The 144,179-nt window shown below is 32.1% G+C and overlaps 4 protein-coding genes and 4 pseudogenes across 5 annotated transcripts; 5 read left to right on the forward strand and 3 right to left on the reverse strand.

Moving 5' to 3' along the window:
- Positions 1-303: 303 nt before the first annotated feature.
- Positions 304-3,099, reverse strand: LOC128185301 (uncharacterized). Its single transcript, XM_052854931.1, has 4 exons — positions 3,059-3,099; positions 1,353-1,414; positions 987-1,148; positions 304-878 (listed from the first exon to the last, which is right to left on the reverse strand). The coding sequence occupies exons 1-4, from the start codon at positions 3,097-3,099 to the stop codon at positions 328-330; spliced, it is 816 nt and encodes a 271-aa protein (XP_052710891.1). The 3' UTR covers positions 304-327.
- A 6,581-nt stretch (positions 3,100-9,680) lies between these two features.
- LOC128185302 (uncharacterized) lies at positions 9,681-19,869 on the forward strand. Its single transcript, XM_052854932.1, has 8 exons — positions 9,681-9,906; positions 10,026-10,142; positions 10,264-10,357; positions 10,518-10,627; positions 16,984-17,034; positions 17,952-18,020; positions 18,369-18,431; positions 18,628-19,869. The coding sequence occupies exons 1-8, from the start codon at positions 9,681-9,683 to the stop codon at positions 18,687-18,689; spliced, it is 792 nt and encodes a 263-aa protein (XP_052710892.1). The 3' UTR covers positions 18,690-19,869.
- Positions 19,870-23,266: 3,397 nt separating this feature from the next.
- On the forward strand, positions 23,267-31,223 carry LOC128182856 (N-lysine methyltransferase KMT5A-like). 2 transcript variants are annotated; one of them, XM_052851614.1, is made up of 4 exons: positions 23,267-23,700; positions 26,888-27,023; positions 28,449-28,644; positions 31,097-31,223. In XM_052851614.1, the coding sequence occupies exons 1-4, from the start codon at positions 23,532-23,534 to the stop codon at positions 31,169-31,171; spliced, it is 576 nt and encodes a 191-aa protein (XP_052707574.1). In that variant the 5' UTR covers positions 23,267-23,531; the 3' UTR covers positions 31,172-31,223. The 2 variants fall into 2 exon arrangements, 1 of the variants encoding a protein (XP_052707574.1); XR_008243477.1 differs by lacking the exons at positions 23,267-23,700; positions 28,449-28,644; positions 31,097-31,223 and adding an exon at positions 25,789-26,692 and having other exon boundaries at positions 26,888-27,011.
- Positions 31,224-36,784: 5,561 nt separating this feature from the next.
- LOC128184625 (uncharacterized) lies at positions 36,785-41,280 on the forward strand. The gene is made up of 3 exons (XM_052854183.1): positions 36,785-38,050; positions 38,680-38,778; positions 39,898-41,280. Exons 1-3 carry the CDS (start codon positions 36,847-36,849, stop codon positions 40,158-40,160), a joined length of 1,566 nt encoding a protein of 521 aa, XP_052710143.1. The 5' UTR covers positions 36,785-36,846; the 3' UTR covers positions 40,161-41,280.
- A 4,660-nt stretch (positions 41,281-45,940) lies between these two features.
- Positions 45,941-54,524, forward strand: LOC128185304 (uncharacterized; annotated as a pseudogene).
- A 19,470-nt stretch (positions 54,525-73,994) lies between these two features.
- Positions 73,995-75,529, forward strand: LOC128186354 (ATP-dependent DNA helicase Q1-like; annotated as a pseudogene).
- A 1,657-nt stretch (positions 75,530-77,186) lies between these two features.
- LOC128185305 (uncharacterized) lies at positions 77,187-77,823 on the reverse strand (annotated as a pseudogene).
- Positions 77,824-120,107: 42,284 nt separating this feature from the next.
- LOC128184379 (uncharacterized) lies at positions 120,108-131,627 on the reverse strand (annotated as a pseudogene).
- Positions 131,628-144,179: the final 12,552 nt, after the last annotated feature.

Genomic DNA, 144,179 nt, shown 5'->3' on the forward strand with positions numbered 1-144,179 from the left:
TTTTAACAAATTCTGTCGAAAAATCGCGCGAGTTACTATGGAGTTTAGCTAAGACAAATCTTAGCTAAGTTTTTTCTTAGATCGTTTTGTGATCCACTTAAGTAAGCAATCTTAACTAAGTCTAAATTTTAGATTTAAGACAAAATTCTAACTTAAATTAAAGACAGTTTCATGATCCCGGAGCCAGTTTTATCACCTAAAGTAAATTGCTTATTATATAACAATGCTATGACGTATAATTGGACTTTACGCCTTTCTGTTCTAGAAATGAAGTTCAAATGTTTCCCTAAGAAATGCTATTGATCAAATCAAATTCGGTTTAAACATTTATATGATGCTATTTGTAATCTCAAGATAAACATGTTTTGTTTCATCGTCTCGGAAAATATTCGTTTCATTACCTCTATTGAAAGGTTCTTCATTGGTTCTCAAATTCGGATAGTTTTCAATCCTTAATCCGTTTTCACTGACTCTTTGAGTGTCATCACGATCGTTAGTATCTCTGAAGACGGGGGAGAGATACGACGATTCGGTATCTAATTGAACAGCTAGATCCCTATATGCTGCCTTTTCATGTTCCTCTGTTGCAATCCTTACCAATTTGTATTGAGCTTGTGTTTCGTTCTTCTTTGTTCTGTTAGCATGTGCTGTTTTCCGGAAACATTTAAAAAATATATATGCTAGAACAAAAATGGTGAAAGAAATAGCAAAAACACCGATAAAGCCAATAACGACATTGTTTTTTAACAAGTCAAAATCTGTTGGCATATTAGATAGTGTTGTATCGTCGAAGTGGCTAGCATCTTTGGTAAAGACACGGTGAACAGTAGGGTTGACAATCTTGTTTTTTGAAGTTGTAAATACTGCCATAGATGAATCTGAAAAGTACATAATACTAATAATAATAAATAAGACTGTTTTGGAAGGAAAGCATTTTTATGCATACCTATGTTCAAGCTGTTATAAAATAAATCTCTAATATATACTATATCTATGATCGTCGGTTGATGTTTCGAGCTGATTAGAACATCCATGTACAAAGTGACAATCCGTTTTTGGACAGTCGCATAGTGCCTGGCAGCCTTCGCCAAATGTGGGAGGCCTGCATTTCAGTGAACAATTATCGCCATGGTAGCCAATGGCACACTCTAGAATATTTAATTCAATATCATAAAAATGACAATTAACTTGATTTATTTTATGTACATATAATGTTTCCCACATCATGTACATGTTAAACTATGTAGTATTCCTTTAAACCACATATGACTTAAATTACTTACCTTGAATTATCCACGAAAAATCAACCCAAAACTTTATCATCATAATGCATACCGATTTGAAACACTTACTTTCACATTTTCCTGACCGTTTATTCATCGCAAATCCATAACAGCAGCCAACTCCTTGAGCCCTACAATATAAATTATTACATAATATTTGCGAAAGTTGCACTCTATATATTATATGTTATTGGGTTTTTGAAAACACTCACCCAGAACATATACCATTTTGGTCGGATTCTACATATATGAGCTCAAACAAACCAAAAATAAAAACTTTTACAATCATTATCACTCCGAGAACTCAAAATATACAATATGATCTCGAATGTGTTTCAATTTAGGCATTTCTTCCTGTTTTTATCCAATGTATACGTAGTCATAATCTTTTGATGCAATAGTTTTGTTAATATTCACATCCGTATGTATTACAAACTGATACTATTTAATATGTGATATAATTTTAGTTTCATACATTTTTCCTTGAAAAATTAACAAATCTTTGCAAGTCATTTAATTCTAATATTAAAAGAGACAACCTGTCAGTGTGACAACGCGGGGGTGTTAAGGAAGCATATGGGCAATTTAGCGTCTTATTTTGACTGTTATATTCAAAATCGTGAAATTAAATAATTCTTTTGAATAAGATCAAAAACTTAGTATTATCTTTTAAAATAGCTGTCAGTGCAATAAAATCGGGTAGTACATTACTGCCACATTGGTACATTATCACGTGACAACTATAAATAGCTTACGTATATTCCTTAACATAAAATTAGATAGAACAACACTACCCCGCGGTTTCCAAAATAAAATAAGCATACATAGTGAAAGCAAAACATCTCAGTTTAATCAAAACCGCTGCTAGAATCCTATGTTTGTCCTTCTTAAAAAGTTATTTATCCGAATCTAGTAAAACCTTCCCAACTTTTACGTAGATTGCACGGAAAACGGCAAATTGCATCAAAACAACACACAACATGGGATTCTAGCAGCACTTTTCAATTTAAGCATTGATCAAACTAACGATACGTATAAAATTTCAAGTTCAATATATACGGGGTAGTGTTGTTCTAGTCGGATTTTTACACCGTAAACAACGACAGAGGAAAGCCTGGCCGAGAAATAAAAGCAAATGTACATACCTTTTAGCGAATGATTGATAAAACTAACATCTCCCCCAGTATTCTTATGTTCAATTCTCAATAAATCACACCACAATACTTTATTAGAGTTCTTAGATTAGTTATATTTTGAATATGTTTACAATTCTTTCCGATCAAATTCACACGACATTCAACTTTTAGTCATGACGTCATCAATGTGTAAATCTACGTAACACAAACTAATTTCTGGAAAAAAAATGTCTTCAGTATTTTTTATTTGTGTTTGATCTACGTCTTGTTGCTTAGATATTTGAATATGTACATAATAACTAAGATTTGTGATTTCACGGAATTACATGTAACTCAGATTCCATATGTTTCCTTAATACCCCCGCGAACAAACCAAGTTTTCTTTTGTGTGAACTATATCCATAATCCTTTTGTCAACCCTGAATTGGTACATGTAAAAACTATCTATCCATGCAGAGAAATGGAGTACTCTTTATGCAATATTTTTGCCAAAAATGACTAGGTTCAACAGCTGGTATTTTTTTTCACAAATTATCAGAAATCAAAATTTTGGCAATTTTCATACCTCTGATATATGTATAATTGATCTACAAAAGAACAACTACCTATCTTAAAAACTGTACGAGGAGTTATCGGTACAATAAGGGTACCTTTTTGGCCGTCATCTGCCTGCCCGCCATTTTTAATAACCGTATTTTTCCTTTGGAAACCTCACGGCAATCCCAAACCCCATGTAGCTCAAAATATATTCACCCCCTTAAGGAATTTCTTGATCTGTCTTGTTTCTAGAGAAGAGCACGCATTAACTTATATTCCACTTTAAATTACATATCAAATTATTTGAGAGAAATAAGATATTAGGCATTTCTTTTTAACCCTTATCGTATAATACCACGAGAATTATATTACTGAAATTAGCGCATTCGTCACATCGGCAACGATTTTTATATTTCTGAATATCTTCCTGTTTGGTCCAGTTTCATTCATACCTCCATAATTTTTCTAAAAATAATACCGGTATTTTTGATAGAAATAGTGTCGTTCATTAAAAGCTAATTGCAATAGTTTAGCTGTTTTTACCATTCCGACGATTACGGCATGCCTTTTCCCCGCGGCAAGGCAGTTGCCATACAAGGTCATTCGACAAACTCGTATACTTTACATCTGTCAATTTGTATAATGTCAAATGTATTATTGCCGATTCTGAAGATACAAATGCAGAATCTACGGATTGAAAGTGTGCAAAGTTGAAGGTTTAAATAACTAATGAAAACAATGAAGTTGCAAAATGTGCATCATATGAAGGAACTGAGTCAAATCTTACATGTGTTTATACCCGAGTTTTAAAGTTACACGGTCAGACTTACACACTTTGAAACTCAGGCTCACACACCAACACGATTGCATATTCACATTTACAAGTTACAATATAACATGTCTGGATTTTTGAACACGGTTACCCTCCATATAACGCAAGTAAAAAGTAGGAAAGTATACACACACGATACGTTTGATACACAATGCGATATGATATGATTGTAAAAAGTATTTCTTTTAAAGGTACGGCTTGTGATATCGTTGGCCAGTTTCATGTTAAAGAAAAAAAACCTTTTGCAATAAACTTTATATAAAGATATTTCGCAACGTTTTGTTGATTTTCCGAAATAGCATATCACTCGTTGTGGCCTTCAACTCAACATTTAGGTATATGTATGTCGACGTTCTATTATCAAATAAACAATTGTTTCTACCTTTCTTACGTTGTTTCGATGTATCCCAGTAAAATTGAAACAAGATACCAAAGAGTTTGAGTCATCAGTTTCATACTTTGATATTTTACTTGAAAAGACATTAATGGTGATCTAACAAAAATACTTTATTATAAACGTGATGACTTCAATTTTTTTGATTGTCAACTTTCCTTACTTATGGAGCATTATACCTTCATCACCTGCTTATGGAGTTTTTGTCTCTCATTTGATTCGATACACAAAGGCACGATCTACGTATGAACAATTTATAACACGGTGCAAAGTACTGACAAACATGTTTATAAATCAAGTTTATCAACATTCTCGACTAAATTCATCATTTCGTAAGTTCTATGCTCGATACAACGACCATGTCAGTAAATAAAATCTTCGTATGCTGACTGACTTTTTTCATACATGTGGTTATGCCATTATCAATCAACGATTTGTCTACGGATTTTCTCGTTTATCAGATTATAACAAAGAGCAGACGGCAGAAGTAACCGATCAACAGAGGATGCCTACTCCTCCATGGCTCCTGATCCTATCTCTCATTATTGTAAATTTCCGAGATTGCTTTACTACTGTTTTGTTTTTGAATTGAACATATTTTATTGGGTAAATTATACAAGAGGATTGGAAACAAGTTCTTACAGCTTACACGCTCGGACACAATATATACAATTGTGCTTTGTATTTTTCCTTTGGAGTTTTAATTCAGAACGCTGTTTGTTATTACTTCATTTAATATTATGATTTAGTTTGTTCGAAAGTACAACTTTAAAACTGGCAGTAATGTGCTTTCGTAGCATACAGTGTATTTACATACGGGTAAATCACCGATATAATCATATTATTTAAATATTTTTTTGTCTGAACAAGACCAAGCGCTTTGTCACACTAAAAACAATTATAAATATATATATTGTAAAAATTTAACCTAAAATGAAATATTTTTTGTATACAAACATTTTTAACCACTCGAGGTGTTAAACAAAATATAAGGTCAGTTAGGTTTGCAGCTGCGCACTGGAATGCACATATACCCACCATACTTTCACCTTGGTTAGCAGGTAGGTAAACGAAGGACAATCATGATATATTGATTGTATTAAATATATAATGCTGCATGAAAAAAGCTTGTTTTCCTGTTCTGAAGTCAATATGTATGATTATTTATTAATAGTGCACCAAGACTATGCCTCTTAAATAATTTAAATGGTCATTGTACAATGAATCATACATTTGAAATTAAGTTTACGCTTTTGAGCAGACAATGAATAAAAGTCAAGTAATATTGTTAAAATATTTTACATTCAATGTTTAAAAGGTTGTTAATAAACGTTTGGCAAACAATTAAAAACCTACTTTCAGTTCAGTTTGGAAGTACTTGTTGGTACAATTGAACATTTTGTTTGTAAGTATGATCTTAATATAGACTAACCTAGTAACAAGTTATGTCTGCAAATGAATTAAATAGGCAATAGTGATTGATCACACATTTGAATAACCCCAAAAAGCTCGCACATTGTAATCCCATTTTAACATAAAATGTAAAACTACCTAAATCTACTTTCGATTTGATTATTTATGAATTATCTAATAACAAGAAGAGTCAGCAGAAAAGTTAAAATTTCAAGAGCTAAACAAATGATATGGAAATAAGGAAGTTTAGTGAAATGTGTAACCTGTCATGTTATTTTGAAACAATTCCTCAGTTTATCGCAGTTTACCGAAAGTTTTTCGCTTTATAAGTCTAAACTTGTTTGAAACTGACACGATTTTTAAATGCTGGTGTGTTTCTTTATTTATATTGCATGGAAAGTGTAAAATACTGCTACTTGTTCATGTATTCTAATGATATGATATTATTGATTGTATGAAAAAAAATGTTTATACATTTATACCTGAGGCCTCAGCTTTTATTATGGTGCCTTTAGCATAACTTTCGGCTGTGGAACTATTCAGGTATAACTAAAAGTTATTTCAGAGGAAGTGCTCGTATAATTGTTAAGTTTGATGTAAACTGGACTAAATCAGCTTTGTGAAGTAAATAAAAAGGTAACAGACGGTATTTCAAACACAGAAAGGGATCCGGAGAGTCCTGCTAAGGAAAGTCATACATGTATATGAGAGTATACTATTATTAACAACTCTTCTAATGTAACAATAGGTAAACTAACAAACCCTATTATTGTAATTAGATTACACTGATTAACGTTGAGTGAATGTCAAACGTTTAACGAGCTCTATAATTATGTTTCTATAGGTTGATGTTCTGTGTAAAACAAATCATTTAAATAAGAAAATTGAAAGGAGCAAACTGTATTAATTATTTGATTTTATTTATCATAAGATATAATTGGAAGAAAACTCTTCTTAATTCATATTCAGTTAATTTCTGATAAGTTATTTAGTCACTTTAAATTTATTTATTTGTGAAATTTAAAAACCCGTGCAGAAAACAAAAAAAAAATCAATATTCAATTCTCTTCGTAAACGACGAGATAACTAGTTGGTTACCGACAATCCCTTATCATTGTACAACTATGATATCGATTCTTCTGTTTTTGTGCATGTTTATACTAAGTTCACAAACTGATCATGAAGGCTGGTTTTAACACCTTGTCACGATCCTTTATCCTGTTTGCTTATAAGCCGTATATTCTATGTTGGTTTGTAGTTCGTGATTTGACAAAAGTCTTGGCAACAAAAGAATTATAACAAATAGATACATGAATTTCAATCAGCTTTTAATGTGATGATCACGTTATGTGTTGATTTCCAAAAAAGGTGTTAATTATGGAAGATTTAACGTTTGACGGTACTTAAAAGTATACAATGTATATATACGTGACTTACGCTTCTTTATAGATAATAAAGAAAATAAATCTATAATTTGTTTAAGACATTCTGCCATAGATAAACCTGATGTTCTGTTTTTGTTTTGATTATAGGGTTTTCAAAATGGCTTCTTGGATCTATGTTTTCCTGATTGTGCAACTGCTGCTAAATGAAGTATTGTGATTTTCATATAAAAACAACCTCTTTTGTATACAACTTCTCATTTTTATTCAAGTCTCTCTAACAAAGCAAAATTGTGTAATATTCTTATTACTATCTCATTATGAAAAAACTCTTCGTGTGCATCTTTTGTATTATATTTGCAAGATACATGTTGTATTCAAATCGGATCATATTAAGTATCACTATCATTCTTTTTGACATTTTTCTAACCTAAATATAATTATATTATCAACAATATTAGTTAATATATTGTTTTAAATTTATATTCTTTTTCTTTGGCTTGCTGTTTTTGATAAACTATTTCAGTAATACATTTAGAAGCAAAATTCCTTTACTTCATTGATAGCAAAGAACAAATGTATTCGTATAACTATATATACGAAATGTGTCTTTCCTGTTAGCTAAAATTCTGAATTTTTTATGGGTGGCTGATTTTAGTTAAGTGGGAATGGTGCACAGGTAAGGAGGTGGAAGAACAAATGAAGTGAATTACATGTACAGGTGAACTATAGTCTGTTCAATTATTGACCTTATGTAGATTTTTAATTAAATAAAGAATAACAGGTAATTTTTTAAGATTATGTTTGAAATAAAAAAAAATTATCAAATACATGTAATAGAAGTATATTTTAATTATTAAAAAGGGTTGTTCTAAGATTGATCGTAACTAAATTTTATTTTATGTAAAATTACATATGCATGTACTCAATATTCATTCTTTTGAGGAGAAGGTTCAATTCAATTCAGTTTATTTGTTTGAACCTTGAAATGGTACATGAGGTCAATAAATTATGTACAGTTCAAAGGGCAGAGGAACATTTTATAAATGAATAGATAAGTAGTAATTAAATAGTATATAAGCATATATATACAATATATACCATGAAAATAGGAAAAAAGTTTAATATTGGAGAACAGACTATAATATCAGACTATATATTTTGATGATAAAATATCATTTTTTATTAAGGTACTTAACTTCACTTTGAAGACACTACGTCACAGGATGGCGATCCAAATGTTTTGTAAAACTGTTTGTATCAATCGATTCAGATGTATATCGTGATAGCTCAGTGGTTAAAGTATCAGGCTTGTAAACTTCAGGTCATGAGTTCGAATCCGCCTGGGTCTTTTGTTCATGTTTACTGAATGAAATTTTTAAAAATATCATTTTTCCATCTAAAATTGCACATTGTCTCCCCTATCTAACATATATACTTCTTATCCATCATACTATCTATCATAATCAAGTAACTTTCTGCTGATTTGAGAAACGAATATCATATACATGTAAATAAATAGTTTAGCATGCACGTTTGATATAGTTTACATTTTAGTGCAAATATCCTAGGGTGGCTTGAAACTAATCTTACCAATAGACAATTAACAAAGGTTGAATTTAGAAGGTTTTTCATCTACTTATAAACTATACACGCTGGGATAATTGTTATTTAATTAGAAAATCTAAAAATTTTATGTATTTTATAGTCTCTTAATACCATTGTTAAGTGCTTTTGAGATTGACCTTTTTTTTTGTTTTTGATATATATCAATGATATTGCTGATGGCATATTAAATAACATTAGATTATTTGCTGATGATACATCTCCGTTGCCATTGTTGATAATGACATTGTTACCCCGTCTATGTCCCTTATTGAGGATCTTGAAAAAAAATAAAAATTATATGGTCCAATTTTGGGCTGTTGATTTTAATAGTGAAAAAAAGGTTAATGTCAACTTTACAAGAAAGCAGAGAATTATCACATCATACAGATTTCACTTTGGCTATAGTGGTGATTATATATAAAACAAAACTCAAAGTACATGTACATTTAGGACTACATTTTCAGGCTGATGGAACTTGGACCTATCATAATACAATATTAACAAATAAACATGAAAAGGCTTGTAAGAGGCTGAATATTCATCAGTTACTGAAACATGTCATAGATAGAAATTCCTTTATAAAAATCTATTTTGCTTTTATCATGCTTGAAAAGGTACAGGTAGAAGCTGCAGGCATGCATTATTACCGGGCTTAGAGTTAATTCATCGAGATCATGATTGTATGATGGACTGGACTGGGAACCTTTACATCTTAGAAGATCACAACATAAACTACATCTAATATACATGTATAAGATAGCTTATGGTATAGAATTTAACTTAATTTCTCTATCTTATCAAATGCTGCGTTACAACCAGAATTAAGTTATATAACTATATATCACAGGTTATTTCTATAAGGTAATTAATGCCTAAAACATTCAATGCTCACTCATGTGTGAAAATCACAATTTTAGCTAGGTGGGAATAAGACTTTCAGAATTTTAGCTATGTAGGAATAAACCATACAAAATATTCACAATGGTCTTTTGTGTGTAGGTTATAACAGTGGTGTTAAAAATACCAGAAATATACTCCACGTCTACAGTAATGTGTTATACACTAAAAACAAATTTGCATTCACAACAGGGTTGAATGAATGAGAACAGATACTGCAAAGATGCTGTTGAAAGTGTGGAAAAAGTGTCGTCGTGTCCAACTTCTAAAGAACAATGGGACAAAGCTGCGAGTAAAAAGAGATGTTGGGAAAAGGCATTAAAGCAGACTTGCTCAGCTCCTGAAAAGTTTGTGTATCATTGCGTTATTAACGGATATGGCAATGCAACCTTAGAGGTGTGCGCACCCGAGAGATTAATTTTGGGTAATAATTTTGACTGCTGTAAAATTCATAATTTTCAGTTCTCTCTCTCTCTCTCTCTCTCTCTCTCTCTCTTTTATTGTATATAACCACAAATCATTGCAAATAGTCCTATTTAATAGGGCATTGCACAGAGTTTAATGAGGTCGGTGGAGTTATTCAGGATCAACTGTTAAGTCCATGCATTAACGTGTTACCTAGATGTGATGAATATTATTTGTCATCTGAAGCTTACAAATGTTAAGTATTTGTTTCATTTTTTCCTATATTTGGAGTTTTGAGATCTTTTTAATGCACAGATATAATAATATTTTAATATTTACATATATTATTGTTAATTTGTTTTGTTTTGTTCTCCAGATGAAGGTTGTTATAAGCTTGTTGAAACCAAAAAGTTAAAAACTTCAACATCACAAAATGTAAAACATGAATCTTCAGATGAAACAAGCGGCAGGTAAGATAGTGACTTCTAAAATTTCAAAATGTTCGTATTAGATAAGTTTATATTTAAACCTGTTTTGTAATAGTGTTAAACGCAGGATAATCTTCGTAAAAATCTGAGGAATGGCCAGATGCCACGTTATTAAAACGTTTGTTTTTAAATTGAATTTCAGAGATGAAATTATCATTCCAGTTTTAACTGCTGGAATTTCCTTGTTAGGTGTCGCTGTCCTCGTAATTTTTATTCTCTATGCCAAAAGAAGAAAAATAAATCGTTTGAGAGGTGAGCTAAACTTCTGTGTTAATTATCTATCTTGCCAGGTACATTAGTTTAGTATTACAAACAAACAACGTGCATTATACATGACAAAGTTATTAAGGTATTCAATGTATAACGACCACATTTTGTACCTAATAAATGAATGGTCCAATATTCTTAATCATGATATCATTTTGAAGGTATTATCAAATAAAAATACTCCACCAAAGGAATTTTCAAAATTTTGATTTTGGTCCAACTAATTACACTTGGAATTTTGCATTGAAGTCTATGGGCAACGTATGTTATCTTAAGATATTGTAAAAAGTAACTTAAAATTCGCAAAACTCTCTTGGTTAATACATGCATAAACTTTCTCTTTATTAAAATATGAAATAAAATGAATCATTTACCGCAGATTTTTTGACGAAATTAAGATTTCCTTTTTTTTTCATCAAGGGGAGATAGCTCTTTAAAAAAATTTAGGTGCAAAAAGACCGGCTCCCTATATGTTGTCTGTCATGCGAATTTGGTTCATTTCTCTTTCATAGTTATCTAGCAATACATATTTAACTAGTTTAAAATGGTTTAAAATTGTTCAATATCCCTCCATTATACATTGAATACCTTAACTTGTCGGAGCTCTGCCGTTGTTCATATGTACAAACTATGACATTAAATTACAAAATAGTAATTTGATGGGTTTTTTTTATTAATGTGTATTTTAGTTGTATATGTCTTTGTGTATTTCATACGCAATTTAACAATTTCAATAGAACTTTCATAATTCTATTTCTTATTAGATTTTTCAACTAATCTTAATGACCTTTATTTAAGAAAAAGTAATTTTGATATGCATTTTTGTTGACAAATGATGTATGTATATATTTCGTTTTTAATAAAATATAAATAAAAACATGTTTGCGTACCTCGGTTCATATCTTTTCATTTATATTTAATCTCAGGGCAAGAAAGGGAGTTTTTGGAAGGTACGCGTAGCATCTTTTCTGAGCGTACTCATAGTAAAGTATAACTAGGTGTTTCGTTTAAGACAACGTGCCTACATAATAAAGGCATGCATATTGCTTGACAGTCACGTGACTCTTTGGTTTTGTCATAATGTATTATTTGATATATAATAATGATATAAAATATCTAAAAATATCTAGTACTTTGTGATTGTATGTGTTTTATCCATTAGGTTGTTAGTTTCCTCAAATTGAGCTTTGGCGACGTGATTAACCTCTCTCAAGTTTACAAAACTGATAAATCAGCGGATGTTTTATCGTTTAACTACTTGAATACCATCGGTCACCGTTTGTCCAATAAATATGAAATTCAATATCTAGATAGATTCTATTCGTGTTGCACGATTAAAATTAATACTTTTTTATGGCTGTATTTAAAGTTGAAAATGAGTCTTAAATAAAGAAAAGTTTAAACAGATGCATGATTTGGCCAACACTCAACCCGTGTTCTACCGCTTGATATACTTCTATTGTTACCCGACTCGCATACATATACAAATTTGGTACGGCGATAATGCACGATAGGAAAACGATCGATTGACTTGAACATAAATGTTTGCTATACATGATCGTTTCACAACATCCGCATTATGAGACTCTTTTGCAATAAACGAAGTTGGGTCACATGAGTTACCCGTGTAACTTTTTACTTTCCGCTTAATTTGTGATCCAACAGTTAAACATTTTCAAGTTTTATCCTCAAACTATTCAAAATAATGTAACAAAAGTGTTGTTGTAAACATCTAAAGGACTAATAAAACATAATGTGAAATCTACGACCGAATTCCCAATTGGTCACACATGTGTAATGAATTTGTTAAATGTTTGTTATCATATACTACAAAAGATTAGCAGTCCTGTGAATTTATTCCATCTAAACTGACTTCACTTCTACATGTTTTTGTTTTTTTAAAACATTTTGAATGACACAGTTGTCAATGTCAAATAGAGAAAAAAAACTAACCCACAAAAAAAAATCAAAATAAAATTGTTAATCAGGTGATGACGTATTAGAGTACATTTATCATATATTTTAGAATTTAAACAAACACCATTTACGTCAAATGAAATAAAATTTTAAAATTCTCAGTATAGTGGATAACCCCCCCCCCCCCCCCACACACACACACACAATTTCAATTTAATATTCAATGATGCAAAAAAATGTATTGTTAACTCATAGTATCTGCGTCATTTCGATTAATCCATGACTGTACTAATAGATAAATATTTACTTGCCGTGGTTGTTTATATAAAGCTTATTAGGGTCCATGTTTTACCATGCTCTTTGGGTCTGAAAGGGATTCAATATGCGAAGAATGTGACATCTGATTCAAAATATACAAACAAACACTGTAAGTACCTAAACAAAAAATGTTCTCATTACGAATATGTGTTTTACATGTATATATTTACATGCATGACAGCAATTTAGTATAGAATTTTCTGTTTAGTTATTCATGTACCATAACCTCAGGTATTAAATAGTGTCCCAAAGCAATATGAGTGAATGTTTTATTTTATTTTTATCTGATGTAAAATAGATATGCGAATTCAGGTTTTTATTAAATATTAATTCCCAAGCGTAAGGAAAATCGATTTTAAACTCCTTGTATGCCATTCAAGATTGAATTTTGACTCAATATGTTAATGTATCGCAGCTGGATGATTTTTAATAAAAATACATATACCTTTAAAAGAAGTGAAGTTGAAATAAATGAAAAATGAAATATCAAAAATATTTCATTTATACTTTATCATTTTTTACCCTGAAAAATTCACAGGAACGAAAACTGATTTTTTACGGAGATTTATAATAGGGAATGCTTACATCTTTTTTTTTCCATTTGTAAGTCACCTGGAATACTCACACATTTTTAACGTTACATGTGTCATCCGGGTATGTTGCAACAGACAAGTTTCTGTTTAGCCATCACATTTTTTTTCAAATCTGATAAGCTAGAAGGACAAATAGGCTATTTGTTCGGACGAACTAGCTATTTGTCCGGACGAATTATGTGTTTGTTAGGACGAATTACGATTTGTGCGGACAATAAGGGTATTTGTTCGGACGATTTCTTCAGATCTTGAGATGTATGGAGATGGCCATTCTAGGCAACGCAGGTTTTTCTTAACTGACTTACAAAAAAAAATCGCGCTAGGCCATAACAAAAAATATTACTCCCGCCATTTACAAAATTAATCTTTTGACAGATTTTCAGACTTGAGCTTATATTCTGACAGCAAATTATATCTGATATTGTATCGAAAGATATTTCATATTGGGGCAGCAAAATTGATCTATAAAATGGGGGGATTTAAGCTGTCATTCTACAGTCGGTCAAGTTATTCTTGAATTTGGTCAATCATGTTTTGGCTTATTTGATGGCACTTTGTAAGAATTTTACCAAGCAAAGTTGTACTTAATCGTTATTTCTTACCTTTGACGATATAATATTTGTATCAAGATATCGCAACTCACAAAAATATCAAAGAAGTTTATGTGCATCAGTCGTCCCCTGAGAAAATTCAAACTGTAATTTACATTGTAAAGTTACCTAAAAAAGGTCCAAGACCTCCTCCGCGACAAACATATATATCCCTGAGACCCCCCCCCCCTTCACCCGAGAAACTATTTCTGGATCCATGCATATGCATGTATAAGCACCAATTATATCCACGTAAAGATTCAATTTATCAATCTCTGTTGAACTTCAAAGACGTTCAAAAGTCCTTAAATGGATTTTCGTGCATTATGTACTTACATATTAATATGTTTTTACATAAGATTAGTTGTTTCTAACTTACAACTTGTAATTGATCATCAAAGCTGAAAAACGGTATTTCTTTAATGTCCAACATATGTATTTAATGCATTGTTAATGGTCAAAACACGCCAGAAACATGTATGTATACCCCACTTAATACCGTGTAAACAATATAGTTAACAGTTTGCCGCTCCGTTGAACAAAAATTGCCGTTATCATCGCCGATCCAATGAATGCAGATTGTCGTTTTTAGAATTCAATTCAGTCTCAATTTTTTAAAATCATCTTTTGGCAAAATTATTGAGTCTGCGACCGCCTCTGCCGCCCCTATTCCAACATCCTTGAAATATCAATGACTAGTACATGTATAACATTTAGGTGCTATCATTTGACGAAAAAAAACGACATTTAAGGAGAGGCCCGGGTGGCTTGATCAAAAACCCCGCCCCTCTTCATCATCTACATTATTGCCATATCAGATAGTCTGTAAATTACTCTAAACAATTCTTTTTTTTATACAAATATAGCTAATTCGTCCGAACAAATAACTTATTCGTTCGAACAAATCCTAACTCGTTCGAACAAATTGTAATTCGTTCGAACAAATCCTAATTCGTCCGAACAAATAACTTATTCGTCTGAGCAAATTGTAATTCGTCCGAACAAATCGTAGTTCGTCCAAACAAATCCTAATTCGTCAGAACAAATCCTAATTCGTCCAAACAAATAACTTATTTATCCGAACAAATCGTAATTTGTCCGAACAAAAAACTTATTCGTCCGAACAATTAACATATTCGTCCCAGCAAAATACTAATTCGTTGACATTAAAAATTTTATAATATCTCTCAAATGATCATGGATAAAAAGGCTTACAAAATCACACAAACCATGGATGGATTTTTTATTTACCATTTATGGAAATGAGTTTTTACAGAAATTGTTTGATTTTGGTGATAGTTTTGTAATTGAATGTTTACACAAGGTAAACAATGATTTTTGGAAAGATGTGTTAAATTCATGGTTATGTTTTATTATTACCTATATTGATCACCCAAAGGCAAAAGATAATCTTTCAAATTCTCCGGTGTGGTACAATTCAAAATTACTCATAGCAAATAAATATGTTTTCATAAAAACCTGGTACAAGAATGGTGTAAAGGTCATTCAAGATTTTTATGATGAAAATTGTAATTTTTTTAAGTTATGAAGAATTTAAATGTAAATTCAATCTCAAGAATATGTGTATAATGCAATTAAACAGTGTTAAATCAGCAATTTTTAAGTTTTTTAAAATGTCTGACATTGACAGGACTTCTGTTCAAAGAAATCCTAATCCATGTATACCAAGTGTACACAAATTATTTACAATGTTTTGAATGAAAATGTGGTTGTTCCAATTGCTGTAACCAGATGGAAAACAGATCTAACAGATTATAATGTTGAATATCTTACTGTATATGACATTTTTAAGATTTGTTTTTAAACTACCAAAGATTCTTCTGTACAATGGCTTCAATTTAGAATTTTACACAAAATTCTTCCAGTTGGATACTACCTTATAAAAATCAATATTTAAACTACCGACACATGTGGGTTTTGTAAAAACAATGTGGAACCAATATTACATGTTTTTATTTCCTGTGAGAAAGTACACACCCTGTGGAGTGAACTTAGTTTATACATTTAAAGAAAGACCTCTGAAAGAATTGGATTTAATATGTCTAATATTATACTTGGCCAACTTCCATTGTCATTTCGTAACAAAATAATTACTTTTATAATGCTGTATATGAAACAATATATTTTTTGTTGTCTTATGTCAAATAAGACTCCATGTTTGATTGGTTTTCTTTGTCACTTAAAACTGAAATACAATATTCAAAGATATGCTGCAATACAAACTGGTAAACTACAATATTTTGAAAACTTATGGGATGGTTGGAAAAATATCTTGGCTGCTGATATCTGATTTATTTTTATTACACTGTATCATGAATATTTTTTTTTTGTCTATTCTTAATTTTTTTCCCATGTAAGCAAGTAAACACAAAATAATAAATTTCAGTGTTTATTCATGTGTGTGTGTGTGTGTGTGTGTGTGTGTGTGTGTGTGTGTGTGTGTGTGTATGATTGAATGTCTGTTTTGCATGTCTGTTTCTTTGAAAAAGAAATAAATTATAAAAAAAAAAATACTAATTCGTCCGATAAATAACATTCATCCAAACAAATAGTAACTCGTCCGAACAAATAACTCATTTGTCAAATACCTAATTCGTATAAAATTTCATTTCATCTGGCCCTTCTACGCCGCCGCACGTTTCAAAGAAAAATTGTTGTACATTTTTCATAATTTTGAAAAAAACATCGTTTTAACCCTGAGGTATTTACAGATATTGAGTAATTAGGCAAACTGTGAAATAAAGATTTGTATAATTACTGTATAGTAATTTCAGCCACCGTTTAGTTGACTGAATGGTAGAACTAAATCCTATATCTGTTAATTTGGTCAATGTTGGCGTTGTAAGCAATACTAGTTATGGTCATTTAGCTTCTATTTGATATGTGTTGTTTTTATTTACAGATAAAAAAGGAGTCCAGACGGAAGTACACAAAAAGAAGATACCCACTCTTTGTAAGACGTTAAAAACAATTGTTTGCATTTGAAAATTGTAAATAAAGGAGAGAAAGACTTGCTCTAGGCACTGACAAGATTCTTGCAGTTTTCCCTTTGTATTTCGTTATTTTATTCGTTTGTGTAAAATTTCTATATGTGTCATGACATCATCCCATTCAGAGAGGATTTCATACATCTGCATCTCATACTATATTATAATTTATATATTGCATTTTATTTTAAAGTCATTACCATGTAACAAAAAAGTACAACAATTTAATTATAATAATACTAATAGTGTCAATTCCATTTTCATAATACGAACAATAATATGAATTCTGCATTCAAGCAAATGGAATTCACAATCTAAATCTTCCAGCTATGAATCAAAGAGATTAGATGATTAGACAAAAAAAATCTGATGTAGGGTTGGAGGTAAAACAAAATTATCAAAACCTTTAAACAACCTTATGGAGTAAGGTTTTTACGTTTATTACATAGTTTTTTTTTTATATTTTTAATCTAAATTTAAGTGTCAATGTTTTCCTTTTCCCATTCCTGAGCTTCATTTGTTCGTATTATATTATCACAATTAATGTGGTTTATATCTTGTGTTTTGTAATAGCGTATGTCAAGAACGATCTTGCCAAATATCTTAAAATCTAAGGACTTGATTGTAGAAGTTTTTTCACTGCCATCTAGTACTGAAGAAGTGTCATCAGCAAGATGAATAATTGTCTTTGCCATGTTTATGCAGGCTTCCTATATTCTTTATGTTTTCCGAAACAACAATTATATTAACTCTACCGGCAGCGGCTTTTACTTTATTTTCATCGTGTTTTGTCCTGTCATTTGAGAAGGAATGGAAAATGCAAGAAAAAAGTACTAATGAAAATACAATATCTAATCATAACATATATTCATTTATTTTTTAGTCATTACAGATATAGAATCAGAGGAAAATTCAGATCAACAGCTTCGGAACAAACCAATCTTAAGTTCCGGTACATCTAAAGTTGTTCAACCTTGAGTCAATTACTATTTATATCACAATACTGAGATACTGCTCTTTTATAGGCTAAATGATAAAGTTTAGCAAAGCTTATATAATTAAATGTCGTTAATAAAACAACTGTCGTGTTATATTTCAAATTCAACTATTTACTTTTCTAAATTAACCAAGTGAAAGAGCAGTATTGCAGCTACTATAATTAACATAATTGTTATAAAATCCATTTCTTTACAATACAAATTAAATTTATTCATATTAGTAATATTCTATGATATTTTTCATCCAAAAATATATTTACTAAATTGATTTATCAATTGTTACTAGTAAAATTAAATTACAGATTGTAGAAATGATGGCTCAGAAGTGATGCCAGAAAGGCAAAGTCTAATAGGGGAAGTTCATGGTATGTTTTTTTTTTATTTATTGTCCTAGACATCAGGTTTGACCAATCAGCAATCAATATTACCGAATAAAATGTCGTCATTAACCATTGGATCCGCACCCGCAATTAATTTATATCACTATATACAATTATACAATTTAATTGACTTTCGCTAAATTTAAAATTGTCATTAAGAAGGATTTTTTTTTATTTTCAGACCAAAATACGTTGGGTGTCTCTAAAGTTAAGCGAAGACAACATTCGGCCGAGAGCATGTAGTAGAAAAAAGAGCCGCTGGATTGCCGATAATTTAGATGAAAAAATACCAGTACCTTTATGTACATGTAGTACCGGTATATTGTAAATTCAATCAGCCAGACATCTTATTTGGATTTATATCTAAATATGTGTTCCTGTTGCATACAGCCAGTTTCATCTAGTTATCCGTATGTGTTCTTTATGTCCTTATTTTGTTGTTTAAGGTAGTGCAAAACAGATAAGCTAAATTTTTCCCATAATTTAATTTTTCTGATAATTTTATATTTCTTTCTTTGGAATGGAATTTTTTTATACTTTGAATTTGAAAAAAAATCCGACCTCACAATTTTTGCCCACATCGCCCAAAACCTACCATTGAAATCTCCTTTCAGTGGACAGTAAAATGAAATAGTCATTGTTATAATTTTCTATGCCATTAAGTTATTTTTAAAGATATTACAAATATTTGTTCTGCTATTTAAACAGGAGACCATCCTGTTACTTAAAGATACTGAAATAAATTCTAACTAGTAACTTAAGATAATTTCTTATGCAATATAATGTAAAACTAGACGAAAATTTGCAGTACTTAACGGTATCTAAAAAGAAAATGTATAATTCAAATTTGAATATAATTTAACAGTATGATTGGCATGACCGTGTAATTGAAATATATCAAAATAAAGACAATTTAACCATTGGTTTTAGATTAATTAAGGTTTAAGTATGTTTGACGGAGGTATAAATTGATAAAAATCCTCGATGAAATAAGTCATCATATTTGACCTTTGACCTGTTGATATGACCTTGAAATTTGTTTGACATAAAGCCTAAATACTGTTGGTGGTCAAGTACAAATTTCAGGTTCTTACTTTCAAAAGAACACAAGTTACGCATTTTAAAATGATTTAAGGCTAAATTGCACAAAAATCATATGAACACCATCCAAATGTATGTTTCAAAATATTCGAAATACGTTTCATCCTTTATTATTTTTTTTTGAAAAGAAAGGCACTGTATATATTTCATTTGTCATTTATGAATAAAAAATAGGATACTTATAGCTATCCTACTTCACTGAGAGTGAGAATTTAAAACACAATTTTAAGGTGTTCATTAACAAATCATGTTCCGATACATTTAAGCTTTTGTTATCCAACATCATGAAAGAATTTCTCCCTCAAACAGTAAAATGTAGACACCTTTTATTTACTAGATCTTAGTTTTCCATATGAGATATGTGTATCTAATTGTTAATGAATTTATTGTTTTTTACATTTAAAATGTTACATGTACATTCAATCATATTTTGTATTATTAAAGGTTTGTTTTAATTCATATCATTGTTTTAAGATTTTTCTATCTATCAGAGTGAACACTTAGGAGTTATGTTAAGTGTATACATCAAATTGGTGGGAGAATGTCGGAAGAAAAACCTTTTTAGGCCCAGCAATTGCTTAAATTAAAGCTATAATATCTAATGGGGTCAGGATCCTCGTTTAATTTCATCGGACTTTATTATTTTTTTTTACTAATTGTTTAACTACAATTAAAACAAAGGGACTAAATATGTAGTACATTTTACACACTGATTGATATTAACAGTTAAATATGTACAGAATGACTGTAAGCAGAGACATGAATAAAATGCTATTTAGTATGTCTCTGCTGTAAAAGACGTTTCATCGAAATTTTGCAGGTTACGAGGGTCAATTAAAAAATACGAAGATTTTTGTCATAGCTATATTACTTAACGTCATATCATTACTTAATTTGGTAGACATAATTAAGCAATAGTTTCAAACAATTTGCAAGAAAAAAAAATTAATGAATTCCTTTATTTCTAAGAATTATTTAGAATCTAATCCTGCAAAAATGAGGTCACGGCGCACGGTCAAAATTTGTGTTATGTCAACAATAAACCATATAATGTTGAAAGTAATATCTCTATAAATTGGCCTTAAAACCAAATAATATTGAAACCTCAAATTAAGTTTTGTCTTGGTATTCTATGTTCCAAATAATGACGGGATATACTGTTTCGTCGAACAGATATTAGTAACTAAAGACATATAGTCCTCTTTAGAATTGACTAAAAACATCGACGTCACCGGACGTCACGGCGCAACGAGAAGTACACACAAAATGGATATAACTCAGGAAAAAGCCGATACAAGCTGTGAAAATGCTCAATGGTTCAAAAAATAAGTCAACAATTATTTGCAAGTTTGTGTTTAACTGTAATAAATTTTGTGGGGGTGGTGGTAATTGTATTTTGAATATAAAACAGTCCGAAAAAGAGTAGAATGTCTGTAAATATCTGTAAATATTTGGTCAAAAAATAAGTAACGTCAACCGACCTTCAGGGTTGTCCTTACTGTAAACTAAGAGATACACGGTTAGAAAATGAAAAATTTAAAGAACTAACTTATGATTCGCGAACAAAAGTGTGCAAATAATACATTAAGTGGTTCAATGCCATTTTAAATTGTAAGGAGAAAGGCACAAGAGAATAAGCGTGATATAAAGATGGGGTATATCTATAAACTGTGCGTGTTTAATCTTGACGTCATGTTTTGAACGTTACCGTGCGCCGTGGTGACAAAACATGTTGTTTTTAAAAAAGGGTAACAAAAATATCGTTTCATCAAATGGACTAAAACTTCGCATACCAATAACATAAGTGTTTGTGCACAGATTAATCTGTTAAGTATGACTTACATGAAATATATATGATAGACAGCCACATTGTCTTCGTATTTTTTGATTGACCCTCGTATAAATGGTATATTTGTTTACTTTTTGGTGAATTTCAATGGGTTTTTTTTCCCAAGGAAGTTAGATTCTCAATAATTTCCGAAGAGCCCTCGTATGAACATGCACATTGACATTGGTGTTTCCGTATGTCGACTTCACTGCTGCGTATCATGTATCAATGTATCATTAAAGGTTTGTTTTAATTCATATCATTGTTTTAAGATTATTCTATCCATCAGAGTGAACACTTAGGAGTTATGTTAAGTGTATACATCAAATTGGTGGGAGAATGTCGGAAGAAAAACCTTTTTAGGCCCAGCAATTGCTTAAATTAAAGCTATAATATCTAAAGGGGCCAGGATCCTCATTTAATTTTATCGGACTTTTTTTTTTACTAATTGTTTAACTACAATTAAAACAAAGGGACTAAATATCTAATACTTTTTACACACTGATTGATATCAACAGTTGTTAAATGTGTACAGAATGACTGTAAGCAGAGACATGAATAAAATGCTATTTAGTATGTCTCTGCTGTAAAAGACGTTTCATAGAAATTTTGCAGGTTAAAAATGGTATATTTGTTTACTTTTTGGTGAATTTTAATGGGTTTTTTTCACAAGGAAGTTAGATTCTCAATAATTTCCGAAGAGCCCTCGTAGGAACATGCACATTGACATTGGTGTTTCCGTATGTCGACTTCACTGCTGCGATGGAAGCGGCTCCACATATTTCACAAGTTGGTCATGCAATGCAATCCGCAAATTTATACAATTGAGTATTAATCCGGTAAGGCAGACATATACAATAAAAATGATAAGGCCTTGAAACACCAAAACGGGGAAGGAGCAAACAAAATATCACTTATACCCATATATATGTATATGACATTGGAATTCCATGCAACCTTCAAAACCGGTAACTTTAAACGGCATGCCTTAATTCGAAAGTATAAGCTTAACATTATATATATATATATATATATATATATATATATATATATATATATATATATATATATATATATATTAGGGATGTCAACGAGTACCCGGTTAACCGGGTACTCGATCGAACGTCCGGGTATCGAATACTAAAATCGGTACTCGGTTACTCGGATGCATTTTTTTTTGATATTTCTAAGTTTATTTAATAATGCATTAAAACATCGGTTTTAAAACTTAAAATGTCCATTGCACTTGTACATACAGAAATCAGGATTTCCTACGCCTCTAAATATGCTAAATGACCGTTATCGCCTGTGGCAGTGTTTATATAGTAATAATCGTGACCAAGCACCTGTTACCTAGCCTTTTCACATTTGGCTGTCTCCTACCATTATTTTAGGCTTACTTTAATGATTTTTTTTTCACTAAACATCGTTTATATAGTCTATTATATAAATTAGATAGCACACAGTAGAGAAATTGAACTGACCTAAAATGCCGCCACCGACTTCAAAGGTCTGGAAATATTTTAAAAGAACTGAAGACCAAGGTTTTACAGTTATCAATGTACTTGTTCATATTTATTTACACTTTTACCGAGTACCCGGGTACTCGATCGGAAAAACGTCCGAGTAACCGAGTACTAAAAATGGACCGATTTGACATCCCTAATATATATATATATATATATATATATATATATATATATATATATATATATATATATATATATATATATTAATATATAAAGTCAAAAGAAGATATATATATGTATATATATATATATATATATATATATATATATATATATATATATATATATATATATATATATATATATATATATGTGTGTGTGTGTGTGTGTGTGTGTGTGTGTGTGTGTGTGTGTGTGTGTGTGTGTGTGTGTGCGTGTGTGGTTCTGCCAAACTGGGGGCCTGCCTCAGATACGCAAGTCGTAAAATGGGGACCTCAAATAGTCTGGGGACTTGATTTAAGTCCCCATATTTTTTTATTGCTTAAATCAAAAAAATAGCATGTTCTAAACCTAAAAAATATCGAAAAGTATCTAGTCCCATTTTCGGGTTTTCATCAGACATGTGATTACACAGATACCGTGCGGATTGTAGTTGCCATCTTCACTTACGCACCTCTGACGATACACATGTTCGAAATGCGCATGCGCGTGTGTATAGAAAACGGAAATGCCATTTTGTTGAAGCGGGGGAAAAGTATGTCGAGAAGAAGTCGGAGGGAACGGGGAAGGCTAGGTCAACATGGTCAAAGAATCATTGACCGGGATGCCTTTTATATTAAAGAAACTCCGAATAAAGGTATGTTGATTACATGTTTCGATGACATTTGTGATGTAAACTTGAAATACGATGTGCCGTGGAAGGGGGGGGGGGTACTCGCACTCGGTGATTTTCTTCCATAACGATTTGCATAACATTAGAAATGAAAATCTTATTAAGACGGGTTGTATAGTGAACTTTCCGAGAAATGCACAATGTATACTTTTTAAAATCCCCTTGCAAATCATGAAAGAAATATCTTTGTGCATAACGCTCAAGTGCGATCCAGGATTTTTTCTCGGTTGTATGCTAGGCCTAGTTTTCCCCGGGGTTGGGGCGGAGGGTTCCAAGGCATAAATTTGGTCATCTTACTGTGTAAATTTAAGAAATTTTAATTTTCCAGGGGGGAATAGGCCTTAGAAATTTATTTAAAACGTTTAAAAATTGTGAACATACCACATCTATCTTTAGTTTGTCCAAAGATATTTATGCAGTACATTTGGACAGTTTTTAATAGAAATACACATACCTGTGATAAAGGTGCAATTAAAATAGATAAAAGGGAAAATAGTCAAGATAATTTAATTGAAACAATATCATTTGTCACTCAGAAAAATTCACAGGAACAAAACTTATTTCTTATGGCTTATACAGCTCCAACACAATCTCCTGATTTAGCTATACTGGTGTGCGAACAGTTGTCGCCGAGTACTTTTTCTCGCAAGTACATTGTGAAGTCATTTTATCAAAACAAAAAATAATACCGGTATATGAAAAATGATGTCGCAATGTACTGGCGAGAAATGGTACTTGGCGAGAATTGGTCGCACGCCAGTATAGCTTCAAAAACTTAAGTAGATAATAAAGCTATTCAGAATAGCTTGGTTTAGTTATTTTGACATACAATTTTCATATATGTGTATTTTTTTCAGCATGTAAACAAAATCGCTTTTTAGAGCAGTGATAGTTTTCAACTTTGAACTGTGTCTGTAAACAATGCAATGTAAAGATTACGGGTACTCATCAATTTGTGTCTCTTTCATAGACTTTGCATTCAAACTTCTAAAAGTTTTGGGGCAATTGTATAATGGCCTCACAGTTACTTCTTGCATGAGATATAAAAAGAAGGTCAGTTATGGTAAACAAGATAATTATAGGGTCAAATGGGGAATGTTGACATCCATTCGGAAGTCACTTTAAATACCGCACAGAATTTTCAACATTATCATGCGGGTCACTTTGCAGTACAAAATCCCCACAGACATCATATTTTTTAGCTGTGTGTTGAAACCTGATAAGCTAGTGGGGGTGTTTCAAAGGAGAAAACTTGGAAATTTTTCATACTGTTGAATGAATGTCATTAGTTTTGAACCCAGAGGTTTTAACAAATATCAAGTAAATAAGCAAAATGTGAATCAAGGATATCTTTAGACAGAGATAACAAATCTAATGTTAAAAGCATGCAATGATCACCTTTGACCTTCAATTGTATTTAAAAATCTCATTGTTAACAATATTTTTGAGTTCCTATTGAGATAAATAAAATAATTATATATTTAGTGAAATAAAAACCGTTGCAAACTGGGTTTTTTTTAATCTCAAAAGATATGTAACATTTTCATTGATAACAATACAGCATACATCCTATTTATTAGCTTTTATTTATAGTGCTTCATTTAAATGAATTGAACACAATTTGTTATGGATTCAATTATTTGCCGATCATCAGTTTGTAAGAGACAACCGATTGACCGATTAATCAATTATCATTTCCGACCAATTTGACAACACTAGAAGTGATGGATCATGACCAATCCCGCTGGTTTGAATCAAATTGCACGAATAAATATATATTTTTTATGGTTCTCAACTCTCAGAAAATAATGACAAGACTATAGATTCTGCGGAGGGGGCTTCTTGCGATTTTACGCGGATATTAATTCCTCCATTTAATTAGGAATCTATGGTATTTGGGCAAGGGAAAGAAAGCTTGCCGGGCGTTCTTCATGTTTTTGGACCGAGACCAAATATCGCCCATATTTTAAGACGTTATCATGTATTTTGTTTATCCTGTAACATAATATCACATTTTGCATCTCAAATAAGCTTGATTCGTCAGATTTTGCTGCCTATCTGCAGTTGAAACCATGACACCATGGCGTAAACCAAGCAAGAAAAATGATGTCATAGTGTATTTGAACGTTAGTTAAATGCATGAGGCTATATTGGGGCATTTACCAATATAGCTTTGGTTTATTGGGTTACCTTTATTTGGTCAATGCAAGAAGTAGTTGCAGGATAAAATATTTTAATTCAATTTGATGGTTTACATATTGATAGGTCCCATGTTGATTTCAAGGGTCTAGAAACCCTAAAAATGTTTAGAAAAAAGTAAGGAAACAATGAAATTATCTTGGGAACTTTGTAAAAATATATAGGCCCTAATGATTAAGTACAACAAAAATATTCTGCAAAATATTTTAAATTTAAGGAAAAAATGTTTTCCACACATTAGACCAATCCTAAAAATTGTTTATATTATTAACAATTAGATACAATAAAGTGATTTTGAACTAGGTTGCATTGGAATAACATCTTTTTTGTATAATTTGAGGAACCCATTCTTGTATATAATTTAAAAATTGATCATTTTACTACATAAAATAGTAAAATGTTTGTCAGATGCCTAAGGGGCTGTTAAAATGCAGTGTTTGTCAGATGCCTAAGGGGCTGTGAAAAATGCAGTGATATCATGATTCTGTTAATTTGTGAAGGTATAAATAATTTCTTAACCTAACAATTTGTACATGGAAACAGTCTGTCAATATTCCAACATTTGAATTCTATTTAGTATTTCTGAGTATAGTTTGAACTTGTTTGTAATTGTGAAATTCAATGATTTTAGGGTTTGTATTGAGACTTTGTTTTAGGATAAAGATAGAAGAGAACAACTGATTGTGTTTAACAGGGTTAATTCTGGGATAATTCAAAACACCCTAACTAATGTTTCTACATCTACAGTTTCTTGAGTGTAAGCTTCTGAATTAAAATCTGAATGGATAATCATAAACCTCAAAATCCGAAAAAGCTAGACCATTATTTTGTAACTCGCAAAAGTTGGCAACCACATGTCTCTTTTAGCGCACAATTTCATTTTTTAATTTGCATACAGCAAGTATATCTTGTAAATTTCAACCCCTAATAGAAGTTCTTTATTTATTTTCAGGAAGAGGTGTATTTACAAAGAAAGAATTTGGACAAAATGAATTCCTATTACCGTATGAAGGAGAGTTATTAGAGAAAGAACCAGATGTAGATGACACATATATTTTTGAATTTACATTCAAAGGAAAGCCTTGTTGGTAAGAAATTTTTGCTGCTTAATTTGTACATCATGTTCACCATGTTTAATTGTTTATGTTAAGAATACAAGGGCTTGGTTGCTGGAGAATGAGTTTCTAGATATTTGTTGAAGGAAAAATTGATTAAAATTGGTAATCTAAGGTGTGTGTATTGCAAAAAATAAATTCACTGAAAACCCCAGTCTCAATCATGTTAAAAAGTATATTCAATGTAAATTAGAAAAGTAAAAGGACGACACCGGCCGTCTTGGATTTATAGGAGGTCCTCACTTCAAGCTAGTGATAGGAATCGGTGAGATTTTCATAATCAATAATCGACTCTCTGCAACTAACTTATTATCGATAATAATCAAAATTTGTCATATTTTTTAGTTAAGTATTAAAAAAATGTAAAGAAACAAGATACAATTAACTGACTTGTTAATAGGCCTTTGATATTTCAATTTATTTAATATTTCTTGCCATAAAAATGCTGTATTCAAAAGATGTTCTTTAGTAGCTAGACGGTTCAACACTTAATTTCTTGAAACAAAAAATGTCCAAACAAGAGATTGTGCTTTATTTCACGGGTAGGGATAGCGCACGTCTGACATATCAGCCATTTTTAAACCGCAGCTCTTTTTTGGTGTATTGATAGTTCGGGTCTCAAATATTCTGCTATATGATATGCGCTTGTTGAGAGGGAAATAAAAACCCAACCAATTAATTGTAATGAAACTTTTTATAATCGAGCACTTAGAATGCGGTAATAATCTACTAATTTTAGATTATAATCAATGATTAGAACATCACTACTTCAACATATGTTTTTAAACAAGTTCTATATTAATATCTCCAACGATTTCTGATGAGATCTAGGTGGGAAAATGATCAAATGAATTATCCCTATCGTCTATCTACATCTGTCTGTCGCATAATAAACACATCGTTCCAAAATGTACTAGATACTTGCCAAACTTATCGAAAGCAATAGGAAGGTTACTTTTGAGGGACGTAAATTCTCCATATAATCACTGAGATGTTCTGAAAACGTATGATAAATCCAGAGAGAGCAAAAATCTGTGGGCTGTGTGAGAAACCTCTTGGTTTATTGTATTTTTTTGGATCTCCTCAGTGATTACCGGTACATGGATAGTTTGCATCAACCTCCGTTGCTTTCAATAAGTCTAGCGAGTATCGTAATGTATCAGAAAATCTTTACCAATACACAGCCCTAGTAAACTGTGATTATCTAGCTCTAAAAATGTTTCAGTATACCCCTTTACGTATATAAAGCCTTGTTTTTATATTTTATTACATACACATATATATGTAGAACTTATGAAGTGATTTGCAATTTTAGATATTTTGTCTTCATATCTTTCACTGTGACAATACCAGTTATGCAAGGTTCAAATTTATGTTGCTTATTTTATTTTCATCAAGGGTTGATGCTTCAAAAGAAGATGGATCATTTGGACGTCTGTTAAATGATGATCATATCCATCCAAATTGTAGACCAAAAGTGATGGAGATTGATGAAAAGCCAGTCATTTGTTTTTTCTCTCTAAGGCCATTATCCTCTAATACAGAACTGGTATATGACTATGGCCCAGGGAACATCTATCCTTGGAGAGGAAAGGTAATTACTCCATTGCATATGTTCATTGTGGAAGTTTTTGTGATTTAATAGTCGATGAAAGATTTTCACATGTTGATGTTTAAATTTATATGTATTTTACACTTTAAGTAATCATAATTATACCAACACTTTGTAAAGAATGTTCAGGGTTATTGTTGTTACCCCTGTTAGTATGTCTGTCAATCTTTTTTTTGAAAATCTTGATATTGCTTGCTCTTACTGTCTGCACTGTTTCTGAGAAGGCAACTTTTAAACCTTTGATATGCCTGACGTCATAAAGTCAGGCAAAAACTACCAGATATAGCATGTGGCCTTCTTTTTTTGCTGTCCAATGACAACATGTATTTTTTTTCTGTAGATGTCCAAAAGAGGTGCATGTAATACACATCCTTAAAACGTTTACATTTTTTGTGCATTATATTCTGTTATTTGTTTTCTTACAGGTTGTAACTCATTATCATTAGACTACTGTGGTAATATTATTTGAATTTGTGAGGGCCAATTTTCATGAACTATGGGTTATTGCTCATTTTTGGGGGTGAAATTTCATAGATGCATCGGTTTTCAGTTTTAGTATGATGACTTACCCAGGTACTCTTTCAAAATGTGTTTTCGTCAAGAGTGTAAATTTGTGGGGGAGTGCTACACACAAATACTGCAAATATTTAGCCACCACAAATTCTAATGATTCCACAGTACTTGTCCTTTGGAGTAAAGTCAATCTATTTACAATCTAGACTGTCTTATGTGACAATCCAACATTAATCATTATTAACTTAGTACATTGCTTCAAATAGATAAAATATTATGTACGGTATCTTTTATCTTAAAACTAGGATTTAATTATTAGCTGTATTTTAAAATTCATGGCCATTAGGCCACATAAAATTACTTTTTAGATTCTCACCCCCGCCCACCTCTCTGAAAATGACCCGCTCCATTGTATTTCAGGGAAAAAATATCAAGCTCGGTACATACAAACATTGCAATGGCTGCTTAACATGGATAAACGTTCGATTCCAGTCATGTTTTTATAATAAGGATACAAATGTCTTTCTGCATGTGCAGTTAAGTTGAAATTAAAAGATTACAAATGGGTTTGTATACTCATATTAGCATTAACAATTTAAATATTTCAGGAATAGAGCAGTTGTAATTTCTAGGACATGAATGGTGAAAATAATAGTTTTTAAAAGATAATATAAAATAAATCCACCCATCCGCCCCATTATTTAATCCAAATCAGGATGAGAATCTAGATACCGAGGGTTCCACTTAATCTGATAGTCAATTTGCCCGAGAAAAATTATCAGATTAACCATGCAATTATAAGATTAGCCGGTTTAGCATTTTTGTTGTCTTTGATATTGGTATAGAATAAGATATAACTTGTTTCAAGACATAATTTATCAATGAAAAATATGTTATGTGGGTCTTGATATGGTCGCATAAGACAGAGAGTTGCTATGGCAGTCTAGACTGTATATGACAATTTGAAAGCTATATATGCAGTAGCAGTCTAAATCCTGCTGAATTTAAAGTTTTTAAGCATTGTGAAGAGTTTTTTTTTCTTTTGATTATATTTGCATGAGTTTATTTTTTTTATCTGATTAACCAATTGCTCAATTTTGAATTGTTTCCATCATGTTGAGTAACATTACTACTTTGGGGACTTGCACAATGAATATAGAATTCACTAAACTGAGGACTTAATACGCACAGTAAAACTTGAGGATTGGCACATAAATATAGTATACACTAAACTGAGGACCTAATACACATGGTACAACTTTGGGGACTTACACATAAATATAGTATACACTAAACTGAGGACCTAATACACACGGTACAACTTTGGGACTTACACATAAATATAATATACACTTAACTGAGGACCTAATACACACGGTACAACTTTGGGGACTTACACATAAATATAGTATACACTAAACTGAGGACCTGATACACACGGTACAGCTATGGGGACTTGCACTTGAATAATTTGTGTTATGTACCAGGTAATTAACTAGTTACCAATTATCACCCTTGATATAAATCCCTCCAGTTCATTTTAAGTTGCGTCAATTTAATCAGTTACCATTAAGACATGTAAAAAAGATTCAGTTGTCCACTTTGTTGTATTGCAAGCATACAGCTGCTATTAGAAGTCAGACATACATGTCTATTTACAATAAATTGTGTAACATTGAAAAAAATGGAAGTAATGAAGAATAAAGACTTCAGGGATTTACCGGTATATTCACAACTATTCGATTGCTTGGGGCACGTAAAATCTTATTAGAAGCAAGTGAAACTAGGAACTTCATTGACCAATTGGTTAAGTGAAAATTCAAATAGAAATATTAATAAAATATATTTTGTCAGCTTCAAAATAAACTTTCACTATACAACTTTGCAATCGGATACTCAAAAAGACCCCTGTCGATTTTAGATATTCGGATACTCAAAAAGACCCCTGTCGATTTTAGATAAGTCCTCTTTATTAATTTACATAATTAGCTATTAAATTTGATTTTTTCTTACCATGCCAGTTAAATAAATAAAGCCCTCATCTTATAATTATGTTGCATTCTTTTTTAAAACTGTTTATCGTGATTGGTTAGACAACCTTGATTAATTTTATTTTTGTCCAAAAGTGACATACATATATTCTTTTTTTTAGTTCGGAATGCTACGAAATCACCAGAAAAACTTAACAGCAGTGTACCTAGGAATGCCACAGATTCTCTAGAAAAACCTGACAGCTGTGTACCTGGGAGTGCTACAGATTCTTCAGAGAAACCTGACAGCAGTGTACCCGGGAATGCCACATATTCTTCAGAGAAACTTGACAGCAGTGTACCTGAGAATGCCACATATTCTCCAGAGAAACTTGACAGCAGTGTACCTGAGAATGCCACAGATTCTCCAGAGAAACCTGACAGCCGTGTTCCTGGGAATGCCAAAGATTCTCCAGAAAAAGTTAACAGCAGTGTACCTGAGAATGCCACATATTCTCCAGAGAAACTTGACAGCAGTGTACCTGAGAATGACACTGATCCTCCAGAGAAACTTGACAGCAGTGTACCTGGGAATGCCAAAGATTTTCCAGAAAAAGTTGACAGCAGTGTACCTGGGAGTACTAGGGATTCTTCAGAGAAACCTGACAGCAGTGTACCCGGGAATGCCACATATTCTCCAGAGAAACTTAACAGCAATGTACCTGTGAATGCCACAGATTCTCCAGAGAAACTTGACAGCTGTGTACCTGGGAATGCAAAGGATTTTCCAGAGAAACCTGACAGCAGTGTACCTTGGAATGCCACGGATTCTCCAGAGAAACCTTACAGCTGTGTACCCGGGAATGCCAAGGATTCTCCAGAGAAACTTGACAGCTTTATACACCATGATTTTGTTGGTGATGATGATGAGTTTTCTTTTTCGGATTCCAATGATTCTGATTATTTACCTTCAGAAGATACTGATCAGTAAGTAGACACTTCAAAAAACGGAATTTTGCAGATTCTTTTTTTTCTACCTGATCATTATTTTTAAGAATAGGTTCTGTAAAGTCTATAAAGGATTGTATAAAAATAAGAGTATAATTAATGATTTGAATTTTATACAGAATTGGGTTCATCAGTCTTAATTTGTTGTTTAGTAATCACTATAAAAATTAACATACCTATAGCAAATTCAATATTATTTATATTTATAAATTTATTGGTTAAAGTACACCAGTACTTAACTTTTTAGAAACAGAGTTTTGCTATTTGTCAGATGGAATTAATGCAATTCCTTTTTATAGGGGTTCTAGTGATACAGATGACAATGCAGTTTGTTCCTTCCTACATTTAAAAGATTCATCCAATCCTTCCGATTATGTCAGTGACAGTAATGATTCTGAGAAAAGTATTGATGTTCCAATATCTATCCCTTTTGAAACTAGGTATGTACAAAAACAAGAATATGCTGTAGATTCCTTATTTTCAGCTAATACCCTGATCATCCGTCACTTAATACCCTGATCATCCGTCACTTCTGGTCTGCTAAAATGGCATTTTTGGAAAACTGTTTTTAAAAAATTTCAAATTAAAAATTTGGATTTTTTTTCTTCATCAAAATGTGTTTTAAACTTACCAAATTTGATTATGGGCAGGTTGTCCGTCACTTCTGAATGTCACTGGAAGTGATTCCAACACATTGCAGAGATATTGCCTCTTAAAAATGACCTTTTTTGGAAATCTTAATTCTGCAGTGTTGGGCCAAAAATTAGTCTGAGAAAATTAATATAGTAACTTGTACCAAATCTGATTCAGAATAATTGTTAATTTGCACCTAGTAAAATGATTTGTTTTATATTAAACCTTTTAATTTCCAGTTTTTGTTAAGTAATGCATAAAATCATTCGGGCTTTTAGTTAAGCCCTTCTTAAGATTTTTGGATTTTAGTAAAATTATTGTATTTGTTATGATTTTGCCCAATTAAGGTGGATTTATTAAATTTTAGAAATGAAATAATGTCAACAAATTAGTTGAACCCTGTCATTAATTCATAATCAAACAGAAAACCTATTTGTTGCTCGCAATGAGATCATGTCTAGTATTTCTTATATTTTTATGAATTTGCTAAATTTAAGTACATCAGTAGTGAACTTTATAGAAACATGAGTTTTGCTATTTGTCAGATTAAATTAATACAATTCCTTTTGATAGGGGTTCTAGTGATACAGATGACAATGCAGTTCGTTCCTTGCTACATTTGAAAGATTCATCCAATCCTCCCGATTATGTCAGTGACAGTAATGATTCTGAGAAAAGTTTTGTTGTGCCAATATCTATCCCTTTGGAAACTATCACTGTACAGAAAACCAACACAGAGAAAGGAAAGCAGAAATGGGACAAAAAACATGCATGCAAATTTTGTGGAAGATTGTACCCAAAACTGGCTAGACACTTGGAAACAATGCACAAAAATGAAGTTATGGTAGCTAAGGCTCTTTCCTTACCCAAAAACAGTGCTGAAAGAAAAGAAATTTGGAAAACAATAAGAAATGAAGGAGACTGGGATCACAACTTCAACGTTTTGAGAAATGGAACTGGAACATTAATACCGAAGTATAGAGAGCAGGAGACAAGAGCACATACAGTACAGCTCACGAGTATCCCGACAAAAACACCGACCACCGTGTTTGAAAGTCCACGCTGAGCGTGGAAGTGTCGGTACCTTTGATCTATTGTTCTCTGTTACGGCCACAGAACGAGAAAAAACACGGTGCGACACGGTGCACCGCGATGCAACACGGACAGTAACACGGTGTAACACGCGGTATTTACCTGTGAAAAAAGGAGGATTTAGGAATAAAACTTATAAAGAATAAGATATTTATTGATGTACGTAAGATCAAAGAAAAAGACAAAGAAATAGAAATAAATAAAATTTTTATGCACGCAATTTTCAGACGTATGCGATTGACACGGTTGATTTTTGTTAATATTAAAAATCGATATCGCCCACATAAAGGTTTGATCAATTAAAACATTAACACTTTCTTTTCCTTTTTAAAATTCAAATAAACGGTTCCATAAGTTTTTGTTTCAGTCCGTTTTTAAACGTAGTAGTAATCATAGTTACTGTAGTTTGGCAGTTTTAATAGTGCATAGAACCATAACTGTGATCTTTTCTCACTTAATAACAAATCTAACGGGTTGTTGAAAACAAATGTACTTTCTCTAAATAATATAATTATACAGCTTTATATCTAATATATTTTCAATTTTTTTTTCTTTTATACATATGTGTGATGTACTTGTCCATATAGTACCGCACGGTACATATTCATAGCCCTAAGAATCTGTGGATCGGTACTTGATAATTTTTTATTTCATCTTTATAGCAACTTGAGTTTAGAAATTATTTGTGTTCCAAGAAACTACTCAGTATTGCAATAAATACTGTTTGATTGTTTAATGATCGTCATATAAGAGAGAGAGAGAGAGAGAGAGAGAGAGAGAGAGAGAGAGAGAATACCAGTATGAGTTTAATTTAAGTACATTTTACTTGTAATTTAGTGTAATAAGTTAGATTTATAGTTTCCATTATATTGAACCCTTTTCCCTAAAATTGCGATAGAATATATGCAGTCAGGGTCCACGTGCTATCCCTGTCAATCAAATCAGCCCACGTGCTCCTTCCATGATATGGGAAAAATGTCGTTCTATTGTTTTTTTAAGTCCGCAAAATAGAAAATTGTTAAACAATGAAGTATTCAGTGTTTAAAATGTTAAGTTTCTTCATTCTTATACTGCATGCATGAGGGTTGGAATATTACGTTGTAAAATAAATCTCTCTCTCTCTCTCTCTCTCTCTCTCTCTCTCTCTCTCTCACCCTCTCTCTGTACTTCTGTGCAATCATTTAAGAATTATAAGAGTTCTATTTGTATGAATTTAATTCATTTATTTTAGATCCATGGTTTTAATAACGTTTCAACACAATGACAAAAAGTTTGTAAAGTTCACAAAGTAATAAGATTTTTTCGTTAAAATTTCGACGCTATTTCACATCAATAAAGTTGCGTTTATTCTAAATGCTTGCAAAAAGTTACCGGTATTTATTTATCTCATTCATCTTTTTAATCAATCAGGTTTTTTTTGTACATACATGTATGTGTACCCGGTAAATAATTTCTTATCGCAAGTTAATACTGTGAAATTCCCGCATTTATAGAGTTGCTAAATTGTTCCCCGGATCCACGCGCCGATAGTCTTACGTGTAGTTGTTTGTGTACATATCTACAGACAATTTTTTTGTTTGTTAGAGATTAGGAAAAACCATTGAACTAACAAAGTAGAAGTAAGATATATTCAGACCATACACACGACGGGTTGTGATGAGTTACAAAACAGGTGTTCGCGGAAAGGTGTGAATAACGGCATCTCGAGTACACCTGTTCAGACGTCCAAATATACACACAGTTAGTTGTAAATTCCAATGACACCTAACAAGATAGACAATAACACCTGTTGTGTATAGAACCCAAGATGAAAGACAATGCTGTGTATCTGATCAGCTTCCGTACATCGCACGAGTGATTTTTTCATGTGAAATCACGAGGCCATTACGAGCTATACGGAAATAAAGTTGAAAGTTATTTTATGAAATTCGGGTATATTTTTTAATACATGTACAATGTTTGAATATAATTTAACAAGAGTTTGTACATGCATTTATCTATAATCTATAATATAAAAGTGATTTTTTGTTTAATTATTGCTACATAAATAGCTGAAGTCCAAATTATTCGAGTCACCGGTAATATGGGGTAGTTATTTACTACAGCACATCAACAGCACATGTTTTTAGAAAAACATGATCTGAAATGTTTTCATTTTTCATTTTTAATTGGTTTAAAGTAAGGCTGTAAATTAATTAATAAATCTGAAAATGTTTACAGATAACAGAAATAATACGTTTAAGCTCCCGACATTTTAATAGGATCGTCAGTTACAACATCACGTGTGTTTAGAAAAAAAACAAGATGAATTAAATTGATTTGAATTTTGATTATATATTAATTGATTATTAAATATTTTTGGTGAATTTATTTCAATTTATTTAAGAACAAATAAATTCAAAGGTACCCATTTACGTCGAGTTTTCAGATCACAAAAAATTATTTTCACGTTGACAGCCTCGGCAATTTTATGGGTCCGTGCAACTTAAGTCGACATTCTTTTTTTTTTTAAATATGAAAAGGATACATATTTTTCAACCCTTGTTTAGCCATAATTTCTTTATTTCTAAACATACGCTATTTCTATCAACGTCTCAGGTAACGATATCCACGGAATAACACAGTGGCCACGGAGTTACACAGGCGGCCACGGTGCGACACGGTGCTTTTTCTTGAATTTTCCAATACACATACACGGTGTCACACCGTGTACACGGTGCGACACAGAGCGTTTTCCACCGTGTTTTTTACACAGTGGGTGTCGGGATACTCGTGAGCTGTACTGTAGTGAATTTATACCATGTAGTGGTTGCAAGGGTTTGTACTCCAAAACATCATTGAGTGATCATTTTAAGACATGTGTTAGTAAGCAGACTGAAAAAAAAGTCAAGGAATGAAAGAAGGTCGTTTTTTACTACCTATTCCAGAACATATTAATGGAGGATTTTACAAAGATGTTTTATTATCCATGTCTCAAGATGACATTTATATGTATATATATCGCGATCCACTCATACTGAAATTTGGGAAGCGTCTGTATGAAAATAAGGACATCCAGGAACATACATCTAACCACATCAGCTGCAGAATGAGAGAACTAGGCAGACTAATTGGAGAAGCCAAAAAGACACCTGAATGGGGTATCCAGAAGATTGAGGATTGTTTTAGTCCTGAGAAATTTAACAATGTTGTGTCGTGTGTGAAGTCCCTTGCAGGATTTAGTGAAGATACACATATGTATGCAACTCCTTCACTGGCACTGAAAATAGGGTATAGTCTTCAACGATGTGCAAGGATTTATAGATCAGATGGAATTATTGAGTCAGATATAACAAAACAAGAGAATGGTTCAGCTTTCATTCAGCTGTATGAGTCTGATTGGAACGATCTCATCTCTTCCCGTGCACGACAAACTTTGAGTGAGAAAAAGTATAATGCGCCAAAAATGTTACCTCTAAGCGAGGATGTGTACAAGCTTAATTCCTACCTAAAAGAAAAAATCAAAGAACTTTTGATGAAATTGTCGAATGATTCAGCTTTCTACATTGAGCTGGCAAAGATGACGCTATGTCACATAACTCTTTTTAACAGGAAGCGTGGAGGCGATGTGCAGCGTATTACTGTAGACAATTACAAGCAAGCTATTGAAGCACAAAACAGTGTTCCCTACGATGACGAACTTAAATCAAGTTTGTCAGACGTGGAAATTGAGCTTTGTCGTTCTTTGACTCGAATTGAACTCAAAGACAAACAGGAAAGAAAAGTTGCAATATTACTTACTCCAGAGATGATTAAATGCATTGATCTCTTAATGCAGAAAAGAAGTAATGCAAATGTTTGTGGAAAATATTTATTTGCTAGACCATCACCCTCCACACGAACACTAAGGGCAAGTGACGTATTGAATGAAATATGTGGGAAAATAGAATTGCGCTATGGAAACATTATAACCTATACAAACCTCAGAAAACACATTGCCACAATGGCACAAATCCATGAGCTTAGTGAAAACGGTCAGGACCAATTAGCCAAATTCCTTGGCTATGACATAAGAATCCACAGAGAAATTTATCGGCAACCATTGGATATCATTCAAAAAACAAAGATTTCCAAGATGTTAATGCTAATTAACGAGGGGAAAAATGTCACGGAGATGCCATTTAATAATCAGGGTGAGTTGTTTTCTTTAAACAAGGATTCAGTGTTGTGATTAGATTATTAAAATGAACTCATTTGTTATATTTCAATGGTGATTATTTATTCCTCCTGTGCAAGTTTGATCTATAGACTTTTGATAACTTTTGAATTTAGATGTGGTTAAGTATAGTATGTTTATTGTGGACTGTTGTACTGTAAAATTGTGAAATTCTTTGCCAGTGGGGCAGGGGTTGGGGCTTTTTTTTTGGGGGGGGGTAAATTTGGCCGTATAGTGAATGACTTTTTTTTAGGTCAATTAATTCACATGGGTACATGTAACATATTGCTGCCATAATTTAGGAAATAACTGCACGTGTGCATTATCAACAAAACTGAATGTTATAAAAGTTTACCGTTAAAGTCTGCAAGTTTCTTTTAACCAAAATTAAAATTTGGATTAGGGTTTAGACTCCAAAATGAAGCTTAAAATGCAAAAATGAGACCCTCAGCCAGGTTAATCTAAATGCTATGGTACTCAGGTGACTGTCAAGGCCTGTAGGCCTCTTATTAGTTAATGAAGGTAAGAATTCTAATTTCTTGTACATATGATTAAGAATTAATGTTCATAACTTTCTCTTATCGTTTTTGGATTTTTTTTTTCCAGAAGAGGTAAAGGAAATTGACGGGTCCTGTGCTGATGAGAGTGATGGAGAAATGGATTACCAGACTGATAAAGACAGTCTTCATAATAAAAGCGCTCAAGGTCTGTACCCTTATTTCAGTACACATTTATTTTTAGTATATTCTCCTTTTCTGGTATATTGTAATTCTACTTTAAACTAGATGCATGAAAAAAAGCAGTTCTCAAGATTTGATGTTGGGTACATAACAGTCAAGCTTCAGTTCACATAGGGTCATAGTTTTAACTTCTTAAAACTTCTTACATCTCCCCCATCCCTAACAAAACAGTTCCCATCAGATGTATTTTAATTATCATACTGACATTTTTCCCAAGAATATAGTTGTTAGAAAATATGTTTCTAATTGAGTGGAAAGATTTCAAATTCTGATTTACAAACAACAAACAATTTTTTTAGTTAATTTGTTTTATTAAAACAAGACAAAAACAAAGCTTAAATACGCCTCATGAATATAGTTGATAAACTTCATCACGGGCATTACCATATTTTCTGTTTGCTCATAATGTGAAGAATTTTCAGTAAAAAATCAAGTACATGTCAAGACCACATAGTTTATTTATTTAGTTTTTAATATACTTAGTATCTTTCATATTACATATACATGTATGATAGATGCAGATGACAAATTCCTTTTTACTTCTCTCAAAATGATTTAGCCAGAATGAGATATGAGAATATGGTACCTGCAAAGTTTTATTTTTTTTTTTACAATCCTTTATCAATGTATGAATACTATTGTATCGCGCATGTAAACTGTTCTATCTTGCATTAGTCTTATCCTAACGTACAGTAATCCTATCAGGTTTATCGTTAAATTTTATCAGTTTCTCCATTTATCCTATCGTGTAAGCTGTACCCTGCCTTTTCGTAAGCAAGCTATTTTATTTTAAAGTTATAAATCGTTCATCGCTCCGTTAACAATAATATTCGAACAAATAATGCAAATCTTTATCAAACATTCCATCAAATTAACAATATTCTTTCCTATGGTGTATAAATCCTATTGTATCATGCATGTATCCTGTTCTATCATGCATAAAGCCTGTCCTATAATGCGTAAATTCTATTATTTATCTTGTGAAAAAAAATGTTGCGGTACTGTACTACTTCTTAGTTATTTGCATTTTTCACATTCCAACCATATTATCAACCAATTTATATTCTAAAACTCGTAATTTCAGAGAAAAGGAAAGCACCCTCTGATGGCAGATCTACCGATGAAAATTCTGCAGGCAAACGTCACAAAACACAGAAAAAACCATGGAATCCATCTGAAATGAATTCAGTCAACAAGCATTTTTCCCATTTTATTGCAATGTCCAAAGTTCCTGGCAAGAACGATATCGAGAATGTTTTAAAAAAGGATAAAATCCTTTCCAAAAGAACATGGAGAAATGTGAAAGATCAAGTGTACAACCTTATAAAAAAACAAAGAAAATGCTGATATTTTGTCTTTATTTACTTTGATAATGAAGTAATTACAAGTTCATTATAGCTTGTGGACATCAATTTTCATATATTTCATAAAGCACAGAAGTGTGAGAATTAGCAAATTTGTAGAAAATACTCCATGTATAGCTTTACCAATACATACTGTTGTCATGTTTGTTGCTGTGATGAGCATTCACCTTTGTAAAATAACTAAGGAATATGGGCCATGATAACTTTAGCTGGAATTGATTAATACAACTGTAAAACTAATATGGTTTTGTGTTTTTAATTGACATTAACTTGAAATGACAAAATTATTTTTTTTTCAGATATTTTGGGTATAGACCTTGATTAATTTTAGCATTGTCATTGAAATACAGAGGGATTGAAATAAATATTACAGTGACTGGACATGAAGTATTAATGAGCAAATTGTGTACCGGTATATCTACCTTCATTGTTGGTTGTATGAATGACTATGGTTACAGTTAGTATTTGTATGAATTATACATAACTGGTAATTGATTTGATTTGATGTTTGGAAATAGATTTTGACAAATATATAATGTACTAGAAATTAAGAAAATATTTAGTAACTTTGCATACTGCAAATTATATTAATGAGCTAGATTTGCTATATAAAAATTAATTGTACTGTTGATGTGCATTGATGATAGTTGTATGAACAACAGAATGTGTACTGTATTCACAAGAATTGTAGATTTGTTGAAATGTTTTAATGATAGATATAAGAATTGGTTATTTTAATCAAAATGTAGAGAATATGTTGTATGTACATGTATATATAGTGTTTTACAATTTCGGTTTTGGAGTGAACTGACAGCATTAGTAAACTCTGAATAATTTGAATTTGTAAATTCACAAATTGCACTGATGAAATGTTGGAGAAGTAGATACATGTATTGACATATTTCATACTGTTGAAATGAATTACTTCATTGTGGATGTTGAGAGTTGACATTGATATGAATGATGCATCGTTTACAGCTAGTATGCACATGCACTATACATACGAGGTATTTGATTGCTTGGGATGATTTGGAGATTTGGAAATAAAAAATTGGCTGATTTTGAGTATTGTAATCAATAGAGAATGTTATTTTACTGTTAAGTTCTACAATTTTATCTGCAATGATTTGTGTATGATCAAATAGTATATTGTTTTACATAGAATTTGTTAATTAATTTGGATGGAGATGTTTTTTCAAAATTTAAACTTCTTTTAAATGCTATGTTTAAGTGGAGTTTTAAAATGACATGAATGAATTGAAAGTGTATGATAAATGATAATTATAATTGCAACTTTAATTGCAATTTTATCAATTGTATGAAAATATTTGCCAATAAATTTTGATTACTTATATTAGTGTTAATTTGTTGTAGAGCAGTAAGAAATTTATTCATTACATCAAAATATAAATATGTTAATACGAGGCTCACATGAGCTGTAATGTTCAGAAATTTATTGTGCTGCAAAAACGTGGTATTGTGATCATTCTGCGTACAATTCAAATTTTGATTTGAATGACATTAAAATACTTATTTTTGTTATAATAACTACGGAAGAAGAATAATCCAACTTTCAGCTAATACCTTGAATAGCCTTTAGCACATACTCTGAGCAAAAGTTTATAAATTATAATTTTATTGCCATTTAAGTTTCGCGCAATACTGTAGTTTCTTATCAGGCAGATTTGTAAGCATAATGAATAAGTGGGGATGTTGACAATCCGTGGATCCAAGTGGAAAAGAAATTACAATTGTACATGTATGATTTTTTTAAATTCAGTATTAGGACCAGAATTAGATATCTCGGAAGGTTTTACAGCATAATTTGCCATGTTAATGTTCTCTAAATGCACACTGCTTCTAGTGGTGAATGTAGGATCGGCGAAAAAAAAAAATGCAAAATTGCCCTGGAAACGTTTGAAAGTTCAGTAAATTGTGACTTTAATCGTCTATATTTCATAATTTCAATATAAAGCTTAATATCTATTAAAGTCTGCAATGTTTACTTTGTGTATTCTATATTCATGTGTAAGTCCCCAAACGTGTACCGTGTTTATTGGGTCCTCAGTTTAGTGTTTACTCTATTCATGTGCAAGTCCCCAAAGGTGTACCGTGTGTATTAGGTCCTCAGTTTAGTGTATATTATATTCATGTGTAAGTCCCCAAAGTTGTACCGTGTGTATTAGGTCCTCAGTTTAGTGTATACTTTATTCATGTGTAATTCCCCAAAGTTGTACCGTGTGTATTAGGTCCTCAGTTTAGTGTTTACTTTATTCATGTGTAAGTCCCCAGAGTTGTACTGTGTGTATTAGGTCCTCATCAGTTTAGTGTATACTTTATTCATGTGTAAGTCCCCAAAGTTGTACTGTGTGTATCAGGTCCTCAGTTTAGTGTATACTTTATTCATGTGTAAGTCCCCAAAGTTGTACCGTGTGTATTAGGTCCTCAGTTTAGTGTATACTTTATTCATGTGTAATTCCCCAAAGTTGTACCGTGTGTATTAGGTCCTCAGTTTAGTGTATACTTTATTCATGTGTAATTCCCCAAAGTTGTACCGTGTGTGTTTTGTCCTCAGTTTAATTTAAATTGGATTCATATGTCAATATCAAAAGGTGTACTGTGTGTGTTATTGGCCCTCAGTTAAATATATTTAAAAAATAAATAAATAAAATTTATCTTGCCTTAGGTCCCAATCTATACACGTAGTTATGTGAGGATTAGGATTTCAGTTTTTTATGTTATCGGTACAAGTATTCCTCGCGATTTAAGATTTTAATCACATAACATTTTTCAAACGTTTTAAATCTCATTTGGTTGAATGTTGAAATGATAGTAACCTGCCATTTAATATTAATTTATCATATATTATTGTATGAATCCTCAGAAAATGGGGATCCACGTGGGATATTAAGATGGCGCCATTGCAGAAAAAATACACAAAGCGCTAACGTTGGTAGTGTAAGTTTTTTCTGCAATGAACGTTTCCATTATTTTTTTTTTTTAAGAATTTAGTCTAATCTAGATAAGGTCCTCAGTTTTGTTTGATTATAAGGAGCAGGGTCCCCATACTTTACACTCAAGTCCTCAGATTGGCACTTCCGGGTCCCCGTTTTCAAAATCCATTGATATTTCGTTTAAACACAACGATTCACTTTATCTACTCAAATGAGGATACAAACAGAATACAATGAGTTGAACAATGTCAACTATGCTGTGAAATCTCTTGGTCCCCAATTTGAGATATTTTGACAAGGTCCCCAAAAAAGGGTTGATACACGTATGTGTGTGTGTGTGTGTGTGTGGTCAAGATTCAGTAGTTTAAGGGAAACGTGTTATGTTGTCTGTGTCAAAACATCAAATGAATTTACATGTTTCTGAAGTTATTATTATGTCCAGGGGTTATTCTGTTACCGAATATCCGTACTGATTTGTCTATTTGAAAACAAATAGTCATAGACTATAGTTTCTATAGTAGAACTAAATGGGAAAAATTGCTACTTGTTCGTTAGGAGTCCTCCAGTGCCTTATGGAAAACAAAGTGAACTGTGTACAGCAATGGGAAGCGAAGTCATTTAAGATTTGAATCCATTTATCTTAAAGTAGTTTATAGTTAAATTTCGTACTATCTAATTGATACAGTTCTGTTAAAAATAATTATATATGTTATATGGAGGTGTAGGATTGACTGTCTGAAGTACTACATGTGCAGTAATTCTTTCGAATTATTTTGAAGTGAGTTTAATTGTCACTATTGATCGTTAAGTTTAAAGTGTCCATTCACTTCGAAATTCTGAAATAGTTGTATTTAAGTACATTTTTTTTCTTCCTTTTTTGTGCACTCGATTTCTCGGAAACGACTCGGCCGATCTCCATCAAATTTTCAGATTGATATATTTTGGTGTGAACTTGATAGCAAATTTTTTGCATTGATGGCGTCATATCCGTTTTTGAGATATTGTCTGCGGACGTTCTCTTAAACTAAAAAAGATATTGTGCTCAAATTTCTACGGTTGGTAGAGAAAAGATTGAAGTTTTGCATGGTTGTTGTTTTATACGTTTAGCACTAAAAGCGCCAAAGCTCGGTAGGGCTTGAGAAAATTGAGATATGAAAAGCGAGTTAATTTTCGTGCTTTTCTTTGTTTATCTCTTTTCAGGAAAGAAGATAAGTTGTTCAATATGATGCTCTGAACAATATGCAACCTTCCAAATGTCGTTTAACGGCCCCTTTAAGGTGATAAGTGATCGGCTCCTGAAACCTTCTTTCTCATATATCTCCAGAACAGTAACATATTTCTTAACACTTTTTAACAAAATGTGTTTAGAATTAGATGACTTTTCATTTGATATCAAGAAAAAGGGACTGGCCCCTTAAATTAAGGAACAAAAGGGCTCTAAATTCTTTTAACTATAGCCGTTTACTGAGAGCTATTTTTGAAAGGTTAACAAAGTTAATTTTGGTATAATACGTTTATATTCTAGCAAAATAATGATTTTTTCTTATGTAACCTACATGTAATTGGGGTTATTAGGGACCAGAAGTAAACACGTTTAAGTTTTCTATCTTTATTGGAAGGAATTCTAGTATTTAAGGAAAAAAAATGTAAGAGAACTTATAAAAAGCGATGCGTGTACCAAAAAGAATTAGTACTCAAAATGTTTGTATCGTTAGGGGTTGACCTTGTAGCTTTTTGCATGTTTTATAAAGCGTTAGGTCTGCTTTGCATTCGCGACACTCAATGATAAAATTGTAACACTAGGCGGCGATTAATCATTAGTGGTTGATGTTGTAAACTGTTAATGCAAAAATTAATAACATTAAGGGTTGCAATTGCAACGCTAAATGTTATTTGTATCATTAAGCAGTGTTTTATCATTAGAGGTTGATACAAACCTATACCCGAAGATCATGATTTAAACAACTTAAACAATATATATATATATATATATATATATATATATATATATATATATATATATATATATATATATATATATATATATATAAAAAAGCACTAAAGATAACCAACGACACGAACAATAAAGTAAAATATTGTCAAATTTTCGGGACAACCCGTCCCTTCTTCAGGACAACAAAATAAAAACTACATAAGAAAGAAGAATAACATCTACAAAACTAGCACTAAACTAAACTAAATAATATATAAAAACTAGATAATATTTAAACACCGGATCAAAACGTGGCAGCTACATCTTTATATTTAAGAATTCGAGCCCGAGAAAGAAATGAAGTGGGTTGACAACAAAAACAACCTCGATGATTTTATTACCTTTGTCAATTCTTTCCATCATTCTATCAAATTTACGACTGAAATTTCCTCATTCAACAACACGTTTCTTGACACTACTTCAACTTTAGTCGATGGTAAACTCGATTTCAATCTTCATACTAAACCTACAGATTCCCACCTCTATTTAATGACGTCTAGCTGCCACCCACCTCATACGTTTAGAGGCATACCAAAAGGCCTAGCCACCAGAGTCAGACGTATTTGTTCAACTCAAGAACTATACTCTGAGCAAAGTCAACACCTAAAATCCCACTTATGTGCCAGGGGCTTCAGCTCGCACTCTGTACAGAATGCAATTGATGATTTAGCTAAAGAGGATCGTTTATCCCTTCTGAAATATAAACCCAAAAACGAAGTAAACAAGGTCCCATTTGTCACTACTTACCACCCTGTCCTTAGGGGCCTAAATGCAGTCTTAAAGAAGAACCTACCAATCCTTTACAGCAATGATAAAATGGTTGAGGTTTTCAAAAACCCCCCAATGGCAGCTTTCAAGCGTCCTAGAAACCTTAAGGACATGGTGGTAAGAACCAAACTAAAGAACCCTCTGCCTAATGGTGGCTTTAGAACTTGTTCTGACACCAGATGTCTGTTGTGCAAACACAGCTCTGATGCAGACGACTTCTCTAGCCCCATTACTGGCCGTACTTACAAAATTTTCGCAAATACTTCTTGTCGTACGGACAATTGTGTATATCTCATCAATTGTAAATTTTGTCAGAAACAATACGTAGGGGAAACAGGAGACCTCCGCAGGCGCATCAATAATCATCGTTCCACCATCAAAACTAAGAAAATTAAAGAACCCGTCGGGGAACATTTTAATTTAGATGATCACAAATGGGAGGACATGATGGTGTTGGTCATTGATCACAACCCTAACTGGACAGATGCGGAGAGAAAAAACAAAGAAAAATTTTGGATGCATAGACTGAAGTCATTCCGCCCTGACGGCATTAACAAATTAAGTGACTTCACCAAAATGAACATCAACTAAGTACTGATTTGTTTTCGTAGCAATATCACCATCTTCATCTTTTTCGGTCCATGTACAAACTATTAATCATGTTATTTATTCAAATTATTAGCTATTTCCTTAATCGGTTTTGTTCTTTTGCTTTATTTCACTTCCATTAGTTTTTACATTCATGATTATTTATGTGGTCTTTTACAGGGCCAATCTTCCCTACAAACTTTCACTACGAATTATCTTACTAGTACAACTTAATTAACAGTAACCCCCAATTAGCAAGTTAATTCGTTCGCGTTATCTTTCAGCACTTCTTCACAGACCGTCCGCTGCGTCGGAGGGGATTTTTCTTTCTCGGGCTCGAATTCTTAAATATAAAGATGTAGCTGCCACGTTTTGATCCGGTGTTTAAATATTATCTAGTTTTTATATATTATTTAGTTTAGTTTAGTGCTAGTTTTGTAGATGTTATTCTTCTTTCTTATGTAGTTTTTATTTTGTTGTCCTGAAGAAGGGACGGGTTGTCCCGAAAATTTGACAATATTTTACTTTATTGTTCGTGTCGTTGGTTATCTTTAGTGCTTTTTTATATCTCATCTTATAACCTTGTATCTTTTGATCCGACACTTTAGATAACGAGTGTTGTTGGTTTGCTAGTGCTTCTTATATATATATATATATATATATATATATATATATATATATATATATATATATATATATATATATATATTTGAAATACGGTTTGGTCACATCATCATATCCCATTAAGCCCGAAGGTCTTCATGGACGATTTGATCACGTACCAACCCGTATTTATATCCCGATATACATCAACAAATGAAACATTATACCTTATAACAATGCTCCATATTCTCTTTCTTGTGATGACCTATAAAGCCGCTTTAAGTAAGATGACGTAACAAAAAAGGTACCATAATGTTGCAAGTATTTGATTATCATGATAAATGAATCAGACTTTACTTTTGACGAGACAACACTCTTTTTATTATAATAAATGGAAACAGATAAGAAAATTCACTTGTACAATTGAAAAAAAAAACGATTAAAGCTTGGCGGAATAGTACCACTTCTGTTGAAGTCGCAGAGCGGTTGGAAATTTGAAAACAATGTGATTGAAAGTCTACTTAGGCTTTTTCAGGGGAAAGTCTATCGCAGAATCAGATTCAAGAGCATAATATTTTTCCTCCAACATTATAGAGGAAAGCAATTTTAACTTCGAAGAAAACGGACAGAGAAGCACAAGGAGTTAAATTTGAACGTTATCCGTGAATGAACTAAACACTAAAGGTCTGTGATATTGCGTTTTTGATGGAGGCTAATAATAAAGTCAGAAATGAATTTTAACTGAATAAACTCCTTTGACAGATTGCGATTGCAATTTTCAAGAACGCCTCGTGTATGATATCGATCCATAAACATTATTCTGTTTAGAGGCCTATCTTAGGCCTAAATGAACCATATATCCCCTGCAATTAATGTTTTATCATTTAAGAAAACGAATGAATATATAAAACTTCGTATACTAAGTAAGTAAATACAGAATACGTTTTTTTATGCCTAAATTATGTTTTCATTGAGATATTTAATAGGTCTGTTTCAGCACAAGTCGGTTAGTTTGACCACTTAGAAAATGTAGTTACCTACATTATTCATGCCCTACTTTGGCCTCTTGTCCCATAATGATGTTATGCAGTAATAACAGCAGAATGCGCTATATAAGGGAATATATGTATTATATAAGGGAAACATTTGCAAGTGTATATAGATAGATAGATAGATAGATAGATAGATAGATAGATAGATAGATAGATAGATAGATAGATAGATATATATATATATATATATATATATATATATATATATATATATATAGATATATATATAGATATATATAGATATATATATATAGATATATATAGATATATATAGAGATATATATATATATATATATATATATATATATATATATATATATATATATATATATATATATATATATATAATTTGCCTAAATATTAAGCGCTATTCAAACTGTTGCTACATCTAAACATTCAGCATTCACAGCAATGTTTAACATGTAATTTCGGTGTAAACATGATTTGTTTGAATTTCCAAAATGTTTTTAGGTTCATTGTCTGTATTTGTAGTGCCATAAATGAGCGTATGTCCGCGTGTCCTGGTTTCTTGTAACGCTTCGTCATTCTCAAGTCCTATGTCATTTTCCTGAGTTTCACTATTATCATTTAGACTAAACACTGGGAAAATGTATGCGGAATCTGTCTGTAGTCGTTCTACTGGTTGTTCTCCTCTCTCTTGTTCTGATGCTTCAAGATTCAGCGATTGATATTGTATCTGCCACTCATTTTCCTTTGTCCTGCTAGCATTTATTTTATTTCGGAAACACCTGAAATATACATATGTTATAACAAATACAGAAAAAAATAAAACAAAAATTCCAAAAAAGCTGATCAGAACATTAGCATTATTTCCAAGCACATTTTTATCTATAGCTACGTTGGTCACTGTAGCATCACCGAGATTGTTTATTTCGGTGAATTGTTTATCAGTTACGGATCGATACGATAATGTTATGTTTGATATTGTAATTTCTAAAATGGGCGTATAATTTGCTAAAACTGTCCTTGTTGAATCTGTGAAAAAAAGTTGAATGTCGTTGAAATGCAAAACATTCAATCTTTGTTATAAAAATATTGAAGTTTAATACGTAAATAGGTATAATTAGATGAAATTTAATATGTAATAAAAAAGTATCGCATACAAGACATATTTAGGCGTTGATGATCCATATCAGTTTCCGTGTGCCAAAAACAACCACGAGAAAAGTGACATTCATTCGCGAAACAAGCACAAATAGATTGGCAGTCCTCTCCATAGAAAGGGTAAATGCATTTCTGGGTGCAATCCTTGCCATGATAGCCAATTGAACACTCTAGATGTAAATATATTTAAATTTCTAGCATGACAAACATCAATAGGTGTATGTTTTAAATTGAAACACATTTTTTTTCACTTTTAAATGGTATTTTAAGATAGAAAAGACTATTAAACAAATTATAAATCCTTACTTTCACACTCGCCAGTTGATTTATTTAGTACAAACCCATAGCAACAGTCAAATCCACCAATCCTACAACGACGTTATTAATATGGTAAGATTAAACAAGTAAAAATAAATATATCAAAACACTTATTGAATACACGTTAGAAAGCACTTACCCAGGACATTTGCGATTTTCAATAAGTCGAAATAAGTCAAACGAAACAATACACAATACAAATATCATCCCCATTGATCTGCAAAGAATGGAAGGAAATGATATTTAATACGAATATTACATTGTATATCTAAAGCGCTTTGTTTTCCTGTTAATCGTAATCGGTTTGAAAGGTTTTTTTTTAATTATTTTTATTAATTAATTACTAAAAAGAACCGAAATCAGGAAACTAAAACATAATTTAAAAATATTTAAAGTAGATACAGTGTTCTGTGAAGTCATACTTTTCAGCTCAGCTGAAAGCTCAAGTGCCCTTTTCTATCCAAAGTTCGTCCGTCGTCGTTGGTGTTGTTGTTGTTGTAAACTTTTTTACATTTTCATATTGTTCATATTCTTCTCCAGAACCACTACGCAGATTTCAACCACACTTGGCACACAGGATTCAAGTTTGTTCAAATAAAGGTCACGCCCTCTTTGAAAGGGAGATGATTTAAAATTATTAAAAAATTTGTTGGTATTTTTCAAAATCTTCTTTTCAAAAACTATTAGGCCATAAAAGATGTGACTTGTATGGAAGCATCCTCAGGTAGTGTGATTCAAGTTGGTTCAAATCATGGTCCCCGGAGAAAGAGTGTAGCCACAGCGGAGGGATCGAGTTTTTCATAGGAATATATTGAGAAAATCTTTAAAAATCTTCTACTCAAAAACTATTAAGCCAGAAAAGCTCAGATTAGAGTGGAAGCATCCAAAGGTAGTGTATATTTAGGTTTGTTAAAATCATAATCCCTGGGCGAAGGGCGGGGCCACAATGAGGGAATGGATTTTTACATTAGAATGTATTGAGAAAATCTTTAAAAATCTTCCTCTCAAAAACTATAAGGCAAGAAAAGCTCAAATAAGAGTGGAAACATCATCAGGTAGTGTAGATTCAAGTTGGTTCAAATCATAGTCCCTGGGTGTAGGGCGTGCCACAATGTGGGAATCAAGTTTAACATAGGCATATATAGAGAAAATCTTTAAAACTCCTCTACTCAAAAAATATTAGACCAAGAAAGCTCAAATTGGCGTGGACGCATCCTTAGGTAGTGTAGATCCAAGGGCCACAATAGGAGAATAATTATTTAACAAAGGAATATATAAAGAAAATCTTTAAAATCTTATTCTCAAATACTATTAGGCCAGAAAAGCCCAAATTTAAGTGGAACTTGAATTTCTTTACAAGTATGTGTAGTGCAGTATTACTTGCATACTTAAGTTGAATTCTTTTAAAAAAATAACAATACATCAAGGATAAAGCAATATAGTATTTAGATGGCATTAAAGACTTTGCAAGTTCAATGTTGACGAGAGAACGTCATATATTAACACAATTTAAGATTTTCTTATTGTGCAATTTCTTAAATAGTTTTCAAAATTAAAATTGTGAAATATCCAATCGCTTTCAAACAAATGAATGAAATTGACAAAGTACCAAATTGCAAAACCTTGTTAAAAGAAAGACTAAAAAAGTCCTTAGTCTACTGCAATTTATTCTAAATATTTCTTCAAATTCATACGAATAATATTAATATATTGAACGTATATAAACGAAAACACCAATATTGAAGCACGTTTCATGCTTTTGTTTAAAATCTAATAAGGCCCCTTGACGTAAAGCTCTTTGCAAAGAAGTCTTTTTTTTTCAATTGAACTGTTTCTCACAGATTAGATATCCAGTATATGGGTAGCAAACATAACTGGTGCATCCATTAATAGCCATTTTGCACGCAGTAAGAAATTTGAAACAAATATAAGCAAAGACTTATTTTTTCTCTTGTATTTATTTAAAGCGTGGTCCTTCTTTTCAAGCTACGTTTGCTTAGAAGTACCTGATGCTTTCAAGTTATGACAACTTACTATTTCATTATCAGTTCATCCAAATAAAACCAGATATTGATAACAGTTGTTGTGATGTGTCAAGTGTTGTCATCAAATCAAGGACTTGGGACATATACTAAATGTATATAAGCAAAGGAATTAATTGCGATTTATCGCAAAACTCATTGCATTTAATCGTAAAATTCATGTGTTTAATCGCAAATATTTTGTGTTTAATCGCGAAATTGTTGCGTTTAAACACAAAAAATATATTGCGTTTAAACGCAATAATAGCTTTTAGTATAAACGCAATGTTTTTCCGATTAAATAATATAACACAAAAATTATTGCCTATGATGTGTAAAGTGTTGTCATCAAATTAAGGACTTGGTACATATACTAAATGTATAAAAGAAAAGAAAAGAAGGATCACGGTTTAAAAAACATGTTTCAGCAAAAGTTCAATATCTCAAGAATGTGTATAATGCAATACAATAGTATTATTACTGCTATTTCCAGTTTTTTGAAATGTATGTCATTGAACAAAAATATTGTTGAAAGTAGATGTGGTCCATATTTACCTTTTTATTTTGAAAATATTTTACTAAGTGAGAAATGTACAAAAGTGAATTATAATTGTATAAACAAGAACAATTAAATGTAAATAACAAGGAAATAAATTTTATTATATTATGTTGCAAACAGCATATTTTTTCATGCTTGTTGCAAAGTAGAATTCCAAATATGTGTGGCCTTCTTAGTCATTTAACAATGAAATACTACATTGAAAGGTGAGTAGCAATACACAACTCAAAATTGTTGATTTTTGATAACCAGTGGTCGCTCTGGAAAACTATTTTTGAACAAAACTTGTAGTGCTACATTCTATATATATACTTTTTTTTTAGTATCAAGAGCAGTAATTTATTAAGTTATTCCATTAACCTGTGTAAATTTTAAAGCATATTACTTTACTAATGTGAATGTGTGTGCATGTATGAATGGGTGGTGAAAGGGGAAAAAAATCATTGTAAAACCTGCATATATCTTAAAAGTGTTTATGAAAATACAATGAATAAATATTAATTAAAAGAGAAAAAAAATGTATATAAGCAAAGGAATTAATTGCGATTTAACGCAAAACTCATTGCATTTAATCGCAAAATTAATGCGTTTAATCGCAAAATTAAATATTATTTACATGTTATCATAGAATTATAAACTTAATATTCATTAACACGTACCACGTAACAGTATAAATATTACAACACAGGTAACAGGCAACGGTACTAGAATCACAACATGACACGTTAAACATAATCACGAACTTCAAGTCAGTTTTCAGGCGGATCACCTTGTTGTGAATACAAAATTACCAAAACCTATTCTCAATGTCAACTTTTGAAATATGACAACATAGACACCTTAAGAAGCATTTACAATTATTTTTCTTAAAAAAAAACATATTCCTTCGGGTTTCGTTTGATTTTCGTTTCTTAGCTAATTTCTTTGTACTCCAAATAAACGTGTCCTACGCATAAAACCCAGTGACATTTTAGTAGGCATAATGATTTAATTTCAGTAAAAACATTAAGGAATTTTATAGCTTTTAGAATTCATATTTCGAATTTCAATACAGAAAAAGATTTGGTGTTGTGAGTTTTCATTGATTACACATTTTTAAAAATATTATTGTTTCCTTGCACATGTATTCTACGTGGATCGATGGTGCTACAGTTTGCAACGTTAACGTTGTTTGTTTCCTTTAATTTATTTCAGTATATTGAAAACCGTATATGTTTAGGGTAAGTGCTAAAGCACACTTTTTCGATTAAACTTTGAATGTATCTGAAGATATCATCAGAATAATCATATCGTTTTAGGATTGATGGAAAAGATGAGTGCTGTGTTGGTTTTTTTCATTGAATCATCATGGATAATTAACGTAGTGAGCATTATACTTGTAGCTTTCAAATAAGAAAGATGCACGTATAACTACCTTAGTTCATCTTACATCACCATTCTATCAGCACACATATTGGTTTCACGTAAAAGCGTTAATAAAATGATGGACTAAGTAAGCTATTAGTATTTTCCTTTAGAGTGCTCCAATGGCTACTTTGGCAGCGATTGCTCCATGAAAAGCATTTTTCCAAACTATGGAGAAGACTGTCAATAATACTACCAATGTATCCAACCTAAATGCTACCTTTCACATGGATGTCTCACGAAAACGGCAACTTTCAATTGCTATCAAATTTCAAGTATGTAGCGAACTAGAATAGTGATTTTAAAGGGCACTGTATTTGTGGTTCTATTTTGAAAATAGCGTTGATCAAAAAAAAAATTCAACAATTTCTAACAGATTCAACATATTCAATACAGCAAAATTCTTACCCAAATCTACAACTACAGTTTGGTTAACGTTTTTAAAGAAAACGTTCTCATATCCAGTGGCTACAGAAGACTCTGTATGTACCCATAAACGGAGTGATACTACAGTGAATTATTTCCCTGATAACACCTGGTAAATCTGCTAAATAACAGTTTTTATAGGATTTTTTGGAGTTTTCGTTTTGTCTTTCATTTTTTTGTTGTTGCTTTTATTCATCTCATATTTTTCCGAAAGAAACCAAATTCAATTGAAATAAAAACGAGTGTGTGGAAGGTTCCGTATCTATCGCTGCATCTTGACACAGTGGGGATTCAAAGTACACCATATCCTGTATCAAGCAAACGGTAAAATGCAGATTCTGCGTACTTAATTGTCGCCAGTTTTTAACAATTTGAACGTAAATGGTAATACTAGTGATTTGCATGGTCCAGATATAATACCTGGACCCAACGTGGTTTCAGAAGAACAAGCTTTAGACAGACAAAGCCTCATTCATGATTTTCCGTATGCAGGAAATGAATTTAACGTTACTCTCGTTAATCGAGCAGATCTTTAAGAATTTTATGATCAATAACCAGTATTTACATTAGCAAGTATTGTTCTTTTTCTCACATTGCCGCTATACCTAGAACTCCTCTTTAAGCCGTCCAATTATTAATAGTTTACCTTGTTTTGCTGTACATTATTTATCTGATTTGACGTCGGATTTATAATCATCAATTTTTACCACTTATTCGAAACCAGTTGAAAATTATTATCAATGTACTCGTCAATGTATTACACCAAAAATATTGAAAGATTAATATTAGAATACTACGCATCAATTCAGCGTTCGGTAAAACTATATTGAGGGGCGATATGGAAAGCTAGAGTGACGTGTGTCTTAAGGTAACGTTTAAAATTTCCCCTTTTATGCTTTATTTATTGCTGGGCAGTATGAGTGTACTTCATATATTTATACATGTATATATATATTTAATTATATATATATATATATATATATATATATATATATATATATATATATATATATATATATATATATATATATTTATATATGTATATATTTGAGTATTTATGATCAAACAAAGTTTTTTTATACTAATTTATTAGTAAACATTAAGTTAATAAGACGTTACCTGGTAATAATTGATACATGACCAGTATTTTAAGATAACATTTGATTGAACATTCTAACAATCTTGTTATATCGAAAAATGAATTTGACTTAATAATAAACGCTTTAGGTTAATACATATTTTTATGGAACAATCTTAAGCCTGTAAATTATTTGATATGTCTGTTTTAGTGATTTATTTTGATGGTTTTAATATCCAACTACGATTTATTCTACATTGTACTTACCGATAGCCAATTGCAATAAACAAGAGGTAAAATAAAATTATACAAGACTGAAAGTTTCATTTTATTCTATATACAATTTAATTGATCTGTTCGGAGTTGTCGTTTAAAAATAAATGGATTTTGCATAGATTTTCACTTTCAATTACAGCAAGCAAAAATCGTCACCACCTGTTTCAATTATTGTGAAATTTTGAATCATACTTTATCGCATTGTTTTTGAAATCACATTTCCTGTTCATAAATAGTTAGCCTATAACATTAGTTACGCATTATATAAAACTTATTACAGCTATCGGTATATTTTTCATAGTAAAATTAAATCAAAACACGATTCTTCTTGAATTATATATTTCACATGTTGAAACAAATTTTTCCTTGCTTAGAATATGATGAATGGTTCAATTTTATAACTTTGATTTATAGTTTGTATTCAACCCAATTACATTAGTGCATGAGATTGTTGATTATCATAATAAATAAAATAATAGAGTACAATAAATCCTCATGTTATTACATGTATAGATACAGTCATACGACTCTGAACATGAAACATGAAACCTTTTTCCTAATAATCAACGATTGTAAAAATGATGCATTAACTGCCGAATTGTACTATTTATCCTTTGATAACAACTGAATTCAGTATTAGAACAACAGAGAAATGCTAACATGCATTTATAGATCCCAAACATCGTTCGTGCTTTAGATAGAAGGCAAACCTTTAAGATTGTACCATCTTTTGGAGATATGAAACATTTTTTCATATTGCTGTCAATAAATTAAAAACAGCAAAACAAGTAGATCGAATTAGTATTTTCTAATTTAATCAGGTAATCGTGAACTAATGATAACCTACACACGTTGTAAAAATTCATATATAGTGGGAAAAAAATTGAAATTCTCGTGTGAAACATATTACTAATCAAGTATGTTGATTAGATCCTTTGCTCTGCTCCGCAATCAGGAAACTCTTACTTATATATGGATTTAATTTAAGGAAATAAAAATGAATTACAGCATAGTGATCTGATAAATCCAGTTTATAAACAGTTCATAGATGAAAATCTTGTATATTATCATGCATATTTCATAACCACCCTTACAACATGCAAAATAGATATATTGAATTTTACATTACTTTAAACTTAGCTACAAGCATGTTTCATTATAGTTGATTGAAATATATCTTCAAATTCAAAGCTGAGAACTGTTGGCACATATAATGCTGTTCAGTCCTTTTCTTAGTTTGGAAACAATTGTGTATCTTGGAGGCAATACATATTATGATTTATACCTCCTAAGTTAGTAACCCTATATGATAATCATTAAAGCCCTGCCCTAACTCCAGAACCCCTGACCCAGGGGCCAAGAAATTCATTACTTTTGAAAGAGACACTCTTCCTTATCGTAAATATGTACTTATTTCATCGAAGTAATAAACAGCAACAGAGAAAATTTTTTAAGAATTACTTCACTCATTTAGGGTCCCATCCTAACACCAGAACCCCTGACCCAAGGCCATGAAATTCACAATTTTGGAGGAGGCATTCTTCTTTATCATAACTATGTGCTGGGTTCAACTGTTTAATATCAAGGAGAAGAGGAGAGATTTTCAAAGAATTATTGCATTTTTACTATATCATCATTAGAGCCCCGCCATAACTCCAAAACCCTTGCCCAGGGGCCGTGATCTTAAAAATTTTGGAAGAGGCATTTTTCCTTTTCATAATTATGTATTTATTTTATAGGCTTAATACTAGGGAACAAAGGAGAATATTTTTTAAAGAATTAATGCATTTTTTCTATATAACCATTAGAGCCCCACCTTAATGTCAACCAACTGACCCGAATGACATGAATTTTACAATTTGAGTAGAGAGTTCAATGCTTATTACAATCATGCCAGTAGTTTGACTGCTGGATGTTCAAGAGTAAAGTTAATTTTGATGGTTTAAGCCCCACCTCTCAGGCCCAAGAGGAACAGGGTAATGAATTTCATAATATTAAACTCCCCTTCCCACATACATGCTATTTGCCAAATTTAATTGAAATTGATTTATTGGTTTCAGAGAAGAAGCTAAAAATATTCAAAAGTTTACGACCGATGAACGACGTACGACGAACAACGACGAACAAAAACATATAGCAATAGGTCACTGGAGCCCACTTGAAATATACATGTGTATCTAGAAGCATCCTTAGGTTAAGTATATTTTCAAGTGTGTTTAATTCATGATTCATGGACGTAGAATTAGGCCATAATAAGGGGAACATTTAAAAATATCACATATGGATACATGTGTGTATACATATGTATGGAAGATTAATATTCTATTCTCTTACAATGAAAATAAAAATGCTATTACTTTTTATATTTCTATGCAAAAATCGTGAAATGCTGATTTACGTTCAGCCATATAAGCAAATTCAAGTTCAATTGTGTTCTCAGACCACAGCATATATAATGTATGAGGTACATGTATATTAAAAAAAACAAAATTATATTGTTTCAATATTACTAATAAAACAATTCAAAAACAACAATAATCGTAGATTGTTAAAGAAGATTTATTTAATTATAATTTGCTAAAAAGATTTCTGATTATTTTTAAAAGATAAAAAAATGACTAAAATCTTAATTGTTAACATGCATAATATCTCATCAAAATTTAACCTATATTTTATGTTAGAGATATTAATCTTAAATGCATCAACCACAATTCATCTATCACATAAACTATTACAAAAATACAACTTTTTAGTAGTGAATACAGTGGAATAATACAGAAAGATGATTATATGATTAATGATAACTAAATATATTTTTAGATAGTAAATATACATGAACGTTCTAATTATTTTTACGACACGGGTTTTAAAACATTATCGAAAATAAAAATAACTCGGAACGTATGGATGTAGTTTATAGAGCAAAGTCATAGCGGTTATCTAAAACGCTCTTTTTGATTGATATAAATGTTACAATCAAATTAATATATGGTAGTTATTGGTAAATTATAAAAATGCAATGTGTTCATTTTTGAATGACAGAAAAACCAATCCATTCAAATTTCAAATGTTTAAAGGATCTTCATGGACTATAAATTTCGGGATAATTGTGTGCGCCACAGAAAAAAACCAGCCATTTTTTTTCTTTTTTATAGAATTTGGCGAAGAGATGATAGAAAGACTTTCTACATAATATTTTTGGAATGTGCTTCAACTTCGATTGGTTGGATTTATTTAAGAATTGTATCAGAAGAATATTTACATGAGTATCACAATTCCAAGTACATAACAAAGAACACATCTTGCAAGAGACTTCCATAAGTATTGGCTAAATGTTAAATAACTTTATGATGTCTGATTCAGTACAAAACTTAAGCAATAAACGTATCAATCATATTTAAGGTCTTCCGTTTCCAACGGAAGACCTTCTTGTTATTGCTTTGTTTCTTTTTCACTATTATTAAGGTCTTCCGTTGGAAACGGAAGACCTTATTGTTTTTGCTTTGTTTCTTTTCCTCTATTATTAAGGTCTTCCGTTTCCAACGGAAGACCTTATTGTTATTGCTTTGATTCTTTTCCTCTATTATTATTATTATTCTTTTTTTTTTCTCCCACGTTTTCTCAAATATGCTTCAGCCGATTTTCATGAAATTTTCAGAGCTTATTTATGACAAAATTTGTAAGAAAATTACACGAGCTTTTTTTGGTCGTCACTTCCGGTACCGAGATATCAAAGATTTTACGTTTTTGCTTGTTCACGATTTTTCTCAAAAAGTATTTAAGATAGAACCTTTAAATTTTCAGAGATGGTAGAGAGTGAACGGCCGCAGTGCCCTTTGCATATCCGAACGTCCGCCGTCACTTCCGGTCGTCACCGGAAGGAAATGAAAAACCTTAATTTTTCAATTTTTTGAACTTGAATTTTTTTTATGTTACTATTCGATAGAGACACTTAAAACACTTCAGAATAGGAAATTCGTTTTTAAATCGATCCACGCATTCTCGAGATTTTGAGCTCAAAAGTTCTGAAGCGAGAGTCCGCGTAGCTCAGTCGTTAGAGTGGTGGACTTGTGCCCAGGCGACCCGGGTTCCGTCCCCAAGTGCCGATTATATTTCTTCCCTAATTTTGTTTTGGTTAATGATTTTGTCTTTAAAATGATGGTTTTTATTGTTTTCCGTTTTATTTTTATAATAAATAAAGATAATAACAGCTTTTTTAGTACAAATATAGAGCTCGTTTCTGTCAGCAGTTGGCTTAATTCAGACGCTCGTCGCATCGCCAGCATCAAAGACATGCCGCCGAAGCTCCCTTGCAGTACGACTACATTAGAGTTCACTGGGTCGCTTTGCCGGCATCAAAGAAATGCCGCCATCTCCTTGACTGTATGCACACAACATTTACTAAGCAATGCACAAACGTTATTCTACATGGCTTTAAAATGAGGACTGATTAGTATTTATTTACATAATTATATAGATAAACGCATGCATGAATACATGCGTTTATTGACATAGGTTGCTTATATATTGATTTCCTGAACACTATAAAACACTATGAAATCTCTCTCTCTCTCTCTCTCTCTCTCTCTCTCTCTCTCTCTCTCTCTCTCTCTCTCACCCTGACAACCGGGTGACTGCGATACGGTGTGAAAACTGACCACCCTTGTATCTGTGTTTGGGCCTATGTATTAACAGATGTAAACACTGATCGTTGATATACACTGTTGAAACAAATAGTCTGATTATTCACTTTTGATTTATAAAAATCATTACGGCAGGGTGGATTGGGATTATAATCATTTACAATCAGTCTTTTAAAGTTTAGATTTATTTACAAAAGTTTATAAACATGTACATGTTCGCCCAAAAGCGGGATTAGTGATTAAGCAGCGGGGTCAATAATTCTTTCTCTCTCTCTCTCTCTCTCTCTCTCTCTCTCTCTCTCTCTCTCTCTCTCTCTCTCATTATAGCTAGATAAACAATAAATGTGCATATCCGTATAAATTAGCCTAGCGAACATTTTTATATGGGTATAATATATGTATTAATTTATTAAATCGGAATTTGAATTAATTATTCTCCCCTGGGAATAAACCCCGTTTCAAAATCGCCCTCACTTGGTTTCAGACTTTTGACGAGTCATGGGACAATATGTTTTGCCCTGCGTATAATCTCTCTTGGATGGGGATCCGATTACTATTGATGAAATAAAATCACTATTATTGATGAAATAAAATGTTTTTCTATTAACTTATATAGCAAATTAAAAATGCTGAGGTGGATTGAAAATACGCTTTATATATCAGACGTCCGCGTCAATTTGTTCCCGCCCATTTCAGACGTTTTGACCTGTTGCATTCATCTCCATGTACCTAATATTAATGCTTTACATATATTAGAATAAAAGTAAATATCAAAGAAAAAATCATAATTAAGATTTTGAGATTTTTAAATTTCAAATCAATGGTACAGTGGCTTATACAGCGCTTATACATTGTTCTAACATATGTATTTTGTTTAGAAATTGTGTAATATGTGATATTTAGAATTTAATATTCTATTTTAATATAGAAGTCACCAACCAACCCCCCCCCCCCCCCCCTTCATAAAATCATTCAGTTTTTCCGGTCCGATTTTACTTGATCTTTGATATTAGGCCTTTAATTTCAACTAAGTACCATTCTAGATTACTGTACTAATTACAATTAATTATAGTAAAAATTATACTAAACTATACTTCTATAGTACAAGTTGAAAAACACTCTTCAATTAAGATTTAGACAAAAACAGTCTTTTATTATTAGGGTCTTCCGTCTTCAGCGGAAGACCCTTCTTATTGTTATTAGGGTCTTCCGTTTACAAAGGTAGACCCTCTTTTTTTTCTTCGGTTTCTTTTTATTACAGGTTATTAGACCTGTTATTAAGTCAAAAGACCTCTTATTAAATATGTAATAAAATGGGACTGGTCCTTAAAATTAAGGATCCTACAGGGTGGATAATCCTTCATCCATCGCTCTTTTAGATCACATCTGCATTTCCTGATATTTTCGCTGATGAAGATAAAAGGCAAGGTCATTTCCTTTCTAAAAATCGGACGGAAGACCTCCTCGTTGCTCGCAACGAGATCGTGTCTAGTTATTAAGGTCTTCCGTTGGAAACGGAAGACCTTATTGTTTTTGCTTTGTTTCTTTTCCTCTATTATTATTAAGGTCTTCCGTTGGAAACGGAAGACCTTATTGTTTTTGCTTTGTTTCTTTTCCTCTATTATTATTATTATTTTTTTTTTTTTTTTCTGTCACGTTTTCTCAAAAACGCTTCAGCCGATTTTCGTGAAACTTTCAGATCTTACTCATGACAAAATTTGTAAGAAAATTACACGAGATTTTTTTGGTCGTCACTTCCGGTACCGAGATATTAAAGATTTTATGTTTTTGCTTGTTCACAATTTTTCTCAAAAAGTATTCAAGAGAGGACTTTCAAATTTTCAGAGAAGGTAGAGAGTGAACGGCCGCAGTGCCCTTCGCATATCCGAACGTCCGCCGTCACTTCCGGTCGTCACCGGAAGGAAATGAAAAACCTTAATTTTTTAATTTTTTGGATTTGAATTTTTTTTAGTTTTTCATTCGATAGAGACGCTCTCAAAACTTTAGAATATGAAATTCGTATTAAAATCAATCCACGCATTCTTGAGATTTTGGACTCCAAAGTTCTGAAGCGAGGGTCCGCGTAGCTCAGTCGTTAGAGTGGTGGACTTGTGCCCAGGCGACCCGGGTTCAGTCCCTGAGTGCCGAATCTTTATTCTCTCTCATTTGTGTTTTGATGAATGGGTTTATCTTTAAAATGATGGATTTGAATATTTTCAGTTTTATTTTTGTCATAAATAAAAAAAGATAGCGGCTTTTTTAGTACAAATATAGAGCTCTTTTCTGTCAGCAGCTCTCTATATTACGACGCTTGTCGCATCGCCGACATCAAAGACATGCCGCCGAAGTGCAGTTCGCCCGCATTAGAGTTCGCTTGGTCGCTTTGCCGGCATCAAAGAAATGCCGCCAACTCAATGACTGTATGCACACAACATTTAGCAATGCACCCAAGTTATTCTACTCGGCTTAAAAAGGAGGACTGCTTAGTATTTAATCCCATATATAGATACACACATGCATGTATACATGCGTTTATTGACAAAGGTTGCTTATATATTGATTTCCTGAACATTATAAAACGCTATGTAATCTCTCTCTCTCTCTCTCTCTCTCTCTCTCTCTCTCTCTCTCTCTCTCTCTCTCTCTCTCAAGTACAAATGTTTTAGCATTTGAATAAGAACTAGTACAGGTAACGTGGAGTAAATTGGAAAGAAGCTAAATGTACATTGGCGTCCAAAAACTATACATATTCTATATCAAGTTACGGGATAATGTCTATGGATTCAAATAATTCGAGTTTCGATTGGCGTGCTTGACATGTACTGTAGAAAAAATTCTAACTCCCGAGCCCCTTACTCAATCCGAATGAAATTTTGTGTAAATGTACCTCGGACCCCATTCTTATTGTCTGCTAAATATGCAGCAGATTGAACAATTAAGAAGAAATTCCTGAGATCAAACGGCGAGTATAGCCTGTACGGGGACTTAAAATTTACACAGTACATGTAAGCTGCCGCGTAATATTTCTGTTGCGTGTATATTTCTTGTTTTCCGTTTAATCTGTATCTACGATAGCGTGTGAACTACTTATGAATGTTAGAACTGTGGAAATTACTGTCATCAAATTTTTACCGAATAAATTTACGTGTTACTGATTTCGTTATTTCTACATTTATAAAGATGTTATCAATCCTGCTGAAATAAAACAGTCAAGCATATTAGTAAACGACACGAAAAAACGTTCTCAACACTGATATACATGGGTAAAATGCATCAGTCATTGTTTTAGGACTTCCCCTAATTGTTGTTAACCGAATCCGAGATCCACACCTAAAAATTCTATTTTCGATTTATTTAAGACGAAAAATCAAGCTCGGGTCTTTTCACCCCCCCCCCCCCCAGACACAAACACGCATCAATATTTCAAATGACCTCGCACTGTTACCAAACCTGAATAGTCAGACATCTTACACGTTGTTTTTCATCTCATACAAAAACTCAACTCCTCTCCCGGGCGGAAACTCCCAAAATTCAAAGACAAATTCGGGAATTATTTCGCGTCAGCAATGTTTTGAGACACCTGCAGAGGCTGTGTGTTCTAATCTCGCCAGAGCCAAGATTTGTTCTTTCTCTCTATTTCTTTCTCTCCTTTTTGTCTAATTTTCTTACTAAAATGGGAATTATTTCGCGTCAGCAATGTTTTGAGACACCTGCAAAGGCTGTGTGTTCTAATCTCGCCAGAGCCAAGATTTTGTTCTTTCTCTCTATTTCTTTCTCTCCTTTTTGTCTAATTTTCTAGCTAAAATATTCAACATAAAAGGGTGTTTGACTGTAAAACAAGTTGAAAAACACTCTTTAATTAAGATTTAGACAAAAACAGTGTTTTATTATTAGGGTCTTCCGTCTTCAGCGGACGGAAGACCTCCTCGTTGCTCGCAACGAGATCGTGTCTAGTTATTATTATTATTTTTTTTTCTGTCACGTTTACTCAAAAACGCTTTAGCCGATTTTCATGAAACTTTCAGATCTTATTCATGACAAAATTTGTAAGAAAATTACACGAGATTTTTTTAGTCGTCACTTCCGGTACCGAGATATTAAAAATTTTATGTTTTTGCTTGTTCACGATTTTTCTCAAAAAGTATTCAAGATAGGACTTTGAAATTTTCAGAGAAGGTAGAGAGTAAACGGCCGCAGTGCCCTTCGCATATCCGAACGTCCGCCGTCACTTCCGGTTGTCACCGGAAGGAAATGAAAAACCTTAATTTTTTAATTTTTTGGATTTGATTTTTTTTTATTTTTTCATTCGATAGAGACGCTCTCAAAACTTCTGAATATGAAATTCGTTTTAAAATCAATCGACGCATTCTTGAGATTTTGGACTCCAAAGTTCTGAAGCGAGGGTCCGCGTAGCTCAGTCGTTAGAGTGGTGGACTTGTGCCAAGGCGACCCGGGTTCAGTCCCTGAGTGCCGAATCTTTTTTCTCTCTTATTTGAGTTTTGATTAATGGTTTTATCTTTAAAATGATGAATTTGAATGTTTTCCGTTTTATTTTTGTCATAAATAAAAAAAAAACAGCGGCATTGTTATCAGGACAAATATCTAGCTCTTTTCTGTCAGCAGCTCTCTAAATTCCGACGCTCTTTGCATCGCCGACATCAAAGACATGCCGCCGAAGTGCCCATGCAGTTCGACCGCATTAGAGTTCGCTGGGTCGCTTTACAGGCATTAAAGAAATGCCGCCATCTCAATGACTGTATGCTCACAACATTTAGCAATGCATCCACGTTATTCTACTCGGCTTAAAAAGGAGGACTGCTTAGTATTTAATCCCATATATAGATACACACATGCATGTATACATGCGTTTATTGACCTAGGTTGCTTATATATTGATTTCCTGAACATTATAAAATAATGTAACCTCTCTCTCTCTCTCTCTCTCTCTCTCTCTCTCTCTCTCTCTCTCTCTCTCTAAAGTACAAATGTTTTAGCATTTGAATAAGAACTAGTACAGGTAACACGGAGTAAAGTGGATAGAAGCTAAATGTACATTGGCGTCCAAAAAAATGACATATTTTATATCAAGTTACGGGATAATGTCTATGGATTCAAATAATTTTGAATGCATTGTTTAATGATAGTCTTCTTACTGATTGGAAGTCAACGCTAAAAAGTCATTGTTATGAAAGATGGTATACTTCTTTTCTTATTTTTGTGCATGTCTATATACTGATACAAATCTGTTGCCTGTCGGGATTAAGAAAAACCTCCGAAGTTTATACACGTAATACATTGGTAAAATGCACCAGTCATTGTTTTAGGACTTCCCCTAATTGTTGTTAACCGAATCCGAGATCCACACCTGAAAATTTTATTTTCGAATTTATTGAAGACGAAAATCAAGCTTGGGTCTTTTCACCCCCCTCCAGACACAAACACGCATCAATATTTTAAATGACCTCGCACGGTTACCAAACCTGAATAGTCGGACATCTTACACGTTGTTTTTCATCTTACACAAAAATTCAGCCCCTCTCCCGGGCGGAAACGTCCCAAATTCAAAGACAAATACGGGAATAATTTTGCGTCAGCCATGTTTTGAGACACCTGCAAAGGCTGTGTGTTCTAATCTCCCCGGAGCCAAGATTTGTTCTTTCTGTCTATTTCTTTCTCTCCTTTTTATTTAATTTTCTAACTAAAATATTCAGCATAAAAGGGTTGTTGGACTGTAGTACAAGTTGAAAAACACTCTTCAATTAAGATTTAGACAAAAACAGTCTTTTATTATTAGGGTCTTCCGTCTTAAGCGGACGACCTTTCTATTCTTATTGTTATTAGGGTCTTCCGTTTACAAAGGCAGACCCTCTTTTTTTTCTTCGGTTTCTTTTTATTACAGGTCATTAGACCTGTTATTAGGTCAAAAGACCTAATTTGATATGAAATAAAATGGGGCTGGTCCTTTAAATTAGGGATCCAACGGGGTGTATAATCCTTCATCCATCGCTCTTTTAGATCACATCTGCATTTCCTGATATGTTTCGTTGATGAAGATAAAAGGCAAGGTCATTTCCTCTTCTAAAAATCGGACGGAAGACCTCCTCGTTGCTCGCAACGAGATCGTGTCTAGTTATTATTATTATTTTTTTTTTCTGTCACGTTTTTTCAAAAACGCTTCAGCCGATTTTCGTGAAACTTTCAGATCTTATTCAGGACAAAATTTGTAAAAAAATTACACGAGATTTTTTTGGTCGTCACTTCCGGTACCGAGATATTAAAGATTTTATGTTTTTGCTTGTTCACAATTTTTCTCAAAAAGTATTCAAGATAGGACTTTCAAATTTTCAGAAAAGGTAGAGAGTGAACGGCCGCAGTGCCCTTTGCATATCCGAACGTCCGCCGTCACTTCCGGCCGTCACCGGAAGGAAATGAAAAACCTTAATTTTTTAATTTTTTGGATTTGAATTTTTTTTTATTTTTTCATTCGATAGAAACGCTCTCAAAACTTCAGAATATGAAATTCGTTTTAAAATCAATCCATGCATTCATGAGATTTTGGACTCCAAAGTTCTGAAGCGAGGGTCCGCGTAGCTCAGTCGTTAGAGTGGTGGACTTGTGCCCAGGCGACACGGGTTCAGTCCCTGAGTGCCGAATCTTTTTTCTCTCTCATTTGTGTTTTGATTAATGGGTTTATTTTTAAAATGATGGATTTGAATGTTTTCCGTTTTATTTTTGTCATAAATAAAAAAAAATAGCGGCTTTTTTTAGTACAAATATAGAGCTCTCTAAATTACGACGCTCGTCGCATCGCCGACATCAAAGACATGCCGCCGAAGTGCCCCTGCAGTTCGACCGCATTAGAGTTCGCTGGGTCGCTTTGCCGGCATCAAAGAAATGCCGCCATCTCAATGACTGTATGCACACAACATTTAGCAATGCACCCACGTAATTCTACTCGGCTTAAAAAGGAGGACTGCTTAGTATTTAATCCCATATATAGATACACACATGGATGTATACATGCGTTTATTGACATAGGTTGCTTATATATTGATTTCCTGAACATTATAAAACGCTATGTAATCTCTCTCTCTCTCTCTCTCTCTCTCTCTCTCTCTCTCTCTCTCTCTCTCTCTCTCTCAAGTACAAATGTTTTAGCATTTGAATAAGAACTAGTACAGGTAACGTGGAGTAAATTGGATAGAAGCTAAATGTACATTGGCGTCCAAAAAATTATACATATTTTACATCAAGTTACGGGATAATGTCTATGGATTCAAATAATTTGAAATTCATTGTTAAATGATTGTCTTCTTACTGATTGGAAGTCAACGCTAAAAAGTTATTTTTATTAAAGATGGTGTACTTTTTCCTTTTTTGTGCATGTCTATATACTGATACAAATATGTTGCCTGTCGGGATTAAGAAAAGCCTCCGAAGTTTATACACGTAACTATACAAACGAACGGGTGACTGCGATAAGGTTTGAAAACTGACCACCCGTTTATGAGTGTTTGAGCCTAAGAATAAATAGATGTAAAAAAAATCAATAGTTACATCTTTCAAACAACCTGGAAATTAAATTTACACAGTACACGAACCGACCCCCCCCCCTGCCCCTTCCTATTCACAAAATCATTTAGTTTTCCTCGCCTGATTTTACTGGATCTGTCATCTTGAACCTTTATTTTCAACCTAGTTCAAGTCTAGATTACTGTACTAATGACCAGACCTATTCGTTCATTTTTAAGAGAGATATGAATTTTTGGGCATTCGAGTTTCGATTGGCGTGCTTGAATTGTACTGTAGAAAAAAATTCTAACTCCCGAGCCCCTTACTCAATCCTAATGAAATTTTGTGTAAATGTACCTCGGACCCCATTCTTATTGTCTGTGAAATATGCAGCGGATTGAACAATTAAGAAGAAATTCCTGAGATCAAACGGCGAGTATAGCCTGTACGGGGACTTAAAATTTACACAGTACAAGGGATGTAAGCATCCGCGTAATATTTCTGTTGCATGTATATTTCTTGTTTTCCGTTTAGTCTGTATCTACGATAGCGTGTGAACTACTTATGAATGTTTCAACTGTGGAAATTACTGTCATCAAATTTTTACCGAATAAATTTACGTGTTACTGATTTCGTTATTTCTACATTTATAAAGAATTTATCAATCCTGCTGAAATAAAACAGTCAAACATAATAGTAAACGACACGAAAAAACATTCTCAACACTGAAATACATGGGTAAAATGCATCAGTCATTGTTTTAGGACTTCCCCTAATTGTTGTTAACCGAATCTGAGATCCACACCTCAAAATTCTATTTTCGATTTATTTAAGACGAAAATCAAGCTCGGGTCTTTTCACCCCCCCCCCCCCTCTCCAGACACAAACACGCATCAATATTTCAAATGACCTCGCACTGTTACCAAACCTGAATAGTCAGACATCTTACACGTTGTTGTTCATCTTATACAAAAATTCAGCCCCTCTCCCGGGCGAAAACGTCCCAAATTCAAAGACATATACGGGAATTATTTTGCGTCAGCCATGTTTTGAGACACCTGCAAAGGCTGTGTGTTCTAATCTCCCCGGAGCCAAGATTTGTTCTTTCTGTCTATTTCTTTCTCTCCTTTTAATTTAATTTTCTAACTAAAATATTCAACATAAAAGGGTTGTTGGACTGTAGTACAAGTTGAAAAACACTCTTCAATTAAGATTTAGACAAAAACAGTCTTTTATTATTAGGGTCTTCCGTCTTAAGCGGAAGACCTTTCTATTCTTATTGTTATTAGGGTCTTCCGTTTACTAAGGCAGACCCTCTTTTTTTTCTGCGGTTTCTTTTTATTACAAGTCATTAGACCTGTTATTAGGTCAAAAGACCTAATTTGATATGAAATAAAATGGGGCTGGTCCTTTAAATTAGGGATCCAACGGGGTGTATAATCCTTCATCCATCGCTCTTTTAGATCATATCTGCATTTCCTGATATGTTTCGTTGATGAAGATAAAAGGCAAGGTCATTTCCTCTTCTAAAAATCGGACGGAAGACCTCCTCGTTGCTTGCAACGAGATCGTGTCTAGTTTTTATTGTTTTTTTTCTGTCACGTTTTCTCAAAAATGCTTCAGCTGATTTTCATTAAATTTTCAGATCTTATTCATGACAAAATTTGTAAGAAAAATACGAAAGCTTTTTTTGGTCGTCACTTCCGGTACCGAGGTATTAAAGATTTTACGTTTTTGCTTGTTCACGATTTTTCTCCAAAAGTATTTAAGATAGAACCTTCAAATTTTCAGAGATGGTAGAGAGTGAACGGCCGCAGTGCCCTTCGCATATCCAAACGTCAGCCGTTACTTCCTGTCGTCACCGGAAGGAAATGAAAAACCTTAATTTTTCAATTTTTTAAACTTGAATTTTATTTATGTTTTTATTCAATAAAGACGCTTGAAACACTTCAGAATATGAAATTCGTTTTAAAATCGATCCAAGCATTCCCGAGCTTTTGAGCTCAAAAGTTCTGAAGCGAGAGTCCGCGTAGCTCAGTCGTTATAGTGTTGGCCTTGTGCCCAGGCGACCCGGGTTCCGTCCCCGAGCGCCGATTATTTTTTCTTCCCTAATTTTGTTTTGTTTAACGATTTTATCTTTATAATGATGGTTTTTATTGTTTTCCGTTTTATTTTTATTATAAAAAAATAATAACAGATTTTTTAATACAAATATAGAGCTCGTTTCTGTCAGCAGTTATCTTAATTCATACGCTCGTCGCATCGCCGGTATCAAAGACATGGCGCCGAAGTGCCCCTGCAATACGACTGCATTAGAGTTCACTGGGTCGCTTTACCGGCATCAAAGAAATGCCGCCATCTCCATGACTGTATGCACACAACATTTAGCAATGCACCAACGTTATTCTACATTGCTTTAAAAGGAGGACTGATTAGTATATATTCACATAATTATATAGATACATGCATGCATCTATATATGCGTTTATTGACATATGTTTCTTATGTATTGATTTCCTGAACACTTTAAAACACTATGAAATAAATCTCTCTCTCTCTCTCTCTCTCTCTCTCTCTCTCTCTCTCTCTCTCTCTCTCTCTCTGACGACCTCGTGACTGCAATACAGTGTGAAAACTGATCACCCGTGTGTGTGTGTTTGGGCCTAGGTATTAACAGATGTAAACACCGATCGTGGAAATACACTGTTAAAACAAAGAGTCTGATTATTTACTTTTGATTTAAAAAAAATCATTACGGCAGGGTGTATAGGGATTATAATCATTTAAAATCAGTCTTATGAAGTTTATATTTATTTTAAAAAAGTCTACAAACATGTACATGTTCGCCCAAAAGCGGGATTAATGATTAAGTATCGGGGTCAAAAATTCATAAATGTCCTATCTTATTAACCGATTGCTTAACACTGATCGTTTAGACATAACACTGGTGCATCGAGTGGATTCGGGAAAAGGGGGGATAATTAACCATGCAACATTTGTAAGATGAATGTTATTTTATTTTCCGACTAAGCAGATGTTTTTATCACACAGTGTTAGTCGGGAAAGATAAACTTGAGACAAAAAGAAAAATAATCGATGTATCAAAGAGAATTCGGCATGTGTGTATCTCAGACAAAGACTTTTATAAAAAATACATGCATATTGCGAGTGTTTTAAAAATTAATTGATTTATTAGGCTTTTGAAGCGAGCTGGTAGTTTTCTATCTGAGTCAGAGTTCGACCCCTTTCTTTATTTATGGTTTCATTGAAATTAATGTTTAAACGGGCTTGGCACCTGTGCAGCCGCGTAATATTTCTGTTGCATGTATATTTCTTGTTTTCCGTTTAATCTGTATCTACGATAGCGTGTGAACTACTTATGAATGTTAGAACTGTGGAAATTACTGTCATCAAATTTTTACCGAATAAATTTACGTGTTACTGATTTCGTTATTTCTACATTTATAAAGATTTTATCAATCCTGCTGAAATAAAACAGTCAAACATAATAGTAAACGACACGAAAAAAAAATTCTCAACACTTAAATACATGGGTAAAATGCATCAGTCATTGTTTTAGGCCTTCTCCTAATTGTTGTTAACCGAATCCAAAATCCACACCTCAAAATTCTATTTTCGATTTATTTAAGACGGAAATCAAGCTCGGGTCTTTTCACCCCCCCCCCCCCCCAGACAAAAACACGCATCAATATTTCAAATGACCTCGCACTGTTACCAAACCTGAATAGCCAGACATCTTACACGTTGTTTTTCATCTCATACAAAAACTCAGCTCCTCTCCCGGGCGGAAACGTCCCAAATTCAGAGACAAATTCGGGAATTATTTAGCGTCGGCCATGTTTTGAGACACCTGCTAAGGCTGTGTGTTCTAATCTCGCCGGAGCCAAGATCTCTCTATTTATTTCTCTCCTTTTTATTTAATTTTCTAATTAAAATATTCAACATAAAAGGGTTGTTGGACTGTAGTACAAGTTAAAAACACTCTTCAATCAAGATTTAGACAAAAACAGTCTTTTATTATTAGGGTCTTCCGTCTTCAGCGGAAGACCCTTCTATTCTTATTGTTATTAGGGTCTTCCGTTTACAAAGGAAGACCTTCTTTTTTTCTTCGGTTTCTTTTTATTACAGGTTATAAGACATGTTATTAGGTCAAAAGACCTCTAATTTAATATGAAATAAAATGGGGCTGGTCCTTCAAATTAGAGACCCAACGGGGTGTATAATCCTTCATCCATCGCTCTTTTAGATCACATCTGCATTTCCTGATATGTTTCGTTGATGAAGATAAAAGGCAAGATCATTTCCTCTTTTAAAAATCGGACGGAAGACCTCCTCGTTGCTCGCAACGAGATCGTGTCTAGTTGTTATTACAATCAGTCTGAGAACGTATATGTATATTTTTCACTGCACAATATTGGTTTATGGGGTTTGACTACGTGTAAATTCACGCCTACATTTAATTTTGTTCTTTCTTCTGTGGTGGAAGATTGGTTGATCCGCCTCTCTTTCTATATGTAGAATGTTTCAAAATTGAACACATTAATATGATGTCCAAGCGCATCGCTACTTGTATCAGTCAGTAAAATTGGAATTGTTTTTACTGCAGAGTTTTATGCAAAAGAAATTATGATAAAATTTTATACTTTTGCTCAGATAAGTACACACATTACTTCCTTTTCTGGCGTTTTTATAGCTAACTTTGTTTGGAGTCATTTTCCATGATCTGTTTATGTCGAAACGACTATAACATAGTATATTTAAACAATTTTGCGTGACACAGAAAGAAAATATCAGAATAAAGCATTTGTTTGACATGCTGAGGTAAATTAAAGGTCTGTCCGGAAGAAGATTTTAGATGCATTTAAATTAAAATGATATTTCAATTTAACCTTTAAAATGGCTCCCTGTAGCCAAATTATCACTCATATCATATTGCAGTCATCGTTTGTGAATTTCAGTCATTTTAAACTGAATGTTGATAGTTTAGTGAAAATCATGACATTGAAAGTAGGTCCAACTGAAGACTGAATATGTTCACATATTTATTGAAAACAAAACATATATAAATACTTATCGGTAATATTTAATGTACATGACTATATTGATGTACAAACAAGACTCATTTCATTATTTAAATCCAGTAAGTATATGATTCTTCAAGTTTTCTACAGAAATTGATAAACAATGTAAATCATACATGCAGGACTAGACAGAAAATCTACGTACTCCAAAGCACAGCCTAGCTGTTGGATAAAAAAACCAAAAAATTTGTTAATTGCCAATTTGCCTAAATTTTCATTTAAACGATCAGAACTACATGGACTGGCATTGGTTGACCTCACATTTCTAAGTAGACTGAGTGTGGCTAAGTATAAGATGCTCCCATTGGCGCTATGAATAAAGCTAGCATCACAGAAAAATAGAATACATAACACGCTAACTCGAATGAAGCCGTATGAAGCACAAAAGAAAATATCTTTTTATTTAATAGATAAAACACAATTTATTAGAGTAATACATATGATGTACATACACAAAAGTCTCCAAACAATACCTGCCAATTCATTAAACAAACAAGGTAAAACTTTCATACATGTATCTGTAGTATATATGCACAATATGGCTTACAACCTTGGCTTTAAATACTCCGTGACACAGGATATTCTCAACATATTATAGGTATAAATACTCGACTCAGTAACTATTGTTAACAATAAATGCATTAATAAAAAAAGATATGAGTGTACAGATACACATACATACATACACAGATACATGTAAACTTAAATATATCAGGTTTGTCTTTTTGTTTACACTGTATTTACAGCACCATGCAAATGCCCGTGGATGTCACAATACCTCCTATTAATTAGTGATTATTGTAAATAATAACTTTTATGTGACGTGCTGTGTTTATTTGTTTGTTTATTTCACTTTACACTGTTCCATACTTTGTTTATGTAATCTCCTGAGGTCTATGTTTACCCTAACCCTTAATTTGTACTTCTAGTCAAATCAGATGTGTTCAATTTGTTACGTGTCTCTTATTGATTTGTTTATTTTGAACAAGAAGCCACGCAATTGCTGTGCAGTGAAATTTGTACCCACCATCCACCCTTTCTACCTCCTTAGATAGTTATTTATATTTGTAATTCTAGTTTGTTGGTTTCTACCCACCTTTTTGTGGGCAGCCAGTATTTTGGAGGCTTGTTTTTACTTATGTGTCTACAGTAGGGGGTCTGTCATGTATTTTTTGTACATGTGTTAAATAATATTTCTAGTCCTTCGGCCCCCTATTGTGTTTTGTGTAGATATTTATTTTCCATATGTGCGTATGATAGGGGGTCATTGTTGCATTCAGCACAACATGTTTTATTACTATGTAACATGTTTTTGAATGCCCCCTATTTTGTATATATCTTTTCGTCCTTTACTAAATAAATGACAATTTTCATTCTTACACCATCGTCTCAAGCCACGGGTTTTGTGTCCATTCTATTTCCACAAACCAGTGGCTGTGTGCTGGTAAATGCCCACGTTGTACATGAATATTCATAAATTCTTTTAACCAATGAAGCGTCTTTCTGACGGAAAGAGTCAGAAAAATCTGTCCAATGAGATTCAGCGTTGCAAATCCCAGTTGGAGCAATTCACAATATGGTGAAACCCGAACTTCGAGAAGTCCAACGTGTGTTTGGAATCGATAAATTTACACATATTCAGTCGCAGACCCTGATATATTTGTTGGAAGGAAAGGATGTTTTCCTTTCCATACGAACCGGTGTAGGAAAGTCTATGACTTACCAAGCTTTTTCTTTCTTAGCCAAACCAAATAATCCTTGTCAGGTCTTGATAATCAGTCCGCTGTTGTCCATCATGAAAGAACAGGTTTGTTTTTATTCTTTAATTCTAATCTAATTAAATTATTGTAGAATATTCTTACGGTATGCTCTTAATATATATAAGTACATGCGAAAGGGTTTCAATCATAGGAAGAAAGTGTTGACATTCATCACATGCATTTTTGATTTACTGCAATTTATAGAAATTAATCAGACTTAGCGAGGATCTATGATTGAAAATAAATTAAAGTTTATTTATAAAAAATGAATAAAAGTTACTATTTTGCTGAAAAATATTGTATGTTGAACTGGCAGTCTAGTGATTCATTTCATGCTTAGTGTGGATATTTACTGGAAGTGCATCACCCTAGACCCCCCCCCCCCCCTTTATGCCAAAATTGCTGGATCCACCCTTGTATTACATCTATAAAACATCAAACAATCCAGTATATCAATATTTTTGCAATCAATCCCAGTTTAATAAGGAGTAAAAATTGTGAATATTGATTGGAAAATTTTCACCAGCTACACTATTTTTTCTTAAAAGTTTCCTATCTGAGATCACTGGGGTTGCATGCAGATTACATTCACAAGGAATGTGATAAGGAATCCATAAAAGCAGGCAAAACAACATATGTGTACACATCCCCGAAGGCTGTACTATCAGATGACATGTGGAGGAGCATGCTCATTGAATCTTCAAGTTTCAAACTATTTGTGGTAGACGAAGCACACATGGTTATCAATTGGTACGTGTAATAATTATTACACCTAGAATGAAATTGATTTTATTATCAATTTTATTTTTTGAAAAGTATAAACATAAACAATTTACAATAGACTCAATTCCTCTTATCTAGAAAATTGAAGAGGGGAAATTTAAATAATTTTATAGTAATTTAATAAATTCATTTCTTTATATTGAAGCCCTCATAAATCCTTGAATTGCCTTATAATCTTTAGACTTATTACAGGGGTGAAGGTTTTGGAAAAAGTGAGCCATTTCGGGAATGATTTGGCAGACTTGGTGAAATCAGGTCCCTGAAAGCATGTCCAGCACTTGTCATCACAGCAACAGCCAGCAGAGCAAGCAGGAGAAAGCTGAGAAAGAAACTTGCACTCGTGAACTTCCTGAAATTGTGGAGAGTCCCGACAGAGAAAACATTTAACTTTTTGTTGAAAAGATAAAAGTGAATGAAAAAATCAGTGTGACCTTTTCTTGGCTGATTGACATGGTAATGGATCAGGCTGGTGAATGCCCACTACATATTATCTTTTGTCCGAGCATAAAATTATGTGCAGATGTGTATTTTGCTTTTAAAGTAAGCTAAAATGAATGTATTAATTATATTAAAATGTTCAATTCTTGTACAACTGATCAGGTGAAAGATGCAAAAAGAGAGGATATGGAAAATAAAGATGGACATATTAGGGTACTTATTGCAACCAGTGCTGCAGGAATGGGGGTGAACTACAAAAGTGTTAATAATGTTATTCATTATGGACCACCCAAAGATTTAGATGGCTTCATACAACAGTTTGGACGTGCTGGTAGGGATGGCACTCAGTCTTATAAATTACTTATTTACAGTAGTAGACATTTACGTAAGTTAGATATTGATATGTTAGATTATGCAAAAAACACTGAAATATATCACAGGAAAAACTGTTAGAATCTTACCATTCTATTCCAAGTGCTGATTTAGTTAAACATTTGTGCTGTGATGTTTGTGATATGCAATGTGACTGTAATGAAAAAAATTGCATATCCTTTAGAACTATGTATCATATTTATAAATCTGAATTAGATATTGAAAGTTCAAGTGAATCCAGCATGTCCAGTGACAATTATAGTACAGATACATCAGAATCTTTAAGTGAATCTGAAAGTGATTATGTATAATATTATGTTGAAATACATGTACAGTATTTGTACGTATTTTCGTAGTACTACTCCATAGATGTAATAATTGTATAGTATACTAATAGATGCATTACATGTATACCAAGTGTGTATATATACAAGTATTTAGAGGAAGTTGATTTTTCTGCATTTGATATATATTTGCTGTACATCTGATTTAGTGCAATTTGTGATGTAAACTAACGTATAAAATATTTAATTGAGCAGAAGCAGCTTTCAATCTGCCAAAAGACATTCAAATGTAAAACATTTACACTATGATGATGTGACAATTCTCTGAAATATTGTATTTTGTTTATGAGAACTCATGGAATAAATGCTCTTTGTAAATTCTCATGTAAATGATATAAAGCAGATTATAAATTATTATATTTACAAATAGTTTTCACTTCATTATTTATAACTACCAATATCTTTCATTTTTATTATGTTTTGATTATTTAAACCATTTAAGGAGGCTCAAAATACCAAGAATAAATGAATTGGACTTTTTGAAAATTATATGTGAAGGTGTATACATGCACATGCATGAAGTTTATCCAACTCAATTTTAAAACAGTGTTATTAGAAATACTACAGTCAAACTTCATTATCTCGAACTAGATGGGACTGTTTAAAACCTTTGAGATATCAAGAGTAAAATACTTTAAAAATTAGTAGTTGGGACTTACAAATCACTTTGACATATCCATTGTATTCGATATATCAATGCGAGATATCAAAGTTTAACTGTATTTATACTATATGACCCCTTACACTGACAACAGTAGAAAAAATTTATACATCTTTCCATCAACTTAATTTAACATAGTGTTATTAGAAATAATCTTGTTTTCAACAATCCACTGCTACAGTTTTAAAGCATCAATTGGTTCAAGAGGTTTTTTGAATTTCGTGAAACTTTACCATTCCAGATCAGTCAACTGTCCAGTGCACATACTTAATATACAGTTCGCAATAGTCATAATGTCAGTGGGCTTATTCACAGCTGGCCTAACTCGGGATGAACGAATAGTGTTATTTTCCTTTAGAAGATTCATTTTCACGTCATCAAGAACCTGCGTTGTTAGTGTTATGGTTTTCGAGCTGGTTTTTTATGGTCTTAACTTGAAGTTCCACGCAGTTATCGTTAGGAATGTTTTTGTCAACTCCACTAACTAGATTAGTGCTAATGTTCCATTTGTATACAAAGCTTTCACGAGGAGACCATAAAGCAAGAGTGTAGGAAATCATTCTCCATAACCAGATTTGACATTTGTAATGCCTTGCTGCTGATGCATATAACCACTCCAATTTTGCATTTCGTATACATCTTTCTCCATCTGCCATCTTGTACGCATCATTGGTGTCATATAATAAGCATGCCATCCTCAGAAAACAAGATACTGCTCCACCCAAACTCTCTGTTTGAGGAGGTACATGAAACTACCATTTATGAACTTTGCACAAATGCCGCCTAAAATGTCCCTCAGTTTTGTAATGCTTCCCACAGAAACTAGTAAATCCACCAGGACTTTTCATCTGATGAATGTTCTGCATATCTTGATATAAAAGATGAAAGTTGTCTCTAAGCTTCACAACAGCCTTTGTTTCATCTATACCTAAGTTGGTCATCACAGCATCTGCTTGTGTTAAAATCCACTGCAGCTGCTCTTCACTACTCATAATGGAAAAACGGGAAATCCTACGCAATTTGTGTCATCAATGTCCTTCAGACCACTTAATATCAAAAATGCTGCAACGATGTATCCTTCTACAACATCCTGGACAAAATGGTAGTGAGATCTGCAACAGATAAAAATATATTGAGAAACACTGACACTTATAATTTGTTAATCGTATACATGTATATCTAAAATTGAAAAACTGGCTACTTAACCCTATAAAGTGTATATATGTACCTTTCACCAGGCCATACTTTTTTTCTCTTATGAAGTTAAAAAGCAGAATTTTTTATAAAGGTGGGGAGAATCAAATATATTTATTTTCTGGTTTATATTTTACACAATTTGATTTTCAGATATATAAAAATCAGGGAGGGGGATTGGCAAACTTCAATTCCCCTCTGAATCTTTTTTAAAATTTGCAGTATGAATGAATTTCTCACCTATAAGCTGTGGTTACAGCATCTGGTCCTGTGACTTTTCTTCGATTTATCATGTTTCTGAGCTGGTACAAGGAACCAGGATCACTGCTGCTCTTTTCTTTATAGAACAGTTGATAAATGCCCTAAAATGATAACATTTACATTCAATACATGTAATTTCTTTTTGGCTTGATTATGTACCGGTAGGTAATATTGCAATCTGACAAAAGTCAGATCCTACTAATTCATTTCAAAGTGAATTAGTAAGGGTTGGCTTTAGTTAGACTGGGTAATATTGCTTGTTAAGTTAAGCTAGACATATTTGTAATTTTGAAAATCATATAGCAAGTCACACAGTCAATAATGAATATCACAATAAAATAAAATGCAAGCTCACATTATTGAATTTAACTGAAGTTAGTATTAATATTTAAAAAAATATATTTTTTTTAACTAATTAGTTATAACTATGAACAAAACAGTATGAACATTTTAGAATATCAACTAGCTTTAATGAGGCTGTAAGAAGGGAGAGAGTGCTTAAATTACATTAAATCACCCACCCACAGACCTATATTTCAGTTTCATTGTCTTCCCTGTTTTCAAAGTAAAGATTAGAGATTAATTTAGCAGGCTTGGATTGAAGTTTATGACAAGTCTCAGTCTTTAGACCTTAAAGTTAAATTTTGAGACACCACTATATCTAAATATTTGTTAGTGTTATTTATCCTTAAGGATTCTCATGGTCATAATTTATGTGTTTTAAAAGGGTCGTTAAAATACAGAAATATGATTTACATAATCATTCGATAATAAAATCAAGTTTGATGATTTAGAAAAAAATCCCATAAATCATGCACGGATCTAGAGTGGTGAGATGGCAACCCCCCCCCCCCCCCCCCCCCGCAAAATTTAAATTTCTTTACATTACATTATAAAAAAAAATTACCAAAAATATTCCTTGGAACACCTTCTCCCTTGAAAACCAGGAGTAAAATTCTGGATCCGCGCATGATAAATGATAAGGGAAAAAAATTAAATTGCACATTACTCATATGTTAATGATATTTTAAAAGACTCCATGAGAATCCCTGTTAATAATAGTTATAAACTTACAATTGAAACTTGAAACCGAAACAATGATGAATCAACATGAACTGTAACTGAACTCCAAGAGAAATAATGTCACCAGGAGGAAATGCATCTGTCTGTGGGGGCCCTCTGGTCTATGTATTACAGCCAATAAATTCTCAAATTCAGATTTGTTGTTGAACATTGCCAACTGTGCACCAAAAGCGCGCTCGTTAGTGAGTACATCACCTCCGAAGACTACAGGTTCACAAATCTCTTTTGAATCTACAACACAATGGGGTACAACAAGATTGTGTATTTTTTGCAATATGTGTATCATGCCTTCAGTTGAATTTTCACTGGCGTCAATTAAGTAAGCATTAAAGAAAACAGTCTTTTGTTTCGTAATTTCTATAAATTCATGAGGGATGCACTTTGGTAACACTTTCTCGAAATGCTTCAAAGCAGCAAAATGTTTCACCAATATTTTGGCAATATGTATTTGCAAATCTCTATGATATCTAAGGATTTCTTCACTAGACAGGAACCAATTTGAAGCTTCCAGATGAAGAATATCTGCAACTCTTCCAGTGGATGGTAAGTCTGGGGCTGTTATTCTTTTCTGTGTTAATAAAACCAAGAACCAGTGCCAGCTTTTCCTCTGTCGATCTGACGTCATGTCTCCTGGACTCACAAGTAAATCTAAGTTATTTCCCAGCACTTCTATTGCCTTTACAGTATTTAGTTTGGCTCTCTTGATTTCATTCTTAAGTCTTTCCATTGATTTTTCACGTGATGCTGTAGTGAACATTTCTGAAGAAAAAGTTCCATAGGGTACAATGCAAGAATTGGACACAGACTTCTTACCATCTTTCACTGAAATGACAAACCTTTATTGACTGGAAGAGTACTCCTTACTCTCAGTTAATAATGTTACAGAAGTATTTGCAGTACTGTATGGCTCCAGGCATGAATTATACAATGCTGTAGTTTCACACCCTGAATAGGTGGCTCCACATCCATTTGAAAGAATGTTCAACTTAGATTTAGCGGATAATATGTCTAAGTCAGCAAAACGTTGATGATCACATGGTAAAATGTCTTCATTTCTTTGTGAGTCACTATCAATAACAGCTTCCCCTAGGAGAATACGTTTTCGTTGTTCTGTGTATGCGTGAGCTGTCGCTTTTATTCCATCTTCTTGCTGTTTCACCAAAATCTTTTTCTTCTTGTGAATGGTAGAATGAGTAACGCTAATTCCCATGTCATGAAGAATGGAGATAGCCTAAAATATTTTCATATAGAGAATCAAAACATCATTTTTTTTCAAGTCTGGTTAACTTGAAATATTTGCATTCGCTACTATTTTCCTTTTATAAACCTACTAATTTTCAAAAGCAATAAAATATGTGTAAACTTTTATATCAGTCAAAGGGCTTAATTTATGACGTCACAATGAACAAAGCTTGTTACTCAAGTGTTATATTAGTAATCAAATGAAAACACAGTTGTACTTAAAAAATCAATTGTTCTAAATCGCTCAAATGTAAATATAAGTAATAAATAGCCATGTTAAAAAGTTCACAGGGATATGAATTTGGTTAGTACGTGATCAAATATACTCAGAAGCACTTTGTGCTTCACCTTCTTTCTTACATATTTGAATGCTGCAAATGTAGTAATACTGTGAACATTTAAATTTATCAGATTTACAGAGAAAAAAAAATTACAAAGTAAAATGTAAGTTTGTCTTGTACCTCATTGGTGGCCCCACACTGATCAAGAACAAAGCCGATGACATGTTGAATCTTCGAAAGTTGGTGGTTTCTACCATATAACAATACATAAAGTGCAGTACACGGGTTGTTGGTGTACTGTGTACTACTAAAGGACTTATTGTCTTTACTGAGAATGCTTTGAAAAATTCTGACTATAGATGGTGCTTTCAAAATAAGTTCATCTAATATGTTTCTCCACTTGATATTGTTATCGTACTTCAATAAAGTTTCGTCTTTTCTACACAGATTGCACAACTCTTTTCGGATTTCCTTACATAAACAATCAAGCAAAGCTGACTTGAATTGGTCATCTTTTGTAAGAGACTTTATACATGTATCAGGGTTCCTGTTGTTCAATATTGCCTTACAGATTGATTTTTGAACCTCACAGTTAATAATACGGGATCTGTAGTTGCTCCCATACTTGACAGTAATCTGAATAAAATATTCATACATGTATAATACAAATAAAAGTGACAAGCACTTAAAGACCACACAAAACAACACATTACTTTAAAAGTCTCTTGCAGGAAATTGTGTTTCATGACTTAAATATCTCATTAGATGGGCCAGCGAATGCTTAAACATAATAAAAGGCATGTCTAACAGTCTATAAATGTGCGGATCTAGAGTTGGGGTCAAGAGGGTCCTTACCCCTGCAAAATCAGATTTCTGTAAATTTACATTATAAAATTACCACAAAACTACTTTTCTGGATTTTCTGGATCCGTGCATACTATAGCTTAACGTAAAAGGTGTGTTTTTCAATCACATTATAAAGATCTTACCTTCACAGAAAAATCCTTCTCTTCACTGATTTTAGTTTGAGTTGAACTGTCAACCGTTATAGGTTTTATTGGTGGAGGATCATCGTCGATGGTTGATGGTATAGCACCCCCTTCTCTGCTTTTTTTAGCAGAACATGGTGAACCACTGACAAGAGGCAATATTCTCCTTGCCTTAAATTGTCTAGGTGTTGGAGTCTTTGAAACGGCTCTATACTCTCGCTCTGAAAAATTTTTAACTGGTGTTTGTAAGGATGATTAAGCACTTGAAAAATTTTGTCTAACACTTGTTTCCCTTTTCAGATCTTCAAATATTTCACAGCGCTTCTGTTTTAAAACGTCAATCTTAGTTCGAATTTCCTCACCCAATAGAACCAATCTGTTAAGTTTGTTTACACACAATTTACATGCGTATCCCTTTCGTGCAACACTTAATTCAGTTAATAATGCACTGTATAACTTACTGGCCTCTGTTGCTAAAGATCGATAATACTTTAAATCAGTTATTGGTTTCAAACACAACTCACATGTTTCCCACTGGACGTTGCCATTAAAAAATTCCTACATCGCCAAGAATCGTTTTGATTGGATATCGGTGCGTACATCACGTAATAAATATTCATGATTTTATTCATGTACAACGTGGGCATTTCCCAGCACGCAGCCACGGGTTTGTGGAAATAGAATGGACACAAAACCCGTGGCTTGAGACGATGTTCTTACACATGTGTTCTGTTTTATGCCTGCTTAAGCAAAAAACAAGCTCAATCTCCTTGGCTAGAACATAAAAGCTAAGGAACATAAATAACTATATATTATGCATATTATATTGTATCAACACGTTGATACATTTCTTTTCGGTCATGAGTGTCTTCACTTTGTATCTCCTTACTAATTCCAGACAAAGAATCAAACAATTTATTGGTCGATGTCCATTCAGGTCATTAAATCAAATACATGTAAGTTAATGAAAGTACTAGTTAAGATATAATCAAAATATGTTTCAAATAGAATAAGATTGTCTTTATCCGTTTTAGCTCACCTGAACCAAAAGTTCAAGTAAGCTTTTCTGATCACCTGTTGTCCCGTCTTTCGAGCGTCCGTCGTCCGTCCATCTGTCTAGAAACTTTCCCAATTTTTGTGATTTCTCTAAAACTAATAGACCAAATTAAATCAAACTTTGTAAAAAGCATCCTTATTGTAAGGAAATTCCTAATTGTAATCAAAATAAATGGCAAAACCCTTTATAAAAGGGAGGTAATCAGGAAACAAAGAAAATATGGTGTGCGTCTTTAAAAAAAAATCTTCTCCTGAAAAAGCACTGCATCAGAAATGCCAATATTTACAATTAGGACAGTATATGTGTATGTTGTGACTTCTACATTGCTAAAATTGTTATCTCCAGACCAATGCTAGGGTTCCAAAAGGGGTTAAGATTATTAGGGAAACTGTTCACAAATCCTTTTTTAAGAACTACAAGGCTTAAATCTGTGATTTTATTATCATGCAAGCATCCTCAAATAGTGTAAAGTGTAAATTTTTAAAACTGTGACCACTTGACTAATACTTGGGTCCCTACAGGGGGTTCAAAGTTTACAGGAAAAATCTTTAAGAATCTTCAACTGAAGAACAACAATTTTGCAATTTTTGAGCTTATTGTCAACGTTTTTTTTAATAACATCGACGTCAAAATGAATATGCTAACATCCTCCCTATCGAAAAAAACCAAAAGATCATGTTAAGGACACACAAGACGTTTCCTTGATATATTATTCCTCATTATTAACATTTAAAACTGTTAATTACCAAAAAATCAGGATACATTTCCATGGCCATTTTTGGGGTTAGAATATTTAGAACTTTCCTTAAAATAGCATGCAAAATGCATTTGATTGCTTAAAAAAATCATTGTAAATATTTTTAATTGAACTCTTTATATCTAAAAAAGGTATCATATATCATAAAAATATGATTATGGAATTACTTAGTGAAAATCTTCAAATTGTTTAGATAAGAAAAAATGGAAAATAGATCTCGTCTCACCTTAAATCAGATATAACATTATATATTTGATTTTGAGCTGACCGGTGATGTAGTAATTAAAGCGAAATACACTAATATCACTCATATAAATACTGTAATATTGAAATGATATTGAACAATTAAACAAATTACCAATCAAGTCTTGCTACCATAGAATTTTGTTATGATTATTTTTGCAATGCATTTTTATTATGTTCCAGAAATTTTAGTTTTAAAATTTTATTTTTGTTCTTTAGATTTTGATACAGAGCTCTTCTTCTCAAGTGAAAAAGGACAGCACAGATCATGTCCTCTTCACGTACTTTATTTATTGTATAACATAATGTAGGATTATTTTCGTTTTTAGTAATAAGTCAATATCAATCACAAAATAAGTAACTTTATTCGACACGATTCATTATACTTCGTATATAAAATAAGTATTTTAAAATCTCACAAATTGTTTCAAACAGGTTGATGCAGTTTTCCTGTATCTGTTAGATCCGTTGTGTGATCTGTGAATAAGAACAATTACATCATCCATGAACAGAGACATATTTGACGTTAAATGACGTAAAAAGACAAGAATTGTGAATCTTTGCATTACACAAACAAATTAATAATTCGCAGTTCGAAGGTTTTTGCATATAACTCGAATGATACAAATACAATGTAAACTAGATGTTGTCATTAAACAGTAACACCCGCACCAAGTGTTTGCCCCTAAATAACACCAGTTAAATTAAAAATGAAGGTCACATGCAGGCTCCGGTAATACATTTAAAAATTATAATTTTCATAACTGAAGATGAGATCCCTTCCCATACGATAATACACATGAGCAGCACTTTATGTGCAATTTGGGGTTGAACTGTTTGCAGTGAATTTTCAGTTAATCAATAATCTTAACATTTCATGTCATAGAAAGTATAAGGGTCTATAATGTTATTACAAACAAAATCAAAAATTAAATTATGCCCCCTCCCCGTTGCGGTTTCCGGTTTTAGATTTGCTTCTGTGTGTCTACATGTACATCATCGTGTGCACAGATTTAGAGAAGGGGTGGGAGTAAGAGGTCGAGACCCCATGAAAATTCATTTATATGAATAGTAAAATTACCTAAAAATACACCTTGGACCCCAATGCTTTTTCAGACATGTAACCAATCTAACCCATCTAATCAATTTTAGATAACATTATTTGGGGGGTAAATATTTAATTAATATCTATACTTTATTGTTTATCTCAATAGGAAGTATACATCACAATATGCAGATGTCCTGCACCACCTTAAAGCTGTTATTTACCTAAAATAGTGCAAGGGGTTTTGAAGAATAGGTCATAAAAGTACATGCATGTTACAAATAACTGATCTTTGTCTGAAGTTACGTACACAACACAGGGCTGCAGGTCTCATTAGCGGGTACTACTTTTACCCAGCTCTTCGATTAGATGGTTCCACGTGTATACACACATGTATGTATTTTCCATATGCAGAAAAGGATTAGTTAAGATCAGCTAAAGGAATTAATTATTGTGCTTTAATTGGATTATCATTATGATGTTGACCAATATAGGTAAGCATAATACATGTAGTAGCATTAGCATAATATAATGAGATGCCAATACACATAACATTTACTTTCACTTTCTAAATGTGATCTCCCTTTGACAGCATTCTGTATTATCATCTTTTAATATTCAAATAAGCTTATCATCCTTACCTAGCCTATCACATTTGTAAAGTTTCTGTCATTTTTATTGCAAAAGTTATTTTTTTCATTTGTTAGACTTACACTATTGAGTTGACCCCATATTGACCCTGTATAAACAATTTCGTATTGAATTTGTGTATTACATGTAAGTAACTGTAGACACTTATCATTTTTATATGAGTTATAATAGGAAGGAAGGAGTATTTCTTTCGTAATGTATCATAATGCATCAAATACAATATAGGTCATGACCTTATGGGACTGTTCTGACCACACGAAGCAGGAAAATACAAAATATCTTCTAATGTCATTATGATGCATCAAATGGTGTAAAGTACATTAATGATCCCCCAGGTGTTGTCTTTAACCCCCCCCCCCCACCCCCTTCACGAAATAGGAAATGATGATACACTGTATATTATGTTAACTTCTGAGATCCTCATCCCTAAACCATATATATAATTTATTCTCTTTGTGTAATTGCGCATCGAATTGTATATAGGACACTCTGACATTCTAGAACTAGAAATGATAAAGTAGTGTATCTTATTCATATGTGGTGTTTGATCCATGTAGGTAATTCCTAGCCTAATGATGGCACTGCTTTGTTTCAGAGACTGTACAATTGCCCCAAATAGGTGAATTCACATGCAGAACACATTTTGTTTATAAATCTTTAAAGTTAAATTAGGCAATTTCCGAAATGTTAATGTGCATCAGAAGAGAAAAAGCAATTAAGAAATGATATAAAATTTTCTACTGTACACATGTAAGAATGTATTAAAAAGACTGAATCTTTAGAACCACGGGGTGGATGTGGAGTATAAACATTTATAATTTGAATCATTTATTGTTATTAATTTTAACTTGTCAATGAATATTAGTTATTGATCCCAAGGTAGAAATATGACCTCTGATCATATCTCAAAAGATCATTTGTCAAGTATGCAAGGTGTAATATAATTCTTTTTAAAGAATAACATTTTTTACCAGTTTATAAAACTTTTTAGACACCCAAATTATATTTTGATTTTAATAGATCATTCTACAATTAAGGGGGGAGAACAGTTTATATCTGAGTTTGTTTGGGGATGGGGGTTCCAATTCATATATTTGACAGTTTTTTTAATGTAATTTAAAATAAGACTAAGCCAAACTACTGTCATGAACATGAATAGTATTGAACAAAACAAAAACTAATACATGTATAGATACATACGAAGTATTACAAAACATAGATGATTGATCTATATCTGGGTTCTTAAATTGAATCATATATTATATACATATTATATTATTGCTTTTTTGTTCAATGCATTTGAGATGGTATGTAGGTCATGATCCCAAGCACTCTTCCTGAAATTATCAAATATCATAAAAACCATATCGAGATCCCCACTTTAATCCAAAGTTGTTATTCCTCCTTATGTCAGGGCGCATCAGATCATTATGGCATGTAAGTCATGCATCAAGGGGTCATCATGACCCCATTAGAATCAGAAATTGTCAAATATCTTTAGATTATTGATGTTTGATGATCTTATTTCTATTTAATCGACTTTATTATTATAATAAGTCTCCCGAATGAAATTTGGAGACTTGTTGTTTTGTACGGTTCTTAATATATCTATTATTATTAATATTCGTCTTCTTCTTTTTCTTATTTCCCGCTCTGAATTTGTTTCTCAGAACTGGCTGAACAGAATTGTACAAAACTCTAGGATACAATAGGCCTGCATATCTAGTTGTGCATCCTGATTTGGTTTTTCTCATTTTGGGTTAGACAACCACTTTTCTTGGGGGGGGGGGGGGTCAAAAGGGTGTGGGGTCTAACATTGAACCTTGTAGGAAGAATAGTATACTATTGTAAATGGTAACTTGAAAACGGACAAAGATAATAATAAAGGGTTTCATTAATCATATGTTGACTGTTACTGGCAATATATAGGGTTTATTAGATCTAACCCCTGAGGTCATCCCCACCCCCAGGAATTAGAAATTACCATATATCATAGAAACTGTTATAATCATGACCCTTAAACCATATATATTCATGGTTCTGATGTCAAGGGGGATCAAATGTTATGTAGGTCATGGGCACTGTGGGTGGTCCTGACCCCCTTGAACAGCAAGTCCCTTAATATTTTCAAAACAGTTGAGATCCCGACCCTTAAACCATATACATTCTTGTTCCTTGTGTCAAGAAGATGCATCAAGCAGTATGTAGGTCATAAGCCTTAGGGAGGGGGGGGGGGCGTGAACCCCCTCGAACAGGAAAACGGCTGAGATCCCCACCCCTTAACCATATATATTCTTGATCCTTAAAGGGCATCAAAAGGTATGTAGATAATGTGCCTCAGTGTTAAATTTATTTTTTTAAACCGTAATGCACATCTATTGAACAGTCCCTATCATATCCCAAGATATGATGTGTCTATCCATTAAATCATAAGAGGAGATCTTGGATCTATGTTTTTTTTTAGTGATAAACGTCAATTTTCTGCTACTCTTTGACTCCCTGGATGAAATTTAAATTTTTAAAACCTTATTGCACATCTTTAGGACAGCCCCAATTATATCGCAAGAGATGACGTAGCTACTCCAAAAGTTGTAAGAGGGGTTCTGGGAAGCATACTTTTTTGCAAAAAAAAACGTCATTTATTGTTGCCCACTGATCCCCTTAATAAAAAAAAATTTGGAACCTGATCACACTTCAATATAACACCCCCAATCATATTCTAGAAGATTATTTGGCTACTGATAAAAAAATGACGTTTTTGAAACTATTTTTTTTTTTGGTAAAAAAACCCCCAAAAAACACGTCATTTTTCAGCCATTAAATGACCCCCAGGACAAAATCGAAAATTCCGAAAACTTATTGCGCATCTTTAGGATACCCTAAAACATATTCCAAGAGATGTTTGTCTACTGTTGAAAATGTAGGAGGAGTTTGAGGAAGAATGTTTTTTTGTGAAAAAACATAATTTTTTACCAATTATTTGACCCCCAGGACTATCAGAGAATTTTTGAACCCTTTTTACAAAACAACATGATACCCCAAATCAAACTCCAAGAGTTCAGTTTGCTGGTTTATAAGATGTAAGAGCAGTTTGAGAAAGTAAAACGTGACAGACGGACGGACGGAACAGGGTAACAACAATATACCCGAGCTTTCTTTAGAAAATGCGGGTATAATCATCCCTGATCCGATTTTGTTTAACTTGTTTCTCTTTTTCTTTTTTTTAAGGTACTACACCTATTTATCATACAACTAAAATGCATTGATAATTTTACTTATTTTGACAGTAAGTGACATGCAATTTTGCAAGCAACAAATACTGACACTTTCGCCTTGATATAGTTTCTTTACATTTTGAAAGTTTTACGTTGTAAACAATTGGTCAATAATCAATAATTTATAATGCGTCAATAGCTTTTTTTTCATTTTATAATTATTTTGATAGATATTTTTTACATATCTGACATATTTTTATATATTAAACTGAGAAATAATTTGTGTTCAAGGTGTTGAATAATTAAAACGTCGAATATAACTTGATCAAAAACAAGACAGGAGAAACTTTCTGACAATGTATCTTTATCTCGTTTCTCTCTCTCTCTCTCTCTCTCTCTCTCTCTCTCTCTCTCTTAAAATAAGCGATACATAAAATTTTCACCATTTTTTTTTAATGCATTGATGTTACTTCTTGTTTGCTGCCCCTGCATTTCATCTAATTGACGTATCTCATCTGATTCATCTGAAATTATGATAAAATAAATAGTATGATACCTTTGTTACACTTACACGTTCTATTGTTTTACTACTCCATAGTAAAGTCTTGCCAACACTATTGTATGTATAAGCGACTTCATAATGTGCATGCTTATATACTTTTGTGCCTTTTTTGCAAAATAGAACAATAGATTAATTCTTAGCTCATTCACATCTTTCGGTCTTGTTTATCTCTAAGTATAAATATCAATATTTCTAATATCTTACGAGAATTGATCAATGTTTTCAATTCATCTTCTCACTGTGTCTTTTCTACGTCATCCTCATAAACTACATGAATTAAAAAGTAAGCAATAAATAGAAAGATATGAATATAGTAATACAAAATGTTTTTCGTGACACAATGCACAGAAAAAATGTTTTTTCTTAACTCAAAACACACACACAAAATATGTTACACATAAAGACAATATCCTTCATCAAAATTATTAAAGGTGACGTTTACTCAGAATGAAAAGAATTCCACTAATGATAATGAAAAACTAACTATTGTGTGTGAACTCACATGGTAGTGTTATTCTTCACTTTCAAAAAAGTAGGTCAATGACCTTCTTTGTTAGTTAATGGCCATTGGATATTTTTTGGAAATTAAAGATTAATCCCGTAAAAAATTACACCATGATTGAGATTTTCTTAATTTTGAAAATGATACAAATTGCTAAACTCTTAAACAAATGAAATATAGTTCATGAATGGCAGAGGCATGAAATAGATACAGAGCATTAAGTTTTCATTTACAATTTTTATAGATAATCAAGTCCGAATTTCCTCTATCAGTTTTTAAATCCCTAACCATTTCTTATTAAATATCACCAAAAAAATGAATGATGCTAATGCTAAAAGATATATAGTATAAAACTAAGTATATTGACCTTTCTCTGCTGGCATAAAACGTATATGAGGTCAATAATTAAAATTTTGAGATGTAGTGTCTTTTATCATTTTTAAGCAATTTTCAATATTTTGTGATATGTGCCATTCGAATATTTTAACAAAAAGGCGAGATAAAACCAACAGAAAAAAATCATAAAAATTAAATACTTCAACATCTCAAAAAGCGTTTTTTAAATAAATGTTTTACCCACGAAATATCAGAATGTCAAGTGATCAATACACGGAACTTATATATATAATAGACATTCGATAGAAAATACGTTTAATCGTTTCATTTTGTCAACCGTCACTTCCGGTCCTCACAGGAAGGGCTCAAACAAAGCAAGCTGTAGGAATGTTTAACTGTTTTTCTTCGACAATTTTATTACAATTGATAAACAATAAAGTACAAGTGTCTAATGTTCCAGAAATACTAACTTTTTATTTTCACTGAGCATTTCCGTATGTCTGTTTCCTGTCAAGAGACCAAAAAAAAAACCAATGACTCCACGAGATCTCAAAAACGGTGATGACTTGAACAACCAAACTTTGCGGGATGATAGCTCTAAGTATGTATCAATGTTTACATGATTTTGTTTGAATCGTCGTCACTTCTGGTCGTCACCGGAAGCACTTAAAAATATTTTTTTTCCTTATTTTTTTTTTATATTGAATCAATACCGGTATATCATTACACGATCTTGTGTATGTTAAATAAGCAAACATATTCTACTTCCGGTGAGTTATATCAAATATCTTAGGTACATATCCTTTTTACAAATTTGATATCCTCGAGATTTTAGTCACTGTGAGTGATTGAGACACAAACTTTTATTAATGATAGACAATTGATTGAAAATGTGTTTAACGGGTTTCTTTAGTCAACCGTCACTTCCGGTACTCACGAGAAGAGTTCATATAATTCATGTTTTTAACTAGTTTAACCGATTGTCTTTGGTGTTTCATCTAGGATAATAAACAGTGATGTACACTAAGCAGATGTATAAAAAAAACCTAGCTTTTATTTTCATTATTCAGTTCCGTTCGTCCGTTTCCGGTCTCGAGACAAAAAACCTTGTTTCACCAGAATCTCAGATTTGGCAGAGAATATCGATATAACATCGTATCGTATAAAACAAAATCGGACGGAAGACCTACTCGTTACTCGTAACGAGATCTAGTAAACATTCTCTTCGTCTGTTTTGTGCGGCACAAAAAAACCCCTATAATTGTTCAATTATTTCTATCATATCACATATAAATATACATGTAAATGTATGATTTGTATGCACGTTTAAGTTCTTCTCATCATCGTGGGAAAGCATAGGAAACTTTTGGGTTCCAATGGTGTCTTTTCAATGGCATTTGTCAATTTGCATCACTAAATGATTCCCAAGTGGTAAGGTATCAAAGATTTTGAGAAGTTAGATACTGAATTTCTTAAGATCTATATTTAAAGTTAAGAAAAACATCACTTTTTATATGGTGAAAGAAAATCTAAATTAGCTTTATCTACACGTACCTATAAATAAGAAGCCATAAAGACTTTATTTCTTCTGTTCTAGAATTTTTCAGATTTAACAAGCTACAATTTAACAATCTCCCATTATGACAAGCCAGATTTAAAATAAAATATTCAGCTGAGTCAATTAATTTGCATTACAACCTCATACTACACAATTGCAACTTCACTGATTTTTGTTTATCAATGTGCATATAACAATAAGTAAAATCCCCAAGAACACATATCTATCGCAATTAAGTGCATACATTTTGGGGAGGCAAAAAAGTCGGTATATTTAAGTCTGCAAGTAAGTTGAACTATGGTCTTTTAAAGAAATAAGAAACTGTCGACACTTGCAGTACTCTGATTATTTCTATGACGACTCGACTTCATTGCATAATGTAGTCGTATATCATTACCTCTAATCCTGAGAACAAATTTTATTTAAGGTCTTTGACTTAAAACTTTTAACTTATAATATCAGAGACATAAATAACTTAATAAGTTATTTATGTATCTGAGAATAGAAGTATAATATAAGTTAAGCGTATTCAACAGGTGACGGTTGACATCGAATATTTAGACACTTATTGTTTAACAACTGATAACTGCAGTGAAAGCACCCTTCCAAATGTTACTCAACAATATAACAATTGCTGATCTGCAGGCTGGCGGCATTATTCTGAGCTATGTGCGCTGAAGCGACATGACATTTTCGGTCGCACGTGGAGCGGATTGAATTAGCATAGACTGACCGAATAATCACACGGGTAGGATAGTGACACACATTGAGGAGAAAATTTTACACGTTAAGTAAGTCGTCAAAAATTTATTTTCGCCACATTTTAAGAAAAAAAAGCCCTTCACTGTGATAATGTAACCGATAAAATATAAACAAAACTTGTTTGAAACTACCCGTACGAAAATGTTGGCCGTTTTCCGGCTGGACTCAGGGTGTATCAAAGGCGTACATGAAAAACGCTTTGAATGTTAGACGGATTCCATCTTATTCATAACCGGACCTTACCTCAAACCTTAGCCGTATTTTCAGCATCTAGCCGTTTTCTGTTAAAGTTAACCGTATTATTTCTCACTGCCCGTTCCGCCCTTACAATCATTAAATATTCCGCCTTAACCTAGCTAATTGGCAATTCTTTGCAAGTTATTATAATATAAAATTTACGGCTAAAACTTGGCCAAATCGTGTTAAAGGTCACAACAGTTTATTTTCTGTGCTATAAATAGCCCATTCTTATAAACTGTCTGTTACTTTCACTCAATAAACTTTACTTCTTTCTTCAATTAAATTGTTTAATTTTGTCCATAAATCCAACGTCGATAATTAATATTTTCTGGAATGGGGCTGCCCGTGCACAAATATTTTTCTTAAAATCTTCAAATGACACAAACATACAATTTGAAACAATGGTTTGTAACCTTAATCACTCAATAAACTTTACTTCTTTCTTCAATTAAATTGTTTAATTTTGTCCATAAATCGAACGTCGATAATTAATATTTTCTGGAATGGGGCTGCCCGTGCACAAATATTTTTCTTAAAATCTTCAAATGACACAAACATACAATTTGAAACAATGGTTTGTAACCTTAAATTCAAATTGATAATCCGATGACACTATTAAACAGGTTATATATGTATGTTCTACACACAGGCTGGTTAATTTTATCTTGACCTCAATACACAGACTGCCATTTATTACACAGGCAAGAGCCGCAGTCTCTCCCTGTATTACAAAGGGGCGTCAACAGGAAAAATCTTTTTTCTATCATAATTTTAAACATGTACATACTATTTTAGCCGCATATTTAATCCATATAAAGACAGATGTGAGTTATGAACACGCTAGCATATTTATTGTACTTTTAAACTGCTACTAAAAATTGTTTTACTACGGCCATCAAGCACTTGTAAACATAAAATCAGCGTTACCCCTTATCATATTTCTGGCCTCGGAGGCTCGCGCTTTATGAGTTTTAAATTTGGCAACAGCGGTTATGCCTTACTTTCTTGATCATCTTTGTGTTACAAAATTTAGACATGTATAAACCGTTATGAGAATTATTTTTGGGAAATACAGTGAAAATTATTTACAGCTATTTGATGTAAACCAAGTCTTATGGAGTTAAGCAAAGTGTGCGCGTTATGTGGACTTAAAGACATGAACACAGGAACCTTAATGTTAATATCGAAAGTAAGTCAAATTTTGATTTTGTTCATGACTTTATCAATAAAAGTACTAAAGTACAGTTAAAATTGTGCTAATTGTATGTGAAGAAAAAATAGGTTTAAACTATTCTTCATTTAAAAGATATTAGACAGTGCGTAAATGTCACACAATGTATAAACTATAGAAATCCCTTCATTCATTCCTTTAGATTTGAAAGCTGTTGAAAACAACTGACATTATGCTAAACAATTAAAAAAAAAGGAAAGCAGCAAGCTGCCTTCTTATATTTAAGCTGTCCTAGTATGAGGATTGAGAAACAGCCTGATAAAAATAAAAACTAGCTCAAAAGCAAAAGGACAATGAACATGGGAGACTAAAAAGTAGAATGTCAGTTATACCATTTACATGAACCCTACCAACATCAAAATTTTGAAGGTAAGGATTGGATCTCTTTTTATTAGTTCACATTGTTGAAAGGTATTCTTTATAATCATGATAATAACAAAAAGGTATATATGTATATTGATATATTTATATTTGATCGAGTGTTTGTTATTACGGAAGTAATGCTTTATCAAATTACATGTATTTTTTTTTCAGAATATGTGAGAGAAGTATTTTTAGTGATGCAATTACCGAAAAGATTCAATGAAGATCTGAGCTACTCTAGAAACTTTCCAAGGAACTACCTGTACAAAAGAGTGAAAACGTGGACTGTAAATCAAAAAGTTCAACTTATTATATTAAGTGGAAGGCAAACATTAGGAAAATATAAAGATATTCTTGATGTGATGTCTGTATTATGGTGTGTTTAAAAAAGGAAATACACAGGAATTATAGATGGTTTTATGTTTTAAGTCTGGCCACTGATTTATAAAAGAAATGAAGGCAATGATTCCACCCCATCCGGTGATAATTTAAAATGATTTAGGCACCGGATTCAAAAGCATAAATCAAAAGAAGTGTTTCTGTCCATTGTAAAAAGTGTTCATCTATACCCTAAGGCGGATTCGGACGCAACCTTGTATTAAGGCGGATTCAACCTTATATTTAGGTGGATTCTACCTTATTTTAGGGCGGAATCTCGCGTATTCCACCTTATATTAAGGCGGATTCCAATTAATCATAAGGTGGATTCCACCTAAGATTCAGGCGGATTCCCGTTTGTTTTAAGGCGGATTTTTATTACCCGGGATACACTTAATTTCATTTAAATATTTCGAGCCATATACCGCCCGGACTCCACCCTGAATCTATGATATCATTTATACATTCAGAGAAATGAAAGACGGAATCCGCCTTTCAAATTTCGCCTTCAGTCCGCCTTAAGTCAGGGTGGAATTTTTCGTACGGGCCATGTTACATGTAACATTCTCAAATGGACAATTCAGTTATCGTGTCAGCCTCTACCGCATGTGTTAATTCGATATTTGATTTTTTACCCTGCATTGAACGCTTTGAGAGTGTTTCTTTTTTTAGCTCACCTGAGCCAAAGGCTCAAGTGAGCTTTTCTGATCACAACTTGTCCGTTGTCTGTCGTTGTCGTTGTCGTCGTTGTCGTTGTCGTCGTTGTTAACTTTTCACATTTTCGTCTTCTTCTCAAAAACCACTGGGCAGATTTTAACCAAATTTGGCACAAAGCACCACAAGGTGAAGGGGATTCAAGTTTGTTCAAATGAAGGGCCACGCCCTCTTTAAAGGGGGGATAATTGAGAATTATTGAAAATTTGTTGGTATTTTTTAAAAATCTTCTTCTCAAAAACTATTTGGCCTGAAAAGCTAAAACTTGTGTGGAGGCATCATCAGGTAGTGTAGATTCAAGTTTGGTCAAATCATGGTCCCCGGGGGTAGGGAGGGGCCACAAGAAGGGGATCAAGTTTTACATAGGAATATATAGAGAAAATCTTTAAAAATCTTCTTCTCAAAAACTATTGGGCCAGAAAAGCTCAAATTAAAATGGAAGCATCCACAGGTAGTGTAGATTCAAATTTGTTCAAATCATGGTCCCCGGGGGTAGGGTGGGGCCACAATTGGGGGGTCAAGTTTTACATAGGAATATATAGAGAACATCTTTTAAAATCTTCTTCTCAAAAACTATTTGGCCAGAAAAGCTCAAATTAAATGGAATCATTTTCAGGTAGTGTAGATTCAAGCTCGTTCAAATCATGGTCCCCGGGGGTAGGGTGGGGCCAAAATCGGGGGATCAAGTTTTACATAGGAATATATAGAGAAAATCTATAAAAATCAGAAAAGCTCAATTTCAATCGGAATCATCTTCAGGTAGTGTAGATTCAAGTTTGTTCAAATCATAGTCCCCGGGGGTAGGATGGGGCCACAATTGGGGGATCATGTTTTCTAAAGGAATATATAGAGACAATCTTTAAAAATCTTCTTTTTAAAGACCATTTGGCCAGAAAAGCTTTAACTTGTGTAGAGGCATCCTCGGGGAGTGTAAATTCAAACTCACAGTCCCTAGTGGTAGGGTGGGGCCGTGATGGCGGTTTGAATTTTTACATAGGAATATATAGAGAAAATCTTTAAAAATATTCTGGGAAAGTTTTTCGGTCCAAAACTCAGTACTTAGTGTGAAAGCACAGGTTATGCAGATATAAGTTTGATGAAACCATGATACCCTAGAGAAAAGCTGGGCCACAAAATGGGGGGGGGGGGGGGGGTATATAGGAATAGAGAAAAATCTTCTTACAGGTACAACAACAAAAGGGGCTTGGTATTTACCAAAAGAAAGAGGTGGATAAAAATTGGCAGATTTTCAATTTTTTTTAGCAAGATCTACTGTACTTAGTTGTCAAGATAGTTTGATACTGTAATGCTAATTTGATCAGAATTAAGGCAATTGTTGCTCAGGTGAGCGATGTGGCCCCTGGGCCTCATGTTTAATTCTGCTAAATAATGCTTCCAATTTTGAGCTCTCTCGCTCTCTCTCTCTCTCTCTCTCTCTCTCTCTCTCTCATTTTTTGTGCAACCTTATGAAAACGTCAACTTCTTTCTACGATAGCTGTAAAACCTCTCAGCAGTATTTAGCGGAAATATTCGTGGGTAAATTAAAAAAAAATCTGAAGTTGAAACACAAGTCAATATTACATGTACCAGTCAAAATCTCGAATAAACAAATAGTTTGGATCGTACAAAATATCAATAAACATGCACGTTTGATAAAGTATATGTTGAAGAACATGAAGCTACCGCAGATCACTTGTCCACTCGCGCGGGATCTCCTTGGCTATGTGCTAGGGGTGATCATCATTAATATTTTAAGGTTTAATATTTGTGGTTTTTCGTTGTTTGTCTAAAACATTATAAGTATAGCTTTTAGAACATTTTAGACTTACAAAATTCACCAGTGATTTATGTTTCATGACCATGGTTCTGATTCGGAATAATATCGCTTTTATCAAATTTCAGAATGACTTCTCAATTTACATTCTAATGTTTAATTAGATAAATTGAAGATGAGCAAACTTTTAGAACATAAAATTAAAACAGTTCTTGAATAAAAACTCAAACAAGTATATCTTGTTTCTAGATATCCGCTGACCTCTAGGCAGTACAGCTGCAACCGACCTCCTCGGCCGCGGATGAGGGATCGGATAACTTACGTAAAGGTAAAACACACATAGAGAGCTCAGAACCCACTAAGATTTAAATTGTTTGCAGTATGACGACTAAACGCTAATCAATATAAGTTTTTTCGACTAAAATCCCACAGTTGGTCTATCAGTCTGATACTGCTCCATTTTGAGAATGGCATTGCTTTTATGAATAAACAGAACGATTTCTTAATTGACACTTTATCGTTTCATTCAAATTAAGAATAGTAAGCTTTAATGTGTAATCAATGTAAAAACGATTCTTGTGTTTGCGGCTAAATAAAATCACATATGCCAGACGCGACTCTTGTGTATTAGATAACAGCTGACCGCTAGGTAGTGCAGCCGCGACCATGGCGACCGACTTTTCTCGGCCGCGGGCGAGGGATGGGTTACGTAATGTCGCACACATCGATTTGAAATGCTTGCAGTGAAATGACTCATATCTATTTCATGGAAAATTTTTTTATCCAGTTTATGTATCTCACTAGATAAGAAAAAGAACGTTTATATTTCCTCGTTTTCGTTTTTCTTAACGGTTGTCCACTATAAGACCCAAACAGAGGTGACTGTAAGGCTGTAAGAAAAACATGTACACGTATACTTTTTAGACTCTTTTTTCTAATGAATCAAAGCATCCCGTATATGCTGGTACACTTTCAGCTGTAATTGTGTGTCCGTTATACGCACGAAGACTATTCGCTTACTTGCCAAATGAAAACAGATACATGTTAACAAGACAAGCTTTTTACACCCATATTATGCATTACCGTACAAAATAATTTTGTAACGACATTGATAGCACCATAATAAACAATTTTTCTATCGACAACTATAGGAAAATATTAACAATTTTTGAGTAATAAAGCGAAGACTTTTAAGGGCTCTAGACCTCTAATTGAAGGAGCCAGTCCTTTTTTAATGGTTTCAAGTGAAAGCCCATAATATGTTGCACATGTTTTGTTCTGTATGCGTTCAGAGAAAACTTTAAACTAAAGAGCTACGAGACAAAAACATAACCAAAAATCGGCATTTTTGAAGCACAAAATTCAAATTAATTTCTTGAAATTTTAAAGGGGAATATTGTAAAAATAAAACTCGGAGGACAACGTTTAAAGTATTTTTTTCAAGATTTGTGACTTTGTTACATGCTATCGGCAGTTTCAGAGCCTTTGCGTGCAAAGGAATTCCTTTTTTTTTAAAAAAGGAGAATACCTCGGTACCGGAAGTGTTAATTTCAACGATTTTCCGTATATATTGAGAAATAGTAACTACCAATAAGCCCTGAAAATTTGAACTTTATAGGACAACAAACAAGCAAGATATTCGAGTTTTAAAAAAAGTCTAGAAGAAAAAAAAGAATTATCAACAGAATCTACAAGATCTTCCGTTGACAACAGAAGACATTAATTATGAATGAAAAAAATATCACCTGCAAATTCAATGACTGATCGAAGTACTGAAATCCCCCTCAACTAAAAAAAACAAATCTTATACAGTCACAATATCCACATACTCATTTTATTTAAAATGCATAAACATATACATCTCTGTTAAATTTATTACTCCCAGCCATTGCTTATTAAATAATATACGTTAGGTAATTACCAAAAAAATGAAATAACCTTTTTTTCAGACATGTGTAAGCTGTGACGGGACGTTTCGATACCTATGCGGTTCGGTGCGCCTTAAAAGTTATTTAATTTAAAAAAAGAAAGCCAAAATATTCACATATAAGCACAGCATTCCGGCTGTAGATATAGCAGACAAATAGCCCAGACCTGTCTGTGACTTAATGTAGAGAAAACCACAGATTGTTAGCTATATTAATTATTCAATATTATATTTTACCTTTTTCTGTAGACCTATTTATTAAGTATGAGGATCATGTAACAACGAACTTGCATTGCATTATTTTAAATGCGTTAATTTTTGGACCAAGTCGATAATTTTGAATAAAAAGAATTAATGTACGTTGATCCTGTCGAAAAATCGCACTTAAAAAATGTTTATGTTTTGGACAAAATACTTGATAATTCTATGTAGTATGTGACTATTTAAACCTTGTATAAGTCAGTGGGTTACTTTTAATTAAAGGGTTCTAATCTAACTTGATAAACTGTTTCTTGATTAACATTTGTTTTTATAAGCTCACTGATAATTCCTTTTTTCATTATTCATATCTAATGTGTTACAAAACATTGAGAATGCCAAAACCAAAAGAGATCAATTCAATAAACAGTCCGAACGTCTATAAACTTCATGTGCTTATAAAATACATGAGAAAAAAAATTTGTTGGTTATGTATATGAAACACAAGCTTGTTTTTTTTTAATATCAGTGCAATTTAAAACATACCATTATTCTTGTTTCTAGTTGATTTTAAATATTTGGATGTTTGTGAAATGTAACTATTTTAATTTGGAGTGATTTTTTTGGTTTGAATATGAAAAAGGGTTTTTGTTTAGACACCTACATATTTTATCATACCATGGAAAAAGACATTCTTTGGCCATCTCCTTTTTTCAATATGTTACAGCAAAGTTTAATCCTTTTTTCCATTCGTTTTAATTTATCCCAGTTCTTTGAATATATTTATAAAGTAAGGATGGGTGAGGGGTTGGGCCTTTCTCCTGCAATCAATTTAATCATGTACAGATAATTGAGCAGTAGCTGTAGTTGTCAACCCCTCGTTCTTAATGACGATAAATCACAGTCATATATAGGTATTTACAAATCGTCATACTACCAACTTATTAAAACACGAATCCCAAAATTTTTTATCTAAAGATATGTTTTTCAAAGTTCGTTAAGTTTGTTAAGTGTCTTTCGCGAGCTTAAAAAAGGGTGATTTATCTTTATAACGAACTTCGAAAAAAAATACAAAGTGCGATAACTTGATACCAAATTTAACGCTCTTTGGCATTTTTCCAAAGTTCATTTGATCTTAAATTTAATAGTTAAAGTTTTTTCAAATTTTTAACTGCCACCGATTTTAGTTTATATATACCGATCAAGTGTTGTCGATTATTGCCTTTCTTCCCATCTTTAATTATTCCCCGCAGAGGAAAAATCAGTTCAAAATTAATTCATAATGTGATTTCAGGATGATTGTTTCCGACGTCGACATACCTCTACATCTAAAAACAGGAAGTTATGTAAATTTCATTAAAATGACATCCGTCTCGAGCTTAAATGTATTTTCTGACATTTTGACATTCTGACATGTTTACTGATTTTCTCCGCCGACAAATGGATGATCTGTTTAAGCTTGTAACTTTAGTTGTTATGTTTTGGGGTATTTTTTTTGCGATCTATTGCAATTTATAGAAAAATGTATATGTCCAGGGTAAGAACTTTCAAAACTTTTGTTTTAAAAAAAAAGTGGTTGTGGTATTTATATACTGAAGATATTGAAAGGTACCTGTATCACTAGTATTAATTGCCTAACGTCAGGCATATCTAAAGTTTGAAAGTTGCATTCTACGAAACGCAAGCTAGCATCATTATATTTAAAAAAAACAACAACAACAATGCATGTTCAACGTGACAACTTTTAATTGTGTAATTTAATTGAAAAGTTCTAAGGGATGTATTAAGCAACAATGAGCAAGATTTAAAAAAAAGGATACTCACTATGCACGTATGTAATTATGAAGTTAAAAATGGATTGTCATGAAGTTGGAAGGAGGGGGTGTTGGTCATTTCAACACGTTGTTATCTATTGTCTACTATGGTTGAATGTAAGTATTGATTGATAATGGGTCCTAAGTAAACAATAAACAAATTCAGTTTGGATTGATGAATAAAGACAAATTCATATAGTCTAGAATATAATCTCGAGAAACTACATTCTACATCGCCAAAGCAAGGCGCTTTCTTTTATATGTCCCAATTTTTCGATCAACAGGGCTATTTCATTCATTTTCGGAGGCGTGTCACAGAATGGGAGTATGTATTTTTATTTATATTCTACATCGCCAAAGCAAGGCGCTTTCTTTTATATGTCCCAATTTTTCGATCAACAGGGCGATTTCATTCATTTTTGTAGCGTGTCACAGAATAGGGGGTATGTATTTTTTATTTATACATCTACATGTATTATACCACATTGTCCATATATTTTGTATTATTACTCCATTAGGGTGTTTTTATCATGCCTTTTGTTGCACAGGTAAGCGATGTGGTCCATGGGCCTCTTTTTGGTGTTTTTAAAGGCTTTTTGTGTTTCTTGCATGTCAACATATTTATATTGCATGTTAACATATTTGATAGAAAAATAATTTGAACACATGTAACAGAAGTATGCAACCATAATTTTTACAGAAATTCGTCAGTGACTTGATACAGATAACAAGAGGGCGGGAAAAGGTGATGCATGCAAGTCATTCAAACGAATTCCGATGCAAACAAGACAGGATTAAGTAAAATCGAAACAAGGAAATAAGTAAGGACCTAGCGCAGAAGACATTTGTCAGTTTATATAACAAATTGACTTATAGCTGCAAATCTCCGATTGTTTCAGATTTTTTCAGGAGCGGACTACAATTCCATAGGATTTCAGTAATGGTGAAAAATAATTTTAATGCAGTGACTTAATCGGGTTGAAAATATCGTTTTTATGTTTGACTTCTTTGAGATATAATGATGTTTCTATTCATGATGCAAAAACTAACTGTATACAAATCAAAACCAAATGAAATACACCACAATGTTTACCAGTCGTCTTTTTAACCAGTCATGACAGTTCTCGAGTAAATTTATGAGATAATGTGCGTGGAGTTTAGATAAGCTTGATAAGTAAAATAATATTGTAAATAAGTGTTTTCATACGTTCTATTATTAAAACATCATTAAAGAAAGGCTCATATTTTTCCGCATTAGTTATGTTTAAAAGTTTGTAATGTCTATATCAAGTTCAAGATATCAAGACATACACAAATATTAACGTTAACCATATATGGACGGTATTTGATATGCTTCAACTAGTTCATACCCTACACATTAACAATGATTGACGGAAGGTAAGAAATGTAAATGTTGTTGTCATTTATTTATGTCGTGAGACAAAATCGATTTTGGAGTAAAACACGCCAGCATTGCACCATTACGGATATCTTATGGAGTTCTAGCCCTTTTTTAAGTAAACATGCTGTCATTTCTATTCTCCAATGCTAATATCTCGATTAATTTTCACGCGCACATGCGCAAACTTACACATAAGGTAATCGTTTTTACCCTGTAAATATAAGTAATAAAATATCCATTTTTTCTTACATTTAATTACCTTTGTTAGAACTCAATTTATACAAATGAATACTCAGTAGTCTGTCGCATTTGTCACAATGTTTTTTTTATGCTGCTCATCATACCAACAAACTTTTGGTCTAGTTTTCAATATACATGTACATGTAGAAAAAAAACGTTATATACGGCATATGTAGCTTCAAGTAAACAGCCGCAAGTAAAATGCGTCCTGTTTGCTGTAGTAGAAAAGATAAATCAAAAGAAAATTGTTTAATTTCCACCTATGTTATACTAGTTAATTAAACGTTTGCAGTTTTTAAAACATAAAGTATCAAAAAAATGTTCATACTTGTCTAATATCTAACATAAGGGGGGAAAAAGGAATGTTCTAGTTACATAAAATTTAATTAAAATCAAACAAAAAAATTGAATAATGATAAAACAAAAACATTTATAGTATGAAACTACCTAAATTGACCTTATTTAGTTGGTATAAAATTCATGCGAGGTCAATGATCAAAATTTTGAGATATGGTGTCTTTTATCGTTTTCAAGCATTTTTTAATATTTTTGCAATTCATGCCATACGATTATTATAATCAATTAGTGAGGTAAAACCAACTGAAAACATTCAAAATGATAAAGACTAAAATATAAAATCCTAGTTTTTAATATTAGAGTACTGCCAAAAATGTTTCAGCGGAAAACAAAATCCGCAAAATTTCCTGTTTGGCTAGAAGTCAATTTTTGTTCGAGCCTAATTCCGTAATAAAGTAAAAATATCGAATGTATTGTCAAAAATTTCATAAACACTTTTTCCGTTTACAACAAATTTTACTCAGTATATTGAACTTTATAACAATCCGAATTTGAGAACTCAAACCCTGAGTAAACAACACCCTAAAGGTAAAGATCTAGTAAATTATTCCAGAGTGTCTTTTTGGTGATAGAACCATTATGACGTCATAATTGATTTGAGGAATCATTTTCCCGTAATTTACGGCTTTACAGTAGTTATGTATAAAATTAAACATTTTTTTGACATTTTACGTTAAATTATGGGAAAAGTAATCCCAATACCTATATTTAATTTGACATCATTTTAAAGAGAAAATCAAGAGCTTGTTTCATCCTGTTTTTGGAGAGACTGTAGACATTCTTGACATATTTATTATGTTAAAAATGGACAAAACTCCGAAATGTTTTCCTTATTTCCTTCATATTTCTTTGAAAATGACAGTTTAAAACATGATTTTTCATTGTGTTTAGCAAAACATTTTAGCCCCGGTACACCCCATCAAACAAAGCTATTGTCATAAAGCATGATGGAAAGAAATTATATCTTAAATTTTATAAGCCTGTAGGCACCTTTCATTTACTAGATCTTGACCTTAAACCATAGTAATATAATTTAAACAGAACAGGTAAAAAAAATTACAATAACACCATGCAAATGAAAAAAGCAAATTACAAATTATATATTACACACACACACACACACACACACACACACACATATATATATATATATATATATATATATATATATATATATATATATATATATATATATATATATATAAAGCGCTATAGATAAAAGTTTTTGAGCATTGGACTTATTTTTGTGTTTATATATATATATATATATATATATATATATATATATATATATATATATATATATATATACACAATCCAAAAAGAATGAAAGGTGATATCACACAGTATAAACAATCAAAAAAAATAAAAAAGAAAGAAAATGAACAGTTCCAACGTCTTCACTTTATTCACTAGCGCTTTCTGGATTTGCATCCTTCTTCAGGTGAACGTACATAAGTCTTTTGTACGTTCACCTAAAGAAGGGTGTAAATCCAGAAAGCGCTAGTGAATAGAGACGTTGGAACTGTTCATTTTCATATATATATATATATATATATATATATATATATATATATATATATATATATATATATATATATATATATATATATATAGATAGATAGATAGATAGATAGATAGATAGATATATATATATATATATATATATATATATATATATATATATATATATATATATATATATAATGCAAATTGAAAGCCATACAATACACATAAATTATATATAAAGATAAATAATCAAAGTAACCAAAGACAAAGGGGTCGAACTCTGACCCAAATAAAATCTACCAGCTCGCTTCAAAAGCCTAATAAGTCAATCAATTTTTATAACATGCAGATTTTAGAAAAGTGATGTCTGAGATACACTCATGCCGAATTTGAAGTGATGGGTCTTAAAAAAGCGGAGATATACTTCATTATTCTCTAATCTATTCCATTTATCGCAATTTTTCATGTGCATTATCAATACGTTCAGAGTGCTATGTTTGGTCTTATAGTTTTAGTGTCATCATTTGACGAATACAAAAATTAATACAAATCCTCTACACTTTAACCAAAAGAGTATTTTAAAAGTAGAATTACTTTTATTATTTGCTCTTAAATTAAATCTCACGAAAATACACATAATTCATCTTTCAAATGTGTGTATATTAAGTACCAAATTATTCACCTTTAGCCTGTTATGATAAATTTTATGACTACAATATTATGGCATATTTTAAATATTTAGTCAAACATGATGACAAATGGCACATTTTCTCATATTTTTTTAAAGAGAAAAATATGTCTGCAGCCGTCGGTCACCACGAAATTAATATATTTTATGTGATATCACATAATAAAGTTATAATGTTAGTATCATCGTGGGTGACAGGTGGGGACATAATATTCTATTTAAAAAAACACTGAGGAATTGTTGTCTTCTGCTCAGTTTGATGAAAATTACGGGAAAATGCACTGTTTATGACGTCACTATTACTCTTATGAATTATTGTTAATTATATGATTTGTCATCAGTGGACGGACGATTCAAACTTATTTTATATCCTTCAATAAATGGTTTTTAAGGATGGCTTTTATCTTTAACACACTATTTTTTTTATCTTTTGAAGTATTTTAATATACTCTGTTGTTTTTTACTCTTCGTTAAACCACTAAAAGTCTTCAAGTATTAAATATTTCACTATTCCTTTACTTTTGCTATTTATAGGTTAATTTTTAATTTTTATGTATGTCAATTTAAATTTTGTACCTTTATATATGCATCATTGTTAAACCGCTTTAGAGTAATTTTCATAATATTTATAACTACATAATTTTTTCCAAAGAGTAATGATACTTTCTCCATCTTTTATTTTACCAACCTCAGATTTCATTTAGATGTTCCGTTTTATTCTATGATTCCATATAAATTTAAGCGTCTATCTAATCATATCATTTACATAAATTGTATCTGAAAGTTTCATTATATTGGCATTTAAAAATAACACAGCCGAGAAAAATAGATTTAGCAACTCTATGGTTTATATTTGATATTTTCGTTTTCTGTAACTCAGTTTTCTAATGCCTTTTTATTAAGATTTTATAAAATTAAATTAATTAAATCAAGATCAATTATTCATAAATACTCCTTGTTCAGTATGTATTGCTATCAAATGCTTTCAAACTATCAACTGCTTTTAAGACTTTCTCACATAATACAGTACGTTAAAGAAAGTTTCTGTTTTTCTAGGAGCTTGCTAATTTGTCAAAAATGAATTGAGATATTTGTTGCGCATTTAATACAGCCAATATCTTGAAATGCAATCGTCGATATTGCATGTAATAACATTTTTATGAATGAATTTTGTAAGGTGAACCAATGTTGCCTATGTATGTTATATCTGTTGATTGAATAAATCGATATACAAAAACTTAAATGTTCACGAGTAGATATCTTGAACAGTATCGATATTTTTCAAAACAGTGTGCTGTTTCTATGTATAGTTTCAACTCTCTGCTTCTTTCCGACTTCTAATAAATTGTGAGGTTCGTCTCCACATGACAATGGTCTTAATACGTTATGTCTGGAATATGATAAAATGTATAAGCAAATAAAGTCATTATGCATTTCTTACATGTAATCCATTCGATCAACCGTACCTTTTGCCAAAAGGTGACATAATTTTAAAAATCGCATTATTGTCCTTCAATTCCGACTACCGCCATATGAATTCTCGATTTCTGTTGTTATGTTTATCGTTAAACAATACCCGTATAAACGATAGCACCATGCATTGATGCTTCAGTGCAATCAGGTATGTCATTCACCCAAACGCTTTACTATGTGTGCACAAATTTCTGGGAGAAAATATGATAAAGATTTTACTGGTTGGAAATGTCCAAAGAAAGACAAAACAAACACAGACTAACAAGCCATACACGGGTATCTAAAACATCGTCGATCATCCCAGAATGTATACATATGCAACACTTTTATATCATCTTACGTGCACAAAACAATATACTGTAATCCTAGACCGTGCATTGACACATAGACATCAGAAAACTGTTTTTATTTGTGAGAACGGATAAAAATGGCACCCCGTTGGGTTTTTTTTATTTTCTTAGATTTATTATTGCATGATTATTAATTATTTTGGATTAGTGACGGAGTCTACAATATGATACAGAAATTAAGCGACATGCATGTAAGGTAGGCATGCGAAATAAGGCAGCACTGTCTGTACAAGATAATCTTGATAAATTGGAGAAAAAGTCGTTTTTTATGTAGTTTCTCATGATTGTAAATTCGTTTATATCGTGTTAAAAAGTATGTTTTTGCGTTTTAGTCCGTGCATATTAAAGCCTGTATCAGAGAGCACCCAGCATAACAAATTCTTGAAAGGTGTATTCGTTTATCTTTAAATGTGTTCGTGATGATGCATTATCGTTGCTTAGTCTGCAATAATTCATGATACTTGCTCCGAGACGAGTTCAGGATTAATGCAGTACCTATTAAATTTTGGGAGGATACAGCGGTGTTCGATTTATATTTTCCAAATACGTATATTGATCGTTTTCATATCAAATTAAACTCTGAAATATTTTTACGTAATACGAATTGTTTTAACATCGATCTGTTTATTTTTCCAAACAATGATATTCAGAAATAGGATATGGTTCATGTTTAACGACTCTACATTTGGTAAAAAATATTGGGTTGTCTGAACTTTTTTTTACATAATATTATTTCAAATCCTATATTTTAGGTTTGTGTTGCTTAGAAATTGCATCAAAGCTACATATTATTTAATTCACAATACAATGTATCAAAGAACTTAAGTAGTTGATGTTATGGAAAAGAATGATTATCCTCGTTCATTTTTTTATTATAAATGTCAACGTGCATTCTTTTAACTGCTATTTGGATGGAAATTAAAAAAAAACCCGCTCAAATATGTAAATTTCAAGTTTGAGAGTTATTTACTAAAAAAATCAGACAATATTAATATAACAAATTATGGTTCCAATGAAAACCTTTACATCCCTCTATACCACTTACTAAAAAAGCTAACCTCTTTCGTTGATGTCAAATGGAACCCTTTTTGATTTTAAACTAAACCTTAAATGTGCCGTAGCATAATATCATCTTAAAATATTGGGTTTTTTCCTTTTCTAGATGATAAAGGTCGTAAATTTTGCCTTAAGATTTATAAATGGTAACAACATATCTTGATATATTATTTTACATTTATTGGTCTAACGGGGGTTTTAAGACGACCGGTGTGACATATGGACATTTGTTTTGCACATGTCTTTGCGCTTTTAGTAAAATACCATGTATCACAGGTTTCTGTGCGGTATAATTACATTTTTAAGAAATTGTTTTTCTACCGTTAATGAATTGGAAAACAATCAACAAAATACAAATAAGAAAGTTCAAAAAGGACATTTTAACAAAATAACACTTTTTAAAAGACCTTTTAGATATGTGTTGGTATTACCATAAAGTTTTCATAAAGTTATGATAAAAATGAACTTTTGTTGGAGTACGTTAAAAGAATTGACATAACAGAAAAAGTAAAGAAAAGTAAAGAAAAAAACACAGAAATATGTATCACTGGCTTATATTTGTACTGTTATTTTGTATTTTGAGATATTTTTTGGCATGTTTTATTTAGAAAAAAGTAATGTGTTCTGGTATATGTAGTACAATATTCGTTATCAGAAATTGCATAATCTTTACCATTTTGCGTGTCAAGTTAAACATGAGCAAACTTGATTACTGCTTAAATATCAATTTGATACTTGAAATTCTTTTCAATGTTTCACAGTAATGACTTTATAAAGTATTGTGTCTTTCGCTTTTGTAAGAAATATGAAATTCTATATACCGATTTTATCTATATAATAACTCACAAGAAAATGGTTCTTATAGGTTGTTTTCGACATGTTCTTCGGGCAAAATTTCTTCTCGATCTGCAAAATTATGGAATCTATGATGCCTAAAAATAATTTTCTTTAATCATTCTCTCTCTCTCTCTCTCTCTCTCTCTCTTTCTATATATATATATATATATATATATATATATATATATATATATATATATATATATATATATATATATATATATATATATATATATAAAGCATAGAGAAATTCACTTTTTTTAAGCTCAACCTCCGCCCCGACCGAAGCTTGAACTCACGACCTCTGGAACCTATTTATCCTAGCATTGTGCGGCCACCGCATATACATACTGTGGTTTCATCAATATTCGTTGAATACCAATTTTCGTGGACTTCGTTTTTAAGTTGATCCATGAAATTAAATGTTCATTGAAATGCAATTTCTGTTAACATTTTGTATTGATGGGGCCATTGGCCACGAATTTACATATCCTTGAAACTGTGATTTTTACTTTATCCACGAAAATTGATACCCTTGAATATTAATAAAACCACAGTATATAATAAGCATATATATATATATATATATATATATATATATATATATATATATATATATATATATATATATATATATATATATATATATATATATATATATATATATATATATATATATATATCATACACATCCAAACAAACACTGTTCGTTTTAAACAAGTAGTGCTCCAGTTACATATAGTTTCATTCAATATATTTGTTTATGTTAGTTTGAGTCTCGCATGAAGTTAATCTTACTGTTGAAGTTGCACAACAAAAGAATTGGATAATAATATTTCATTAAGTGTTTGTTTTCAATACTATCTATCTATCTATCTATCTATCTATCTATCTATCTATCTATCTATCTATCTATCTATCTGTCTGTCTGTCTGTCTGTCTGTCTGTCTGTCTGACTATCTATCTATCTATCTATCTATCTATCTATCTATCTATCTATCTATCTATCTGTATGTCTGTCCGTCTGTCTGTCTGTCTGTCTGTCTGTCTGTCTGACTATCTATCTATCTATCTATCTATCTATCTATCTATCTATCTATCTATCTATCTATCTATCTATCTATCTATCTATCTATCTCACAAGAAACCATGTTGTTTTCAATATGTACTGCGCGCAAATCTTCATCATCTGAAAAAAATGAATTCAATGAAAGCTAAAAATAAGTATTTTCCTTCAATAAACGACCTTTGTTCGTTTCTTATGCTCTTTTGTTTTTACAATTACCATAAAAAAACAAGTGCACTCGTTTTAGCTCTAAATAACAAAAAAAAAACAGTTTGGGTTTTTTTCTTTGGAGCATCTCCTCACGACATGAAATATTTTGGGGGGAAATTCATTATTTAGGAATATTCCTGTAGTTGATGAATCCAAATTGTTTAATGAAAAATCGGGGCATAAATAATGCATATATACTTAGACTAGAGTAAATATGACATAAGACTCTTAAAACCACTCTTAATTCATTATATATCTTTTATTCCCATTTCGAAACTTTATTGTGAACATTTCTTTGTGGGGAAGGGTTTACATTTACGTGGTTGTACAGTTCCCTTTATTGCTAGTAGAAAAAACACCACATAACTTAAAGACAGAGAAAATAAGCACCGCCTTCAAATTTACCTGGTCAGTGTGCCCCTGTGAATCAACTGAATTGAGTCCCCAGATTGGATGTAAAAAGTGATTGACATTCGTTTACTCGTCCTATGTATAACATGTCTAGCGCTCGCGACGTTCGTACAATTAACTTTTGTCGTTTGATGGATACTGTGATGATAAAACGCCATGTCTTCATAATACAAAAAAAACTACTGTTGACAGCGATTAGATTATATTATATGCTCTTGAAAATTGTGAAAGATATAAACTAAAAATTTACTCGTACTTGGTTTTTGTACCACACCAAACGCGCTGATCACCTGCAGTCTGTCAAAATCACGTGGTGCATATCATATACTGTTGAATCATTAGATTTCGTGGTGGCTCAATTTTCGTGGAATTCGTGGGTATCGCTCACCCACGAATTAACATCCTCCACGAATAAATAAATTAGGACTATAAAGTCATATTTCCTTTTGTAAGTATCCAAGAATACGCGAAATTACGTCCCAACGAACCTGTAAAATTGAAGCAATACACGAAAATTGGCCCCCACGAATTTTAATGATTCCACAGTATAATAACTTTCTTTTATTAATAAAGATGTTTGTGAGTAATTGAGAATACAGAATTAAATTGAATCAAATATTGCATCCACGAGCCGAAACCGGAAACGAAACAAGTACAGACAACTCTGGAACATGCGCAGCAGGTAGCTATAAAATCATGTGCACTTTAGCAGCTGATTGGAGAAGTAAAACAAACGCATATTGTATAAATGTTGCATTAGTATTTGAGTACGGCACGAAGATAACATATTGCATAAAACATTGCGATAAACTCTCACTAGATGCCATCAGAAACTTGTTTAAACAAACGAAAAATTTTGGCCATGTCGCACGCGGTTATTTTATGTTTTTATATTCATTTCAACGATCGACAATTTGCCTCTCCAAGTACATATATACATACGATATTTTTCTAGATCATCGAAAAAACTTTGTTGAGAGCATTTTAACACCCCGTGTATATAAAAATGTATACACAAGCGAGTGTGCTTCCCTCGGGGCTTCACAACTTTATCGATATAGGCTCCACCCCCACCTGAACTTACCTAACCACCCGGTTAAAACCCCCAGCCTTTAAAAGTTTAAAGTTAAGTAATTCAGTTTCATTTCGTGAGATACATTAAGTATATTCGATTAGTGTAAACAAATATAATATATTTTCATAACTTTTTTACAATGAAAGGTAGCTGAAAATTTGTAGTCTGCTCTAATACGAAAGTTGAGTTGACATGTCGTATGTCAACTCAAGTAACAGATTTGCAACTATCAAAACGAAATAATTTTCCGGTGATAAATGTTAGCAATATTCTTCAATATCTGTATTCTTCAATATTTGCTTGTTTTGATGAATAAGGGATGGATTTAATCTCCTGCCCGCTTCAACTTTTAAATTTTTATCTTTAGAAAAAAAAAACATGCAGTTGAATTGGACTGGTTACTTTCTTTTTAGTTTCAAAGTAGTGAAACGGAAGTAAATATTGTCAAGTCGTATAAATAAAGTCATAATTGACTTAAAAATTGATACAGTTTGATAAATATTTATGGGGGGTTTCCTTTCAAGCTTGCCCATTAGTTTTAATGGTCATACATACATACATACATACATACATACATACATACATACATACATACATACATACATACATACATACATACATACATACATACATACATACATGCATGCATGCATGCATGCATACATACGTAAATACATACATACACATACACAACAGCCGCGGCGATTCGATATCCCCTTCGCAACAAGTTAAGCGATGGAACAACCATACTAGAGTACTGCGCTCTCATTTTCTCTTTCTTTCTCTACCTCTCAAGAAAAAATGATAATAAAAATACAATGGTTGCTTCTCTTAGTCAATTTGAAAATGTAAACATCCGAAGTCAGACTGTGCTTAGGTTTGAATCCGAATAATTCAATTAATCTGAAAATATAATTTAAATAAATTGAAGTTTGATCATTTGAAAAAGTAACTAAAAGTGTATAGGAAGCAAATGATATGAAATAGGCAGAGTTAACAGAATTGGTAAGATTAATATATTGGTACATGTACCAGGTGATGTGACTTTCATTTTAATGACGTTAATATCATTGTACTCTGTGATTTAAGTCTGTGCATCCAGAATGTGTACTTGTTTCTCCTCTTCGTGACCCCTGGGAATAAAAATGTTTATCAACGGCCTTTTTGATTTTTCGACTTTATGGTGGAACGGTATCTGTTGATTCTTCTGCAAAGCTCACCTGATTCCCTTATGTACTTCTTTTAGAGCAAAATAAATGTATTGTCGACTTTTTTGTAGGTACGAGCTAACAAAACTGTCCGTGTATGTGTTGTGCTTGCACAAATAAATGTAATCTCAAGCCAAACACATTAGAATGTTTTAGTAATCTAAATGTAATTAAAGATTGACATGACACTGTCTCTGTATAGTAAACACAGTTGTGCAGGGCGCAATGCGTGCGCAAAGAGTTAAATTTGTCGGATGCCGAAGCCGATAGCAACAGTTGTATTACATACAACATTCTATATAGATCGTTCAGGGAACTTTCTACCCCATGGCAGTCTCCCAGACTTGCATGTGAATATCATCATCAAGTACACCACCAATTATTTTTACCTTATAAATTTTGTAGTTTATACATGTATACTTACACGCATCTGCTTCCACTGGGATATATTTATTGGACTGTTCTGAATGTGTATCTTCTCTATCACCTGTATAGCACATGGAGTCAATAAAATTAAATACAAATCTTATCATTTGTTTATAATATAACTCTGTGATGTAAAACAATGAATTTTGATATAAATTCCGTACCTTCTTCCTCTCTATTAAAACAACACAAACCCTTATTATTATCTTGGTCACGAAAACAACTTTTTAACCCTAACTCTGTGATACCCTGTAATTCCTCAAACTTCTTTACACAGTGATTTACGATGCTTTTAGTTGCGTATTGAAATTATGGTGGAATGAATCTGTACATGATGGTTTCAAATTTGATGTACTGTTAATTTTGATATTTTTAATTTTAAAAAAATGTCGCTCCCTGACGATTGACTGACATCAGAAGCTTGTCATCGCACCATTAACAAAAAAATATATGTAATTTTTGAATTGCAACTGCTCAAAAGTTTACATTACACAAGGGATCACGCAATTGTATTTTACATGTAGAAATCAATATATACCGTTCGAGGAACATTTGAGTAGTACCGCTAGACTTGTATGTTAATGCCATCATCAAATTTACTATCAACTATTTTATATTACATAAGATATACATGTATATCTCATGAATGTACACTTATAACTCTCTGCTTCCACAGGGATAAATTCATTTGACTGTTCTGCGTGTGAATTTTCTACAGTATCTTTGTAGAATTTACATTAGATGATTTTAAAAAGAAAAAAAATATTTAATGTTCCAAACTAACTATGATGTTTAGAAATTAATTCTAGATAAAAAATGCCGTACATCTCTCTCTCTTTCTCTCTCTCTCTCTCTCTCTCTCTCTCTCTCTCTCTCTCTCTCTCTCTCTCTCTCTCTCTCTCTCTCTCTCTCTCTCTCTCTCTGAAAACACCCACAAATTTTACTCAATCGGCCAGTCAAACTGCCTGAAGAACCAGGAATGGCGAAAACGTTTGCGGTTAATAGGGTCAATTTGTGATTTTATTCTGGATATTTATTATTTTCAAATTATTCAAAACTGTGCCTATATATATATATATATATATATATATATATATATATATATATATATATATATATATATATATATATATATATATAAATCTGATTTAGGCATTGAGGAGACCATACCCTTAAATGTAGTTTAGGGAGACAATATACAAAATTTTTATATGTGCATATTTTTTATTGCAAATAGTCATTTAGAGGTCTTCAAGATTCAAATAACTTTACATGTGTTTTAATTTTTCAATATATCTTGTCCTTAAAAAAATACAGCAAAAATGGTCTCCTTAATATTTTGTTACTCTCTCATAAGGCTTAAGGAGACCGTGCATATATTTTCATATATATTTTTTATGGCTTAAGTAGACCATTCTTTTTTCCCATAATTTTCATGATTTGCAAGTGCTCTATCATTTTTTATCGCCACGCAACATAGAACTAAGATATAATGCAAGGTCACTGTGTACATGTGCATGTATATGTAAGCTTTGTTAATATCTCACATAGTTGATGGTGTGGACTTTTAATATTCATAGATGGTCATTTAGAGGTCTGTGGAATGGCAATAACCTCACATCTGTTTTAATTTTTCATTACTATTAGCCCTTAAAAATATACTATATTGTCCCTCTAATATTTTGCTACTGTCTTATGCGGCTATGGGATACCGATAATACATTTTTATTAATATTACTTAATTAGGGTTTAGGTAGACCATTCTTTTTTTTTAACCATAACATTCGTGATTTGCAAGCCCTTTAATTTTCACTGTCCGGTTTTTTTTCGCATGTCACGAAATTTGCGAAAATGGGGAAAATATGTAGCATTTTAAATTTGCGTCCCTACTGAAGATTATCTTCTCAATTCAATCCATTCTACATGTATCCTAATGTGTTTTAGAATTTCACATTAATAAATGAAAAAAAAAAAAACATTTCAAGTTCATGAACAAACTTTACTAATCATCAAAACTAATTTCAAATAGATTTCATTTATAATTTATGGACCAGGGTGTAAACATTAGTTCAATTTTGAAAGTTTAAACAATTAATCATTTCAAATTTATTAATAGAGCAATCATTTCCATTCAAAATTCAGTGTACATAACATGTCCATTATTTTGGTGAACTTGCAGTTCAATTACAACAGTTTCATTTTTTTCTGTGCAACAAAATCATGTATGTAAGGATCTGTAAATTTATGAAATCAAAATATTCATAATCTATTTTCAACCTTCATATTTCAAATTTCATACATTTCAAGAAAATAAAGCTTTTAAAATTGATTTACTTAATATTCTTCATAATTCATATATAACAATAAAAAAAGGTGATCAAAGATCACGTATTGAATGAACCATTCATTAATAAATGTTAATGAATAACATTGATAATAAGTACACATGTAAGAAATTGACAAAGTTTAAAAGTTACTCTGGGAGCAAAAATGACTGATCAATTGCATGGCAAAAAAAATATTAAAGGACGAACAGGATTATGCAGCTAAAAAAAATTCAAAATTTTCAAACATAAAGACATTAGGATGTTGTCTGCAATACATATCACGTTTAGGGGCCACTTTCTTGCCTTATAAGAAACAAAGGTAATCACAGATTACAAAGCACCGAGACGAGGCATCACCTTTATAAAGCATCACCTTTGTGAGACCACCTTTATCATATAACCTGAAAATCATAGTTAATGATCTTGGATATCTATGGATACTGTTTCGAAACAATATCATATTACTATATCATATGTTAAAAAATTGGATAATAATCATATGTTCATTTCATATATTAATATAAGATACACACATATAATAATAAAAATAAAATACTGTAATAAATAATGATGCAATATGATATTGTAACATATGATATGACATAGTGTCATGTTAAATACATTATTGCATTTGATCACATAAAACAATATCATAATATATGATACAATGTCATATCACATAATACATCACAATTTTGTAACACATTATATTATATTGTATACTTAAGTATGATATTGTATGATATTATATCATATTTGATACATAATATGATATTGTATCATAAGATACAATATAACTTGATTCAACATTGTATCAAATCATATAATACAATATCATGTGATACAGTAATATATTATATAATACAATATCACTTTATACAATATCGTATCATATGTTTCAATATTATATATTCCAATATCAAATAATACTATTTCATGTGATAAAATAATATATTATATAAACCAATATCATTTTATACAATATCATATCATGTGATAAGATATTATATATTACAATACAATATTGTATCATATTATACCATATTAAATATGGCAATATAATATGAAACAATAGCATGTGATAAAATAGTATATAATACATTATCATTTTATACAACATTGCATCATAATAAAAAATTCTTTACATTACAATATAATGATACAATATCATATCATAATGCACAAAAATATTGATACAATATCCTACTAACTTTTTATAATATAATATATGATATAACATTGTATCATTTAAAACAATAGTGTATCAAATCTGACAATATTATATCATATGAATCATGTTATATCATTTAACATCAAACACATCTATCAATCAGGTTAGAGTGAGGTAGGATATTCTTTTTAAACATCCTTGATAATAGAGATCAGGATCTGAAACTGAAGCAACCTCTATGATTCATTTATATTATAGTTAAATTAACTATGCAAGCTATTGTCTATAAATCATGTGACCTGTTCCAAAATAACTAAACCTCATCCAGCATCCAAAACCTATGACTCAGATTCGGCATTCAAGCCTGCCAGATGCATCAGTATCATAAGACGCATCATCAATTCAAGTTTGCTTAAGTTAGGACCAGTCATTACTAAGATATATTTTTAGCATCCTTGATTATGAAGATCAGGCTCTGCATCTGAAGCTACCTTTGCAATTCATTTATATTATAGTTAAATCAACTATGCAAGTTTGAAATAGTACTATTAAAATAAATTTAATATATGACCTGTTCCAAAAAACATAACCTCATCCAGCATCCGAAACCTATGGCTAAGATTCAGCATACAAGCCTTTCAGGTGCATCAGTATCTTAAGATGCATCATCCATGCAAGTTTGGATCAGTAGTAATTTAGAAATTGCTATCAAAGGCCACCTGCACCAAAAACTTTAACCTGTTCCAAAAACCTTAACCTCCAGCATCTAAAATTCATTGCCCAGATTCAGCATCCAAGTTTTTCAAGTTCATAAAAAGGTCCAGATGCATCATCCATGCAAGTTTGGTGAAGATAGGACAAGAAATAACTAAGATAAAGGACCTGCAACAAAAACTTTTACCAGGTCCGGACGCCAACACCAGCAGTATAGCATAAGTTCCCCCGAACTTCGTCTCGGTGAGCTAAAAATAAATTATCATACATGCCCTACGTCTTGTTGTTACATTACAGTTACATTATATGTAAAATGATGAGATTCATGTTTGCTTTTTCATTGATTTCATTTCATTTAATTTTTTAAATGTCCTAAGTCTTGTTGTTTTTCTCTCGTTGAAGATTTTAGATCTAATCTTCAAAAATTTGGTCCTCTCATCAAGCCGTTCCAATGAATACATTTCATGTTTTTCCAAAAACTCCTGGATTTCTCTTTTACCTTGAAAAGATTTTAAAAATAATATGAACAATCAGAATTATTATATTGTTACATATTCATGTAAAAAGGATAACACCTATGTATAGATTCAAGGCATACCATACTCTGTATGGTTTTTGCTTCCACTACTTCTTGCTGAATATTTTGATTTTCATAAATACATTCATGCTCGAACTACATTCATCCACTTATATGTCAAGATTATCTGTTTTGAAATGCCCCCTCTACCGCTGTAGGCTTCAATACACAACCCAAAATAGAAAGCCTATAGGGATTTTGCATTGCATCGGCCATAAAATAGCCTGGATGACATAATTGAAAAATTGTATGAGGTATTTCAAGTGGGTTCCGAATGGTGAAAAGATGTAAACATTTCACATTATAAATCTCCATGAGAAATTTGTTTCTATTCCTGTAACGGTCACCTGAGTAGCATATAACCCATACACAAACTTGTCGAGGAGTCTCATATATGCATTTAATTAATTAGGTTTTATTCTGGAGTAGAAAAATTATAAATTAGTAATGACGGCCACCTCCCTGCCTGAAATCTTTCAAAAAGAACTGTGAAACCTACAATTTTGGCAAAAAACTTAAAAGATCGGGTCTACAAAATCATGAATTCAGTTTCCTTTCAGGTGTGTGGGAGTAAAAAGGATAATTTTTTAACATTATATGCAATAACACCTATACATCCATTTTGGCCCTGCCCTAGAGTTAAGACCCATACTCCAGGGGACATGAAAATTAAAATTTCAGTAGAGGACTTCCTGGTAAACATAATTATAGGTCAGTTTTTTATACAGATGTGTGAGAATAGAGAAGAAAATGTTATAACATTATATGCATTAACACTATATTGCCTCCCCCTCATGTCCTGAACCCCTAACCCAGGGGCCATGAATTTTACAATTTAGGTAGAGGAGTTAGTGGACATCGTAACCATGTATTCAGTTTTTTGCCCACATGTGTGGGAGTAGAGAAGAAGATTTTTTAAGATTTAAAACATTTTATTATATGGCCATATTGGCCCCACCCTAGAGCCTGAACCCCTGACCCGAGGGTCATAAATTTCACAATTTTGGTAGAGGGCTTCATGGACTTTATAACCAGATATATATATATATTTATATGGGAGTAGAAAAGAAGATTTTCTACGATTTAATACATTTTTACTATATGGCCATATTGGCCCCACCCTAGATCCTGAACCACTGACCCAGGGGTCATGAATTTCACAATATGGACATCATAATCATGCATTTAGTTTTAACAAATATATATGGGGTAGAGAAGAAGATTTTCTAAGATTAAATACATATATACTATATGGCCATACTGGCCCCATTCTAGAGCCTGAACCCCTGACCCAGGGGCCATGAATTTCACAATTTATGTAGAGGGCTTCATGGACATTATAACTATGCAACCAGTTTTTTCCTAACATGTGTGGGAATAGAGAAGAATATGTTTTAAAATTTGGCTCTTTTTGCAAATTTGGCCCCACATGTGGCGCCCCGGGGGTAGTAGAGCCATGAATTTTACAATTTAGATTCCTCTCACCATAGAGATGCCTCACATCAAAAATGGTAATAATCAGCCCTGTAGTTTTTAAGAAGAAGTTAAAAATGTAAAATTGTTAAGGCACGATGCACGATAACGGACGAAAACGGATTGCAATAAACTCAGGTGACCTAAAAATTGCTAATTCATCAAATTGTGGATAGATAGACCAAGCAACAAAGATATATCACCTGAGCTGCTTTTAGTCTTCTTGGCTGCAACTGGGCTTGCAAGAACTTTAGTTCCATTATCATCTTTGATCTCAAAGAAGCACTCTGTAATAACAATATCATGAATATCTTACTTTGCAAATACTAAGGACAGGCATGCATAAAACGTAATGAAAAGAGAAAACATTATGAATGGGTTTTAATTATTAAACGATGCAAATCAATGTACCATTGTCATCTTAAAGAAAGAAAGAAAATTATTGAGAAAAGTTTTTATCATTTCAATAATATGACTTCTATTACCCCCCCCCCCCACCACCACCACCACCACTATCACACACAGATTCACACAAATAAAAAAAAAGACTGATCACCTTGTGGTGTAACATCCGATGCATTTGCATTTCCACTCTCGCAGGGTTTGGACATCAAATCTTCTTCAGTCACATGTGATTCAGGTGCTGTACTTGGACCTTTAGGATTGTGCACATGTAACTCCGACACTCACCCTTTTAGATAAAATTTCAAAAATGTACACAAATACAAAAATTATTTAATGAAGAAAAAAGAAATAGAAATACATACACAGTGATTTACCACACTAAAACACTGCCCATATGCAAATGTGGGGGTATTTTACCCAGTTTTAAGCTTAAGTGTAAATTTTCCCTTACATGTAAATAATCCCTTTTACAGTATTGAAAGTGGTACTCAGCAAATGTTATTAAACACTTTACATTTTCATTACTATCTGAACATTTCTTGAAAGTCAAATGGAATTGTGCACTACAGCCTCTGTCACAAGTCACAAGGAAATAACTCCATCTATACATTGTCATTCAAAAGCCAGAAGCCTAACACCTAGCTGCAATAATGTAGCCCTCTCCTGTTTTTTTTTTGTTTTTTTTGGGGGGGGAGGGGGGGGGAGTAAACATCAGTTATAAAAAATCGGAGAGGGCTACATTGTTGCAGCTACATATGTATGACTATCCTATTATCAAACAAGAAAAACATTCACAAAATAGATTGAAACAAACCTATCAAGTTGACTTCTTTCATCACAGGAACTGAGAGAGGGAAAACAATGGTATGGAACTGCAAAAGATCAAAGAATCGTTATTGCATAAATAAAGTTTAAAACAAGAAATCTTTTAAAGAAACAGCTGCCCCTTTTGTGGCTTTATCAATCTTAAAATGATTACTTTCTTTCACAAGTCAAAATTAATTATTCTTACTAGACTTTGACCCGTGCGTGCACGGGTTGACATTGCATATGATATCGGACATTCACTACATCGACGCACCGTATTGTTTACAATTACAGAACCAAGCTTTGAGCCTACAATAATGCTATTAATTTCACTACACTCTGCTTAGTTATTATAATCTGACAGGAATGCCTCCCATATACCCGTAATGTAGCAGAAAATTGCAGAATCGCTCCGAATCGATTTTTGAGAAAAATAATGAAGTTGTATTGAAAATAACAGTCAAATTATTCATAACAAACCATTCTGAGGCTGTAAATACTTTTCATCTAAATATTTAATTCATATTATTGAAGGAATCAACACTTTTTTGCTCGCTTCAAAATTACACACCATGTTGATATTCGGATCTCTTGGGATTTTACTCTAACACAGTGTATTTATATTTAGGAATATTATTACATATAGGAGAATTTATTACATCCATTACATTCCACTCATATCATGGAAATCAAATGCATTATTACAGCATTAGGGAGACCAGACAAACATGTTAATTGTTATACATAATAACGTTGCAACTTTGATTCTAATTCATTTACTTTCTCACTGTTTTCTCTGAGGTTCAAGATGTCCTGTTTTTCCATTGCGTTGCGGCTAGCTCTCAATAAATCTGTGTTGGACTCTGTATAAAAGTACTAATATATTGTATTGTAAATACAAGCTTCAACATTTACTTTTTAAATCATTGCAAATTTTATTCCTTATGACTAATTAAAATAAATATTACAAATATATTACCGGTACATCCATTACATTCCACTCATATCATGGAAATCAAATACATTATCCCAGCATTAAGGAGACCAAGCCCCAGGATCACATAATAACATTGCAACATTTAGTTTAATTCATTTACCTTGTTCAAAATACTCAGTGTTTTCTCTGTGGGTCAAGATGTCCCGTTTTCCCATTGTGTTGCGGCTAGATCTCAATGAATTTGGGGTGGACTCTGTAAAAAGTACCAATATATTGTATTGCAATTTCAAGTCTCTAAGTTTACTTCTCTATATCATTGCTAAGTTTATTCCTAATGATTAATAAAAATAAATATAACAAATATATTACATCCATTACATTCCACTAATATCATGGAAATCTAATGCATTATCACAGCATTAGGGAGACCAGACAAACAATTTTATTATACTTTCATGTTAAATGTTAAATACTGAAATCTGATTGGTTTAGACGCAGTTGGTAATCCGTTCTATTACCCTCAGCGTTAGCAACACACTTGGCAATTGGTAACACAACGAACTGTTACATGCGCTTAAATTATGAGCGTACGGTTTGTCGTAGAATTTACTTCATTTCTAAATAAAAGCAGTAAAATTTTCTTTAGAAATAAGACATTCAGTAAAATAAAATTAATAGTGCCTGTTTGGGAGGGTATCTATTGAAATTGACACCCCTCGAAAACCATTGTCAACCTCCGCTCACTGCTTTACCTTAGGGTCAAGCTGTCCTGTTTTTCCATTGTGTTGCAGCTAGATCTCAATGAAACTGGGGTGGGCTCTGTAAAAAAGTACCAATATATTGTATCATAAATACATGCTTCTAAGTTTACTTCTTTATCTCTTTGCAAAACTTATTCCTAATGACTTATACATGTACTTATAAGTATAACAAATATATTACATCCATTACATTCCACTCATATCATGGAAATCAAATGCATTATCACAGCATTAGGGAGACCAAGCCCCAAGATCACGAGCAATCTTAGACTTGAGTAGTAAATTGTACACTGCCAGTGGCGTAGCTACCATGTATGCTTATATGCCTGAGCATGCACATCATTTGGGGGAAAAATCAGTAAAAAAATAAATAAAGAAAAAAAAAATATAAAAAAAGAATTCAAGTATTAAGGTCCATACTTAGTTATTCCATCAGCCCGTTTCCGTCACTCGGTCCTACTTTATCCGAAATCAATGCTAAACAAAGACGTATTAAGGGTGTTGTTTACTCAGGGTTTGAGTTCTCGAATTCGGATTGTTATAAAGTTCAATGTCATGAGTAAAATTTGTTCTAAACACAAAAAGTATCTGTGAAATGAATTATTATTGACATAACATTCGATAATTCTACTATATTATGGAATTATGCCAAAACAAAAATAGACTTTTAGCCAAACAGAGGAAATTCGGACTAAATTTTGCAGATTTTGTTTTCTGCTAAAACATTTTTGGAAGTACTCTAATATTAAAAGTTAAGATTTTATATTTTAGTCTATATAAATTTGCATATTTTCTGGTAGTTTTACCTCATTTATTCATTATGATAACCGTATGGCATGAATTTAAAAAATATTGAAATATGCTTAAAAACGTGAAAATACACCATATCTCAAAATTTTGATCATTGACCTCATATAAACTATATGCCAACAGAATAAGACCAATAAAAGTAGTTTAATACTATAAATGTTTTTATATTATCATCATTCAATTTTTTGTTAAATTGGATCAAAAATGGGTAGGAATTTGAAAAGTGATAGAGGAAATTCGGACTGGAATATTTATAAAAATTGTGAAGGAAAACTTACTGCTTTGTATGTATTTAGTGTCACTGCCATTCATAAATTGTATTTCATTTTCAAAAGTGTTGAGCAATTTGTATTATTTTCACAATTAAGAAAATCTCAATCATAGTGTAAAATTTTAAGTGATTTTCCTTTAATTTTCCAAAAATATACAATGGCCATTAACTCAAAAAGTAGGTCATTGACCTACTTTTTTGAAAATGAAAAATAACACTACAATAAAAGGTCTATAACACACAATAGTTGGTTTTTCATTATCATCAGTGGAATTTTTTTTCATTCTGAGTAAACGTCATCCTTAAGCACCAAATATAGCCACACAATATGGTCTTAAAGTACCATATTAAAGAAACAGTACACAATGCATGTACCTAAAAAGGCAACTATTTATTTTGCAGTTGAACTTAGTTTTACACATTTTAAATTTCCCCGATAGAATATCACAGCTTTATTGAGATATTCATTACCATAAACTATGTGAAAATGAACTTAAGAATAAAAGCTTTGAGTGGGTCAAAGGCAAATGTCAAAAAAAAATTCTTCTTTTAACTTTTAATAAGTTTTGTGATTTTATTTTATGCCTAAACTATATCCAAAACAATTTTAACTGCCTAAAAATAGGCTTAAATAGTAAGCATTCCTTTCAATTTCTGCTTTAATTTTTGGTGTTAAAAATCGTCAGAATCCATGAGCTTCCAGGGGCTTTCGCCCCCTGGGCTTTTTCCTGGACCCACTGGGGGCCTCATGGTGGCCCCCACACCCCCTGCCATTTTAAGCATGCACTTCGTTTCAGGTCTAGCTACCCAACTGACTGTATTAATGTTTCTTGCTTAAAAACATAATAACATTGCAACATTGAATTTAATTCATTTACCTGCTTCAAAATGCTCACTGTTTTCTCTGAGGGTCAAGATGCCCTGTTTTTCCATTGTGTTGCGGCTAGCTCTCAATGAATTTGGGGTGGACTCTGTAAAAATACCAATATATTGTATTGTAAATACAAGCTTCTACGTTTACTTTTTTAAATCATTGCAAATTTTATTCCTCATGATTAAACAAAATAAATATAACTGTTACAAATATATTACATCCAGTACATTCCACTCATATCATGTAAATCTAATGCATTATCACAGCATTAGGGAGACCAGATCAACATGTAGATTGTTATACACAACTACATTTCAAAGTATATCTAGTTAATATAAATGGATTTACTTAGTCTGAATTAAAATGACTGGGCTCTCAGCCTCTATTTCTTTCAGGTATTTTTTGCAAAGTGAAAATAGACTGCAGATGCAAAATTATTCTTTAAATAATAACATTACCCAAAACCTTCTTATTTTCATCTGATTCAGAATCAGAACTTGGCGAGTAGTTTGATACACTAAATGGGTCAGAATCCACATCAGAGGGAACTGAAAGAAATTAAAACAATATAGAAAATTTTCTTTCATAAACATTCATCAATTATTAGTTTACCACATTTGGTAATTGATGTTTCTTTTTTATAAATCTGACAACAGACCACTGACTAAATCAAACTGTTCAGCCATGGTACAAAAACAAGACTGTACCAATATTCAGTGAAAAATGAATTCCAATTCAGATTGATGCTTAAATTAACTAACCTACCAAATCTGATAATTCTATGTAAATGTATATTTTTCAAGAAGTACATTCTGTAAACAATTTGCAAAATATACATATTTACTACAGAAACAGATTTTGTAATTTATCTAACAAAAAACAATTTTGTTCTGCAAAGGAGACCCTCCACATTAGTGACAGATTCACAATGCACACTGACTTATATTAATAGCTTTTTGTTGGCATGGATGTTAGCGCGAGTGGGTCATGATGTGGGAAGAAGTTGGGGTGACTGGAGAAAACCCACTGTCCAAGCAGGCGACCAATGTACCCTATCATATACAACAACTGTCGATCATGGGGATTAAACTTGGGTCGCAGTGGTGATAAGCAGGTGCATTGTCCACTGCACAACTGGACACCTCTTTCAAGCTTTTAATTTAATAGTGCTTGATAATGAAAACAAAATAAATCTATTCAGGTCAGCACAAGAACCGTATATAATGTTAAAATTGAAAGAAAATCAAACAACTATAAACAAAATAAAGTGAAATAAAACCTAACAAAACCATTACATGTACCAAAATCAAAAGGATCACAGCCTTTTCTGAAATCAATCAAAACTAGTACCGGTAAAAACATGTACATGAACAGGGGCTAGTGTTGTCACGATGATTGAATTTCAATCAATGATCAGTTGAAAAGGTTGTCGATTTATCATAATCGATTTTAGATTTTATAATCAATTATACTCAGTCTGGGTTTATTACATTAATATTATACCTATCATTTTGTTTTCTAATCTGTATTGAATGAAATGAAAACTGTTGTGAGCTGGGGGTTTTCTTCAATCTCAAAAGATATGTAACATTCTACCTAATAAAATACAGCAAAAGTCTTATAAGCTTTTAAAAGGAAGAGAAAATAGCACTTATATATTTTAGATTATACATAGCATAAAATTTAGTGCCCCATATTATTGAATTTAATATAATTTGTTACCGATTCGATTATTGACCGATCATCAGATGGCAAGAGACAACCAATTCTGCTGATTAATTGATCACGATTTTTAACCTATTTAACAACACTAACAGAAGTTTTAGGCTTGTTTTTCAATAAAAACATATAAATTATCTATTCTGATACTTTTTAAATTTTTGAGAAAAACCTATTTTTTAGATTAGTTTAAAACAAATCAATGTACGAAAAAATGCAAAAACAAAACCAAAGCCAGATAACAAGATTGTAAATCACTAAACTCTCTCTTAATAATTATTTTTTGTGTATAACTAATCCAACCATTTTCCTACCTTGCTGCGCCACCGCAAGCTTTTCCCATCACAACCATAGTCATATACATGAAGTATCTCTTCCCCAACCACAATGTCTCTCTTAGCAAACAATCATAGGTATTCCCTTCCATTAAACACTCTGAGTTTATGGTGGAGTTTGCATCGTCCTTGCCATCATTTACAAACTGGCAGATACATGTATGGTTGTTCACTCCTGACAGCATCAATACTACAGTGTACATAAAAAGAAATCAAACCTTAAATAAGAAGCATATACCGGTAATTACTGGTATTTTTGCTTGACTTAATTAGAATTGTTTATAGTTATTTCTAGAAACATTACTGCCATACATAAATGTTAAAATATTACATTTAGCTGCAGGTCTGTATCTCCTGGTCTGAAAAAAAAATTTGGATAAACGTTGCTTCAATTTTTTTTTTTTACATCAGGAGCTACATACCTCCAGCTTCATGTAAATATGTATAAATCGTATTACCAAAGTTCTTTTCCATTATATTTATAGATAAATATTTTGTTTTCTGTGCTTGTCTTCAATCTCTCCTCCCCATCCTGTCCTTTTAATGTTTCTCCTGCAGGAGAAAATCTCCACTGACATGACTGGTTTTGCTAATAACTCCAAAACCTACATTAAAACCACAAGCACCTGTGTGAAAGCATTGTTTATATGCAAAGAAAACTTTTGGATTCATAAACATCTACATTAAGCCCCATTCACAATTGGCGTACGAGCACTTTACAACTCTTTGCGATCGGAATGTTTTAGATTCGCACGAGCTCTCTCATATATTGCATGAGGTCTCGCATTTGTTGCATGCGTTTTAGTGCTTGCATCAAGTCTCCTTAAAAATTGTGGACATGCACACTATTCAGACGCGACTGAATGCGATCCAAAACATCGCAGTGCAATGCACGAACAATATTTAGTACGAACATTTTACAACATTTTGTATACTCGCAAGAGTGCAGGTGCATGATTTTTAAAGGTCATAAGATGAATCGCTGCTGTAGAGAGAGAGAGAGAGAGAGAGAGAGAGAGTTGAATGTGATAATAGTCTACCATATATCATATGTGCATGTTCTAGTGAGAACATACATTAAATTGGTAAACAACAAAATATTTACAACCATCGACCATTTCTAATGCTATCATGTATGAAACATGTCATGTTATTCTAATAAATCAACAATTACAGGGGGAAGGGCGCCCCGGGTGCGCATAAACATTAAAATTAATACAAGTATCAAAAAGTAGTTTTAAAAGTGTTGCTACATTGGTAATGCTTCTGGATTGAATGTTCTTGAGAGCACATTGTGCACAACGCTGTGTAATCAAGACATACATGTTTTGCCTGGTCAACAGATCACACTCAGCCCAACGGGAATCTGCAGACACATTGTTTACATTATTATTAATCATCAAAAGCCAAAAATTTTACAAACCTGATAATATCCGAAAAGCCAAACGAGAGTGATACTATGATGTCACATTTGTAAATGTGGGGTGAGCATCCCGGTTGTAAACATGGAGGCCTGACTATCTTAGGTGGCAGGGGACAGTTTTTTTGATACAATTCATTGTAGCCAAGGGATGCATGTCTTCGGAACTCTGTAACTAGAATTTCCTCAGTTCCCATTCAGCACAAATACCTTTAATTCACTCTTTATAAGGCCAGTCACCAATTTCTGAAGAAAATTACTAGTCAAAACCTGTAAAATTCTCTACATACTGGTTTTTATGAGATTTTGACCCTTTCATATTTTGCTAATTTTTCATGATTTTTCAGCTTTTTAGACCTCCCCCAGCTAATTCCCTGCAGAGGGTTGACCTTCCGTACCGCGTGCATGTTGCACTATCACATGTCAGAAACTTACCAGTGTATAGTTTACAATGTCCCATCCACCTACTTTTCGTGTTATTTTACCTCCCGTCTGTACCTTGCAATTTCACTGTGTAAAGTCAGCACAACAGTCATAGCCGCAGGTTTCGCATTTTACTTCTGATTCTCATGTACCTAACATAAGGGGCCTACATATTGCATATCAATTTCAACAAGAGACACCCCTCTAACTAATGATAATCATTAAAAATCATTTCATGAATTTTAGCAACACTCATAAGCCTTCAAGTACAGCAACTCTCAATTTTACAAAAATATTGACGGGTACTTTATTCGAAACTGTCCCTTGCTACCTTTAACATACACTAACATTCTCTGAAAAGTCATCTTGTCTTAAAATTAAAAGGCTTATGCTATTCTGAGAAAAAGTACACCACATTTTGACAATTCCATTGAGGTTTAAGAAAAATATGGCCATTTAAGTGAACCCACCATTTCCACTTTCCTCTATTTAACACAGATTCATAGGGTTCTCCATAAATAAAGCATCTTTACCTAATCTTTTAGAGGTCAACTGTTGTTCAACCTCCTTAAATAAGAAACCTTATTCAAAACTACATACATTGGCTTGATATTATTATGATAAAAGCATCACATCACTTAGAAATCCCTCTACATGTATACCCTCCCCCTATCTTTTGATTTTCACAAGAAGGATTAGTTTGAACACTTTAACCTAATATTATGAAACTTTTGGCAGTTTCCTTGAGTCATTTCTTACACATATTTAAAAACAACCAACACTGATATCTAAAATTGATCTTTTTTTGGTAAATGGATGATTTGTAGCATTTTTATTCAGAAAAAATCATGTCGCCCAACATGTGATTTCTTGTTTTCATGAAAAACTAAGCCTAAAATCATATTTAGTGGATATCTTCCATATTCTGGTTTCTAGTCTCCTTTTAACTTTGCTAAATTAGTAAGACCTACAAGTGTGATGTGTGTGTTTAATTAAAATGAAATTCAAATACACCCGGGTACCTGGGGACGGATGAGAATTCCATGAAAAATGTTCAAATTTTACATGTTTTTCTACATTTTTGATGAATATATACAATAAAAGGGTAAAAAATATGTTGTTTTTTATTCATTTCAAGAGTAATTATCATAGCAGATGTTATTTCAAGGTCAAATGTACATTTACATATCCTACATGTAATGGTAATGGAGTCCATTGGAAAGAGGGGGTGGCTTTTTCAATTCTGTAAATACATCTAAAATACCATTTTTTGATAGGAAGGAGCAAAAACTTGAGTTTTTTGACATATTGTATACTTTGATAACTGCATTTGTCTACATGTAAAGTTCACTTGATATAAAAATATGCTGTTTAAAAAAAATTGGGTGATATAAGTCAGGTGGCTTAATGTTATTTCATAAAATCAGACAGCAAAATGGCTGCAAATTCATAAATTTAATGATTTAATTGATAAAAACTGTTTTAAAATATTTATTCTTATCTCAGTAATTAACTTAAGCCTATTAATTTTCATCTGTATAGGAAATACCTACTCTCTTAGCCAATTTACTCTAGTGGTGGTCATTCTACACATTTAAGAGGGAGTTACTCCCCTTGAATATTTTAGCTAATAAATCATGTAATGACATCTATAGCCAAGGAAATCATCCATTTTCACAAAATGTATTACTTATGGTACAAAATCCACTCAAAATTACAGTTAAAGGAGAAATATGAAAATACCATGTAGTCTTGAAGGTGGCAGGGGACAGTTTTTTTGATACAATTCATTGTAGCCAAGGGATGCATGTCTTCGGAACTCTGTAACTAGAATTTCCTCAGTTCCCATTCAGCACAAATACCTTTAATTCACTCTTTATAAGGCCAGTCACCAATTTCTGAAGAAAATTACTAGTCAAAACCTGTAAAATTCTCTACATACTGGTTTTTATGAGATTTTGACCCTTTCATATTTTGCTAATTTTTCATGATTTTTCAGCTTTTTAGACCTCCCCCAGCTAATTCCCTGCAGAGGGTTGACCTTCCGTACCGCGTGCATGTTGCACTATCACATGTCAGAAACTTACCAGTGTATAGTTTACAATGTCCCATCCACCTACTTTTCGTGTTATTTTACCTCCCGTCTGTAACTTGCAATTTCACTGTGTAAAGTCAGCACAACAGTCATAGCCGCAGGTTTCGCATTTTACTTCTGATTCTCATGTACCTAACATAAGGGGCCTACATATTGCATATCAATTTCAACAAGAGACACCCCTCTAACTAATGATAATCATTAAAAATCATTTCATGAATTTTAGCAACACTCATAAGCCTTCAAGTACAGCAACTCTCAATTTTACAAAAATATTGACGGGTACTTTATTCGAAACTGTCCCTTGCTACCTTACCTATAATAAGTCAATTCGTACATAGAATAGTCGGCTATCTTTCCACTATACAAGTGAAAAAGAGCAACTGATCTTAATTTGCTTTTAATTCATTTAGGTAACAAGGGGTACATGTACATATATCTACATTACGTACATAATTAATTTAAAACAATATTACTGGTACATATAACTGTAATATAGAAAATTCTTCATGTCGATCTATTTACATAAAGCGACATTCTTCGGTTAACTTTTCTGTCCATTTTCAATAAACTAGCTATATAATTACAGGGATTTTTCAGCCTTTTTTTATTTTGAAAATGCCAATTTTTTTGGAATTGGGAAAATTGTATCGACAATTTCATGCAGTTGGGAGAAATCATATGTTGCATACATCATGATTTCTGAATTTATTATCATAATGGAAAATCAAAGAGCTAGACTTTAATTGAATAGAATCTAATTAACTTCACAATATAGATATATGTATAATATTCCTATATTTAGTTATTAGAACAAGTCTTTTTCCCTGAAATAAACACCTTCAACACTGGTCGTAAAAGTATTACATTATTAAGAATTTATCAACATCCCCTTTTAAATTGAGAATGTATTTTTCTGTTTGAAATATTTCATAACATTTACCTTTTACTTTTATATCAGTCTAGTGTGTGTAAAAAAAAAAACATGTACCATTTACAGTACTGTACTGTATACCACAAAATAACGATGTTTTAGAAAAACAGAGGAAAATCGGATTAAAAGTTGGCGATGTTTACAGCGTGTTTGGAAACTTTTATGACTGCAGTTTTGCTAAATGGGTTTAATCATTTGTTAAAACTGAACATTTATGGACATTCTGGTTATTTTACGAAGTATTTTTTGATAAGAAATAAACATAAGAACTATTTACCAGTTGGGGAAAAATACTGCTATACTAATTGGGATCATAATTTGGACAGCTGCTGAAGTGAACTTATTTCCAATTGGGAATGGGGACGACTTTTGCTCTGGAGAAGGTACTGATAAATCCTTGAATTACATATTACATCAAAAGTACAGTGGAAATGAAAATCATGCTTTTATTGTTAACTTCGTTTCGAATGTCCTCGAAGATTAATCAACATTTGGTGTAAAATAGTCAAGTTGCACACATTATCGCCCTATTTTATTTGAATATTTAAAAAAAAAACTTCATAAAAACATTACTTTGTTCAATTGTAGTAGGATTATCAAAAGTACTTACCATAAAATGGCTTTGATTCCTAAAAGGCAACACGCTGGCGTTAAAAGGTCCATTGTTTTAACCCGAGACGTTCCGAGAGTACTCGGAACAAATGGCGGAGAGCACTTGCCAAATGTTCAAACATGGTCAAGAAATTAACGACTTTTTTTCTAGTTAGGCTTTATACATAAAAAGTGAAAAAGTATTTTGAAAACAAGTTCATTTAGAATAATTAAAGGCTAAACAAATTATATATGTTAGATTTTTTGCAATATTGCAAGTTTTCGTTGGTCTCCTAAATGCAGAAAAATAGTCATTGCTAATTATACGATGGAGGCAGATTGAATTCCTTTTTACGAAAAAATATAGACAAAAGGCAACTATTGGATGTCAAATAATAGACACATTGATGCATTTTAGGCAAAGACACACCGTTCATTCATTTAAAGATAAGCCAATTACATTTTAGACAAGGTCAAAATAATACGGAGACCAAAATATGTCTCCCTAATCTACTGGTCTCCCTAATAAAGATAAAATAATACAATCGGTCTACCAAATGCATAAGTCAGGTATATATATATATATATATATATATATATATATATATATATATATATATATATATATATATATATATATATATATATATATAAAGTGTTTTTCTATGTGGTAGATTATTTTGACTGTTCTTTACATGTTAACATAAATTGATTATATTCGATACTTAACTCTCTCTGTCTCTCCTGAGAGATCTAGAGCAATATTTCAACAACATGTTATTTTCTGACTTTTTTTTAGGAAGGTCGCCCTCTTAATAATCTTAATATCGTTTACTATTCACATAATATATGAACATTAATAACTCTGTCCCGAGTTTTTGTTTCCACCACTTTTTGCTTGATATTTCGATAATGTGCTCAAACTACGTTCATCCACTAATATGAAAAATGTCCAAATTATCTGTTTTGAAACGCCCCCTCTACCGCTTCAGGATTCAATACACTTCCAACAATAGAAAGTCTACGGGAATTTTGCATTGCATCAACCATAAATAAGCCCGATTGATAACGTTGAAAAATTGCGCGAGGTATCCCGAATACTTCCGAATTGAGAAAAGATGTAAACATTTCCCATTATAAATCTCTGTAAGTTTGTTTTCGTTCCTGTGAAGTTTTAAGAGTGAAAAATGATAATTGTTCTATGAAGATATCTTGGATATATTCCCTTTTATCGATTTCAACTGTATTTCTTTCACAGGTATATGTATTTTTATTAAAAATCATTAAAAAGTGATGAAAGCAATAACTAGGTACAGACTTAAATATAACCGTTTGAATGGGATTGCCAGTTTCGTAGGAATGTAAAATTACCGAGATAGAAATTAGTGACCACAACCAATTGCGAAAATGGATTAAAAAAGAATTCCATGTACACAAGTGTTATGATGAACACCATTTTATATCAAATCGAACAGCGGAAAAACGTTCCTCTCTTCAGTGTGTTTGTCAATGAGTAGCCTAGGAGATGTTATCCGGTTGCAGATTAAATTTTAAACTGTGTAGCTTGGAGGCTCTTGAAAAATTCTCTGTCAGAGGTGATAGAAAAAACCATAGTCTGATTGGCTGAAAAACTTGTTTGAAAGTAAGATTATATAAAGAAAGGTACCTGCATTTGCACGCAAAGTACTCAGTCGTTTTAAAGACCAGAGTCCTACACTCCTAAATCCTACACTCTCGAAATATTTTTAAATTACAACAACAGATTATCTTTTGTAAAGATGAATTTTGACTTATAGAATAACCCTTAAACTAGGCTCAAAATTCTTTTACGGAATGAGAGATTTACTGTCATTCTAAAATAAAAAATCTACAAAATTATATGATAGTGTATTCTTTTAATGTTTAAATATTTGTTTGGTAAAATATTCAAAATTATACATAACCGTATATATCCAAAATAATTAATCTAATTATTTTTATTATCGTCGTTCTTTGTGTGAGAGTAAATTTGGCAATAAAGAGCACCCACTGAACGTGCTGAGATTTGCAGGAAAAAATTCCATGGTTCTCTTGTACAGAACTATGAAAATGCGACCTGAACTGTGTGCAGTAATTGTCGGTTAACTTTTGATCGGTTGAACTTAAAGTAAGTGTAAATAAATGTTCAAATTTTTAGAATGGAAAGAAGAATTAAATTCCTCCTGTCCTTTACAAAAATTGAGTTTCATTAATATCCAAATTTGTACATGGCAATTTTATAATACGAAGAAAATCAAATTCAATGCAATCACGAACACCTTGATTTTTTTCCAAGGCACTACGCCCACAGTATCCAATTTTCAAGGATAAATTGGTGACTGTAAACGTATTACATTTGACTGTGTATTCTTAATAACGTTTATGGTAGAAAACCATTTCGGCATTAATCAAGTACATCTCTAAATGCAATTCATATACCAGTACCTGCATAAGAATAGATATATATTTAAAAATACGTTATTTAGACACTTACTTGTCGAAAATTATTTTTTGTCCAATATCGTACACTTTAGATATAATACTCAGTACTCCTCAATTGATATTTATCCATAAAAAATAATTAAAATCGTTCTTCAAGACAATTTATACGAAGTTTTACCCGTAATTTAAAAAAAGCATTTCTTTAAAAGAGCTTTTACTTTTTATGTAGTGTTATTTTACCTTGTTTTGTTTGTTTGTTCGGTGTTTTTTTTTAATTTTTTTTTTTTTGGGGGGGGGGGGGCTGTTGATGTTTTAGAATATGGAAAAATTATCACCCGCCTTAACAGAAATATGCCTAATAAATTTTGGATAGTCAATAAAAAATATAATTTTGGAAGCCGAAACCCATTATCACATCATAGAGTACGCGTGTACAGATCACTGAACTTTAAGTCAAGTAAGGGTTGTTTATCCGATTTGCTAAAGTTTCTTCTTCATTCCGAAAAGATTTTTTTAATGTAATTAATTCCATGTAACTATATCGATTTATCATGCAAGTATATGTAACTATTGTCATTCATTGCGAAGGTGTTTTAATGTTGGGTAGTATACATGTACATGTACATTGTACTTACTGTACATGCATGTATGTACGTGTAAATGGTTAGCTAAACTAAACACCACGTTCATGCTAGCGTTATTGTTTCTTATTTTAAATTTACTTCAACTCATTGCTGTTGTAGCTTGCGTCAACGTCAATCATGTTATTATTTTCATGGGTATAACTTTTTTGATCGAGTTTCTCAGTATTAAAAATTGAAAAAAAAAACTATTAGCGCGCAATGACAATATTTATTTGCGTCATTTTACAAGTGCTTTGATTTTCGATGGGGTGTAACGAACTATAGTTTGCTCATCAAAACAAGGTGTCAAATAATGATAGCCATTTTATCTGAATCGCTACGAAAAACTCATTATTTATTCGCACGCTTTTATATTTCTATGACATCAAACCACACGCACTTGTTTCTGAGAATAAAATTTACCCTATAGTATATTATTATACAATAGGGTAAAATTTTTCTCAGAAACAAGTGCCTGTGTATCAAACATTTAAACTTTTCTTTCTTATTCTTATGCATAATCTAAATTTCTTTCATAACTTAAGAAGTGCTTGCATAATCAACTTGACGTCATTTATCGTACCTCGTTTTTTTTTAGCTAACTAAAACATTAATCAAAGTCCAATATTGTTCGCTATTGAGAAATGATGATAAACATTACAAATTAAGGTTAGAATGAAATAAATACAAATTTCTTCCGGTGAACATGATATTGTAACATCATGTTCGCACTATACCCTCGCTCCAGAACAAAAATCAACTTCGTGCATTTTACATGTATGTAACATTAAAGAAAAAGAATTACCCGTAGTTATACATTCTTATATATCTGTATTAATTGCCTGCATCTAGTCAACTAACCATCTTTGTATGTAAAATTAAATGTTCGTGGCTTAATCACAACCGGAAATAGATATCTTTTGTTTTCTGTACATAACCTTTGGTTATGCATGCGATCGATTACATGTAGCAGCCGTGATTCATAGACTTTCAAAATCAGAAAGTTCTTTTTACATTTTTTCTTACAAATGTTGACGCTGTTTTAAATAAAATATGCACCCCTAGATTAAGTCGGACAAGTGTCGTTGCGTTTAGTGCATTCATATCAGATAACTATGAGTATATTCCGCCTTCATCAAACTGGAGTCAAATTGCTCACAGTCCAAGCTCTTGTTAAACGGCTTTACATGAACAATTTGATAAATGATCATTAAGTACAAGAAAAATCCTTTGGTAAGAAAAATGATTGAACGATATTTTCTTTTTCAAAGTTAAATTTTCAAAACCCAATAAAAAGGTACATGTATATTAGATAAAACATTTGCGTTTTTCATTTCAAATTTACTTTTATTATTAAATATAATTTTTAAAAAAAATCTATTTAGAATACGATGAGTTAAACAGGTGCGCTAAACGTCAATAAGTCGATTTGACGCGAAACGCCCCGCATTATATTATAACGTCATGAATTTCGTAACGTCATATACCAGTGACGTTACATATTTGGCAATTCAAACATTTACGTTGGCAGCGAAAGGTTATAAGGCCTAAAAAAAATAGTGTGTTTAGGGTTACACTGATGAACAAATTAGGTTAGGTAGGTGGGGATTTTTTTTTATTTTATCTATTTTTTTTTGCCTGAATCCTAAGAATGTTTGTTTGTTTCATATTTAAAAACGTATTTATTATTGGAAATAAGATAAAATTCACAGTCGGATAAAATCAGGCATCTAAAAATGGTAGGATCGGGCCATTTTTGTAGGTTAGGTCGGGCTACCCGAAACACGCAACCTTTTTTTAGGCCTAACGCCATGATTGAACATATTGGGCACATTTACTTTGCGAACATTATTCCTTTAAGTTCTTTACACAATGATTTACGAAGTTTTCGGTTGTCAGTTAGAAAAATGGTAGAGTGATCTTGTTAATGATTGTTACAAATGCAATGTATACTGATGATTGCGTATTTTTAATTAATTCGTTAAAAGATAAATGTCAGTCTCTGATGCTTCGTTGGCTTCAGAGGCATGCCACCGCATCATTTACACAGAGAATATTGCATGAATTTCAAATTCTCTAGAATTTACATTACTCTTAGGATTATTAATAAGCAATTGTGTTATACATGTTGCATTCAATATATATCGTTCGGGGAACTTTTGAGCCCAATAGCAGTCTCCTTGACGTGTATGTTAATGTGAACATTGAATAAACCACCAATTATTTTTATCTTATAAATGTTGTACTTTATAGATGTTTACTTACAAGTTGCTTTCACTGAGGCATATTTCATCGAGAGTTCTGAATCTGAATCTTCTCCATCATCTGTATAGCACAAAAATTGAAAAAAAGTTTATTAATTATTTATAATATAACTATATGATGTTAAGAAATAATTTCTTGATATAAGTTCCGTACCTTTTCCCTATCTCTGAAAACATCACAAACCCTTATCATAATATTGGTCACGAAAAAAACATTTTAATCTTAACTTTGTGAGACCCTCTAATTCCTTAAACTTTTTACACAGTGATTTACGACGCGAGCAATTTTTTTAATATTTTATAAATTTTATATTTCATGAATGTGTACTGATTTGCAATTTGCAATTTGCAACCACTTGGATATAGATATTGGACTGTTCTGCATTTGAATCTACTATACAACCTGTATGATAACATAACATAACATAACTATCAACAAAGAAATGAATTCTAGGTATATATCCCGTACCCTGCCCCTCACTCTGTAAATAACACAAATCATTACTAAATTGGTCACACAAAACTTTAAAATCTTAACTCTGTTATACCTTCTGAATTCCATGCGACAACGTAAATGTACTTTAAAAACAAATCATACTTTTACAATATATTCAAAAACATTTAAATTAGGACTTTGTCAGTGGGAATTAAACTTTATTTCTTTTTAAAGTTCGTTGTGGGTTAATACAACATTTAATCCGGGCTTTATTGAAAGATAAGACTTGAAAGTAGGTTGGTAATTCGTCATTGTACTTTATGTAGTACAACTATTTATAAATGTTTAAACACCCAAATAGGTGTAAAAAAACAACTTATACAATATAAAATTGTCACAAAAAGAGAGAAATCCTTAGAAAAATTTACTTATCAAAGGACTGCGAACGATAGCATTGTCTAGCCGCCTACCTAAAAGTCATTTTTTGATAATTGTCTAATTAATTTTTTTATTTTATAATAATGTAAACATTAATGTATATTTTCATTAAATATAAATGATTTGTTCAAACAAAGAGAAGTAACTATGTAATTTGAGTTAAAAAAGCTCATTTCATATTAGAAACTAACGGAAAACGGATTTTTTTTTTTTTTATAAAATATCCCCCCGTAAAACAAAAATTCTTTTTGAGGGGTTTTAGATATTGTATTTTTATTAGCACATTTATACCACAGGGTGAGTTGTTTCCGGGGAAGGGGGGATATATCTACAGACCAAAATTCATTAAAAAATGCATTTTGCTTTGGAACGTTTCAAAATATAATTTAACAATTATGAATCAAAATGAAAATTTATTTCAATATCCAACGTAAACACGTCATTATTACATTTTATGCACATATCGGCCGCTAAGTAATATTTTCCTCACTCATAGAGATTGATGTCAATGAAAAAAGACCCCGCGTTAGAAAACTTTTGTTAAAAAATTAATAATAATGATTTGATTATAATTTTTAGTAGAAAACTTTGTTTTTGAATATTGGACAGAAATTCCAAAATATTTGGATGTAAAATGTAGGCAGGAAACGGGTGTTAGCGTTCGCAATTCTTCAAAAGGATTTATTGTTCGGAAATAAGTAAATAAATCATTTTTCTCTTATTCATATTATAACGACATGTTTGAACATATTGGGCACATTCACTACGGGCACGGAATTTATTAAACATTTTTATCTTTATACATTTGTTTATGATGCATTTGGTTACGTATCGAAGGTATGGTAGATTGAGTTTGTAAACGATCATTTCAAATTGAATGTACGGTTTGATTTTCCTAAGTATTTTAAAATAATATATGAAAAAAATATGCACCTATCTTATCCTTACCTGGCATTAGAGGGATGCCTCCACATCATTGGCAAAAATATTATGAATTGCATTTGCTACAAATTGTACATTACACTAGGGATCAAGCAGTTATGTAATAGCATTCAATAGATATCGTTCGAGGAACTTTTGAATACATAGTAATCTTCTTAACTTGTATGAGCATTTTATTTTATTTCATAAGCTTTATATTTTATAAATGTATACTTACAAGTATCTTGGAAAGGGTTATTTGACTGTTCTGCATATGAATCTCCTCTTTCATCTGTATAGAACATGGAATAGAATAAATCGGGGAAAAAAGTATATTAAATGTTTTTAACATTATTCATAAATATAAAGAATAGCCTGTAAAACGTACTTTGGAAACAAGAGAAAAAGTGTCAAAGAAGCAGCAAAGTGGATTCTCTTTTTGTGTACAATATCCAAAATCCATTTGTGAACCCTGAATTGATTTACACTACCTATCCAGAGAAATGTGATACTTTTTGTCAAAAAATAATTTCAACTATAATAAACAAGTTCATCAGCTGATATTTTGTTCATATATTATCAAAAATCACAATCCAAATAATATGTACATAGCTGATATATGTACAATAATTACTGATTTCCAAATCAACAACGTCCTAACTCGAACACTGCAGGAGGAGTTATCCAAACAATAGTGGTACTATATATGCAATATTATGCCAAAAAATAACTTGGTTTAACAGCTGGGTTCTTTCCATTGATTTTAAAAAATCACAATTAAAGTAAGATGAACATTCCATTACAATTGATTTGTAAAATTAAAACAACCTCTTAACTTAAAAACTCTAGATGTTTATCCATACAATAAGGGTTCCCTATACGCTGATCTGTGTACAATTTATCTGCTAAACAACAACTTTCTATCGTAAATATTGCAGGGGGAGTTCTCCATACAATAGGCGTAACCTTTTGGCAGCCACCCGCCCGAGAAAAAAAACTTATATGGCGACCGAATTCTTTTGTAAATTCATGTCAGCTTTAACATAATCCTCTCTGACGGGGTGAGATGTTGCTATACTGCAGACCGGAAAACGTAACGGATCGGAAAATAATAGCTGATTTCAAGTTATTAACACCAAAGATGTGAAACGTATTTATTTAATATATTACCAATTTAAGTTTATATTCAAAAAGTATTTTAACTGTGTATGTGATGATCATATACGTATACAACTATATGTTTACATCCACTAAGTGTTTTACCTCTTATTTTCAAGAAAATTGATCCTAATTCATATAAACACTGAGAAGAGTGATTTCAGATGTCTATACGATTCCAATATAAACGGTTTAAAAACGAAATGTTCGCGTATACACATGTTTAACTCTTAAAACTTCTTACATTCAGATCAATTGTTAAGCTAATAATATATTAACTATGATTTAAATCGCTACATGTATACAAAATAATGTTTACACCGTTCATTAAACTTTTAATGCTGGCTTTGTGTGGATTTTTTATCTCATCTTGTACATTCAATTACATTAACAGCAGGACATTCACAGACTTACGCAGGCTGACCAAAGAAATAGTTGTTGTTGTCGTAGTAACCTTCACATAAATAGACGATTTAGCTGTACATCTGTGTAACGTTCTGTTAAATAATAATGATATTTTATAGCATGCTAAGGGTATTCCATTAAATAGTTCAAATTTAGATGTTGAGAAAAATAATGCAGTTCTTTCTTTGGTGTTTAAACATTTACATATTAAAGTCACATAAAGCGGGTTTTTTCTGCAATGCTAGCACCCGTCATACTCGCAAGATACACACGCACATTTCATTTGATTAAACAAATGTTTGTGTGTGTTTCATAATGACTATGAAGGTGACGAACATTGTTGAAAAACTATCACATAAACCGTTAACGCAATTTAATTTTCCGATGAGATATTAATTTTAGAGGATATATCCAAAGTGGTTATATATTTTGTACGTAAGTGTTTTTGACTTTATTTATTTTACACTATTTTTTCACATTGTATGCACATTTCATGGTGTTAGTTAAGCGCTTAAGCAAGCCACATGCAATATCAAAATTGAGGGACATTAACAATCTCCGTTACTTATTAAAGATTGATATCATTTCAATCGGTTTGGTTTTCGTCAGATTTAAACGCTTAATTGTCAAGTTTTTTTTACTTAAAACTGCTTGGACCAAAATTTTGACAACCAATAACAGTATAGAATAATTGTCTTTACAATCTAATTACATGTATCTTAGACAATTCTAGACTTTTACTAATTTACACCAGCATAATCAGTCTCCTTTTACAAATAGTAATATTCAAAGTCACTTCAATATAAATAATTTTGTATGGGACTACAAAACACCAGACAAATTAATGCATCATGGGCATGCTTAAAAGGGGAACCGTTTGGTTTCGTTCTCGATGAATATCGGTCTTATCTGCTTTTATTAATTCAATAAATGTAACTTTTATATAATTGTAATTTAATTTACGAAATCTCGCAAAAGAATTGTAATTTAATCAATTACATCAAAATCTCCTTGTAATTGTAATTTAATTGAAGGTTTAAAACCAGTATTTGTTATTTATTTATTTTCCAGTTTAATTGACCCCATCACAGGGCATCCCTGCTTCTTATCAATTAAATGTTGTGATCCTTTTTTTTTAATTCATAAACCCTAGGCATCGATTTACTTTCAATGGAAAAGTATCTTTTTTATGATTTATAAGTAAAAATATATATATGTTTTTCTCATTGAAAATAGGATTTTTGTGATATTTGTTGAAGTTCAATAAAAAAAACATGTATCACTTTTTCTTTTTCTGGTTTTTTTCCTACAGATAAGAAATACAAAAAAATATCCACATATCTATCCATAATACTTTCATACTTTATGATGTAGGACTTGGACACGGTTTGAGAAAAAAATTAAGAATTTTATTTTTCCAATTTTAATGTATAATATGGTTAATATAAGTATTTTTAATGCTTTGTCAAAATTTGAAAGTCGGATCTAAATTTAAAAGCAAGATACAGAGTTTAGAATTCTTTGTTTTGTAAACAAAGCTCGAACCTTGTTTTTATTTACACATATGTTTTATTGGTATAAATTTCAATCAAAATTTGCTTTCTTCTATTGAAAATATATTTTATAAACACATTGAACAAGTTTGTCTTGTTATTTTGTCAAAGAAATGGTAATTTCATACTTTACATTATTTGTAAACAAATATGACTCAAATTTTGTTTACATAACAATGAATTCTTACCTCTGTATCTTTCTTATTACTGAAATTCTAACGTTCAATTTTTTCATAAATAATTTAAAATGTGCAAGTAAATCAATTTATTTCTAAAAAATAAAAAATAAAATTTTGATTTAGCATCGTGTCCAAGTCCCTTTAAAGTCATTGTGCCTTCAATAATCGATATATTTTTTTAAGCGTATTTCGAGTAAGAAACTTCTGATTTAATTAAGTTGAACTCATGCTAATAAAACAAGTCAAATTATGTGTTACCTTTCTTTACGACATCTGTAATCATTGATGTTTTGCTTTGTTCTGCCGTGCTCGTAGTGCCTCTCCGAAATTCTAAGAAAACAATATACAATTATGGCTGTTTTCGAGTTAAATACAATGATTTATACCCAAGAAGTACCATATATATATATATATATATATATATATATATATATATATATATATATATATATATATATATATATATATATAAAACTCTTAAATTGACATATACCTGCCAATAGTGAATGATAAAAATAAACAAAGAGGACATACCGGGCCTAGAACTCATGACCTCTTGAACCCATTCTCCTAGCAGTGAGCGGCCACCACGCTAACCACTGAGCCATCTTGGCAAGACAAAAATCTTGCTTTCGATGACGAAGGGAAACTAGCGCGCTGGTCGCTCACTACTGGGTCGTTTTGAGATAAAGGTGGAAGACATTTAATCGACAATTTGAGAGGATCGGAACGATACACATTGCATAGATATATACATATAATAAGAACACATTTTGCAACAACTCTCAAATTGACAAACACCTGCCCATAGCGAATGATGAAAATAAACATAAAGCACAGAGAAAGTCACCTTATTGAATCTCCAACTCCGCCCCGGCCGGGGCTTGAACTCACGACATCTGGAACACATTCTCCTAGCAGTGAGTAGCCACCGCACTAACAACTGGGCCATTTAGACAAGACACAAAATTTTGATTTCGATGACGATGGGAAACTAGCGCGCTGGTCGCTCAATACACGGTGGTTTTGAGATACAGGTTGAATACAGTTAAACGACAATTTGAGAGGATCGGTACAATACATATTGCATAGCTCACTGCTAGAAGAACGGGTTCAAGAGGTCGTGAGTTTATGTCCCCACTGAGGCGGAGGTGGAGCTCCAATATGGTGAATTTCTCTCTGCTTTATATACTTTGTTAACGTCCGATTAAAGTCAATGCATATAATAAGATAAACGAAATTTCATTAAATGACAGAAATGATGATAAAAAATGGTTAATATAATGTAAAAAAACTAACTGCAATTTTGTAGTTTTTTTTTAATTTGTGTATTAGTTTAGCAACATAGAAAACCCTTTGTTTTGATACTTTTATCGTAAATTTTCAGAAGAAACATACAACCTGCAATGTTTTCTTGAATTAATTAAAAAAATATATAACATGCACACATCTCGTG

This window comes from Crassostrea angulata, chromosome 5 (genome assembly GCF_025612915.1).
Source record: "Crassostrea angulata isolate pt1a10 chromosome 5, ASM2561291v2, whole genome shotgun sequence".
In the NCBI taxonomy this organism is placed as follows: Eukaryota; Metazoa; Mollusca; class Bivalvia; order Ostreida; family Ostreidae; genus Magallana; species Magallana angulata.

Bases quoted from the DNA above. Each gene is read 5' to 3' on its own strand.
- LOC128185301 (XM_052854931.1), bottom strand. From the start codon at position 3,099: ATGGCGGGCAGGCAGATGACGGCCAAAAAGGTACCCTTATT. The intron at 1,149-1,352 runs GTAAGTGTTTCA...TAAATATTCTAG, and splicing joins ACGGTCAGGAAAATGTGAAA to AGTGTGCCATTGGCTACCAT. The intron at 879-986 runs GTATATATTAGA...TGTACTTTTCAG, and splicing joins AACCGACGATCATAGATATA to ATTCATCTATGGCAGTATTT.
- LOC128185302 (XM_052854932.1), top strand. From the start codon at position 9,681: ATGAATGAGAACAGATACTGCAAAGATGCTGTTGAAAGTGTGGAAAAA. The intron at 9,907-10,025 runs GTAATAATTTTG...CCTATTTAATAG, and splicing joins ACCCGAGAGATTAATTTTGG to GGCATTGCACAGAGTTTAAT. The intron at 10,628-16,983 runs GTGAGCTAAACT...TTTTATTTACAG, and splicing joins AAAAATAAATCGTTTGAGAG to ATAAAAAAGGAGTCCAGACG.
- LOC128182856 (XM_052851614.1), top strand. From the start codon at position 23,532: ATGTTCGAAATGCGCATGCGCGTGTGTATAGAAAACGGAAATGCCATT. The intron at 27,024-28,448 runs GTAAGAAATTTT...ATTTTCATCAAG, and splicing joins TTCAAAGGAAAGCCTTGTTG to GGTTGATGCTTCAAAAGAAG. The intron at 28,645-31,096 runs GTAATTACTCCA...TGTCGATTTTAG, and splicing joins TCTATCCTTGGAGAGGAAAG to ATATTCGGATACTCAAAAAG.
- LOC128184625 (XM_052854183.1), top strand. From the start codon at position 36,847: ATGTCTCAAGATGACATTTATATGTATATATATCGCGATCCACTCATA. The intron at 38,051-38,679 runs GTGAGTTGTTTT...TTTTTTTTCCAG, and splicing joins GATGCCATTTAATAATCAGG to AAGAGGTAAAGGAAATTGAC. The intron at 38,779-39,897 runs GTCTGTACCCTT...TCGTAATTTCAG, and splicing joins TCATAATAAAAGCGCTCAAG to AGAAAAGGAAAGCACCCTCT.